The sequence below is a fragment of the Crocuta crocuta genome, unplaced genomic scaffold (genome assembly GCF_008692635.1).
Source record: "Crocuta crocuta isolate KB4526 unplaced genomic scaffold, BGI_CrCroc_1.0 scaffold140, whole genome shotgun sequence".
NCBI lineage: Eukaryota > Metazoa > Chordata > Mammalia > Carnivora > Hyaenidae > Crocuta > Crocuta crocuta.
The window spans coordinates 7,870,990-8,011,980 of record NW_027527775.1 but is presented as its reverse complement, the minus strand read 5'-3'; the positions used below and the strand labels follow the sequence as shown (position 1 = coordinate 8,011,980).

The window sequence follows — 140,991 nt, the reverse complement described above, 5'->3', positions numbered from 1 at the left end:
GTTATCCCGCCATCATTGCCTACAGAGTGGCTCAGTCACCACCATCTTTATGAGCAGGGGAGACTTTTGGAAGAAGGTGACCCCCAAAGGTCTAGTAGATGGTGACAGAAATGAGCCATCTGGTGCTGAAGGACCAGGAAACCTGAGCCCAAGTGGCCTATGATGTAGGGTTAGGAAATGGGCCAAAATGTGCATCAGCCATCCATGCTTTTACCAACTGAACATCTTTGTTTAAGGAATGACTACTGTCCTGTTGTCGTGTGTACTGACGTCATCATTTTCTGAACCTACTGTGCAAGTTGGTACTTCTGGACCTTTAAAAAGGCTGTTCTGCTGCTTGGAATATCAGTTCATCTCTCCTCTACCTGGCAAACTTCTATTCTTCCTCCAAGGCTCAGCTCAAGTGGCATCTCGTCTTTTGAAGCCCCCTCTGTCTCTGACTAGCTGTGAGCCCTTGGGGACAGAGACTGTGTCTTCCTCACCTTCTCTGAGCTCTCTGGCACTAGCCCAGGGCCTGGCACTGGTAGGTTTCAGCGCATATCGGCTGGATATACACATCAACATGAGTTGATATGTAAGTCACCATAAAACCATCAAAATGCCACATACGTGACACCCTGGGCTATTTGTCTAGCATTTTGGAAGCATGCTATTGCTTATTCTAATTGAAAGGCAAAAGTTAGAGAAGCGTGCAACCTATTTTCTTTCGAAAGAAAATTTGTCTTGCTGTTTTATGTGCGTGGGTAAAATACACTCATAAAACAATCTGTTCCGAGAATAGCAAATGTTTTGGGAAAATTTCAATGGAGCAAGTTCTTTGTGATTTCATTACCTAACCCTCCGTAAAAATGCCTTTGGAAAGACAAAAGACACAGATGAGGGAAATGGTTCCAAATATTATAGACAGGAGCAGAATAGCTGAACAGAAATTTGTTATTAAGAAAGATTTATGCAAATCTCAAGAGTGCCTTAAAAGTTAATCTTAAAAAAAATCCCTCTAGTTTGAGCAGATTATGCTTAAGAAAATCTTTTTGAGTAAATCTATGGAAAAATGTATTTTGTAATTTAAAGGAAAATAGTATACACTTATAACAGCAATTTAGGACTTGTTGTTTTAGGTAAAGTCACACCAAAAATGTTTGTCACTGATATATCCTGCCTCTGTGTTTTCTAGGTTTTTTTGTGGAAGTTCTAATTTCAGCTAAAATATGTTAGTTACAACGAATCCTCCAAATTCAGCTTTCAAGCAATAATAATATATTAGGAAAGAAAACTGGTCCCTTTGGAGATGAGCCAATGAAATGTTGGACTGTCAGAGTTCATAGAATAGGAAATGATGAGATCTAAATACATATTTGCTCAGGTAGGGATAGGACCGAAGCAGTTACAACAAATAAATCTCATTACTTGTTGATTCACACCCTTGCTCGAATCAACTAAAAAGAAAATGAGCCACCAACATGTAGTCATGTGAATTTCAAGCATTTATGTATCGGGTAGTTCCTGAAGAAGGTTTGAAAGAAGTGAACATTATTTTTCCAAGTCCACACCAGACACATGTGCTAAATATGGCCTCCTCAGAGCCCAGGTGGCTCTGTGCAATTGTCTCTTCTCTTTGTAAGGTATTTCCACTTACCCTCAGAGACTAGAATAGACTAGATGTAGAGATTTCAGAATTGGAAGGATTTTTAAAGATTATCACAAAAGCTACCATTTATTGAGTGCTTACTCTGTTCCAGTCACTGTGAAAAGCACTTCACATGCATTATCTCATTTAATTTTCAGACCAACCCTACAAAGTCAGTATTGTTAACTCTAGGCTTATGGCTAAGAAACGTATGGCTTAGAGAAGTAAATGCTCCAAGTCTTATAGCTTGTAAATGGTGGGTCTGTAATTGGAAGGCAGGTCAGACTCTGGGATCTGCCTTGGACATGAATACTGCAATATCTGGTGCTACTACACATCCTGCTAAGTGATCTAGCCCATGTTTAAGTGCTCTCATGATAATGTGAGCCCTATAAGGTCAGAGATTGTATGTATTTTTTTTCTTACAATTGTACACGATGTATAGAGCAATATAGCCTTGGCCACTATTCATATTTGTTGAAAGAACAAATCTCCTTACCTGCATGTGAAACTTCCATGTGCTTAGAAGTTGAGACAATCTACACAATTATATAATTCTTCTGCTCCGCTGAAAAACATAGCTTTCAACAGATGGGAAAACATAAGTCTAAAAGGATTGAGTGAGTTGACCAATATCCCACAGCAAGCAATCTGTGGCTTATCACAGGCCACCTCTCTGCCGGTTCTATGCGTGGTGCTGAAAGATGTCTGTCCTGATCTTTGACAGTCTGAACCTCTCTGTCTCTCCCTGGCTTTCCATCTTCCTCTCCGTGTCTCTCTCCTGTAAGCCAGAGAGCAGGGATTGTACCATTTCACATGGCTTTGACCATCTCTGTATCCCAGAATCTAGAAGGCTCTTAAAAATATCGATTGATTCAATAGATGAATCGTGGAAACATATAATTCTTATCCCAAACACCATCATTCTCTTTTTAGACTCGAGACTACTCCCTGCATTATGAATGTTTCTGTAAGTGACACTTCCGTGACACAATGGGAAAGCTACAGAAAAGAATACTCACCTGATGTAATCTAACAATCTCTTAAGTCTGTGGTTGTTTCTATGTTTTAATCACTGAGAAATTGCATCTGTTTTAGCTGATGTGCTTCCGTTCCTATTGAATAGCATAGGCGAGTGTACTGTTCAGGACTCTGCCCTTAACCTTAATCTTCCAGAGAACCTCTAAAACATTCAGAAGCAATGCACACGTGGAGGGAGAATGTGTTGAATTCCATCTTTCCTGAAAGCAGCTGACAGTCCTACCCATGGGACTCTTTGTGCTCTGTGGCAAAATGAAGGATTTCTCCCCCCCTCCCCACCCCGGCAAATCCCAAGGCCTCCATTATGTAAAACAAACTGCAGGCCATGTTCAATAGCAGGTGCAGAATTGCTGATGGAATTCCGGCTCTTAGGGCCACACTGCAGGGTTTCCATGCCTATAAATGTGCTGCTTTGCTCTTTAGGAAGATTTCAAGGATAAATTTGGGAAACACTAGAAGGCTGACACAGTGCGCCCAATGAAATGGGGCTAATTTGTGGGCTCTCTCAGCACAGTCCCCTCCCTGTTTTGGCAATGAAGTGGTTAAAGCTACCTCTAATGGTTCCTGCCACGTTTTCTCCATAAGTATGATTGCAGGCAGCGTCAGACACCTGCTGGGTGGCAGCGAGGCCAACGTTAGCTATAGGAGTGGAGAAAGCATCTCAACGCTAAACACATTCGAGAAAGCCTTAGAGCCACACTCCCCTGCAGGAAATCCCGAGGAAGAGACATCTCAGGGGTCCGTGCCCGTCAGCGTCTTCCCACCCTACCTTCCTAGACGCCTGTGTCACCAGGCTGCAAGCCGGGCACAAGTCAGCGCTGCTTGGGAGGTTTCATTCATTCACGTGAAGGGCTTCCAAAGAGGAGAAGCATGGCATCTGCTCTTCGTCTCCAATCATTTTATGTTGCACCCAAGGGGGGAAAAGAAAAAGAAAAAAGAANCCCCCTCCGGAAGTGTAGCAGAAAGAACAGAAGTTCAGGAGAAGCGAAAAGCTTGGGTCACCCAGAGCAACTGGAGACAGTGGTAAAGGTGAGGAAAGGGGAGGTGAGGCACCTAAGTTGTCACACTAAGCCAGTCTGGGCTCTGGTACCTTCATTTCTTAGTTCTCTCAGCCCTCGTGATGTTTGTGCCTCATCTGGCCGGGGAAGAGGTAGTGTCCCAGCTCTCCAGAGTTCTTCCAGGTTACTCCGACCCTGGAGATTTTCTAGGTCATGGGAATAATGGGCCATTTTTCTGCATAATCCAGGAAGCTGAACTATCTTTCTCTAGTCAACATGTGAGGAGGAGGTGGGGGTACAGTTGCCAAAGTGGGGGGAATGGGGACCCATCGTTGCTCCACACTTAATGGTTTCAAAGTGCTTTCCCACTCTATGATTTCACTCTCTAGGAGGCCCTGTGAGGGAGGCTTCATGTGAAGTCGGCCTGTTTCACAGAAGAGAGACAAAAGGGACTTTGCCGGGGTCACAGGGCTCATGAGGGGCGGAGGGGGCTTGAACGCAGGTTTCCCAACCCCGCCACACTGCTTAGCATGCTCTCCAAGAGCAGGGTTTCCTTTGCTTCATGCTAGGGTGGTATGACAGTGTGACGGTGGCTAGAACTTCAGTGAAAAGGTAAGACCATGCATCTGTAAGAGACTATGGTCTAGGGATGGCTCCTTTTATACATGTGCTCCCCACATCCAGCAGCCCGGGAGCTGCCCCTCTGTCTGGATGCCCCCAGGCTCACTCCCCTGGAGTGGGGAGCTGCTACAGCTCAGTGCTCAAGGGAATATTCTTCTCTTTTTCTCATGCTTATCACTTCCTGTAGCTCTCACCGTCACCAATATCTCCAAGTGACTGAGATATAAGGTTGAGTCCTTCTTTCTGTAAATAAAAATTTTTATTCAAATTTTATACTCATTAGTTTTTAAAACATATTTCTAAGAAGACCACCTTTGGGGAGTCCTACTCCCACCAACTTGTTTTCTTTTCTAGAAACAAGCCCCTCCCACTTTTTAAATGTTTATTTGTTTATTTTGAGAGAGAGAGAGAGAGAGAGAGAGAGAGAGAGAGAGAAATTGAGAGAGTCGGGGAGGAGCACAGAAAGAGGGAGACAGAGAATCCCAAGCAGGCTCCATAGCTGTCAACACAAAGACATGTGCCTTAAGACCAAGACCTGAGCCGAAACAAAGAGTTGGACCCTCAACTGACTGAGCCACCCGGGTGCCCCTAGAAACAAGCCGTTTTAACCCTTGTAGGTAAAGTCATCTGATGTTTATTTCCATATTTTCTATATAATATACATTTTCTGCTATTTCCTAGTGTATCAATTTTAGATAGTGTCTATGACTCCATTAAGGTAGGTAGTTAGCTCTCTTACATCTCCAGCTGCTTCCTCTCCCCCTTTCTCTAATGTAGTTTTATTATAATTTTTAAACATTATTATGAAATGTAATGTATAAATAAATTTTACTGCTGAGTCAAATACTGTGATTCATTTTGTATTAGTTATTGATTGCTGCAAAACAAATTACATAAAAGCCTAGCAATAAAACAACAGTTAACATTTATTATCTCACACGGTCTGTAGGTCTCAAATTTGAGAACGACTTAGTTGGGTGTCTGTGGCTTGGGATTTCTCCCAAGATTTCAGCCAAGTTGCCAACCCCAATGACTCACGTCTGTCCCACATGCAGCATTCACTAGCTCTTCTCGAAAGGTTCCCCAAAGTCTGATACCATCAGTTAGAAGTCCAGGATGTCTTTGTTGAAATCAGGTTCAGGGAAGATGAGAATAGTTCTCCAAATACAGCTCCCCTCAATCTGAAGACCTGTGAACTAAAGAGAAAAGTTATGTGCAGGCCACACACTCAACATACATTGGTGGGACAGGTATATAATAAGTGCTAGAAACTCTCCTGTCAAAAAGAGGGGGAAAAGGAGACAAGAATCAATCGTCCATAGCAACTTTTAAATTTAGCAGGATGCAGTTGACAGTTCCGTGATTAAGTCTCAGAGCCGGGCTAACAGACACATGAAAAAATGCTCAACATCGCCCATCATCAGGGAAATACAAATCAAAACCACAACGAGATACCACTTCACACCTGTCAGAATGGCTAACATTAACAACTCAGGCAACAACAGATGTTGGCAAGGATGCGGAGAAAGATCTTTTGCACCGCTGGTGGGAATGCAAACGTGAGCCACTCGAAAACAGTATCGAGGTTCCTCAAAAAGCGAAAAATAGAACTACCCTATGACCCAGCAATTGCACTACTGAATATTTATCCAACGGATACATGTATGCTATTTCAATAGGGCACATGCACCCCAATATTTATAGCATGGAAGGAGCCCAAATGTTCATTGATGAATGAATGGATGAAGAAGATGTGGTGTATATATATATATATGAATCACTGGAATCTACTCCTGAAATCATTATTGTATTATACGCTAACTGACATGGATGTAAATTAAAAAAAAAAGAAAGACTCAGAGCCAGGGAAGAATTCTCCATGGTTTTTGTCCCGACCATTTATTTCTAGCTTCTGAGTCAATCTTTCATTTTCACAAAAGGTAGATTTTGTTTGCAAGTGAGAAGTTGTTTCAGCCTGCTTTCCATCTGTAGAAGTTTGAAGGTCCAAAGCCTTTTTAAAAGTAATTTCTTCTATTTCTTTACCTTTCAATTCAAGCTGGCGGTATTTTTGCCCATACAGTTCTCATAAGAACTTTATAGGTCTCCTGTGAACCTTATTGGGGATTCATGCCATTAGACAAAAGCCACATTCAGAAACCCCTTTGGGATTAACTCTTTTTCTACCTTGGGATTGTGCCAAGATAACTGAGGAACAGAAGCCCTGGGTTGCTTGGAGGCCTTATTTTATTGAATAAGTTCTCTGAGGCATTGCCTTAGATATTTCTGAAGTTTTCCTCCTCCTTTGTTCTTTGGTTTGTTTGTTTTTACAACCACATAGTCAGTTTCGTGTTTATACCATGTTTTCCTGACTTTGCCTGGATTTGATCTTTGCCTGGGAGCCATTTCTTAGTTTTAAAATCATTAGCCACCTGGAGATGCTGGGAGATGCACTATCAAGTGCCATCTCTTTTTGGTTTAAAACAAAACAAAACAAAGCCAATCTCTCTACTCTCACATTTTACTCCTGAGCTAGACTGCACACTTCATTAGGTCCATTTTCCATGCTGCCACAGGCAACAGCATTGTTAAACTTTTGGCTCCTATGTAACAAGAGTTGCCTTTCTTCCAATTTCCCCCACTTTCTTCTAGGCTTTCCCCAGTATCTCCTCAAAGGCCATCATGCTTCTCTACTAATAATATCTTTAATATCCTTTAGGCTTTCACTAATACTCCCCTGAAGGCCCTTCCAGCTTCAGCCAAAGTCTAGATCTACACCCAGGCTTTGAGGATTTTGGTATAGCTGCACCCATTTTCCATTTCCAGGTCCCCAAGCCTTTCTATTCCAAATTCATCCTAAAACTTAGTGCCTTAACGCAGCGATGTGCATTTATTATCTTACACAGTTTCTGTGGGTCAGGAATCAAGAATAGCTTTGGCCAGAAGTTTGGGCTCAGGGTCTTTCATAAACTTGCAGTCAAGGTGTTGACTGGGGACTGAGTCATATGAAGGCTTGGCTGGAGCTGGAGGAACTATTTCAGTTGTTACACCGTTATTCCTATTAAATATGGGAGTTTATTATACAAGTTGCATGAAAACCAAGAAGTGGAGGTAACTGAGCACCGCTTGAAAGCTTACCTATCTATATTCCATGCCAAATTTTCCTGTAATTAATAATTGTCTAATTTTATTCATTTAGCTGTTTAAGCATTAATCTCCAGTTTTCCCCCAAATGTTTCAACATCTTTAGACACCTAGGATTTTTTCCCAAATGTCAAAATATATCAGATTATTGACCACTTATATATTTTTTCCCATAGGGACATGCCTCTTCCACATCCCTTCATCTTTTGACTCCATCTGAACTAGTTCCTTTCTAGGCTTCATGCACAATTGTCATCTGAGGACTTCCCTTCACCATTATTCTGTGTGATAAGTTTGTTTCCTGGATTCCAGGTCTTTCTCTTTGTTGGGTTTCTCTTCATTTTGCCAGAGCACAGGCTCCAGGAGTTTGGGAAATGGCATGTGAGAAATCAAGTTTTCAAGTTCTGTGTGCTGGACACTGTCTCTATTTTACCTTCACTTGCCTGTCCACATCTACTTAACATGAAGGAGTTAAAGTGATGATGATAAGCTTGGTGCATGTGGGTAGAGTTTGTCAAACTGTAGGTTCCTCTGACAGGTGTCAGGGAGCAAGGGGGTTTTATGGTTTTCCATTGCTAGACTCTCGAGTCTAGTAGCACCAAGCTTCCCCTGCCCTTACTTGTGTCTTGGGCACCCAATCTCCAGCTCAGTTTCTCCTGAAAACAACACAGAATCCCCTTTTTCTCACTGGAGAGTGTGCAGAGAGGTGGTTACTCTCTTCAGAGTAAGATGGGTCCTGTTTGTTCAACACCTCAATGCCGACCCTTTCAAAGAGCTGACCTGTTCAGGAGGCATCATCATCACCAACCCATTGGCAGCCTTCTACATCCACATTCCTCTTCCAGGCTAACTCAATCCCTCGTGTATCCATCTTCTCAGGCTGTCATGACAAAATCCTATAGTCTTGGTGGCTTACAGATTAATCATTTATTTCTCCTGGTTCTGGAGACTGGAAGTCCCATGAAGGTGCCAGTATGATCAGGTTCTAGTGAAAACTTTCTTCCTGGCTTCCAGGTGGCTGCCTTCACCCTGTGTGCTCATGTGTCCTTTTCTTTATGTGCACACACTGAGAAGAGACAGATCTCTGGTCTCTCTCTTCTTATGATAAGGACACTATCTGATCAGCATACATCCCTATGACTTCATTTAACCTCAATTACTCCCACTGCCAAATGCCTTATCACTGGGAATTATGCATCAGCATATGCATTTTGAGGGGACACAATTCAATCTATAGCACCCCATCTGCTCTCTGATTCCCCTCAATTTATAGAAATCCTTTAGCTTTTGTTTCATCCTTTCATTTCTATTCTCTTTGCCTATAGGTTAATGTCTACTTTCCATCTCTATACTACTATTTTTATAGGGGTTTCGGAAAGGAACCAAAGGTAAACATGTTTGGTCATTTCTCCATGCATATGTGTATGCCCATGTAGAGAATTTCAACTTGCAAACCAAAAAAAAAAAAAAAAAAAAAAAACCCACACAAAAACAAACCCCAAAAAAACAAAACAAAAAAAACCCCAAAAACAAAAAAAAACAAAAAAACCCCTGTGACACAAAAACTCAAAACAAAAGGAAGTCAGCCTAAAAACACTCAGATGGAGGGAAAGGGGGGAACTGACCGATGTTGCCCCAAATGAGCATGCTCTTATAGAGCACCAGTCTTGCGGAAGATGAATCTTTACACCTTCACTGAACAAGAAAACACCGTTACTTCTCTGGCACCCAGCTCACTTTCAAGCATCTGTAGCTTGTGCTGCCGGCATGGACCCAAGGAGAGCAGATGGCTTTCAAGCACTGATTAATCACTGCTCTTCCTTCACTTCGGTTTCCAGCTGTGCTTCACTTTCTCCTTCCTGGCGTGGACTCATTGCTGCTGGTTTCTTTGCTCTCTGGTCCAATGGAAGAAGCACTCCTGTCTTTTACTAAATCTCCTCTGGTCATCAGCTCCCTACAGCTAGTGGTTACCACTGCTTTTTGCCTTATTTCAAAGTCATCTTCAGGCTATAATCTTATCTTCTGTGGCATGAGGAAAATCTATTCTTGTCCAGTTCTTTGACCTCTGATTGTACATTGTGGCCAATGGGAAGCAGAAAGTCAAACTAAAGGAACCCTTCATGGGTGAGAGAAGTCTTTCTGTATGCCTTCTAGAGTTGGACGCATGAGAGAAGTTACCTCCAGGCTTCTAAGATCCCTTTTCAGCCTCATTTCAAAGTCACATCAAATGGCACATTCGATAAACCCAATACAGTCATCAATGATGAAGCATTAGAGGCTGGCAAATGGTTGGTCAAATTTGTCAGCGCTGACAAATAGTACAGCATGGCGTGTGGCTTTGGTGGTGGAGCTACCACATAACCATCTCTTTTCTCTTCACCGTGATTCTGAACCACAGATGTGCATCAGGGTCGCCTTGGGAATTTTGTCCTTAGATAATACGTCCACATCTCACCCTGAAAATTTATCACATTCAAGGTATTTGAGTTTTGGAATAACTTTCCAGGTGATTTTGGTTCAGAAACACTGCTCTAAAGAAACAGATTTAGGGGCAGCTGGAAAGTTCAGTTGGTTAGGCATCTGACTCTTGCTTTCAGCTCAGGTCATGATCTCACGGTTCATGGGTTCGAGCTGACAGCACATAGAGCCTGCTTGGAATTCTCTTTCTTCCTCTCTCTCTGCCCCTTCCACCACTCACACGTGTGCTTTTTTTCTCTTTCGAAATAAATGAATAAACTTAAAAAAGAAAAAACTTCAAAGTGAAAGAGGCAGCACAGTAGAATTTATTATTAAAAAATAAAAACCCTGGATACCTGAGTGCGGCTTCTGGCCCCAGCGAGGTTGCTTCTCTCGTTCGTAGGGAAACCATATAATTTATCATCCACATTAGGATACATGTGAGAGTAAAAGAGGGAGCTATTAATAACTATATCAGAACAAGAGGCATAAATTGAAACTGTCTGGACGAACAGGTCACCCTACTCATTAGCCCAATGAGAGATTGGAGTAGACAACTCTGAGGTCCCTTTCAGATTTATGATTCTATAATTCATGACCACTGGGACAAGTACAAAATAAGTTTCCATTCCAAATGTGTGTAGGATAGAGTTGTTAAGGTCATCTTTGCTCGGGGAAATGGAAATGGCAAACACTGGCATCTTAGAGACTGGAGACCTGACAGTGCTAAAGCTGGCCGGCCAGGCAGAGACAGCAAACAGGAGTGAGTGACCCCCCTGGAGTGAAAGGACNTCAGAGGCGGCTGCGATTGCCATCAGGACCCCGAGGATAGAAATGAATGTCATCTGAGGTCTCTTGACATTTGTACATGCTTCTGGATCATATTCCAACATGATGCGCTGAGACATTTAGACAAATTTCCATATTATCTTCCAATACGTTACACAAAGAATTTATACAACCATTTCCTTGGTGCTTCGCGTGTGATACAATTAAGAAAAAGGGTGTTTAGGTCGATCAAATGTCCCAGTTAATTATAAGTTACCCTATAATAAATTAGACCACACAGAAATCACCAATTTTCCAAAAACAAAACGTCATAAAATAACATTGCCCCCAGCCCCCAAACTCTGATCATTTTATCCTTCATATGTTTAGAAAGTGCTTCAAGGCTCTGTATTGTCATAATAAAGATCAAGTCCCATTGTAGCTGTGAAAGGTCAGCCTAATTGAATCTGGGATGCCGACAAGTTTTCAGGAACACAGGAGAGTTAAGCTCAGTGTGGTTTGGTTTTTATGACATTTCTCTGCTGTAGTTCTTATGCTGGTGCTTATCAAGTATGGATCAGGAGAATCTGGAAGGCGAGCCACTGGGACACAGTGAGCAAGAGTGAGTGGAGGACACTACCAGAATAGAGGGAGCACTCTGTAGTTTCAGAGAAGTGGGCTGGACTTGCTTGTTTGCGTGGAGTTAGCAGAGATGTGGGGACAGAGGGATGCACAGCTAAGAGGGAAGCTTAAGAGAGGGAAATGGGGGAAGAGGGAGAGAGAGCGAGGAAAGCAGTGAGAAAAAAGAGTGGGGAGAGAGGTGAGAGTGACAGAGAGAAAGGAGGGGGAAGGAAGGGAGGAGAGATTCAAACATATAAACAGAGAAACCAACAAAAAGATGGAGAGAGATACCAGAGAGGGGAGGGAAAGGCGGGGTACAGGAGCCATGTTAGAGGTATGTGTATACACGCACACACATTCGTGTGTCTCTGAGGGAATAAAAAGGTAACCCCTAGGTTTGAATTTTTTAGTCAAACCCTCAAAAGTCTCGTATCAGAACACAGGAAATGGCCCGCTCACGTAGTTGCTGAAGCTATTTTGATGAACGCAATCCAGTTCATTTCACGTCGATCTAGGCTCAGGCCGCCTGGAAGGAAATTGCACACCGCGGCTCTGCTTTAGGGGTGTAATCAGAGGCACTGGCATTGATGGAGAGCTTCTTGCTGCTGCTCTAGGAGGAAGCCAGCAGATTGCGAACAGCTCTGTTTCCACGACTGTAGCTGCGTGGTTCGTTTGTCAGAATGTGTGCCCTGCATGCATTTGGGGTGTGGGCATGCTTAGCCAAGGATTAGATGTCTTCTGGCTGCAGACTGGTTTTTGCTTCTTACTGATTCTTGCCTGTGGCAGAGAAGAGCAGCACAGCAAGGAGACATTGCAATTATCTGGCTAGGAGTCATTTTTGCAGAGCCTTGGAGGAGGGTCTGACCCTGAGAGATGGGAGGTCGGGGGGAGGAGAAGGAAGCCAAGAGGTCATAGTTGGTTCATCCCCTAACAGGAGGTTGATGTGACTGAAATGGCCGACATGAGGCTGTGTCTCCAGGAGGAGCTTTGAAAACAAATAACAAACACTTAACTTTCACCTGAGGAAACGCACACTTCTCGCCCATTGCTTCTAGAAAGGCAGAATGGAAGTGGATGAGGGCCAGGGATGGGCCAAGGAAATAAATGACCAGGGGATTGGAGGACTGGGCAGATGGAAAATATTGGAACCGTGTCAGTCCTGAGCAGCAGAGGCAAAGAAGGAGTGGGACAGACCTGTGAAATGAAGAAAAGGGTAGAGATGCAGAACACGAGCTTGATCCCAGGATTCTTGGATGTCAAAGCCTTGAAGGTTTCATGTTAGGACAAAAGAAATCAAAGCATGAATTTCTGTAGTGAATGGTAACTTTAGGACACTTGTAGATTGTTGCCAAACACCCCAATCACCATCCCATAGACGCTCGTTGGCTTTGGGCATGAACTCTCCTGATTCAGTCCAGGCAGGTGGTTATTAATTTGTCTCTCTGTCAGGGGCCGAGTCTATATCCTGGTATTTGCCTTGGGATACAGGGAATTTGCCCAACAAAATTTGGACACCTGGTGAAAGATGTAATGTTGCCAAGCGGCAGGTATGGAACGAGAGAAAGGATGGGCAGTGTCCTGGAAATGAACTCGAAAAATGGCAGGCAGGAATAGCCAACACAGACCAAGACAGAGAATCGCGGGATAATAGCAAAGGAAAAAGTCCTGAAGTAGTCCATGAGGCATCACAGAGGGCGAGCAGGATCCTCCTCTAGAGTCAGAACCTGGAGGGTTGGACATGTTTGATATACTTAATATCATTGGAATGTTCCTAAAAACAGAAGAACAAATCCTCTGGGCTGGTTTAGCTCTTCAGGAAACAGAATGAGAAAGCATTGCAGGGAGCCCAAGACAGAGATGATGGGAATCACCGATCTGGTGTAGACGTACCTCGTCTGTCTCCCCACTGCTCCCAGCCCTACTGCATCCTGACACTTGCCATGCTTCAGAGTCTGTTTATTCATCTGACTTTGCCACTAGACTGTGAGCTCTGTGATGGCAGAGAAGCTCGGTGTCATCCATCAACAAATTCACTTGGCGCGTCCTGGGTGTCTGTTGGATGGATAGACCCCCGTCAGCTTGGCTCCAGGCAGGACATCCAGTCGTCAGTGTGGCCTCCATATGCTTGGTTTGTCCTTCCCAGGGCGCTGAGTGCCCTCCCTGAATCTCCTCCATCCCTCTGTCCTCAGGTACAGAAGCATCCCTAGAGGGGACACAACAAGTGTTTAGAGAACACGGAAGACCCCATTTCACAGAAGAGAAAACTGAGGTTCAGACAGGGAAAGTCAAGTCAAGCCAAAGTCTGTCCCACGGTGACTCTGTGCTAGTTCGAAGATCAGAACTCAGACTACCCCTCCATCACCACTCTTGTTGCTCGGCAACGCTGCTTCGGTTCAGTGGTTTTCCAAATTCTAAAATAGATTGCATTAATTGATTTAGTCATTGTTAGCTTTGTGGGAGGGGGAAGGCGGAATTCAAATGCACTGGGTTAACCCTACCTCAGTGCTCTCAGAGATAAGCTTTCCCCACCGTGTTAGTGATGTTAGGGATGCTGGTGACATTTGTGGAGGGTGAGGTGGGTGGCAGGGAGAGACAGGGAGGGAATTTCGGAGGCAGCATGCAGGGAGGGCGGAGCTGAGTGGGCCTGCCCAGGGCTCTTCATTGTCCTTTGCTTACAAAGTTCAGTGTAAGCTTGGCTCCTTAGCCGGACATTTAATGTCCTTTCTGATCTGTGCCCAACCTGCTTTTTAGCCATATTTTTCCCTAAGAGCAAAGATGATAGCACATTTCATTTGTGTAGCAGTTCAGAATCTTCAAATGACTGTCACATCCTCTGTTTAATTTGATACTTCCAGGGACTCGAAGAGGGAGAAAGGTTGCTGAGAAAGGAAATCCCAGGGCCGCAGTAGCTTGTTGACTTTGCCCCAGGCCGGTGCACAGTCCCGCTGGCCTTGTGCAAGGTCAGGGCAGACGCCGCCTCTTCCGGCCCTTGGCTGGTGCTCTCGCTGATGTGGGCCTCCTCGCTGCCTTGTTCACTCACCTCGTGTCACTGGCTCCACTCAGAATTCCTACCCCTCTCTGCCCCACCCCCTCCCTCTCCCTCCACTCCTGGTTCAACTCCCGATTCCCTTCCTCCATGAAATCTTCCTTGAAGTCTCTGACCCTTTGCTCTCCTATTCCTGGCACCGCTAGCCTGCTCAGGTGGCCCTTAAAATGGGCTGTCTTGGGGGTGCCCGTGTGGCTCAGTCAGTTAAGCATCTGACTCTTGATTTTGGCTCAGGTCATGATTTCACAGTTCGAGCCCCACGGTGGGCTCTGGGCTGGCAGTGCAGCATCTGCTTGAGATTCTCTCTCCCTCTCTCTCTACCCCTCCCTGCTTTCTCACTCTCTTTCTCTCTCTCTCTCTCAAAATAAATAAACTTAAAAAAAATTTTTTTAATGGGCTGTCTTGGATTACCAGATACCTTCTCTGTGTTCATGTCTGTCTCTCTGGAGGATGTGCGTACAACACCTCCATTTATTCACAGAGCCTCACACGGGGCCCGGGTCATTGTCAGAACAGGTTGATGGCCAACACCTCCCCTAGGGATGTAACAAGAAGCATGGGCAGCTGGTGTGTCTCAAATGTCAAGACCCAGGCAGCCCCTGCTGTCCACCTTCTAGGGAAATCACACCTAGGGCTGGGACCTCCAATTTCATTAATATTTTCCACTAAGAGCACCGTTTCCCACTCGTATGTGGAAGGCAATTGATTTCTGGACATGCAGCCCGCAGGAGGCCTGGTGAGATTGTGGCAAGGGGGAAGCGATTTCATGAAAGTTCCCACTGAGCTGTCACAAATGTAACCTCTAGTTACCTGGACGCCAATAAGGAGATTAGACTAGAGCTCAGGTGGATGATATTCGATGAGTCGCCAGTCTTTAGAGGAAAAGGCAGGCTTGTGTTGGCCCAGGCTTGCTACAGATAAAACAGAATTTAAAAACCCAGATCATTCAAAAAGCCCCAAATCAAAAGTGGAGATACTTTCTAGACTTTGGACCATGCCAAAAGAACTGCCCTAGACTTCGTTTTTTAAAAAATGCTTTTATTTATTTTTGAAAGAGAGAGAGAGACAGAGATCACAAGCACAAGCAGGGGAGGGGCAGAGAGAGAGGGAGATACAGAATGTGAAGATGGTTCCGGGCTCTGAGCTGTCAGCACAGAGCCCTGTACAGTGCTTGAACCCATGAACCCGTGGTGAGATCATGACCTGAGCCGAAGTTGGATGCTTAACTGACTGAGCCACCCGGGTGACCCGAGTTTGTTATTTTGGAGAAAGGCATGCTTACAAATAGTATAGAGCACTTCATGAATTTTTCATATTCTATTACTGTCAATCCACAGATGCACTCATATTTACTCATTCACTCCACAGTGATTTTTTTTCCTGTACTTTCTCTGTGCCAGATGCTGCTCATAAACTTGAGGTAAAACTTTAGGGGACATTCTCCTTGTGCACAAGCAACTCTTGTGCTGATGGACTGTTCTCATGTGGTGAAGCGGAAGAGATGATTTCCGGTTTACAAAAGAGGACACAGAACTTCAGAGAAACTTGGAGAATTTCTCTTGTTCCATCTCTAATATATAATGATGCCTTCAAAAGGTCAATGTGAGGATCATCTCCCTTACTCTCAAACCTTGACAACAGTCCCCAAAGATCCGTAATTTATTATGTAAATGAGTAGTTCTGAATTTGAAACCTGTATTTCTTCCTCCCTGAATCACAGTAGATCTTGAAGCCCAGAATAAATTGAGGGCATGAATGCAAGGCTGTACAACTTGACAGAGTTCAGAGGGATGTGGCCAAACCCTAATACCTCCTGTGGTGCTGTGGGGGACAAACTTTTAGCCTGAGAACCAGCATATCTAAGACCTAGGCACACAAGTCATTTAAAAAAAAATATTTATTTTCTATTTTGGGGGGGGCGGTGTGCACTCACACATGTGCGGGGGAGAAGCAGAGAGAGGAACAGAGAGAATCTCAAGCAGGCTCCGTGCCACCAGCACAAAGCCCCAAGCGGGGCTCGAACCCATCAACTGTGAAACCATGACCTGAGCCGAAACCAAGAGTTGGATGCTCAATCAACTGAGCCACCCAGGCGTCCACAAGTCATTTTCTATAAAGAAAAGGAATACTTTGTTGACTACAATAGAGCTAATCTTAAAGTCAGGAATATTCCTGAGGAATCTACCCAACTCACCTCTGGTGTTTTGGGTAGTTCATTGCAAGGTTGCTTGAGACTAAATTTATTCCTTCCTCAAGTTTAATTGGCTCATTTGTTCCTATCCCAACTCCTTGATCTGAAAGGAACATCTGTTATGGACGTAGAAGAACAAAAGGGTACCTCCTCCAATTTGATGTTCTGTTCTGAGAATGACAACAAGAGAATTATCCCTTCAAAAGAGAAAAATCATCCCAGCCTTCTCTGAGGGGTGCCGCACCCACATACAGCAAGAGATGGAGCCCTCTCTTTAGAGGATGCATATGTTGAGTTAAAAGGGGGTGTTGTCCATTTTGTTGCCCTGCGCAGCACATCAGTTTGAAGGAGCACACGTGTAGCCACCTTGATTTGCCTGATTCCTACGGATCCTGTTTTCACACTTGCAGGTGGAAGATCAGAAAGTGGAGGGAAGTGAGACTCCGCGTTCATGGATGAAGACTTACTGCAGACTGTGTAATGTGATCATTTCAGATGCTGTGTGCCTGATTGATTTGTTCTTTTCTCATCTTCAAGAATTCATGTATAAATATAAATGTTTTCGAGGATTGCTAATGTCATGCCGATGAATCTCTTCAAATGCTCTTCTTCGGAGGAATAAATAGCAATCGTCTCTTCTTGCCACGATATTGCTCTTTCCTGATGTCACTTTGTGGAATAAATGGGCAACATTTCTCTTTGACTTCCCTTCTGCACACACACACACACACACACACACACACACACACACTGGTTTAGAATTTTTGCCTTCTAGTCTTCTTTTAAAGGAGTCTCTTTTTAAAGGGTGGACTTTTTTTTTTTTATGTTTGTTTTTGAGACAGAGAGAGACAAAATGTGAACAGGGGAAGGGCAGAGAGAGAAGGAGGGAGACACAGAATCCGAAGCAGGCTCCAGGCTCTGAGCTGTCAGCACAGAGCCCGACATGGGGCTCGAACCCACAAACTGCGAGATCACGACCTGAGCCGAAGTTGAACACTTAACTGACTGAGTCACCCAGGCACTCCTTAAAGGGTGGATTTTTAATTTTTTACAACCTGGTCTGTCAATTAGCTCTACTCAAATACATTCTTTTTGGAGAATGACAAGTCTGGAAGTTTCAAAGTTTTTTTTTTTATCTTAGTACAGTGTTGGGCTTAAAGCAGGCAATCAAACTGTTGACTCATTGAGGCATCTACTCTGGGGAAAATGTTCTATAAGCCATGGGTCTTTTTCCTGGAAGAGAGGAGACAGCACAGTAATTTGGGGGAAGACTGTTAAGGAGGAGGGATCACTCAGCGGACAGTCTGTTCAGACCATGAGCTTTGGAATGAATAGAAGGCAGTTCTAATCCTATCTCTGCTGTTTACCGTCACTGTAACCTTGAGCGAGCTGCTTAAATTTTCTAAGCTCCCATGTCTTCATCTGTAAAATGGGGACAATATCATCCTTTACTTCATAAAGCTTTTGTGAGGAGGTCATGATCTCAGTGTGTAAAGTGTTTAACATGGTGCCTTGACATCTAGAAAACACTCAGTTGAGCTCTTGTTGTTATCCTCATAATTATTAGAGCAACATGGAGACCTTCTGGCCGGGTAAAAGGATTGTTCACTTAGGAGCCAGAAACCTGGGAACCTGCATTCCCATGCTCATTTAGAAAGTGGCCGTGCCTGTCACTGTTTTCACACAGGGTTCCTCATTCTCTGGTACCTTTCAAGTGACAGTAGAGTTGCACGAAAATCCAAGAAGCCAAAAGTCAAAGTTTGATGAAGAGTGTTCCCATTTGATTTATGGAGTAGGTTACCTTTATGGGCTTTTCTTAAAAGGCTTGAGGCTGAGTAGGAGAAAAACCATTAGGGATATTTTCTGAGGAGAGATGTTCAGCAAGCTTCACTAGAAGAGACTGGACCATCTTTCTCTTTTTGAAAAGCTTTCTGGAAGGAGCTACAGATGAGCCACAAAACAACTAGATCCATCACTTTGGCAGGCTGGTTTTCCGAGGGCCCTCGAGCACCAACTGTAACCCTAAATGGCAATCTCTACTTATCTGGGACAATTTCAGAGAAAAAGAGGAGAAGTAAAACCACTTTTCACAGAGTTTCACTTCTTATTAGGTCTGTATTAAACTGTCAAACAACTTTAGAGAAAAGGATAATATAACATTTCAACGGTTTCAATGATGATTTCCTTCCGTCGGTTACCAATATACCCCTTATTTTTACCTAGCACACGTACACTAAGGATAACTATTTCCAGCTTCCTTCTGCTTAATATTATGCTGTATGTATGTTTTCACGAATCGACACAGCTTACAGACTCATCATTTGCAATATTGCTCAACTGTGGGCTTCTAGCTTTATGTCGTAAAACTAGAATCATAGAACAATAGAGCTGCAGAGATCTTGGAGCGATATTATTCATAAGAGCTAATTCGTATCAAACACTTACTGTGAGCCCAGCACTATGTGCTAAGTGCTTTATACATTTATTTGAACATTCTAATAATCCTACGAGGTAGGTTCTGTTTATTCATTTCACAGATGGAGACATTGGAGATAAAGATGTAGACGTCTTGCTCAGAGTCATGTAGCTAGTAGGCTGGAAACTCAAACACAGGCTTGACCGAGTCTACACTGTTACTCAACCACTATGCTATGAGCCAGATACCATGCGGTCCTTAGTTTTCAGATGAGGGTCCTGGACACCCAGAACAGGAACACGAATTCTCTCTGAGTCCTCCATTTATTGGCTGTCAGGGTTGGAAACCAGTTCTCTGGACTCCTGGCCCCCCATCTCTCCCTTATATATGTCACCCTACTTCATGGATAGGAGGATACAGGTATAGGATGCTCCTGTGTCCTTCTGGAACTCTCCTGCTTTCCCTGTGTTTGCAAAAGGACAGTGGGTCCTTTTATTTAATTAAAAATTAAACTTTTATGTAAGCTGCTTTAAAAATGACATAGTTTCTGTTTTCCCAGACCTTCTCTTCTGGTCTCATTCTCTTGGGGCAATCTAAATTTTCAGAATTGCTCAGAAGCTTCTCTTTGAATGAACCATCACCCCCTAAATGTATTCCCCAAGAACTCTTTTGGATTCTTCGGATAACAGCTCTGCGAAGGGACTAGAGAAGGCACCATTCCACTTGCTCCGTTGTTAAGCCTTTGTCTCTTCAGAAAGCAGAATAAAACACATGTCCTGTCCATAATAGAACCTAAAAGAAGAAATAGTCAGATAAAAAAAATATGCCCAGATTCAAACTTAATTTTATTTGGCTTATTTTCAGCCAGCTCCTTGTGGTCTAGATATAGCCCCGGTAGATCCTTAAATAAATGGCCCCGATGTTTATTCCACACACCTGTCAAATATCTCATTAGGACTTACCAGATCAGGGTATCTCTGCTGGGGTCCCAAGAGCAAAGTGATGGATGAAATCTGCTCCTTATGTGTGTGTGTCTATGTCACTGTTTATTTACTTTCTGGACGAATTCATATTACAAGAAGATTCTGGAAGGGTTGTTAATTATCCCTGTAATCTAATTTATGGCCTCAGGCTCCTGATATGTTCTATATCTTAGATAATGTTAATTTTATTCTTTTGTGAGCTGAGTCTGGTGTTCGTGAAAAGCTATAAGATGTAATTTATTTCTCCCCACTTGCCTTCTAAATATTAACTCTATTGAAAAATGATTAAATAGATTATGTAAATCATGGTCATTGCATCCACTTTAAAGGTTAATCCTGCCATCATGTAGCCAGATAATTAACTTGAATTTGTTCCCAAGCACTAATTCTCAGGGAAGCCAAGGTGTAATGGGCTGCAGTGCCCTACTATGGATGTCACTGTCTGCTTGCCTGTGATAAAATTTGGAAGAAACAAATCCCAAAGCTTTGAGAACAAAAGTTCTTTGGGGCCATCGGAAGGCCCGGTGCATCATGGGATTAGAGCTACACTTTCTTCAGAATTTCAGGAGAGAGTTTTTACCGACCATCCTTCCCTTCTCCGAGTTTTCTCAAGTGTCACTTCCCTTCTTGGGAGGCCGGACCTGGATTGATTTTGAAAATTTTAGGACAGCCCTGCTGCTGCAGATAAAAAAACCTTAGCCATTTTCAGAACGTTCCAAGCCCGGAGAGGTCCTATCAGAGGATTTCGTAGCTTCACCTTTCCGACACCATGCTCTCCGCGTGAGCATGCCCACTGACCAGCCACCTTCACCTCCCTGCTAGGAGTCAGCCACCAGCCACGTGACTCTCTCCTCCCTCGCTGATAAAACTGGCCCCATGAATCCTCTCCATTGTTTCATGGGAAACCTACTGCTAACACCTCTTCTGACCCACTTCCTCAGTCAGAAGCTTGAAGCTTATTCAATTTTTCACGGGCTTTCTTCAAGAAAAGGAATAGAAAAGTACCAATTAAAACAAAATACAAACACGAATATGTATTTAGAATGGGAACAGAAAGCGCAATCGTTAAGTTTTAAAGAGCCACCAGATACCATAAGTATCATGAAAGTCATAAAAATAACAATACGGTCATTATTTAATCATCTGAAACACTTTATAATACATTCCCACCAATTTTTTGGCTGCCTACTCTTTGATCACTTCATATGGCAACAATTTTGCAATTTTTCTCTAGAAAGAAAAGCAAGATAATTTAGTCTTCCCTCTACCACAGATCATCAGAATTTGTTTCTTACATTTGCTAGTCAGATTGACGAAAAGATACCAACTGCATACACAGAAGTGCTTGCTGTTTATAGTAGCGCTTCAGGTTTGGGTTCTTCAAACGTAAGGTTTCTGATAAATTCTGGGGCGTCCAGGTGGTTCAGTTGGCTAAGTGGCAGACTCTTGATTTTGGCTCAGGTCATGATCTCACGGTTTGTGAATTTGAGCCCCATATTAGGCTCCATGCTCAGCATGGAGCCCTCTCTCTGTCTCTCTGCCCCTCCCCTGCTCATGTTCTCTGTGTCTCTCTCTCTCAAAATATATAAGTAAACATTAAAAATTTTCTGATAAATTTTATTTTGTGCGATTCTCATCAAAAAAGAAAAAACTGTAAGATGGGTTTATGGTTGTATGTGTCGCCTTACTGAGTCTATTCCTGACAGAGAACTTCTACTTTGATTTGGCATTGATCTGGCTCTGCTCATCTGATGATTAGAATTTTCCTAGACTAGCTCTGGCTCCACACATGTTAAAGCTGATTTCCTCTCCCGTGATTCAGATCCTTCCCTGCCCGTCACCAGAGAACTTGCTCCTGTCTTGGTGTGATCCCTGCGCTGCACCTTCTTGCTAAGTCAACACCCACATGGTAGGTATGTTCTAGAAGCCATTCCTATCTGGAATGACAGGCAATTCATGGAAATGACTGAAAGCCGTGTTAATATGTCCCATTAAACACAGACTAAATGTACCCCCAAGTCAAACTCCCTTTCGCCAGATCCCTAAAAGGACCTTGGACATTTCAGGACCGCTTGACATATGGGCACTTGGCCTACTTAGGGCAAAGGGGAAGTTGGAATAAAGAGAATCATCAACCTTAAGTAATTATAGTTAAAGCACATTTCCCCCCAATCTTACCAATCATATGATCATATGAATACCTTGTCAGTGCACTGTGTAGCCCCTTGGAAAAGGGCTTTGGGGAGTCAGGGGCCCTCAGCCTTCACCATCCCCATGTATCAGCCCCTATCTGCCCATAACATCTGCTGGTGCAGGGACTTCTCTTTCCTCTCCTGCCAAAGTCTTATCCTGGACTGGAGCCCAGAGCACTGGACTGTAGCTCTGTCTCCTTGGGGTCATTTCTTTTTGTCTCTTCTCTTGGGTTATTTCTCCCACCCTCCCCGGGCCCTTTTCCTCCTCTCTAAGGATCCAGAGAACACAGAAGTGTCCCTCAAATCTTTTACCTTCTCCTGAGCCAGATGGCCATGGCTTCACGCCCACACCATCCAAAATTGGCCAATGTCTCAGACAGAGTGACACCGCACCGACCCTGCATGGCAGTCACTGGAATGTTCTTGCAGGGTTCTGCTTCTCACAGGCCTAGAACCACCCTCCCCCCCTCTGCCAATTCAGTCTCAGGAAACTGCCCAGCGCCATTTGGGCTCCACCCATCTCTCCCCTCTCCACTAGTTTTAACTCATCTAAGAGGCTGGCTATTCAGCAAAACCCGCTAATTTTCCCTCATAGTCTTTCCCAACCCCCTTCACACAGGCAATGAGGGCCAAAAGATCTTTAAGCAAAATATTTTAAACTTTACTCCTATTCCTGCTTTTGTGCCCTAAGAGATCATGTCTTTTCTCCTGGATTTTTCTGTCTGCAGACTTGCTCTGGTCTTAACCAGTGTCTTCAAAATTGCACCCATTCTTGGAGAAAGTAGAACAGAGTGCAAAACGCATAACGTTGGAGGCAATAGTCGCAAGGAATCCAACCTGTCATTGCTTGGCTGTGTGTCCTCGGGTAAGTTACATAGCATCTCTGAGCATCAGCTTCATGGAAATAATAGCAGCTGTGAGAATCCCACACAATATGTGCAAAACTCATAAAACACCACCTGGTGGTTAGTAGTTGATCATGAAATGCTGTTGAGGGTGGTGACAATGCTCAAATCTCAGTGTTGCTTGGGGGGGCGGGTAGTGCTGTCCTCACATTGCTCTTTCTCCTAGGTAACTTAAAAAAATTTTTTTGATGTTTATTTATTTTTGAGAGAGTAAGAGAGACAGAGCATGAGCGGCAGAGGGGCAGAGAGAGAGGGAGACACAGTATCCGAAGCAGGATCCAGGCTCTGAGCTAGCTGTCTGTACAGAGCCCAACACTGGGGCTTGAACCCACAAACTGGGAGATCATGACCTGAGCCAAAGTCAGACGCTTAACTGACTGAGACACCCAGGTGCTCCATCTCCTAGGTAACTTTTAGAGGCAGAATCCCACAGCCCAGTATGCCCACCCCTCTCCCTCCTTTCAGTTCTGTGAAAAGTATAAAATACTTTTCTGGTCCTGTGTGTGCAAAGACAGCAACAATATCTACAGATTGAAATCGGAAAACGTTCTGGAGCCAGGATGGCAGGCAGAGTCTTGTCAGTTCAGCCAAAGAGAACTGTACTCTGACTACATGGAATAAATATTCTCTTCCCTCAGGTTTAAAAATTATTTTTGGGAACGGGCCCACCGGTGACAGCAAAAATATCAGCGCTGTCTGCTGGGCAAGGTGGAATGTTCTTCACATCTTGTTTCACAGGAAATGTCCTTGAGATTCAAACGGAGCCAGCCTGTTCTTATTTGCTTTTGCTCTTGGTAAACCCAGTTTTTCCCTCCCAAATTCACACGATGTGCAGATAGGACACTAAATTTATTCCGTCAAAGTAATTTCTTTCCTTTTTGACTCTGTCGTGTTATCTACCTTTGCAGGAACCAGACATTCTTTCACCGTAGTGCTTCCTGTCTGCCCCTCCCCCCCCCCCCCCCCCCCATTGCCTAAGTTGCCCTCACTTGTGCACCTGTGTGTCCACTCTGGCTTCATTCTGTGCCCACCTCACGCGGGGTGCTTCTCCCTCTGCTGTGGCTTTTGCAGCTGTTCTCTCATTAAAAAAAAAAAAAGTTTATTCGTTTGTTTATTTATTTATAGTAATCTCTACCCACAAAGTGGGGGTCGAACTCACGACCCCAAGGTTGAGTCACGTGCTCTTCCGACGGAGCCAGCTGGGCACCCCAACTGTTCTCTTTGTGTCCCCCTGCCATCCTGACCTCTTGCCCCCGGCCCCGCAGAACACACACGGGATGTAGTAGATGGTAGGCACGCGTGGAGGCACATGTGGAGGACCAGGAAAGCTGAATGTGCTAGAATGCCACGGCAGACCCTGAGGTCTGCAGATTTTACAGAAGTCTAGCGTACAGACGGAAAAGTGCACAGACTGTAAGTCCACAGCTCAGTGATTTTCACGACAGGAGCACAGCTGTGTAACCAGTATCCAGACCAAGAAATGGAACATTAGAACACTGCTAGGACTCCAGACCCCTCTCCCTCGTGACCTTCTCCAGTCCTTACCCCCCTTCTCCCAGGAGTAACCTATCCTGACTTTTAGACCATAGTTTTGCCTCCTATTGAGCTTGACATTAATAGAATCATAGAATGTATACTTTTCTGAGTCTTGCTTTCTTCCCCTAGGTTTGTGATATTTACCCATGTTGCCCATTTCTTTAAAGATTTTAATTTTTTTTTAAAGTAATCTCTACACCCAACATGGGACTCGAACCCACAACCGCAAGATCTAGGGTCTCATGCTCTACAGACTGAGCCAACCAGGTATCCATCGTTGCTCATTCTCACTGCAGTACACCCTTCTGTTGTTTGTAGATGCTGGCATTTGTTCATCCATTCTGCAGTAAATGGATATTTCCACTGTTTTCAGCTTGGAGCTATGAGCTTTCTTTCACATACCAGTTGGTGAATAGATGGGCCCTTTTCTGTTGGATACATGCTTGTAGGTGGTGCCGTCGCCTCAGGGGGTAAACGTCTTGGCTTTTAATGAGGCTATTTGGATAACCGGGAATATTTGGAGGCAGTCTGAAAAGCCTTGGTAACCTGGTGACTTGTGGAACAATAGTTTTATCTCATTTTGTGCTGTGAACGGAATTGTCCTCCCAAATTTATACACTGAAGCCCTAACCGCAATGTGGTTGTGTTTGAAGATGAGACTTTTAGAAGGTAATTAAGTGAGGTCATCTGGGTTGGATCCTAATCTGGTGTGACTGGTGAGAACCCTCTCTCTCTCCTTCTCTCTCTCTCTCTCTCTCTCTCTTTCTCTCTCTCCACACACCCTGAGAAAAGGCCATGTGAGCACACAGTGAGAGGGCAGCCACCTACAATCCAGGAAGAGAGCTCTTACCAGAGACAGACCCAGCTGGACCTTGATCTGGGACATCTAGCCCTCAAAACTGTAGGAGGATAAATTTCTACTGTTTAAGCCACTTAGCCTGTGATATTCTGTTGTAACAGCCCAAGCAGATGAAGGCATTGTGTTCTATTTTATTTTTTGAAATTGGAAAAATATCACCTTAGCATTGCTAGTAATTTTCTGTTATTTTCAGAGCATTCTTTCTTTGAGGAAATAACTAGAAGGGGCCCCTTGGTCACAGGCATCTAAAGCAATCACCTGCCTCTTGTTTGGGGAGACCCTGATGTCACCATCACTGCCTTCGAAGCCCTTCACATGAGATACGGGTTCTGTGTATACTCAGGGGGCCTGGGATGTTGTTTGTATTTCCTCTAAATTTATTTTCATTTTTAGTAGGATATAATTAAGTTACAGCACTGTATAGCTTTAAGGCGTGCAATGATGTGACTTATATATATTGTGAAATAATTATGATTAAGTTTAGTTAACGTCCATCATCTCAAATAGATACGAAGAAAAAAGGAAAAACAACGTTTTTTCTTGAGGCACCTGGGTGGCTCAGTCGGTTAAGCGTCTGACTTTGGCTCAGGTCATGATCTCACTATTGGTGGGTTTGAGCCCCGTGTCAGGCTCTGTGCTGACAGCTCAGAGCTTGGAGCCTGCTTTGGATTCTGTGCCTCCCTCTCTCTGCCCCTCCCCTGCTCGTGCTCTATCTCTGTCTCTCAAAAATAAATGAATATTTTTAAAAAAATTAAAAAAATTTTTTTTCCTTGTGATGAGGACTCTTGGGATCTACTCTTAACGACTTCCAAATAGTCTTCCCTCTAAATTTGAATTGAGGGTGGCTGGACCCTCAAAATTGCCTGATCTTGGGAGATGGGTGAAGCTCTTTGTTCAAGAGGAGCTCAGAAGGGACTAGCTCCTAGGTGGCCTTCTCTGTGTCACCTACTGTTGTAAGCACTTCAGATGGAGGATCTCACTGAGTTAGCACAGAAATCTTTCAAGGCAGGTATTATTATTATCTTCATTTTATAGACGAGGAAACCAATGCACCGTTGGCTTTAATAACTTGTTCCAAATCATGTAGCTAGAAAGTTGCAGAGCCCAGATTCAAGCTCAGTGTGATTTTCGAGTCTGACACCACCATCCTACACTCACACATACACACTCGGACACAGGAAGGAATGCAGACCCGGTCTCTCTGCTGATGTTGGAAGGAAAGATCGTAAAAATGCCGAGGTTTGGACATGACAGGTGGATAAGTCAGCTGGTGGCCCGCATGATGTGCTGGTTATTCTCCTTCTGCTCTGCTTCTTTCTCAACCCATTCTCTCCGTTCTCACTCTGGGCCACTGGTCCCTGTAGACTGCATCCCGGGAGCTCCTTGCTGACTGGCTTCCAGATGGGTTTGGTGCAGGCAGACAGCGGAGGGGCACCAGAGAGGAGAACAAGGGAAAATGGAAAATTGCCTCATCCTTTCAGCTCCTTACAGATTACTGACCCGTGACCACCTTCAGCTCTCATGGGCTCTGGTTAACTCTATTTCCTCCTTATGTCTCTAGCCTTAGTGGTGGCAAATGGCTTCCGGAGTCAGTTGTTTCTGTATATCTTCATTCTGTTTTCTCACCCTCAATCCTGGCCACATATCCGTAGAGAGTTTTTAAAAAAATCTCTTTGAACCACCTGAGTGAATTCTGTGTCTTCTCAGATCCCTGAATAATACACGTGATTTTAGTTACCACCAAACAAGTCAAACTTTGGCAAATGTGTGGTCAACAATTGTGATGGTCTTCTCTTGGTCCTGGGAGCAAGATCACTATCAATCTTCTTTGGGCTTCAGATTCTTCTCTGGGGCCAGGGAAAGTTTTCAGTATAGACTCTAAGAAAGACAGCCGGGGGCCCCTTTGGTGAGCAGTTATCTGGTCCCTGTAGCATGGTGACAAAGTAGAGAGAAATACTAAGAATAGGGAAGGCCAATAGCAAATTCCCAGTAAAGGGTCATGGCCAGTGGGCTCAAATCAAATTGAGTTCAGATTGGTTAATAGTGACCCAAAGATTGGGAAAAGTTACACTGTTTCCTATTCTAACTAATTTTATCAGTAGCTTATTATTTTGCCTCACCCTTTTCCCCCACCAAAAATAAACCAGAACACAAAAATAATGGAAAAGGTGCTCCAAGCTTAAGGTTCAGCCAAACAAACAAACAAACAAACAAACAAACAAAAAACCCAAAACGTTAGGGACATCAGTGTGATCTGTTACAGTTTGAGTTCATAGTTGTCATCACGGACTGCAGGACAAGAGGAATTCTGCCCAGGTCTGTCCTCTGCATAAGCCATGGTGTTTTCCTGCCTGCCCTCTCTTTTTTCCTATTGGAACTGTTTTATGTTCTCTAAAAGATCTGTGCCTCTTCCAATTGAGAGTTCTCACTGCCTCTGCCATGGGGACAGGTGCACAGCCCAGTCCGGATGATTAGATTATTTGGGGGCCAGCGAGTGTCTCAGGGCGGACTCAAGGTTAATCAGGATCTTTTATTGATGTAGATATTGGGAGAGAAGCTAGGAGGGCCGTGTAAGCTCAGAGCTCTCTCCAGCCATCTTGCTGTGACGAGGAGAAAGTCTTTCAGACAAAAAAACCAAACAGAGAGATGGAAAGAGAGAGTGCCCGTCTTATTCTTCCAGTCTCTGAACTCAGCATGCCTGTAGGCCACTCTGCACTCTCATTTACATGGGCCAATGATTTCATCTTTTAAAAAAAGAGCTAGTGGTTGTGTTTCTGTCCCCGTACAGTGAAAAGGTCTTGACTAATTCTCTTGACCTCAAGAATGACTAGTGTCAGTCAATACAAGAAAGTATTTGTTTTTTCCTTAAAGAAGAGGGCTCTTGCTCTCTTACCTGTTGCAATAGGGAACACCTCCTTCTATTGATCCCTCTAAATCTCTCCTGTAGCAATTTAACTAGGCTTCCTTTGTTCTTTTCTCAGGGAGTGTGCAGAATAGCAGGTTACCATGTTCCTCAAAATAACCTTAGTATACACTGAGACAATTGATGGGTTACTTTGAAGCCAGGCTCCTCCAGGCTAAGAAATTCTAGTAGCTTAAGTGTATCTCAAAGATCTTTTCTAAAGCACATTTCTCTTTGCATCGCAGAAGTTTGCAACTTTTCATTTGATCTGGAAAGGTGGGGGGAGGGAGTTCTAGAAACTAGAGATTTTTATTGGGAAACAAAAATTGCTCCAACCATAAACAAATCCTATTGCTATAATTTCAACATGAAATAAATGTTGAAGTACATAAGGTACAAAAAATTTCAGGGAGAAAAAACATAAATATGTGTACCTATAAATCACTTTTGGGTTCAGTTTAAAAGCAGAGAGCAGTTTTCTCGGGAGGCAGTGAGTGGTTTGGCCATCCCTTCCATGTGTTGCTGTCTGTGAGAAGAAGGGGGTAAGGGAACCTTTGATGTTTGTAAGGTGGAGGCTTTAAGTAGCTCATCATTGCCCTGCCCGAGTCTTTATCCTCAAAACCAGAATCGGTGGTTCCTGGTCCCTGTGAAAACAAGCTTTTAGAGAATTAGGCTAAAGGGACCAGAATTTCTGGGACTGTGTCTCATACCAGGAAGCCTTAATTAAAGAGTGGGAGGTATAGATTTCCTTAAAGAAAGACCTTTGTTAAAGCTCTATTTTTAACCTTAATGAATGTGCTATTAATTAAAAAGCCTTTGGATAAGCCCCAAGGACTTGCCATGACTATATTGCCTTCTCCATTTAACCTAGGAGCATGACACAAAATGCTTTAAATAGAAAACTTGTTACATTTAAAGATAACTTTCTCTTGGTAAAATAATGTTCCGAATAATTAACTTTCAATTTGCTTTAATTACTTTTAAACATATATACATTTTCAAGAGTCCAGATAGCACACTGTGCTCTAGGGAATCATGGGGCCGGGGAGGGGGAGGTGGGGACGTGGTCCCGGAGATGAGCTGTTCTGTCTCCAGCAACAGTCTCGTGCATGTGTTCACAAATGAACCATTGAACAAAAACTCAACCCACCTCTTTTCTGTCACTCCTTCTCTTTCTCTGGCTCCTAAACATGTTCGATCATAGGTTTTGGTCTTTTAATGAATTTAATTACTACCACTTGCAGAAAGAACAGGATCTATTCTTCATTAGCTGAACTATTTTGAAGCAAATAAAACATTGAGAAAAGTGGTTTGCATCCCTGTCTGCACATGAACATTACCTGCAGCACTTTAAAAAATTACCTGTATCCTGGTTCTACCCCCAGAGGTTCTGATTTAATGGGAGTAGGAGGGAGGGCAGGAGCTATTAGTAGTTCTTACAGCCCCTCGCCGTTGTAACGGGCAGTCAAGGCTGGATTCACTGATTCAGAGACTGAAGGAAAGCGCACCACCACCAGTTCAAAAGCAACTCCCTACAAATCAGTATGGCTTCCTGGAAAGAACATGGGATTCAGAGTTGAGGATTCTAACCCTACCTCTACTCTGTCCACCGTTTGGACTTGCTTATGTACTTGGCATCTTTATGCATCATCTCTTCATTGGTGAAACTGGGATAATTATGCCCATTTTACAGAGTTGTTTTGAGGAAAAGAAATACCTAGCACACGGGGGATCTTCCGTAGCAGGAACAGTTATTAATGTAACATGTAATTCTGCCTGAAAAATATTTTTCTCCCTGCTCCCCTTGTTTACTTCCGCTGTGCTGATGGGAATCCAAGTCCATCCCATTCCTGGAAAACCTGAATTCCCTGAATGTCCATGGGCGGCCCCAAAAGCTATACAGAAGTCGCAGTCTTGGGATTTAGAAATCCTGACACCTATTACTTCCAAGCTGAAACGAGTCTGAAGATCTGAGTCTGGGTTTTTCACAAACAACTATGTTACTGCGCCTGTTACTGGAAATGTTATCACCCAGCTCTAGGCCCCTGCATTTTTGATTGGTAAAATGGGCTTGGATTAGAAGATCTATTCCATTCTCTTCCAATAACATAAATCTATAAGCTTTAAAGAGCCTTCAAGACTCAACTCGGATAAGCTTGCAAATATTTTTACCTGCCTAAAGGAGAAAATAATGCCTGAGCACTGTCTGCAATAAAGGGGTCCCATGAAGACATGGACTCTGGAAAACTCATTCTTTTGCAATGAGGAGTAGAAAGGGACCTCATCCTGACTTTGGGCTTGTGGGGGGTGGGGGTGGGGGGGCAGCGTGCCCAATCAGTCTCCATGAGAATAAGTTCTCGGGATTGACCTTAGGGTTTTATTTCTTATTGAGTCCCTAGGAGATATGGAATAAATTTGCCCATGCAAAACTGAAAGTGAAATTGTCAGGCTGGGTGGACCTTAGACACTCTCTAGGTCAAAGGTTTGCACACTGTGTATGCCAATGTCAGGAATGCTACAGGTCATCTGATCACGGGGCCACACTCTCAAGACCCCTTCTCTAGGTCTTAGGAAAAAAACTCCTGTGATGCTAAGAATCACATAGAACACTTGTGAAAAATAGGGGCACCTGGGCGGCTCAGTTGGTTAAGCATCCGACTTTGGCTCAGGTCATGATCTCACAGTTCGTGGGTTCGGGCCCTGTGTCGGGCTCTGTGCTGACAGCTCAGAGCCTGGAGCCTGCTTCAGAGCATGTGTCTCCCTCTCTCTCTGCCCCTCCCTGGCTTGTGCTCTGTTTTTCTCTGTCTCTCAAAAATAAAAAAATGATAAAAAAAATTCAAAGCAATCTGTAGATTTAATGTAATCCCTATCAAAATAACAACAGCATTTTTCACAGAACTATAATAAGCAATCCTAAAATTTGTATGAAACCACACAAAAACTCAACCCCCAAAAGCCATAGCAATCATTAAAAAGAACAAAACTGGAGTTATAACAATCCCAGGTTTCAAGATATACTATAAAGCTATAGTGATCAAAATAATATAGTACTGTCATAAAAATAGACACATACATCAATGGAACAGAATAGAGAACCCAGAAATAGACCTATGATTGTGAGGTCAATCTTTGGCAAAGAGGGCAAGAACATGCAATGGGAAAAAGAGTCTCTTCAACAAATGGTGCTGGAAAAACTGGACAGCTACATGCAAAAGAATGAAACTGGACCACTTTATTATACCATTCACAAAAATAAATTCAAAACGGGTTAAGGGCCTAAATATGAGTCCCCAAACCATAAAAATCCTAGAAGATAGCACAGGCAACAATTTCTTGGACATTGGTAGTAGCAACATTTCTCTAAATGTGTCTCCTGAGACAAGGGAAACAAAAGCAAATATAAATTATTGAGACTACAGCAAAATAAAAATCTTCTGCACAGCAAGGGAGATCATTAACAAAACTAAAAGGCAACCTACTGATGAGAGAAGATATTTCCAAATGACATATCCAGTAAAGGGTTAGTATCCAAGATACATATAAGAACTTACACAACTCAACACCACAACTAAATAATCCAATTAAAAATTGGGCAGAAGACTTGAATAGACATTCTCCAAAGAAGACATATAGATGGTCAACAATCACATGAAAAGATTCTCAACATCACTCTTTATCAGGGAAATACAAGTCAAAACCACAATGAACTATCACTTCACACTTGTTGGAATGGCTAGAATTAACAACTCAGGCAACAGCAGCTGTTGACCTGGATGTGGAGAAAGAGGAACCCTTTTGCACCGCTGGTGGGAATGCAAACTGGTGCAGCCACTCTGGAAAACAGTGTGAAAGTTCCTCAAAATAATTGAAACTAGAACTACCCTACGGCCCAGCAATTGCACTACTAGGTAATCTATCCAATGGATACAAAAATGCTGAAATGAAGGGGCACATGCACCCCAATGTTTATAGCAGCACTATCAGCAATAGCCAAAGTATGGAAGCAACTCAAGTGTCCACTGATAGATGAATGGATAGAGAAGATATGGCATATATACAATGGAATATTACTCAGCCATAAAACTGAATGAAATCTTTCATTTGCAACAACATGGATGGATCTGGAGAATATAATCCTAATTGAAATATGTCAGTCAGAGAGCGACAAATACCATATAATTTCACTCACATGTGGTATTTAAGAAACAAATAAACAAACAAAACAAGAGACAAACCATAAGATCGACTCTCAACTATAGAGACAAACTGATAGCTACCAGAGGGGAGGTAGATGGGGGGATGGGTGAAATAGGTGATGGGGATTAGAGTACACTTAGCATGATGCTCACTGAGTAATGTATAGAATTGTTGAATTACTGTATTTTATACCTGAAACTAATAAACACTGTATGTTAACTATACTGAAATAAAAATAAATTTTTTAAATCACACACACACACACACACACACACACACACAAGGCAGGGTCTTCAACAAGACTGCCCTTACTTCAGATGCCAATCACAGGTGTGGTTCTCAAGCTAGCTGCACTTCTGTCTGACTGGCTACAAATATGGAGCTTCCCATAATGTTTTCCAGATTATTACTTCACTAGAACAACTCACAGAACAGCAGGAAAGTGCTATGTTTCCAATCACTGTTTCTTATAAAGGATGCCAATGAACAGCCAGCTAGAGAGATACGCAGGATGAGCTCTACAAGTTCCCCGGAGCAGAAGGTTCTATCCCTGTGGAGTCAGGGCACATCACCCTCCTGGTACATCAATATGTTCACTGCCAGGAAGTCTCCCGAGCTTTGGTGTTCAGAGCTGATACTGGGGTTAAATGATATCAGCATAGTTGATTACATCATTAACCACGTGATTGACCTCAATCTCCGGTTCCTCTCTGCTTCCTGGTGACTGAGGTTAAGGCTGAATGTTCCAGCCCTCTAATTATTTGCCTGATCTTTCCGGTATGGTCAGCCCCTTCTTAAAGTCCCAACTGAGTCACCCTATTAGCATAAACTCAGGTATGTTCAAAAGGAGCTCATTATAAATAAAAAAATGCACTCCCATCGCTCAAAAAATTCAAGAGTTTTAAAGCTCTGTGCTAGGAACTTGAGAAAGACCAGATATATTTATATTTTTTATATATATATATTATATATACATATATTTTACTATATTGCATGTACCCACATGCTCCCAAACTTGGCCTCTCAAACACAGTTCCTTAAATTTTCATCTTCCCACCCCCTACCATCTACAGGGATAGAACAGTCTGGCAGATTCAAATGCAGACTGCACAACTGCTCAGCTCATTAAAAAAGATGTTCTCCTTACCTTCATAGAAACAGCCTCCGGGTTCCAATTCGGCCTAGCCCCCTGAGAAACTCTTTTTCTCTCTGGATGTGTGTAAGAAATGTGGCTTCCAGCCAGCCTGGTCCCAACTGTAACTTGCTCGTTTTAAGTAATGCAGTTCAGAGAGACATATGTCTCTGTTAATCATACCTAACTTTAGTTTACTGTATTGCAACTTTCAAAATACTTTTACATTTCTACCATAGGTCCCTCAAGGAGCAACCTTGTGAAGTGAGGGAGGAAAATAATTCTTACCGTAAGATCCATTAAAAAAACATTGAGTGTGTTCCACGGATGTGCCAAGCTCTATTGGAGCCACCGAGGGACAAAGAGAAATGAAATTTGGTTTCTGCTCTCATCAGATTGGGGAACCATTGTTCACATAAATGGAGTGACTTGCTCAAAATCTTGTGGGTCTTTTGACTCTTTTCTCATTGCTTTTTCTATTACAGTACGCAGGAATCTTTCATTAGAAGAGTCCCCGGGGTAGCCTGGCAACAGGCAGGGTGTGTCAAGAGGACCCATCAAGGATACAGGGAGTGCTTCTCTAGGATGCAGAGGTGGCAAGGTGTCCTTGCACCTTAGGTTAATGTTCGGTGGCTGCTGTGACAAACAACCACAAACGTGGATGTTTAAGACAACCGAAATTTGTCTCTTCACTGTTCTGGAGGCCAGAAGTCTGAAATCACTAGCTGGAGAAAATAAAATCAGTTCTTTGTCTCTTCCAGCTTCCAGCAGCATTCCCTGAGTGCGGCCTCATCCCTCCAATTTCCAGGGTCAACATCTATGAATTGCTTCCTACTCCATCTTTACACCACATTCTTGTGTGTGTGTGTGTGTGTGTGTGTGCATGTGTGTTGTGTGTGAAATTTCCCTGTACTTCCCTCTTGTAAAGACATTTAGAACAACATTTAGAGCCCATTTGGATAATCCATGGTAGTCTCCCTCACCCATCTCAAGATCCTCAATTACATGTGCAAAGAGACTTTTTCTATAGGATCCAGAAATAGTTGGGGACTATTCTTCAGTCCCCTGCACACCTGCAAACCAAAGTTTGCACTTTGAGAAGAGACCATGAATGTTTATGTTTAATCTCCAGAGGAATTCCACTCATCGGCAAGAATCCTGGACTTAGAGGGAGTGTGGAGAATCTTCCTGGTACAGTGGAGGCCAGGGAAGGAAAGGTCTTTTACAGTTTACTTGGCAGAACTAATAACTATGGAAGGATCTGGTCTCTTGCTTTTCAGTCTAGGGCTTTTTTTTTTTTCCCCCTGCAAAAACATTTCCCACTGAGCTCAGAAATGGGGACTCTGTACATACAGGCCTCCTCTCCTCTGCTATCCTTCCTCTCTTGGGCCTCTCTCCAAAGGCCTGTTCTGACTCTAGAGGGGAGGAGAAAATTTTCCTATACCCCTCTTGGTTCTTTGGCTGGTCTAATAATCAAATTTAACATGGAATAAATTGACAGGAGAAAAACAAATTTAATTACGTACGTACGGCGTCTCCTAAGAAAATGAGACCCATAGGTACCCAGGCAATTGATGCTTCTATGCTGTTCTGAGCTAAGGAGAAGTGGGTAGGGATTTGGGGCTTCCAAGAGGAGGAATACAATTCACAGGAAGTTGGAAAGAGCACATGTTTGGTAAACAAATATCTGCCATACCAGTTAGAGACAATGAGACACAGAGAGGAATTTGACCTCCAGACTCTGCCAAGCTTCCCCCAAGCTTTCCACACCTTGCCCATATTCTGTGCAGTTACCTCTGGTGATAGTTCTCTGCTTGGACCCGGATTCTATTTACATTCTTTTAGGCAGGTAAGGGAGAGGTAAAAAATTTTTCTTCAATCTGTTGGATCCTGATTGCTTTCAGCTCAGAACAGTCCACTTGCCAAAGTGGCATATTTTAGGAAGACTTTCTCTGAACCCTATCAATCACTTGCTTCCTCAACAACTGTTGGTGCAGGAGGGCTCTTAGGAGGTGGGGCAGGAGGTTCCTGCCTGGTCTGGGATTAGAGAGGGACAGGGTAGAAGCTGTTCATCTGGCAGTAGGAAAAAGCCTGAGTCTGGTCCCAGTAGACCACTGCCAACCGTTCTTTCCTCCACCGCTGAGCGGAACTCCAGCAGAACTTCCCAGGTGATCTATCTCAGTGCTGCCAAGGCTGATGAGCAGCCAGAGCAAAGGCATTGCCACATCTCATTGGAGCCAGGCTCCAAGGCTAGGCCTCTGTGAATGCGGAAAGAGAGGAGACTTTGAAGTGGAAATTCAGAACTGCTGACGGGTCTTGGTTGTTCAAAAGATTTCCGCCTAGTGATTGATTAGATGGAAATTCTGGAAGTTTCGTGACACACAGCATAAAAGCCAAGTACTAGGGGGCTTGCCTAGAAGGACACACATATTAGAAGGAAACCTCGCCTTTCCCGAACTAGCTACTCCTGCAGATGTCTGACCATCCTCGGTCACCCACGCTGCAAGTCTGGGAGTGCTCCTTCATTCTCTATCTCTCCTAATATCTAACTGATTGGCACATCTTAGAAACTTGATCTCTGCAATTCAGCTCACAGCCGAGCCTCCCTTTCATCTTTACTGCCCTACTTCTGGCCTTCTTGGCTTCTCCCTTCTTTCTTTTAATTACAAGAGTAATGTATACTTGTTTCAGAAGGGGCCAAGGGCCAAAGAATCCAACAAATACAGCTCTAGGAGCCAGAAAAGACAAGGAAACTAATTGTCCTCTAGAACCACCTTGATTTCAGTCCAATGAAACAGATTTTGGATTTCTGACCTGGAGACCTGCAAGAGACTAAGTATCTGTAGTTTTGAGCCATACAATTTATGGTAATTTGTTACAGCAACCATAGGAAACTGACGCAGGCTGTTTCTAGCTGTTTGGATTTGTAAGTGTTTTCTTACCTTTTACCTCTTGACAGGAACCCCTGACTCCAATCTTCCCTAGCTTCAGCCTGTCCCACGGCCTTTCCTCTGCTCCAGGACCTTTAAGGACTCCCCAGTTCTGGAATATGAAATCTAAACTCTTTAGGTAGAAGGCCCTCCATGCATTAGCCTTAACCCACTTTTTTTAGTCTTAAAATTGATTATGCTATGACCATCCCCACCCTCAGCACAGATACTTCCTATATTCATTACTCAGCTTAGAAGTTTCTCTATACATGAAACACCTTCCTTAACCCATCGATGCCAACGGTATTTTAAGCTCCATCTCAAATGGAAAATCTCCCAGAAAAGACCCTCTTTATCCTTAGCCCACCCTCATCTTTGCCTTCTTTGAAGATGCATAACACTTTGCGTCTCTCTTGTGGTGTCAATTCTACCTTGTGTTGGAGTTGTATATTTATATGTTAGGTCCTAGCATTTAAATAATTAGCTGACTTATTCGCTCATTAAATATCTGTTGAATTGAATTGACATGTGAGCCCTGCTACAGAATGAGGCTTCTTTCCTGTTTGTGTTATATAATTTGATACCCATGATGAGATGGAAACACCACTGATTTTCATAATGGAAGATGGGCATGAGAAAGGAGGACAGAGGAAATGAATCCAATAAATACAGCTCTAGGAGCTTATGATATGCTTCATTTTTCAAGTCTCATCCCTGTGTTGTGCCTTGAGAGATTCTAGAATAAATATGGTAGTAGTTCATGAGTAAAGGACTTGAGAATATTTGTTGACCCCAAACTCAGTGATGATTTTCCACTATGATTTGTCATGAAAAATGCTCATGCCACCTCAGGCTGCACTTACAGGGGTTAAGTTTAGAACAAAGAGGGGATTGTCCCGTAGTGCCTTTGGACACATCTTCTATGGTAGGTTTGGATCTGTTTCCCAGACCTGATTTAGGACCAGAATAACCTGCGAAGCTGTTTTAAAAATACAGATTCCTGGATTCTACCTTCAAGAAATTCTGAACGAATAGGTTAGGGAAGAGCTGAGGGATCTGCATTTTAGCCATCACAAACTCTTTGGGGCTCACTAATCTAAAAAAATCTTTACAGTTGCTTCTAATTCTGGAATTCTATTATTTAGAGTGTTCAGTTTCCAGTTCCAGGGTCTCAAGCTCCCGGTTACTGCCTCTGCTGGTTCTGGTTACTGTTAGACTCACGTTTGGGTCTTCTGATGCTCTATGGGAAAGAGGGCACCTCTAGATTGGCCAAGGGCTAAGATTTGGGGTTTTAGCTAACTGGTTATTTTAGTGTTAGTCACTGCATCAAGCCTCAGTTTCCCCATTAGGAACGAGGGCTATAACTCACAGCAACTCGGCTTGTCCTCCAGAGATGAATGAAATGGACCTAGGGTATTATCCAGAAGAGGACCCACCAAAGAAAAAACTATGCAAGGGTTGTATCAGATGGTGTTGAGTACCTGAAGGTGAACAGATCCCAGGTGGTAGTGATACAGATCAAACTGGTATCTTGTCAGAGCTGATCGTGTCTTCTAGAAGGAGATCTGAAAAGAAGTTGTGCTGCCCATAACCCTTTCGTCACCCTAGAGGCAGAAGCAGTGTTAGTTATTCCCACTTGGGTGGTGGAAAAGCTGATGTGGTAGAAGGAAGCCAAATGCTCTGGCTCTCTTGTTGTGTCCATTCTGATTTCAGAGGTTTATTGCCGCCTTCTAAATAAAGAAGGCCACTGGAGCTTTAAAAGCCCAATCCAGACAGATGACCAAGAGGAAGGAGTAATTTTTTAACCTTAACACTATTTGTTTATCGTGTGTCCATTGTCATTAACCCCTAAGAGTGAAAGCAGACTGGGTCATTTCATTTTCCATTATCTAGTTTATGATGTCGTTAAAATTAATTGAGTGTTCATCTCAGCATATAACGAGCAGGCCATGTGGAGGAGGCAGTGCTCCTGGAAGAACACTGGCAGCGGGTCTGAGCGTGTCCTCCCCTTCAGCACGGAACAGCCTGGGCCCCGCTCCCAGGCAGGTCATGCAAGCTGAGCTAGGACAGTTGTGTAGTTAACCACAGTCACTACCTGGTCTCAGCACGTTGTTTCTTGGTAGAAGACACCTCAGGACAGAAGCACTGCTTGGAGTCGGAGAGGAGAGAGTAAGACAATTTGCACATTTATTCCTTCTGAATTTAAGGGAAAGTGGAGAACTTCTGTTTGGGCTGATGACAATGTTTTGGAAATGGATAGTGGTGATGGTTGTACAATATGGCTGAATGTATTTAATGCCACTGAATTGTACATTTAAAAATGGCTAAAATTTCATGGGTAAGGTTTATATTATGTATATTTCATATATGTATATGTTACCATTTTTTTTTTAAAAAGAAGTGGGTTCGCTTATCCATAGACTAGTTCAATCATTGGGAGGGAGATAATTACCACTTGCCACCTTCCCTCTTGGTTTTGAATGGCAGACTGAATGAGTGACCTGCTGTCCCTTCCGTAGGATTAACTTATCTTGGGAGCAGTGACAAAAGCTGCCTTTTATTGTAGGAACCATACAGGTGCTTATGCCCAATCTAATTCTGGACCAAACGGAACTTCTCTAACTCATAATACCTTAAATACGTTTTAGAAATATGCTTGAACTCCTTTTATCCTCCAAACTATGGACCTAAGAGTTCATCTCTGGGGTAAACCATCCTACTTCCCCTGTGGAAATGATAAACAGTTCATCCCATTTAGTATAGGTCCACATTTTTTTTTTTTTTTTTTTGAAATGCCACCTCCCTCTACCCCTTCCCCCCCCCCCCCCCCCTTTTTTTTTTTTTTTTACTTCCAGGACTGAATACTTGAGCACAGAGCTAGAAAAGGTGAAGGCTTTGGATTTATGGCCCAGGCTCATGTCATCTTTGGGGCTATGAATGTCTTCACCAGCCAGAGTTCAGAAACAGATAGAATCGGAAGGTTGGGAAAGGACTGGACAGACAGATTCACCACCCATGTGATGTCTGTCAAATGGTCACAGTCTTTGGTCAGACACATCCAGAAGAGCTTTTCTCTTTGATAAAGGTCACACCTTGTGACCATTACTCAGCCTGTCTCTCTGGAGAATCCTTCAAAGCTTTGACATAAATATATTTTTAGAGTATCTTCCACCCACCCAAAGGCTTATAGTTCTGCTGGCTCTGTATTGATTCAGATTACATTATTTTACTGTTCCAGGAAGCCTTTTTTGAGTTCAGAAATTTCAGTTCAATTCATGTTTTCTACTTATAATTTCTTGCTGGAAATGATATACGGAAGCTGAGTTCACCTCCCTTGCTCCTGGAGCCTGCTGGCTGTTTCCAGGGCCTTCCTCATTATTCAAACTGCCACTCATTCCCATGAATACTAAAAGCAATACTTGATGGTTGTGAAAGATTTTCATCCTCACAGGTCATGAAATGGAACAGAATACTTTCTGTTTATCACCTACACTAAGGATTTACGATTGCCTAAGTGTTATATTTCTAGACACTGTATTCTGAAGGAAATCATCCTGCCCTGAGGTAAGGACAACTTCTTTATTCATATTGAAAATGACAGCAAGTAAAGGGCAAGAATCTTTTTTAAAAATCCCACTTTTGATATGTCCAGAATGAAAATCATATTAAAATAAGACCTTTAGAATGCCTCCTTTCACTGTTCACTTGGGAAGACACTTCACAGATGGTACAGATATTCTGAAATGTTGCCTGGTCTGAAATCTTTTATCTGGAGTTTTAGAAGAGCAAAGGGTATGACATATGGGAAGAAACCAGCCAAGGGAAGGCATGGCCAGGGACTGAGACAAAAATGTAAATTATATAACTGATGCTCGCCTCAGAAGATTTCTGGCCGGTTTCTAGCCATGGAGTACCACACTCGAGTACATGATGGCAATATAGACTTGCAAGCTTTATAAGTCTCAGCCCTTGACCAAAGCCACATTATTTTTACATAATCATGGTTGGCATGGATTGAACTGTATCCCCGCACCTGAAATTCTTATATTGAAATCCTAACCCCCAGTATCTTAGACTATGACGTTATTTGGACATAAGGCCATTACAAATGTAGTTAGTTAAGATGAGGTCATCCTGGAACAGGTCCCTGGTTCAATATGACTGGTGTCCTTTTAAAAAAGCAGAAATTTGGGCACAGAGACAGACATGTACAGAGGGAAGATGATATGAAGACACAGGTAGAATCCCACCCACTAGGAATAGCAAAGAATGCCAGTAAACCATCAGAAGCTAGGAGAGAAACATGACACAGATCCTTCCTTTTGCCAAAAACAAGACAACGGTGGGTGCCTGGGTGGCTTGGTTGGTTAAGCATCTGACTTTGGTTCAGGTCTCGATCTTGTAATCTGTGGGTTTGAGCCCCGTGTCAGGCTCTGTGCTGACAGCTCAGAGCCTGGAGCCTGCTTGGGATTCTGTGTCTCCTTTTCTCTCTGCCCTTCCCCTGCTCGCATTCTGTCTCTCTCTCTCTCTCTCAAAAATGAGTAAACATTTCAAAAATTAAAAAAAATAAAAACAAGACAATGGGCACCAAATGGAATTGCTTATTTTAAGCCCCACATCACCAAACCAAGACTTAATTTTATTACAGTTTTGGCTCTCCAGAATGGAATCTTAACTCAGTCGATCACAAATTGCTTAATGAGCATTAGTTAGGTTATCTGCCTGAAAAATCCCTGTCATCCCCTAAAGGAAAGTAACCTTGCAATAACCAACCTGCTTTTTTGTCTGGTGTAACTTCCTTGTTCCTGCTCTCTTCTGCCTATAAAAGTCTTTCTTTTTGTGTAGTTGCTCAGAGTCCCTTGCTATCTGTTAGCCTGGGTGCTCCTGATTCATGAATTGGTGAATAAAGCCAATAAGGTCTGTAAAATTTACTCAGCTAAGGGGCTCCTGGGTGGCTCAGTCAGTTGAGCATCTGACTTTGACTCAGGCCATTGTCTCGGGGGTTGTGAGTTCAAGCCCCACATCAGGCTCTCTGCTGACAGCTCAGAGCCGGGAGCCTGCTTTGGATTCTGTGCCTCCCTCTCTCTCTCTGCCCCTCTCCTGCTTGCTCTCTCTCTCAGAAATAAACAAACATTAAAAAAATAAAAAATAAATAAGTCAGTTGTCTTCAGACTTTTGACTGTTTATCCCATGCACAAAAATGGATAACCAGGGAGGGAGAGAGAGGGAAAGTTTTAAAATATTTAGATACTATTGATGTATATGTGGCATCCATTGTAAAATGTACACCAAATCTTTAAAAGTTTGAGACAAAGGTCACCTTATAATGTCTTTCTGTGTATATATAATTTTTTAATGTTTATTTCTGAGAGAGAGAGAGAACATGTGCGTACGAGCAGGGGAGGGGCAGAGAGAGAGGGAGACAGGATCTGAAGCAGGCTCCCAGCTGAGAGCAGAGATCCAAGCTGATGTGGGGCTTGAACTCATGAACTGTGAGACATGACCCAAGCTAAAGTCAGATGTTTAACCAGCTGAGCCACACAGGCACTCCTCTGTATATATATATTTAAAGTAATTTATTGACGAATTAACAAAACTTTGTCCTCACTCTATACCTTATTAATAATAGTTTTTAATGAGAATAGTATGGTTATATATATTTCATTATTTTAGAATTGACTTAGTACTTGTGATACACCTATTCTAATTCACATTATAGGTATAATCTCTCTCTCTCTCTCTCTCTTTCTTCAATACTTGGCTTTATTGCTTATAGCAGCTGAAAAAGACGCATAGAACCAGATGGAAGAAACACCCTCTAGATACTCATTTTCATTCCATTCTGCTGATTATGCAAAGGTTTTTGTTTAAATTCTGCTAAGTAAATTTTATCTTCTCTGATGCTAATCAGTGGCTCTTTCTAAATCATTGCAAGTTATTTCATTTTTGTACCTTTAATAAATAGGTTCAAAATCTACTAAAACTCTTGGAGAATTTTCAACAAATTTTTGATGGTTTCTCCAAGTGTACTGATATGGGAGTTTTTATGGGTGACAAACAGATTATTTTTTTCAGGTAAGAACAAAATCACATAGACACGGAAATGTTTCCAAATGGCCCCTTTCAAATTGTTCTTTTCACAACATACGTCTGAGACCTCAAAGAGCACTTTCTACCAGACTGACCAATGTCTTTTCAAATCCACTAGGTCACCTCTGATTTGTAAAATGCCCCACGATGTGGGCAGATGAATTAACTTGGGGGATGGGAAAAAGATCAGCTTTCCCATGGTCTTTATATTCTCATGCTTGCATTATTATTATCTTCAATTGGCCGCTGGGTTGTTGGGACATTTTCTAGGTGAGTTTTCTGGGGTGAATTCCTAGATGGGCAATTCCTTGATAGAGTCACTTTAAGCCACTTATTCGTTTTGTGAGGATTCGTTTAGTTAAGCCTAGACGGCATGATCCCCAAGTCCATGTAGCCAGGAGCATGTCTGCTGCAATATCTCTCAGTGACCTGCCAGGTTGGGGCTGTCATCAACCCTGATCAAAGAGTCTCCACTCTTTTTATGAGGATATGGGGGGTACCACGGGGTTCCATGACTGGGTTTGAGATGTACAGACTAAGGGAGGATACCAATTCCGAGATGGATATCAGTATTAGTTAGGTAAATTGTCTTCATTTTTTTAAAAAAATTTTTTTAATGTTTTATTTATTTCTAGGAGAGAGAGAGACAGACAGGGTGAACGGGGGAGGGTCAGAGAGAGAGGGAGACACAGACTCTGAAACAGGCGCCAGGCTCTGAGCTGGCAGTCAGCACAGAGCCCGACGCGGGGCTCGAACCCACGAACCGCGAGATCATGACCTAAGCGACAGTCGGACGCTTAACCGACTAAACCACCCAGGCGCCCCAATTGTCTTCATTTTTTAAATGTAACTAAATATAAATGAAAGTTCTAACCTTTTCTTCTGCACCCCAGTGGATCAGTGCTAGACACCTCATTTCGGAGATCACTAATCTAGATCGACACAACAAAATCATAGAACCCAGAGAAGCTCGGAAACCTCTTTATGGGGAAGGGTGGCTGGAAAGGCTATAACAACCTGATACGTTTTTTAGATTCTGCTGTATTGCTTACAGTCACTTTGGGAAACACGAGGGTGAAATGAATCAACATTGTCTAGTGAAGGAAACTCACAGTAAGGCACCCGGGGCACATCCAGGAGTATGCATTACTGGTACCGTCTCTGTTATACCGCCTTGAATCGCTAACTGAAACTTTGTTCCATTTTCACAAAGCTGTGCTGACCTTCCCTTACGGCTCCAGAAGGCCTTCTAAAGATAAGCCAGAATATCCGATGGCAAACAGTTAGCAAATGTATCAGACATTCATTTGGTAGGATTTATTTCTGGTCAATTAAAAAAAAAAAAACCTCTCCAAAGCTCTCGCAAAGGCTTTTGCAGAGCTCATAAAGGTAATGTTCTAACTGTTTCTAATGATTCCTTGACTATGATTAAGCAAAGCAAACAAAACAAAACAAAATCTCTATTTCCCAGAACCCTGAGAATATCACAAATGCTGATGATGTTCCATAAGGTTGGGAGTGATTATTATGCTTCATGTTTCTATACACACACACACACACACACACACACACACACACACACACACTGGTTTGTTTCTGAGTGATTTGCGAGGAAATTAAAAAAAAAGTCATTTGGTAAATACATGTGCTAGTGTGAGTGGTTAGAAGTTATTAGTTTTAAATACTTTATGTTTTATGAATTGAAAGTAACAAGGCTCTCAACTACAATGAATTTTTAAAAAGTGATACTGTAGAGGGGTGCCTGGGGGGCTCAGCTGGGTTTTGGCTCAGGTCATGATCTCAACCTTCATGAGTTTGAGCCCCGCATCCGGCTCTGCACTGACAGTTTATGATTCTCTCTCTCTCCCCCTCTCTCTGTCCCCTCCCCTGCTTGTGTGTGCTCTCGCTCCTTCTCTCTCTCTCAAAATAAATAAATACACTTAAAAAAAAAAGTGATACTGTAGGAACAAGTGCGGTCCGAGAAACTCCCATATCAGTGTCACCTGGTGAGGCCCCACCCCTCAAATTCTGATGTAACAGAGCAGTAACTCAGTCCCTTGGGGCAGTTCTCAAGGCCACTTGAAGTTTAAGAACCACTGCCTTAGGCTGTGCGTCAACTGAGATAATGATACCAACCTGGTGGGTGCGCACACATCACGGATCTGCTGCACCAGGAACAATCATTTCTTTCTTTCAGATCCATTCATGGCTTCTGTTCATGTCAGAATACCTTCCGAGACTCAGCAGTTATTACAACAATGAATCTGTTTCCTCCAGATTCTTGGCTGTCACTCTCCTGACCTGCCACTTGTGTCACATTCCATTAGGTTCTGAGAATGAGGCATGGCACTTGTCACAGACTGACACATATCGGGGCAGAAACCTGATAGGATAGGCTGAGCCAAAGCAAAAAAAAAAAAAGAAAAAAGAAAGGAAAGAAAGGAAGAAAGAAACAAAGAAACAAAGAAAAGAAATGAATCAAAACACAACTTTCCGGGGTGCCTGGGTGGCTCAGTGGGTTGGGCGTCCAGCTTCAGCTCAGGTCATGATCTCAAGGTCCATGGGTTCAAGCCCTGCGTCAGGCTCTGTGCTGACATCTCAGAGCCTGGAGCCTGCTTTGGATTCTGTGTCTCCCTCTCTCTCTGCCTCTCCCCCACTCATGCTCTGTCTCTCTTCATCTCTCAAAAATGAATGAACATTAAAAAAAAAATTTTTTTTTTAATACAGCTTTCCTAGAAAACCTTCTCAAACAAAACTCTGTGAGACAGGACTTTGGGGCAAGCTTGGTCACTGATGGAGGTGAAGTCTAACAGATCTGTCCTCTCTTTCTGTCAGAGCAATGGGGATAATGATGGCTGCTTCAGAACCCAGTTTCTTGGATATGCAGTCCTCAACGTCTGTTTTTGTAGAACATGAATCTTATCCAATGCCCCAGAAACAAAGGGTCTCATGGTTAAAGTCTTTTCTTGGACATTTTCAATCATTTTTTTAGACCTTTCTATTTTGAAATAATTACAGACTCAACAGGAAGTTTCAAATTAGTACAAGTAATCGCATGTATCCTTCACCCAATTTCCCTTATAAATACATTTAGATAGCTGCAGTTCAATGCCAACCAGGGAATTGACATAGGAACACTTTTATTAACCAGACCACAGGCCTTATTCACCTTCATTTTTTTACTTGCATTTATTTATTAGCGTGTGAGTGTGTGTATGTGTGTATAGTTCTACGTAATTTTATGGCCTGTATAGATTTGTGTAACGATGACCACAATAAAGATACAGAACTATTCCCACAACACAAAGGGACTTTCTTATGCTTTGTATTAATACTCCACCCCTCATCTTTCCTCTGGAAACCACTGATCTGCTCTTCACCTTGACGATTTCGTCGTTTCAAAAATGCTATATAAATGGAATCACATAGCATGTAACCTTTTGAGGTTGACTTCCTTTCACTCAGCATAATACTCTAAAGTTTGGTCTAGGCTGTTGTATGTATCAATAGTTTACTCCCTCACATTGCTGAGTAATTAACATGCCATGGGAGGGATGGTTAGTGTAACCATTCACCCAGTGAAGAATATTTGGGTTGTTCCCAGTTTGGGGCTGTGGGTAAAGATGCTATGAACATTTGCGCACAGGTTTTTGTACGAACATAAATTTCCATTTCTCCAAGATAAATGCCCCCAAATGTAATTGTTTGCTTGTACGGTAGTTATGTGTTTAATTATAAAGGAAATGGCTGTCGTACCGTTTTACATGCTCACAAGGGAATTATGAGACATTCGGGTTCTCTGTACTTTTCTCCAACATTAGTGTTTTTTATTTTAGCTCTTCTACTAGGTATGTAGTGACATCTCATTGTAATTTTCATTTGCAATTGCCTAATGGCTAATGATGTTGAACATCTTTTTCATCTGGTTATTATTCATCTGGATCTCCTGTTTGGTGAAATGTCTGTTCATGTCTGTTGCTCATTTTATCGTTGAATTTTTGTTTTGTTTTATTACTGTTGAGTTTTAGAGTTCTTTATGTATTGTAGGCCCAGGCCCTTGTCGGGCGTGTGCTTTGTAAATATTTTCTCTCAGGCTGTAGATTGCCTTTTCTTTCTCTTAACTGGATCTTTCACAGAACAAAAGCTTTTAGTTTGATAAGGTCCAGCTTCCTTTTTCCTTGATGGATTAGGCTTCTGCTGTCGTGTCCAATAACCTTTCACCTGGCCCTCTGTCCTGAAGATTTTATCCTATGTGTCCTGAAAGTTTTATAGTTTTGTTTTTATAGTTGAATCTGCTTAAATACAGTATATAGTTATAGCTCTACATTTATTCCCGTGATTCCTGTGGAGTTAATTGCTATATAAGGCATGAGATTGGGGTCAAGGTTCATTCTCAATGCGTTTTAACATTTTAAGGGCTGAAGTTCTGTAATCACAGACATTCATTTTTAGATTTAAGGTGAATTCCCCAAGCTTGGCCATCTACTCATGCAGCAACTTACTTGTTGGACACTTTCTGGGTACAGACACAGATATAGGCACAGTCTCTGTTCTTTATTAGCTGTTTGTATATGCAGTTTGCATAACACTGTCGGAACTATATTTTCTGGAAATCCTTTAGGAAATTCTCTTCCAGACTGCAGACTCAGAGACTGTGTCAGATATGAGTGTAAGCAAAGAGAGATGCAAAATCGAAAGAGTGCCCAGGCAAGAGGTAGCCCCCGTGGGAAAGCTGGCATCGAGAGTCAGAAGAGTAGAAAGAGAAGTGAGGACTTGGGAGGTGGGGCAGAGAATACCAGGGACAAGGCACCTGTGGCAGACTGTGTTATCTGCACCCATCCCCTGCATCATGTCTGAAGATCTCAGGTGCCTTTTCTTTTCTTATTTGCTGGGCTCCTCAATGTTAGTGTTCAGCTACAGCCGGCTATATCATAGACATGTGAGTAGGTGTATGCATGTATATACAGTGGAGCCTTGAACAACATGGGGGGCGGGGCTCTAACCCTCAGGCAGTTCAAAAGTCAGCAGATAACTTTTGACCCTCCCCCAAATTTTACTACCAAATGCCTGCTGTTGACAGAAAGCCTCATCAATAACATTAATGGTCTATTAACACACATTCCGTATGCTATATGAATTATGTACTGTATTCTTACAATAGCTAGAGAAAAGAAAATGTTATTAAGACAACCATAAGAAATAGGAAATACACTTGCAGTACTGGATGTATTTATCAAGAAAAATCTTCATATTAGTGGCCTCATGCAGTTTAAACCCGTGTTGTTCAAGGGTCAACGATATATATATGTATATGTATATGTATACATGTAAAGCTAATACGTATATGTGTATTTGTAAGCATGTGTATACATACATATATGTATATATGTGTGACACATGTAATACACATACATATATAGTAAAACTGTGGTCTGAGAGCATAATTCATTTCAGAAACATGCTTGTCATCCAAAGCGCTTGTATAGCGAAGCAAACTTCAAGAACTGTTGGCTCAAGACACATGAAAAGATGATCAACATCACTCATCATCAGGGAAATACAAATCAAAGCCACAGTGAGATACCACCTCACACTGGTCAGAGTGGCTAAAATGAACAAATGAGGAAATTACAGATGCTGGCGAGGATGTGGAGAAACAGGAACCCTCTTGCACTGTTAGTGGGAATGCAAATTGGTGCAGCCCCTCTGGAAAACAATGTGGAGGTTCCTCAAAAAATTAAAAATAGAACTACCTTATGATCCAGCAATAGCACTACTAGGAATGTACCCAAGGGATACAGGAGTGCTGATGCATAGGGGCACATGGACCCCAATGTTCATAGCAGCACTTTCAACAATAGCCAAATCATGGAAAGAGCCTAAATGTCCATCAACTGATGAATGGATCAAGAAGATGTGGTTTATCTATACGATGGAATACTACATGGCAATGAGAAAGAATGAAATTTGCAGCAATGTGGATGGAACTGGAGGGTATTATGCTAAGTGAAATAAGTCAGTCAGAGGAGGACAGATATCATATGTTTTCACTCATATGTGGATCTTGAGAAACTTAACAGAAGACCATCGGGAAAGGGAAGGGGAAAAAAAGTTACAGAGAGGGAGGGAGGCAAACCATAAGGACTCTTAAATACACAGAAAAGACTGAGGGTGGATGGGTGTCGGGGAGAGGGGAAAGTGGGTGATGGGCATAGAGGAGGGCACTTGTTGGGATGAACACTGTGTGTTGTATGGAAGCCAATTTGACAATAAACTATATTAAAAAAATAACTTGCCTCAGTTCTGATCATGTGACGTTCAGCATCACGTCCTACTCGTATTGAGAGCCATTGCTCATTTATCAAGTTAAAGTTTATTGGAAATGTTTCCTCATCTTTTAGAACATTCACAGAACAAGTCACTCACAAGCCAAGGTTTGACTGAATACCTTATACATACACACACTTAAAAATCATTTTTAATGTACAATTGTTTCCTAGTCCGTATCAGTTTGGAGTTAAAAACCTATGGTCCTCGAAACTCTCACAACGGATTTATCTGGCATTTCCGGATGCCTCACATCCTTTCCCATCATTAGAGAAGTCCTCATGCGTCGTCCTGTGCTCCCTGGTCCTTCCTGATGACTCTGAGCATGACGTCTGCACTCTTTCCTGTTCCTGCTCCCAGTGGTGACATCTCACATGGATGCATGGGCGCTGGTGTCAAGGGGGCTGCTGTGTCACCGGCTCCACTCTGTCCCCACCGGCAGCACTCATGTCCCTGGAGCAGCCCTGCCTCCAGTGTAGAAAACACTCCCAGTGCACGATACTTTCTCTCTTTCTCCCTTCTCTGCTCTAAGATGCATGCATCAGTCCATGGGCCTGGCCTGACGTACACGTCCACTATTCGGTCACCTTGCTCTCTGACCTTGCTGCATGATCTAAGAACCAAAGCTGTCCTTGCTTGTCTTCCTGAGGCATATCAGCCCCTCTTAAAAATGTTTCCGGTGGATCCTCCTGTCATTTAGAAACGCTCTTACTTATCTGAATCAAACTTCTAGTTCCAGTCTTTTACAAAACAACCGACTGTTCCCAGTTTACAAGAAGGTAAATTCTGAAAGTAAGTCAGTAAGCCTGTCGTTTAGAACGAGGGCCTCACATCCCACAGTTACCAAATTATACATCATGGCAGGGTTCCCAGGCCCATCCACAAAAAACCTACTTATCCAAAATGTAGCTGAACTGAGGTAATAAAGCTATAGGCAGCTTAACCATGCTTAGTAATGTGTTTCCATTGGAATGAGTGTCTTGTACAAACTGGGAAGCCAAGGAGGCAGAATGAAATAAATCTTAAACTTGAATCTATCTTGTTGTTGGGAATTTTGTAGCCTGTAAACCAGGATCCTGAGGGTGTTAAAACGTTGGATGTAGACGTTCATGGAATCATTTATCAAATCCTGGGAGCCTCCCAAAGAATGTGCAAAATGATAATTTAGTTCTAGGAAAAGAAAGCCTCCATGAATACCATCTACCAAAGCACTGCCAAGCCTATCACCTTGGAATGAGGTTGAAGTCCCAGAACCAAGAGCGGATGGAGGCATTGATGAAGAGAGTGGCACCATGTTCTGGAAGACGCTCAGAAATAGACGGCAGAAATGCAGGTGGGGCTCTGCAGAGGCAGTGTGCTCTGGGCCACCTGGTTTGGGAAGCGGTTTTAATCCATTTTAATTACAACTACATCATGCTCTCTGTTCCTAACAGATGGCTTCCTCTTATCAATTTGCCCACTCCCCATTTCTCTGTGCAAGAGCATCTTTATCACAAATGTACTGAGAGAACAGGCCATTCAACAATATGAAGAAAAATAGCATTAGAGAGAGATTTCTTTAAAACTAACCAGATGGCCAAGAGGCTTCTTGACCACGGGGGGCACATAATGGATTGAGCACCTACTATGTGCTGGGCATTGTGCTCTGTCTTTTCACACGAGTATCTTTATCAGCCGTATCTATTTGTTGGAAACTGAAGCCTGAAGGGTTATGTTAGACTGAAGACCTTGGACCAATTATAAGGATTCAAACACAACTTCTGGCTCCAGAGTGAGGCTCTTTCCCCCGCTCTGCACCTCCTACCATAGAGTGTTTCACTGTCCTAGAAACAAATACATGTTACTCACTGGTTCTCAACCCATTAAAAAAATAAAAAAGCAAAGATGACCCCATTTCTTCTTAACTATATTTAATACAGGGCAGGTGGCAAGTGTACAAAGTAGATTCGGCACTCAGTAGGCTTAGCTCTACCCTGCTGGTCAGGCGAAGGAGAAGGCAGTTTTCAGAGAGCCAGGGCAGACAGGAGGCCTTCTTGAAATGGACCTCAAGATAGCCAACACTAAGGAGAAATGAGTCCACCCACTTGTTTGACTATGTGTGGTGCCAGGCTCAGTGCCAGGAAGAAGAGAAGATTATATATATTATTTGATAATAGAAACAGGAGAAAAACAAAAAACAAAAACAAGCCAGTGTTACAGAGAAAGCATTTTGAGCTTTTCAGATTACAAAAAAAAAAGGGGGGGGGAGCTGTAACATTCACTCTGACAGCACTGAAATTAAATCCAGCCACAAAATCATATTGAAGCCAGTATATAGCAAAAAGTTGTATTTCCAGTTAGAAGACACACACACAAAAATCCAATTTTTTTCCAATTCAGCCTCTTCAGTACCGGCTCCTCCTAGTGCCTGAGTTGCGTTAGACTCTCCCCTAGTGGAAGGCGGGGGCATTGCAGCCCGAGGATCATCTGATTCAGAACAATAGAAAGGTCTCGGGATTTCCATTTCAAAATGTTTCTTTAGTCGGAGTTGAGCAAAAACTGATGCCTAAACCAGTGAATTTTTATGGCGTGCAGGTGACAGTAGAACTCTTTACCCTTCCCCCCAGCCTTATGCTCAGGAAATCTTAATGGAACACACACACCCCAGGAAGTACAGATAATTCTGCACAACCTCACTTATGCCTGTGCACACATCCCTTTCTCTCCATCCCTCACCTCCAGTGGGACCCAACAACAAAATATATGCCAGGTGTGGCAAACACAGCACACAGTGTAGACCTGCTAAACTCTGACTCGGTTGGGTAGAATTCCACCTTGCATCTGCATTTGCTTTCTTTTTCAGGGTTGACCTTGGCTTGCACTCAAAGGGCTGCTGACAAGATCTGTCAAGTGACAGTTTGGTATGGCCCCTTCTCATTTTACTAACAGGTGAGCAACCCAAGCCAAACATGAGGAAGCCACTCGCTCCAAATCGTGGTAGAGGGTTGAGCATATGATGGCTATGAGAAAGAATGGGACACATTCATGGTTGCCACCTTGGCCAAGGACAAACCCTCAAAGAGAAGCTGATGTGCTGGAAGGAGCATGGGGTAGAGGTCAGTCCGCTGGCCAAACCCAACTGTTTCCGGAGCTGTGCGACTCACTGGTGATGTGGACCCCTTCCAGGACACCAAACGTTCTCAAGAAGGAATGACAAAGTTAAATGCACTTTCCAGGCTGCAGACTCCTTTTTAATATTACAGATCTCAGGGCAGGTCACCCCTGTGAATTCAAAAGCAGTGGATCTTTTAATATTAGAAAAGAAGAAAATTACTGCAGAGAAAAGGCCACTTGAGTCAGAGTTGAAAATCTTCTAGGGGCTATTTATCCCCTTTAATTTGGTGGCCCCGGGGGGACATAAGGTACAAAGAAAGCCATCCCACAGTGGTCTGATAGAGTTCCCAGATCCCACAGACCGAAAAAGTCTTGGGACATAGGCACTTATGCCATATCAATACTGAAAGAAAGTTGATCATGCATTTCAGGCACTGAGTTTTGGGAATTTGCCAATAAAGAAGTGGAATGTTCTGACATTAGCACACTAGCTTGGGTATAGCAGGAGCCACAGCTCTGGGAGACTTGAAAAGACTTCCCTGGAGCTGGAGATAGAGTGGATGACAGTGGACGATCGGAGCAGAGGGGCCTTTACTCCCCAAGACGCCGGGGGCAAGGGCTAGCCGGGGGCTCCGCTGACTGTGGGGAGAGGAGGCAGGGAAGGGCTGAAACCTTGCTGGTGAGGGCTCCCCAGGGTCCTTGTGGCGGAGACGAACTTGTGCCCACACATGAGAGACTGCGGAATCTGGAAAGCAGAGTTGAGCAAGAAGTTAAGGCCAGTGAACCAGACAAGCGCATCTGAAGGGACCCGGGCATGAGCAGAGGATGAACCGGCAGCCAGTGCTTGTCAAGTTCACGGTTGAGGCATTAGAGCCAGGCAGGTATGCCAGCTGCAGCCATCCCCTGGGGGGTTGGGGGAGGGCGTTGGCATTATGTGAACCAATGAGACACGTCAAAAAGTTACACTCCTAAACTGTGGAGGTGTGGGCCAAATCTCCCTCAGGACTGTCAAGAGTAGTGTGCCTGAAGCAGTCTCCTGCTGGTTTGGGTCCTGGTCAGGTGTTCACAGTACCCTCAAGTTAAGTCCATTACAGAGATGGCCCAGACAGCCTGTCTCATTCTTTTCTTGCCTTGTGCTGTTCCCCTAAATCTACGCCGGAGGGACACCGTGCAAATACTGTAAGAGGAGGTACGTGAATTTGGGTTGGCCCTGTTGCTGCTGTGGAATCTGTTTGTTGAGCCATCAGGGATTCGTTCTACCTGGTTTGGTTGGGTGGCAAAGTTGTTAGCTGACCAGACCCTGAGAAGAGGAGAGAGCTTTGTAAAACCCACCTGGTACCGGCACTTGGCACTAAACACTAGGGAAGTTCTCATCTCTCTCCAGTGGGGTCCTAACAAGTAATCTTTCCGCTGCCTCTTCCTGGCCCCCCACTACTTCACTGTCTAGAGGATAACGATGCACAAGTGTAAGCTCCCTGAAGGCAGGGGCCATGTGATGTAATCGTTTATGGCCAGCACAGCACTGCCTCCTAGAGTAGCCACCAGCCACACGTAGCTTTTAAGTGCTTCCAAGTGGCTACTCAGAATTGGGATGTGCTGAATTCAAAGACTTAAGATGAAAATATCATGTAAAATATCTCATTAGTATGATTTTATGTCAATTACATGTTGAAGTGATAACATTTTGGTTACATAAAATATATTATCAAAATTGATTTCTTCCCCTATTTCCTTCTACTTCTTAGAGAATAGACTTTGTACTTCAGAGCAGTTTTTAGGTTCATGGCAAAACTGAGGAGAAAGTACTGAGTTCCTAACTACTTCCTGTGTCTACACATGGCTACTTCCTCCACTATGGCTGTCCCACACCAGAATGGCACATTTGTTACAGCTGATGAACTCACAGTAACTTCATTATCACCCAAAGTTCATATTCCTTCACCTTCTATTTTTTTTTTTAAAAAAAAGTTTATATTTATTTTGAGAGAGAGAGGCAGCACGAGTAGGGGTGAGAGGGAGAGTGAGAGAATCCCAAGCAGTGCCTGATGCGAGGCTCAAATCCATGAAACTGTGAGATCATGACATGAGCCGAAGTGGACGCTTAACCGACTGAGCCACCCAGGTGCCCCTGTGTCCCTTCTTTTCATAGCTAATTAGAAAGGAAATTACTCAGAGGAAAATCTCCACATACTCTGTCAACTGAAAGTCTGGTCTTGCACCTGGACTGACTTTCAACCCATTCTCTGACGTCTGACCAGCCAGCAGCAGCTTGCTGTGCTCACCGAGCTGAGACAGGAATCCTCTGGAAAGTAGAGGAGCCGTCTCAAGTATGTCTGCCGGCTTCTAGCTCCTGGCCCTATTCCCTCAAAAGGCCAGTTTCAATCTCAAACCCCACAGGCCATGCGCTAGAGAGGCTTCTCCTCCTCATCCCCATAGAGGCCTGGTCAGCCTGGGAGGGTCTGAGAGAAGGCAGCTCTTACTCTCCCTTGGCTCCTGTGAAGCCTCACTGAATGTTTATCTCGAAGGTTTGTTTTCCTACATTGCTTTCCGCTTGGCTGGAGTTCTATGGAAGACTCGTGCCATTAGCAAATTGGCTTCCCACACCTCACAAACCAACTCATGTACTTACTCCCAGCGCTCACAGAATACCTGTTCTCATTTCCAAAGTTGGCTGGCTCGTCAGGCCAGAATCGGTGTGAGCCTCTGCCCAAGGCCTGGTGAGAAGGGCCCGTTTGCCTAAGAGGATTAAACAGAGCGCAGTCAGCCAGGCATCCATGGAGACCATTTAATGGCTTCGGCTCTATTCTCACACTGGTACAGGCCTTGTCAGCAACCACTGGTCATGACTGGGTTTCTTTCTGACTGCTGCGTCTATACTTCACAAACGCCATTTTTTTTTTTTTTTTTTTTTTTCTGAAGAATCCCTCCCCTCTCCTCAGAGCTCACATTCTGCTTCTCTCATCTGTGGGCTTAGGCTTCTCAGTGGCCCCCTTCAGACAGGAAGTAGAACTGTATCACGGGCCCACATCATCATTTTGGAACAATTTACCTAAACAGAACATTCACTGTCACAAAAGAAACATCTACTTGCTTGGAGAAAACATAGTCAGTGTCTGGGTTTGGGAGCAATCTCTGTTCCCAGCTTTTCCATGACTTGGAAAAACCAGCACCCCACAGTCCACCTCTTGATTCTGAGTCAATATTCTTTCACCCAGGGCTTTGAACACCGACTCTGATCCAGAAGTCAGGCTCAAAAGTCAGTTTTTCCCACAGGGCCCCTCTGTATTGTTGAGATAGTCTAATGGTTTCTTTCTTTTGTAGTAGGGCTGCCTTTTCCCCTCTGGTCAGGGAGAGGTTAGACAGTGCATCAGTTGCAAGAAAGAAGATCCTAAGTAACCTATTAGTATTTAATTTAAGGTTTTTGTGTTAGATTTATTAGTAAAACTGGTCTGTTGCTTTGGCGAGTTCTGTGTGTGCCCATTACACCATCACTGCCAAGTTTTGGTATCAGGGCTGTGCTGGCTTTAGAGGATAGGACTTTGGAAGCATTTGCCTTCCTTTCCCAGAAAAGTTTTTAAAGTATTAGAGTGAAGTATGTCTTAAAGATTTAAAATAATTCTTACGTGAAACTATGTGGGCCTGGCAGCCAGACAGTGTCTCAGCTTCATTGACTCCTTAGGTTTTCACATTTGTTTGCTTAGGGTTGAACACAGAATTTTCTTTTAACTTTCTCCATCTTTGTGTTCCTTCCTGTTTCCCTTTCTAATTTTCTGTATTTGCATTTTGTCCTTTCATTTGCGGGAAGGGGGATATTAAGGGTTTATCTATTTTTTTAAAGTATTATATTTTGGATTCATTTCTTTTCTGCCAAACATCTAAGTTTTCAGAATTTACTCATTTCAACTCTCATCATTATTCCTTCCTTTCTTTTGCTTTCTGTAATTACCCTGCGCTCCTTTCCAAATTTCTTGAGTTGAATCATGAATGCATTGTTGATTATTTTTTTTATTTAGTAATGCTAAGTGCTTAAGCCTACAAATTTTCCTCTAAGCACTGCTTGCTTTAATGATATCCTTAGGTTATGAAACATAGCTTTCACAATTTATTTATAATTACCATTGTTTAGGTTTTCTGCACAAATGTGCTGGGTTTCCTGCTCTGAATACCTTCCTACTTTAAGTTTTTGGCTTTCCTCTCCTTTGTGGTGAGCAGGGCTGGGGCAGCAGGTCTTAGAAGGCACTGGAAGCTTTGGCCTAGGGTTCTATTCTAGGACCCCCACACTCTGAAGTGGCAAAGTTTACAACACCACTATAGAATCGGCCTCCTCTCTTCTGTGTTCTCTCCAGGAATTTAATCTTAATTCCCCCAGTCTAGCACTCTTTGTCGGGTTTTATGGAGTTCTTTCATTTACCTTGAGGGACGTTAGCATCCTGCTTTGGATCTGGAGAGTCAAAATTTATTGAGTGACAAGTGCTCGTCTGATTGTTAGTCTTCCTCACTCTTGTTACCTCACTCAGACGTTCCAGAGAGTCTCCAGAATGGTTTGGGAGTGGTAGATATAATTTCCAGAAAGGGAAAGAGACAGACGGCATTTCATCCCATCATCTGTTGTTGGATGTATCAGTATTTCTTTTGTCGAGGAGTACTTGCAAAGTTCTCTCGACTTGCAAGGATCATATTAAACCTAAGCTTGCTCTCCAAGTGACCACTTTTATGAATAGAAAAAGATTGCTCTCATCTAAACGTTTCCTCAGCACGAGCTGATCTTTCATCTCCTAAGTAATATTTCCCGTCTATGCCTTTCATTTTCCATTAAGCCAGTACAGTTTAATAGCCTGATTTGTTCTGTTGAATACATGGGGCACAGAGGGCTGGTAATAAAAGGGAGATGGCTGACTTCTGCCCTTGTCCAAGGGGAATACCCAGACTCCAGCCCTTTGTAGACTTGACTTTGAATTGGAAAATGTGCTTAGTTTCTCCTGTGATTGCCTGAGTCTAAAGGGGTCTGGCCACAACAGCTAAATGAGGAAGGTCATTAGGTATGTCAATGTGTCTATTGTCTGGACTCTTTAAAACCTGCACAAATTGCTTTGGTCAGCAATGAACCTAAGTAAGAGAGTCTATCAGTCTTCGGGTCACGGCTGTTCCTAGGACTTTTCTGGATAAGAAGAACTCCAAAGAAAAAAATAAAAAGCTAATCATAAATCACCCTGGAAGTTTTATATAAAACCACAGAGCAATCAGATGGAGTAGAGTGTGTCTCGGTCAGATTTTTGCTTGAGTTGCCCACTAACTCATCAGTGTTTACGCCTCCCTCGCCCCATGCTGATGCCATGGGCTTTCAGTGAGCAGCTGGGAGATTGAGGCCAACTCTGCATTCAGGGATGCCAAAGGCAGTGCCAGGTAAGCGGGTTGACACTTTCAGGCACCTGCCTCACGTTATGATGCTTCAAAATGTCTCCAGGCAAGAGACTCGCTTCCTATGCTGGGTCAGGCTTTGCAAACAAACAGGCCCCCTGACATAAGCGTTGGCAGGCTCTCCTTTAGGGATGTGGCAAGTGCAAGAATTTTGGCCCTGTCTCCATACAGCTTTGGGTGATGTTCTGCCTTTGAATTTTGCCATTATTTCTAGCACTTTCTGAAAGAGGACAGCATAACCAGGATATCTTCCAAGACAGATGGCTCTTCTATTTCCTTTTCCAAAGGAGGGTGTAGAAAACAGAAAAGGCTAATACAGAGATGGTGGTAGGAATGCATGATCCCTCCAAAGAGCCCTGTGATTGCGGGAAGTGAGAGAGTTCAGGCTCAGGACATTCAACGCAAGGACCAGGGCTTTACACACATTGTTTCCTGAAACACTATTGAGACACTATATGACTTTCATCTTGAGAGGCTTCTCCAGCTCCAGTGGCCCGACCGCATGAGAAAATGTCTGGGGACTTCAAAAAGCACAGAATCTAGTAGAAGATCTTCACACAGAAAATTGGGACCCCAGTGGGTTCTATCTTTAATGTAAGCATGAAGTCGATATATGCTAGCTCCTTCCCCACAACCACCACTACCCTAAACATCAAGGAATATCACCCTCCTTCGATCTTAGTACTTGGGGAAGGAGACAAAAATCTCTACCTTGATTGTCTATAAACACAAGGCCATTGTATGATTTTCCAACTTCAATTCCCACTACCTGAGTAGTCCCAAGAAACTCAAGTTGAAAATGAGTGGGGCTCTGCTGGCTTGGCAGCAGACTAGGCTCGTGATGCTAGGAAATGTGACGCCTCTCAGACTTAGCTCAAAGAGTTTCCATTGATAAAACTTGCAAAAAATATGAGCTCATCAGCACAGCTCACAAAACTCACAAAACTCACCAGGCTCCACAAGCAGAATACCATCAGAAAGAAAAAAAAAAAAAAAAAAGAATGGGGGATTTCGGCTTCTAAAAGCTTTCAGATATGAAATCATCAGCCAAGGAATATAAGGAATATAAAACAAATAGTTTAAACTGCGTCTAAAGAAAAAAAATCGAGGCTTTGTGTTAGTTTGCCATAACAAAGTACTATACACTTGGTGGCTTAAACAATAGATATTTATTTGCTCACAGCGCTGGAGGCTAGAACTCCAAGATCAAGGTGTCAGTGGGATTACTATCTTCCAAAGGGTCTCTCTTGGACTTGGAGATGACCATATTCTCTCTGTCTGCACTAGTCTTCCCTATGTGTATGTCTGTGTCCTAATCTCCTCTTCTGATAAAGGGACAAGTCTACTGGATTAGAATGCACCCCAACAATCTCATTTAACCTTAATTATCTCTTTAAAGGGGTCATCCCCAGGGGTGCTGGGTGGCTCAGTCAGTTGGGTGCCCAACTCTTGATTTCAGCTCAGGTCACATCTCACAGTTGTGAGTTCAAGCCCCACGTTGGGCCCTGTGCTGTCAGCGCAGAGCCTGCTTGGATTCTGTCTCTCTCTTCCCCTTCTCTGTTTGCATGCACTCTCTCTCTCAAAATAAATAAATAAACTTTAAAAAAAAAGAATAAAGTGAAATAAGTCAGGCAGAGAAGGACAAATATCATATGTTTGCACGTATAGGAGGATTAGGAGGAACTTGACGGAGGAACAAGGGGGAGAAGAAGGGCGGAAATGGTGGGGGAAAGGGAGAGAGGCAAACCATGAGAGACTCTTGAATGCTGACAAAAACTGAGGACTGATGGATGTGGGGGGAGGGGGGGGTGGGCATGGAGGAGGGCACTTGTGGGGATGAGCACTGAGTGTTATGTGGAAACTAATTTGACAATAAACTATTAAAAAAATAAAATAAAATAAAATAAAATCCTACATAAAGATTTATAAACACCGTAAAAAAAAAATAAAATAAAATAAAATTAGATTAACAGAAAAAAAAAAAAGAATAAAGGCCCACCTCCAAATACACTGGGCCCATCTGAGGCACTGGGTTTAGGATTTCAATAGATTAATGTTGAGGGGACACATTTCAGCCCATAACAAAGTGTATTAATATGTGAGGGACAAAAAATTATAAAAATTTTCAAGCAGATTTGAAAAAATATCCAACCAGAACTTCTAGAAATGAAAAACATAAATTTTTTGGTAAGCCCCAATGATGTCTTCAGAGAAGCTTAACACAGCTGAAGAAATAATTAGAAAACGGGAAGACAGGGGTGCCTGGATGGCTCAGTCAGTTAAGCATTCGACTTCAGCCTGGGTCATAATCTCATGGTCTGGGGGCTTGAGCCCTGAGACAGGTTCTGTGCTGACAGCTTGGAGCCTGGAGCCTGGAGCCTGCTTTGGATTCCGTGTGTCCCTCTCTCTCTGTCCCCCCTTCCCACTTGTGCTCTCTTTCTGTCTCTCAGAGGTAAATAAATAAACATTAAAATTTATAAAAAAAGAAAGAAAACTGGAAGAGAGACCAGCAGTTTGTCTATTTCACACTCCAGAGAAATAAAGACAAATGATCCGAACTGACAAAAGACTCCAGTCCTCAGAAGTAACCATCCCAAGGAACTCAAGCAGGATTTGCAAAAGAGGGAAAAAGAAAAGAAAGAGAGAAATGTATACCCAGATAGGGCTAAAATACTAAAGCTGGAGAACCTAAAAAGCAGTCAAAGATAGATTACTTACAAAGGAATAACAGATTTACAAATGACTTCTTAAGAGCAACCAAGGGGGCAGGAGGACAGTGGAAACATCTTTAATATGCTTGGAGAAAATGGCCACCAACCTCAAACCACATGTACAGGGAAAATACCGTTAGAGAACAAGAATGAAGTAAAGACATTTTGAGGCAAGAAAAAACAGGCTGTGATTAAAAGAAATTCTAAGGACTTGTTTGAAGCAGAGGGAAGTTATCTTGTGTAGAAAGATTGAGATGAAAAATGGCATAATGAGCCAAGAAAGTGGCAAATGTATGAGTGAATCCAAAAAATATTGAGTGTATAAAACAATGGCAATGGAAATGAAATACACGGGACCAATAGCAGAGAAAGTGGAGGGGGTAACTGGATTAAGTGTTCCAATGTCACTAGAAAGTGCAGAAGGAAGGAACTTATTAATTAAATTTAGAATGTAAGTGCAGTATGCTTGCTAACAGTCCTGGATAAGCCCTAGAAGAGAATTACATTAGTAACTTTCAAAGTAGTAGGAATAAATGAAAGGAAATCAGGCTCAAAGAAGGTAAAACATGAGAGAAGGTCTGGAGATAGTTATGGAACACAAAATAAGATAAAGAAATAAAATATTTCAGTGATTCTGTTTAAATGAAGACCCACTAAATGCCTCTGTTAAAAGTCAAAGGTAGGGATGCCTGGTGGCTCAGTCAGTGAAGTGTCTGACTTCAGCGCAGGTCATGATCTCATGGTTTGTGAGTTCGAGCCCCGTGTTGGGCTCTGTGCTGCCAGCTCAGAGCCTGGAGCCTGCTTCAGATTCTGTGTCTCCCTCTCTCTCTGACCCTCCCCCACTCGAGCTCTGTCTCTCTCTCAAAAATAAATAAAGATTAAAAAAAATTAAAAGTCAAAGATGGCAGACTGGATTTAAAATATTTTGTTAAAGGCTCTTTTGACAAGAAACACATCTAAAACATAAAGGTCAAAAGGTTCCAAGTACGGAATGTAAAAAAGATACAAGAGAAAAATCTAAAGCATTTCTGTGTTAATGACCTTAATTTCCTGTTTAGAACTTTGTTAATTCTGCTATTCCTCTTTTAACCTCTTAAATTAGATGTGTAGCACATTAATTTTTACCCTTTCTTCTTTCTTTTTTTAAACTATGAAGTTTTAGTGTACTTTATTTATTTATTATTTATTTATTTTAGCATTTATTTATTTTTGAGAGAGATGGTGGGGGGGAGGGGTAGAGAGAGAAGGAGAAGACAGAGCCTGGAGCCTCTGAGCTGTCAGCACAAAGCCAGATGTGGGGCTTGAACCCATGACCTGCAAGATCATTACCTGAGCTGAAGCCAGACACCTAACAGACTGAGTCATTCAGGCGCCCCTCATTTATTTATTTTTGAGAGAGAGAGAGAGAGGGAGAGAGAGAGAGAGAGAGAGATCATGAATGAGTGAGGGGCAGACAGAGAAGGAGAGAGAGAGAATTCCCAGGAGGGAAAGAGTGCAGAGCACTGAGCTAGGATCAAGTTTACCTAAAGTGTGGCTCAAGTTCATGAAATGTGAGATCATGACCTGAGCCGAAGATGGATGCTTAACCTACTGAGCCACCCAGGTGCCTCAGTCTTTCTTCTTTCTTAATATAGGAACTTAAAACTATAAACTTCTGTCTCAAATGGCATGTTAAGTTACAGCCCATACATTTGGGAGGAGGAAAAGAGGATTATTTTTTTTTACTACATATCACTTTGCATTGAAAAATATTTAATGGCATGGGGATATACTTTTAGTAATGTGTTGTTAAATATAAAAATCAAATAAAGCATGAATATGATTAATTATCCCAGAAAAGATACAGCCGTATATATTTGTGTCATACATGTATAGATAAAGGACAAGAAGGAAAGAGAGGAAATTATCAGCAGCAGTTAGCTCAGGGTGGCAGGGCTCCAGCATTTTTAGTTTTCCCTCTACTTTTCTGTAATTCTTTTGTACCTTTCTATATTTTCATAATGAAAGTGAATTATTTTTAAAATCAGAGAGGCTTACAAAAAAGAAAAAGCAACCAATACACGAAGCAGTACACTAGAGGGGGAAATAGCCCGCTCGTGTTGTCCTGAATAAGCACTATTGGATTTCCCATTAGGGTCCCAATGTCACGGACACGAGCAAACAACTGGGAGATAATCAATGTGCCCATAAACTGGGTGGCTAAGAGTTGCCCCGTGCCTGATTTTGTGATCTCACGTACCTTATGCTGTGCTACATTCAGCCTCATTCTCCTCTCCCTCAGAGACAAGATGTTAAGGTGGAATATTCAACACTCTTTGTACACATTCGAGATCGGGGTTTTAAAAGAGTAACAAAATGCTCCTGGAATCCGAATGTTTCATGTAGCACATACACAATTTCTTATGACATGTTCCTATCGCTCTGTTTTCCTTTTGATCTAGATTTGTTCTTTCCATAGCTGGGCTTTCTACTAGAGAGAAGAGAAAAAGGAAATGGCTTTCCTGATGAAATCCCAGGAGAAGGCTCTGATGACATTAGAAGAGATATCCCTCATTTATCCACTCATTGTGGACTTGGAGGATATGTCTCCTCGTCTTCAGAAGCAAGAATAATGCGGGGCGCCTGGGTGGCTTAGTCGGTTAAGCGACCGACTTTCGCTTAGGTCATGATCTCGCGGTTCGTGGGTTCGAGCCCCACGTCGGGCTCTGTGCTGACTGCCAGCTCAGAGCCTGGAGCCAATTTCAGAGTCTGTATCTCCCTCTCTCTCTGACCCTCCCCTGCTCACGCTCTCTCTCTCTCCTAGAAATAAATAAAAAATATTAAAAAAAAAAAGAATAATGCTCAATTCTTCTGAAGTCCTGAGATGAGAAACGATATATCGCCAGAAAGATTATTACTGAAACATGGGATTTTCTGTCAGTGCGGGTCTGAGTCAGTCCATCCATCTGTCCAATCATCCATCCATCCATTCGTTCATCCATCCATCCATTCGTCCAACTATCCACTCAGTCTAATGAATATATATATATATAAACAATTATGCATTATGCATAGCAATGCTGCAGGGAAGGAAATAAGATATTATCCTTGCCCTTGAGAGCCTCATGAGCAAACAAAGAGAACTACGTACAGAACTAATCATAATGCAAGTTAGACTAAGTGCTAGTGTTTATCATCTGTATGTGAAATGCTGAGAGGGAGATAATATAAAAGTATAAGTTATTTCCCCTGCTTTAAAGTGATGGACTGTCTCACTGGGGATAGAGAATAAAACTCCGAGAAACAGTTACATAACAAATCCTGATGATATTCCCTTGAGTGACCTTGGACTCAGAGTTCACGGAGAGCAAGCTAGGAGGAGTGTATTCCCTGGTCCAGAGAGGCGCTCTCCCCAGGTCCTCTGAGGCAACAACAATAGGTATCTGTGAAAATGTGCATCTCCTCCGTGTGTGGCCAAGTCTGCTGGCACAGGTTTTTACAAGCTGTTTTCAGTGGCTTCTTACCTCCTCAACTGAAATTCCCATGCCTCACAAGACCCACTGCTTAACCAAGATAGAGCTCAGTTGCACTGAGGACAGACTAGACTGGCATTCAAGGCAGTAACATGAGCAGGTGGAGGCCCTAACTGCCCCAGGAGCCTATTTTCTAGACCCGCTCTTCCCCACAGAACTTTCTGCAATGATGGAAGGGCATGGTGCAATACTGCGGCCACCATCTCACGTGATCAGTGAGTACTTGAACTGTGGCCACTGAGACTCCAGGATGAAATTCTTTATTTTATTTCATTTTAATTTTAATAAATTGAATTCAGATGAAAGTGCCTTAATTCTGATCAATTTCAATTGAAATCGTGGCTACTGGCTTGGATGGCAGAGGAGATCTAGATCACGAAGCTCAAGGACATGTGAGGGAAAGAGGTTCCCTTGAACTAATGGGCACCCTGGTGATCCACAGAATCACTTAGCTACCAAAGTGGGTAAGACTGGACTTTGGCTTTCAACAGTCAGATGGGCTCATGCCACAGGGTTCAGCTTCTCATCCCCTCTCCACCTCCACCAACAACTGCAATCTAGTGGTTTCAAGCATTTTTACTCTGATGAAACGAAGGACTTCAAGACCACTGGACCCAAATTCCATCAGCCTAAATGCTGCCCTCTACTCGTATCACTGCCAGACTCTGAATTACTAAAAAGAATGGATCTGGGTACTTCTCCTGTGCTTTTAGAAGCCATCTTGGTTCCCTCCAGAAGCAGTGATACGTTATAGAACTTATAATGGGAGCATTTACTCACACAACAAATATTGAGAACACAATATGAGGAAGGCATGAGTATAGGTTAGGGAAACAACAGTGAACAAGACGGGCAGGATTGCTGTCCTATGGTCCAGTGGGAGACAAAAAAACATGAACAAACAAAAAGATGATTTCAAGTAAAGAATGTTTGTGGACGTGCGGAAAACAAACTGTGTAAGGAGAAGAGAGAAGGACTGGGTTTAAGAGCTGCTTTAAACTTGTGTGGTCAGATGAGGTCTGTATCCAGAGGCGACACCAAAGCTGAGAATCAGTACTGCGTTCATTATGCGGCAGTCTGGGGGAAAAGCGTTCCAGGCAGAAGGAATAGCAAGTGGGAAGTCCCTGAGACAAGAACAAGCCAGGGTTGTCTGAGGGCAGAAATAAGGCCAATGTGACCAAGTGCAGTGAGCAAGCTGAGATGGGGGGTGAGGAACACAGGGGTCAGATCATGGCAGGTCTCATATACAGGACAAGTGGCTTTAATTTTGTTCTGTAATGTGATTAGAAACCACTAGCAAGATTTAAGCAAGATAGTGTTATGGTGGGTTTCTACTTTTAAGAGATCATTCTGCCTGTCAGAGAGAAAGCATTATAGTAGGGCAAGTGTGGAAAAGTCTGGAAGTGGGATAGGAGTTCTTGCGTGGCCTAGACAGGAGACCAGGACTTGGATCAGAGCTGTAGCAGTGGTGAGATGGAGTCGGATTCTGGGATATATATTGAAGTAGGAGCCAATGGGACTTGCTGGTTGAAGGTGGGGTACCACTGACAAAGAAGAGCTAAAGACAAATGATTTTTAAGATCTGGACGTGAGCAACTGGGTAGATGATAGAGCCATTGGCTTCACAAATGAGCCCTGGGGGAGAAATGGACTTTGGAAGGACACCAAGAGGTTACTTTTGGACATTTAACTTTGACATGTCTATTGGACATCCAGGTAGAGATGTCATATAGTCAGTTTCCTTAGGGGACAGATAAGGACTGGAAAGAGCCATGAATATATGAATGGTAAGAGACCACAAGAGGTCATTGGATAGAGCGTGGAGAAAAGAATGGGGGTAGGGGATGGTGATGAGAAAGGAGAGGAACCAAGGGAATGGAAGGCAAGAGAAGAGAAGAGAACCAGAGGTTGGATCCTGGGGGATCTAACTTTAAGAGGGCAAGCAGGAGGAGAGTGGGGAAAAGCAATAATGTGACAGGAGGAAAACTGAGGAAATACGGTATTATGGGACCCTAGAGAAGAAAAAGTTTTAAGAAGGAAGGAAGAGTCAACTGTGACAAAGCTGCTGGGATTTTCGTGAGAGGGATCAGAGAATGGACTTCTGGATTAAGTAAGAGGAGGTCAGCGGTCCCACTCTTATGGAGGTGGGAATGAAGAAGCTGGCTAGGACAGATGGGAAATGAGAAAATAGAGAAGGTGATAATACATGCTTTTTGAGGAATTTTGCTATAAAGGGAAACAGAGAGATGAGCCATGGTTGGATGGGAATATAAGGTCAAGGAAAAGGTTTTGTCTCATTTATGCTTTTCACGTGAGCCATTTCAAGTCAGATGTACCTATCAGCGGGGGTGACATTGGAGTAAGAAGGCTTTTGGTGATGCAAAATGACGAGCAATCCTCACGATCCTATGAGAAATCGGTCTGGGGTCCCCTAGAGAATCCTTACTTACAGCTCACCCATGAGTCAGACGGTGAGAACTGCTTCTGTGAACACTCTTGAGTTTCCACGTATGAAAACAGAGGCTTTTGGTTGGATAATGGGAGTGTGGCCTCTAACAGCTTGACATCATGGTCTTTTAACAACTCTTGGGTTGTGATATCATCAGTTGGCATGGATCTTACCACCCAGGGAGATACACTGTTCATGATACGGCCCCTGGAGGAGTGGGGAACACTGGGTGACTCACGGAGCCTGGCGCTCCCTTGAGTGAGAGCCAAACATAGTGCAGTCTCTTTGGACGTCCATCTGCTACTACAACCTACTGCCAATTCCGTGTCCCTCCCGAGATAACATAGACGGGTCAGAGGTTTAGCGTCATTGGCTTACTCAGCTGGGATCCTCCTCCTTTTACCTTTATCATCCGTTGTCTTGTTTGCCCTTACCAATCATTCCCTTTCAGGCGTAGACACTCAGGAGGCACCAGGAACTCGGTACGGGAGGGCTGGTTCCTTCCTCCATCTCTTTCTTCCTCCTGAGTTGCTCTGCCATAAATGGTCAAAAGGAGATATGTGGGTAGAGACGGAATCAGTGACACTCTCCACATCAATATAGTTATGTTGCTACAGAGTCTGGCCCATGAGATGGTTTCTCTAAAAGGGATAGACTCTTTCTGCTCTCCCCACAAACCCCAAAACTCAGGATTTTTCAACAAGTGCCTCCAAAGACCTGGTAATGAATTTGGCAGAGCAAATGGCTACACTCCAGACCCTAACAGTAGGAAAGGGACCCAGATCCACTTGTAGAGTCCAGTTTGCCAGGAATCAATGCATGTTACTGTCTGACTGGAGAGCCCAAGGCTGCTTTCTAGACGGCATGATGGGCTGCATCCCCAGGCCCCCCAGAACTACCTCAGCCTTACCAACAAATCTGCCAGCAATCCATGCTGGGGAGGGCTCACCCCCACACCAGGGTGCCCCAGCTGAGAAACGCACATCCGGGTACTGTTCTAGTATAACTTATAGTGCTACAACACTCAGAGCCAGGCGTGGTTAAAATGAAGTTTGCTTACTCAACACAGAGAGCTTTGGTGATCGCTGTTGCTGTAGGAAGCCATTTGGGCAAATACTAGAAAGCACAGCTGTGGGGTACCCTACAGCGAAACTGCCTTGTCTTTGCTTTCACGGAAGCTTGTGTTTGAATGAGAGAGCTCCAGTGGCCTCCAGAGGACAATAGAAAGAAAGATCAGATGTCACCATGTAAGCATTAAATAACCTGCGACTCCAGGAAATACCACTGAGGCAGGAAGTCAAAGGAACAGCCCTGTGCTGGCAGGTNCGGGTTTTTTTTTTTTTTTTTTTTTTTTTTTTAATTCTTGAGGGACTGGGGTAAAGCCATTACTGTGGAACTGCAGAGCAGTTGATGTAATAATTTATAAGCAATATCAATTGAAATCATAATTTGGCCATGGTTTGTGAGTCATAATAGAATAATAACATTGAACCCATCACACAAATAATTATGAATGAGAAAGAGCCTGACAAGGACAGAACATTTAAATCCGAATGAGCAAACGAATAGGAGCAGGAAGTTCTGGACGGGTGCATTTGGCCTCTCTGCATGTTCTCATCGAAATGGACTCTCTTCCTACCCCTTCAGCTAAATGCAAAGCCTCGTGATAATGGTTGACCAGGACACCTGGGAAAGGGTCTGCAAAGTGAAGTTGGGGACAGTCACATCCTGGTTCCAGTGCAAAGATCTGAGGGGGTGTGTAAGGTGTCCTCAGTGCAGGAAACAGTTAGTAGGTCCCTGGGGGCTTGCTTAGCGGATGCGTTCAGCTACCATGGAATTTCTCAACCACTTTGCTTTAAACAGCCCTTTAGCATCCCAGAGGGGACCCGTCTGTGGAAGAGATGGTGAAGTTGACCTTCAGCAGCTGCCCTCCCCTTTGCTTTCCTTCTCCCTCCTATAACTAGCACCCTCCTACGCACTCATGCCTTTGATGCAGCAGAGAAGCCCTTTGGAAAGCAGCACTAGTTCGGGCTAGCAGCCTGGGCTGGGGGCCCAGCACCACGGACTGGTTGTGTGACCTTGAGCAAGTTATTTCACATCTCCAGGCTCAAGTTTACTCATCTTTAAGATGGGGATATACATACCTACTTAGCAGGGTTGCCATGATAATTTAATGATCAAATACATGTAGAGTACTTAGTATAGTTCCTACCATGAGGGGCAGTCACTATGTGTTAGTGATTTCAAGTTTTGATAAATCTAGAGCCACTGGCACATTAGTGTGTTTCTGAGCAGATCTCCCACAGGTGCTTGTGCATTAGGAACAGGTGGGTAGTGGGGGGCGCCTGGGTGGCTCAGTCGGTTAAGCATCCAACTTTGGGTCAGGTTGTGATCTCACGCTTTGTGAGTCAAGCCCCATGTTGGGTTCTTTGTTGTTAGAGCCTGGTTTGGATCCTCTGTCCCTCTCTCCCTTCCCCTCCTCCACTCGCTCTTGCTCTCTCTCTCAAAAATAATTAAATAAACATTAAAACAAAAAGGGAACAGGTAGGTTGGAGAGCCAATGCTGAACCCAGTGAAATGAATATATGATCCTGATCGCCCAAAGCCTGTACCCGCTGGGAGGCCTCTTGGGTAGGTGCTTTCAAATGGTGACAAAGTCTCTTCTACTTGGACATGAGGTCATCTTTGGCTCCAGGTTCCTGGGTGCGCATTGTGTGACTGTTTGGGATACCGCATCTTGTCCAAATGTGCTTTGAGGAGCCCACGAGGAATCCAGAAACTGGATTTACTGAGGGCCCCAGAGAGTGGACCTAGATTGTCCCAGAGCCCCCTCTCACTATGAGTCTGGGGTCCCCTCCAGTAACAAGGGGCCTCCTTCAGATATTTGGACTTGGCAGGGCTGCGGCTCATACCCAGTCTAAGTAGTCTTGCTCTGTTCCTTTGTACACAAGAGGCACATGTAACCTCTAGGACTCGCATCAGGGAAAAGATAACTAATTAATAGAATTTGACTTTGCTTGGTCCTTGATGGCTGATTGATTGATTGATACCAGTGCTTTTTGAGTCACATTGGCAACAAACAAACAAAGATTAATGACGTGCAAAGGTCGTATTTTCACAAATGCTTATGAGCAAGTTTGAGGGGATATGAAGGGAAATCGTGCTTTATACCCGGATGCATCAGTTCCCTCGTGCTGCCAGAACACATCACAATAAACCGGGTGCCTAGAAACAGCAGAAATGTATCCTCTCGCAGTTCTGGAAGCCAAAAGTCTGAAATCAAGAGGGAGCAGGGCCATTCTTCCTCTGGGGGCCCTCCGGGAGACTCCTTCCTTGTCCTTTACCTCAGCTTCTGGTGGCCAGGTATTCCTTGGCTCCGGAAACATACCTCCAATCTGTGTCCCCCTCTTCACATGGCCGTCTCGCTCAGTGTCTCTCTGTGTGCCAGCCTCCTTCTCCTTTCTCTTACAAGGGCATCAGTCATGGGACTCAGGACCCTCCCTAAAGCCAGGATGATCTCAAGATCCATGACTAATTACGTCTGCAAAGACCCCATTTCAACAAGGTCAGCATCAGGCCTATAAATAGAACAGAAACTGATAGCTGGCAGAGGGCAGAGAATGGTGTGGTGATGGGCAAAATTGCCAAGGGGAGGGGAGACAGGGGCTCCAGTTATGGAATGAATGTGGCGAGAATAAAAGGTACAGCGCAGGGAATAGAGTAGCAGCGCGGCGTGGGGTCACACGGCACCTGCACTTGTGGCGGGCACAGCATAATGTAGAGATGTTGGGTCACCATGTTGTACGCCTGAACGTAATGTAACATTGTGTGTCAACTATACTCAAATTTTAAAAAATACAAAATAAGACTTGAATTCTACTCCTGAAACCAATACTACACTATATGTTAACTAACTTGAATTTAATTTTAAAAAATTGGGGGACACCTGGGTGGCTCAGTCACTTAAGCACTTGGCTTCGGCACAGGTCATGATCTCATGGCTCCTGAGGTCGAGCCCCATGGTGGGCTCTATGCTGACAGCTTGGAGCCTGGAACCTGCTTCGGATCCTGTCTCTCTCTCTCCCCCCCCCCTCTCTCTCTGCCTCTCCCCGACTCACACTCTGTCTCTGTCTCTCTCAAAACTAAATAAGCATTAAAAAATTATACAAAATGAAGGGCGCCTGGGTGGCTTAGTCAGTTAAGCGTCCGACTTTCACTTAGGTCATGATCTCCTGGTTCGTGGGTTCGAGCCCCGTGTCGGGCTCTGTGCTGACGGCCAGCTCGGAGCCTGGAGCCTATTTCAGAGTCTGTATCTCCTTCTCTCTCTGGCCCTCCCCTTTTCATGCCCTCTCTCTCTCTCTCCTAGAAATAAAAAAAAATTATGCAAAATGAAAAAATTAAAAAAATTAAAAAATTAAAAATAAAATTTTTTGTTTTAAAAAAATACAAAATTAGGTTACATTCTGAAGGTCCGAGTGGACATGAATTTTGGGAGAGCACTACTGAACATACAACATCAGAGAACATATAAGTTAGTAAGAGAGACAAGACAACAGGGAGTAGCTAGAATATAGGGCAAAACATAGGTTGTAAGAGAGCCTTGCAAGGAGTTATGGGCATAAAAAGGAAAGGATGCTTCCATTCTGCAGATCTGGAGGAAACTGGTAGATAAAGTAATTTAAGAAAGAGGCCTCATCGGATGAGAGACGTTTTATAAGGTAGGACATTTCTGGAAGGGGAAAAAACCTGAGTACAAAAACAGAGAAAATGGGGAAATGTGGGATTCTGCTTACGGTATTATTTTGAATAATCATTGGCCACTTTATATGTGACATGCACCTTGATCACAAGTGTCTACACAGTGCTCAGCACACACCAGAGTCAGTTAATATTTATTGATTGGTAACGCAGAAAAACTTAACTCCGCCTCTCCGGTTGAAATTCTTGAATTGCTAAGCTAGCCTTTGTGGTTGCACGCATTATTCTTCACCCATAGGCACTAAATAATATAATCAATGTAATGATGACAATAAAACTAATTCAGATAAACAGCTAATTAAAGTTGAGCCTAGAAGGGTAACACAACCCTCATTACTAAATTGACTAATTGTTTTCTCCGTTCCTGGAACAGAGTCCCACTTCGCTGTCCTATCATGCAACAAATTGAGGGTTTACAGTGTGCAAGGTACTGACTCGGGAAATCGGTGATGAACAGCCTAGAATGGTCCCTGTCCTGTCCTGGTCACAGGTGAGCATGTGACCCAAATGCCCAGAGGTCATCAGCCAGTGACAATGACAGGAGGTCCAGTGTCTTTTCAGACCCAAATTATGACGGCTCTGGGTTGCCACCTGTTAACTTCCCAAGGGCCTCATTCGACAGATATTCCCAAACAGTCATGAAGTTGCCTACCTCAGTTTGTGAGCCGGTCTTGCCTGCCCTTTGCTGACTGCCAACACGGAGGTCAGAAACCCAGGGACCTGAACTCTTTGCCTGACTGCTAACTGCCGCTTCCAGATGGCTCTGCGAGCGGGAGGAGGAGCCTGGGGCCCATGGCCCGCCTTGCCTAGTCATCCTGGCTTTCTGCAGAGACTGCCCGCCACTACCAGGGTCCCGCTGTCCCAGGCACAGTCCAGTCTCTGTTTGGCATCTGAGATGCCCACGGGCATAGGCTTCTGCCTGGTCACTTGGTGGTTTAAGCTCCATCTCCTGCGCTTGTGCTCGGCCTCCTCCTCTGGGAGCATCTGTCGCTTCTCCACTCTCATTGGCAGGTGCTATCCATCAAACGGCGCTAAGTGGACCAATATTTCAGAATCTCAGGGAACCACAGGATGCAAGGGATTTCATTAACCATTTGCTCCAACTGCTTCATTTTAGAGGTTAAAAGAGATTTTCCAAGGCCATACATATAACTGTATAATTTTATTGATACTTAACTTTATTATCAGTCTGTTGTATAAGCACCCTTGAGCTGATGTGAAAGAGCACCACAAACCGCGTGGCTTCAACAGCAGAAATGTGTCGTCTTACATTTCTGGGGACTAGAAGCCTGAGGTCAAGGTGTCAGCAGAATGGGCTCCTTCTGTGGCTGTGAGGGAGAGTCTGTTCCATGCCTCTCTTCTGGTGTCTGCCATTTCACTGGTCATCTGTGGTGTCCTTGGCTTGTAGATGATGCTTCGTCCTGATGTTTGCACTCATCTTCACGTGGCGTTCTCCCTACGTGTACATCTGTGTCCAAATTTGCCCTTTGTATGAGGATATCAGTCAGATGAGATCGGGGGTCCACCTATTTCAGGGTCACCTCGTCCAACTAGTTACATCTGCAGTGACCCTATCTCCCAACTAGGTCAGCTCTGAGATAGTAGGGGTCAGGACTTCAACATCTGAATTTTAGGGGATACTATTCAACCTCTAATATCTGTCCTCACTCAGATCAAAGGATGGCGTGGTTTGGACAGTCCTCTCCACCTGTATCATTTTGTCAAGACAAAAAGGTCATAAGTTCACAGAAGCCCACACAACTGTTTTGTGGCAGAGGTATTCTGTGTTTACCTTAAAACATGTGTCTGGGGCAACTGTGTGTCTCAGTCAGTTAAGCATCCGACTTCAGCTCAGGTCATGATCTCACGGTTCGTGGGTTCGAGCCCTGTGTGGAGCTCTGTGCTGACAGCTCAGAGCCTGGGGCTGTTTCAGAATCTGTGTCTCCATCTCTCTGCCCCTCTCCCACTTGCACTCTCTCTCTCAAAAACTAAATAAACATTTTAAAAAAATGTGTCAACCTCCCAAACAAACTCTTCTTTCTGTCTTTTAAACTAGTTTGCATCAAAAACATGTAAAGAGGGCTCATCTGCATCAACACCTCTCTGGAAATACAGGGTTGTCTAAGTGCAGAGGGTGCAGTCAGAGCCCAGAGCCCTTCCAGGGAGAATGGCCGACGTAGACACTCTCTGTGGCCGGCCACTTTCATTCCAGCCTCGCATTCAGAGCCGCCCCCAGAAGCCACTGACATTTATTTAGAAACTAATTGTGCTGCGGTTTGGGACCCGAAATGGAAAAAGATCAGTTCACATTGCAATCCATCTTGGAATGAAATGGCTGTTGTGGCACCAGAAGAAAATTGTTCCATTAAGTCAAAGGCAAACCTCAATTCGAAGGACAGAAAGGCCAGAGCCTTGAGTTAAGGGGCTCTGTGTCTCAGCCATGACTGCATTTTAATAGCACTGCAGTCACCATGACACTCAGCTCCTGTGCCTGTGACACCCCCTTTCTCTCCGCCCCTTTCTCACAACAGTTACTTCTAATTATCCATTAAGCACTTTTTTTTTTTTCTCCATAAGCACTTTAACCACAGCTACATTCTATTCTCGGACTGGTCTGACCCTCCTCTTCTAAGAAAGCGATGCCTCCCCCCCCTGTCATTTGGGGCTGTCTCCATCCTTGGAACCACGACCGCATTTGAAATCTGGACGCCCTCATCCAACACCCAGGAGAAAACCTTGCAGGACACCCATTTGGCTGTGCATACACATATCTCTGGATTTCTGCTGAGAGTGTATTAGGAATGCAGAATCTTGGGCTCTACCCAGACTTGCTGAATCAGAATCTGTATCTATAAGATACGCTGAGAGTGGAATACACACTAAATTCTAGAAGTATGCTTCTGCAGGAGTAGGGCTGGGAGCAGCCCCTCGATAGCTCATTGTCAAGCCGGTGAGTGACTCCTTATCTCTCTGGTACATATTTCGTCCTGGCTCGGCTGGCTACCGTTAGTGACTGTAGAACACAAACCATGATTAGCATTCATTATTTGTCTCCCCAGACCTACTGAGTTCTCTACAAAACAATCGACATTTTGATATGACTCAGAGACTGGTCAACCTGAATTTCTGCATCGAACATAAACACTGGATTTTCTGCTGTTTTATACTCTGTCATTGTTAGCACAGATCTAGTACGTTGGGCATATACAGAAAGTTAAATGAAACTTTCTATGTTTTTAAAATTGAGGATCAGAGGGGCGCCTGGGTGGCTTAGTTGGTTGAGCATCCGACTTTCGCTTAGGTCATGATCTTGCGGTTTGTGGGTTCGAGCCCTGCGTCGGGCTCTGTGCTGACTGCCAGCCCAGAGCCTGGAGCCTGTTTCACAGTCTGTGACTCCCTCTCTCTCTGACCCTCCCCTGCTCACACTGTTTCTCTCTCTCTCTGTCCTAGAAATAAATAAAACATTAAAAAATTAAAAAAAAATAAAATTGAGGATCAGAGAATGTTAACTATGAAAGGGAACATAGGGGTCATTGAGATCAACCTCCTCACTTGACAGATGAAGAAACCAAGTCACGGTAGAGTCTCAGCCTTAGACATGTTCACGTGTCCCAGAGGGTCAGGAACCTGCACCTTTGGGCTCCGGTGTGTGTGTTCTGTGCCACAGCGTACGGATTCATACTGCCCTGGGCCGATTAGCAGAATGCATGAGTTGTCTGGCCCAGTAACTTCCAACTTCCAGCCACAAGTAGAAATGACTGGAAGCTGAATGGGGCTTCTTTGCTGTATCCTACTCCCTAAGCTCTGTCCCGGGCTCCCTGGTACAAGTGGAGAGTGAATGAAATGCGAGCCTTCATTGTGTATTCTCGCTATCACAATACAACGCTGCTTAAGGTGTCTGCAGCCTATCCCAGGTATAAGGAAGGGACCTCAAGGGGGAGCATGCTGATTAGACGTCCAGAAACATGAGAGGACCTGCCACCTCCAGATCACTCCATTCTTTGTGAAATCACCAGACTTCAGATATGGCTTTGCTTCTCCATCTTCTGTGTGTTTACACAACACCAAAAAAGCCACGAGCACTAGGGACCCTTGGGCAACAAGCTCCCAGGCTCTGAGTAGTTAACTCATTCGACTAACTGAGGGGGAGGAGGTTGTCCCTCGAGAGCAAGGACTATGGGGTCTTCCTGAATGTCATTGACCTTGGGCACATGTAACTCTCTAAGTCTCTAGCTCCCCAAAAGCCATTATTGCCTCATCACTATCAGCCTCATATCCACCCCCACCATTCATTGAGTGCCTGTCCACACCAAGCCTGGGCTAGCTGTTCTATGTCTGTGACTAATACTGCCATTGGCTTGTTTCACTGATAAGCATCCTGAGAGCCAGAGGCTGAGTGACCTTTATCTCAATGAAATCAAGGGAAAATATACGTTGGCGAGGAGCAGAAGTCATAAAGTCTGAAGCCTGAGAAGTACATGAAAGGCAGAAAGGAGCATCTCCAGGTTGACCTAGATATGGTGCAGGAATAAATATGTAATATTTATATTATATCTTCCAATAAATATTTATTTCAACCCTTATGTAAGTATAAAATAAAAATACGGCCATCTGGGTGGCTCAGTCAGTTAAGCCTCTGACTTTGGCTCAGGTTATGATCTCACTGTTTGTGGGTTTGAGCCCTGCATCAGGCTCTGGCTCTGTGCTGACAACTTGGAGCCTGGAGCCTGCTTCAGATTCTGTGTCTCCTCCTCTCTCTGCCCTCCCTCTGCTCGTGCTCTGTGTGTGTCTCTTTCTCTCAAAAATAAATAAACATTAAAAAAAAATTTTTTTAAGTAGATAAAAATAGATGCATTGAATACAGATTAGCTGGAGCTCATACACGCACACAACATGAATCTCATGTATATACATATATCTCATATCTCATACATATTTCATATATAAAAATAAACCCGGGGCACCTGGGTGGCTTAGTCGGTTAAGCGTCTGACTTTCGCTTAGGTCATGATCTCGCAGTTCGTGGGTTCGAGCCCCGCGTCGGGCTCTGTGCTGACTGCCAGCTCAGAGCCTGGAGCCTGTTTCACAGTCTGTGACTCCCTCTCTCTCTGACCCTCCCCTGTTCACGCTGTCTCTCTCTCTCTCTCTCCTAGAAATAAATAAAACATTAAAAAATTAAAAAATAAATAAATAAACCCATGTACGTATATTTATATACACACATAATCCCTAGGACTATGGGTCTAATCCGCTCATACTCCCTAAGGATATTTTTCTTGGGCTCTGCTTCCTTTCTGGCATCGCTGCGGGCCTAGAAGTCTGAAGTGGATGTCAGGAAAGGTCATTTTCCCGGAGAAGAGTACTTACGAACAGAACAAATCAAACCAATGCCATCTGTAGTGAGTCGGTCTGTCCATGAGGTGGTGGTGTTTGTACAACTGACGCGGGAGGGAATAAGGTCAGGGCACAGAGACGTGTCAATCAAATTGGTCGTGGACTAATAAATCCATGCCACCTCCACCGACTCCCATCCCCTTGTCTGACAAAAGCCTGGCCTTGGCCTCGTGGGTGTTGGCGATTTTGTAAACAGAGCTTCTCAGCTCCTAGACCAGCCCAGCTGGAGGCTTGGAAGCAACCCAAGTAAAGGCAGCCACAAAAAGCCATGAGGAGGGGCAGTCACATCAAGTGGACTTGCGTGGAGTGCTCTCACAGTACCTGGACTCCCCGGCGCGGTCCCTGGTCGGTGGGGGTTGTCTCCTACAGGCACTGATCGCCGCTGGAAGCATTCCAGCTAACACACCAAGCCTTGCGCGGAGTCTCCGGGCGCCCTCAGCCTCCTTGGCAAGCTTCTTCTGCCCTTTCAGCCCACACCTGGAGGTTCCCACTGGGCAGAGCCTGCAGAGACAGGACCCAGGTCAACCAACAAGCTCTGCATATTGGAAACCTTCCCAAACCCTGCTCTTTGTGAGCGATGGCTGCTGAAGTCTGAACCACACTGAAATAGATATTCCCTCTCCGCATGATCTTGGAGGAGAGAAACGATCTTATGAAAATAATTCACTACTAAAACCTGCCCTGGGGCCACAGTCTTGTTTTCTAGTTTTATGAAGTTCCATTTCTATGTGAAAACGTACCCTGTGTCTTCACCAGAAGGAAGGGAAAAGCTGCCTTGGTTGACTGCTATGGGCCATGCACTTTACATTATCAAGTTCAGCTCATCAAAGACCCTGCCCTTTAAGATTTCAGAGGGGAGGGTCAGGCTCTGAAAGGCAAAGGCGCTTGCCTGAGGTCATGTGTGTGTCAGATGCAGGGGTGGTGCAAACCCAGATCTCTTTGGCTTCCTTGACCCTATTGCCTGCTAGGTAGATGCTAACAATGGGCTTTTGAATGAAAAGTGGTAACAATTATATAATACTATGCCTGCACATTTGGGTGGCCCTTTCCAGCACACAAATGCTTTTCGGTTGCCCAAGACCAGCTCAGACAAATCCTAGCATTGAGGTGCCCCCCCACCCCCACTCTGCTCTGAGTGTCTCCCTCTCCCCTCTCACCAGCCCCAAGCGATGGGTAACCCCACCTGAGCTGGTCCTTGCTCTGCAACCCACTGTAAGCCTGCTGGCTGATTGCTGGCGCGTGGCTGCCACCGATGTCCCTGCCCTCAGGGCTCCTGGGGTCATGGATCCTGGGTGGGCTCATCATGATGGAGCACTAGAAGGGGGCTGCTCCATGAAAGTAAATTTGGCCTGTCTCTCAGTTTTATCCAGGGCCGGGCTTGGTAGATGCTGAACAAAATGTCAGTGAGGAGGGCACGCCCCAGTTTCCTCCCTTACCTGCCAAAAAAGTGGTCTTTTGATTAAAGCCCTTAAATTTGGAAAATAAGTCTTCAGTGGAACTCCGAAGTTAAATTGGACCCAACAGTGAATTGGATCTTCATCGAAAAGGAACCAGAAATCTAATAAGCTCTGGAGTACTTTGAATTTGTTACGTAACAGTTAATTATAACAGCTGATGTTTATTGAGTTGTTACTGCAGACCAAGCTCTCTTCTAAGTGCTTCACTCTATCAACTTCTTGCTTCACAACCCTGTCCAATATGTACTACTTGTGCCCAGAAGGCACAAAGAGATGTAGCGACTTGGCCAAGATCCCACAGCTAGTAAAAGGAAGAGTCTGAATTAGAATCTGAAACCACCACTTGGTCATGCCAAAATGGCCCTTGACCTCCCATAGCCATGCCTCACATTTCCTCTGGGCTCTGAAGCTCCGCCGAGATCCTGTTATTCAGGAAGATCTCAACTGAGATCTGACCCTTGGGAGAAGGCCCAGGACAAATCAGTCTCTGTGGACCAAATGGGTGGAGAAAAGGACTCCTGGTGGTAGCTCATCATGAGTCTTGGAGCCCCTGTTTTCTCTCTTTCCTATTCTTGCTCCCAAATCCTTCCTGCCTTGTCTGTCATTCAGTCGCTCAATTCCAGTGAGGCCAACTGAGAGAAAGAGGTCTGAAGACCCTAAGTTATGACTCCACATTGTGCTGAAGTTTTGTTTATTTTAAGGTCAACAGAGGCAAGAATGGGGCAGTGTCCATCCTGAGAGACCATATCAAAGTATATGCTTTGCCTTAGTCCGTTTGGCTGCTTTTACAAAATACCACAGCCTGGGTGGCTTATTAAGGACAGAAATTTACTGCTCACAGCTCTGAAGGCTAGAATTCCAAGGTTAGGGTACCAGCAAGAACGCTAATCCCATTCATTCATGAGAGCTCCACCCTATGACCTAATCATCCCAAAGACCCCCACCTCCTAAAACCATCAGCTTTGGTGGTTAGGATTTCAACATATGAATGGGGGGGGGGGGACACAAACATTAAGACCTTAGCCCTCTTTAGTCTTCACTGTGGCCTCCTGACTCAGACCCCAGCTTGTACCTCACACAGGTGGACTGTACTGTGTTTATCCTTATCTTGGTGAAATGGCCATGTGGTTGTTTTGTATATTGGCCTGTTTGGCCCCAGTACACAGGAGATGGGTTTAATTGAAGCTATAAAGTGAATTTGTCAGGAACACAGAACACACTTCACTGCCTATGCTCACTTGAACAGAGACTGTCAATCTAATTAGAAAGCTTGAATTATTAAAGCCCTAACCACTTAGAGCTTTGGGTCACCAAGTCACCATGCACATGTCCCAGAGCGACACTGGATTAGGAAGCAGCTGGCTCACAACTGGTGGTTATTGTGGACCCCCAAACTTGTCTGATGATAACTCATCTCAGTCATGAAGTCCCGATGGTCTTTTCCAGGCCCAATCCTGAAGATAGAGCTCTGAATTGGCTCAGGTCTTGGATTCTGGTCCTGGTCCTACCTCCACAGTTGACTCTTGGGGTCTTTGGTCAGTTCTTTTTCTTCTCAGTGCCTCCATATTCCCACCTGTGCTGTGTAGCTACAAATATTTGCTTAGGATCATTTTAGCAGCTGTGAAGTGTCCTGGGATCTTTGAATGAAAGACGCTCTATTAAAGCTTAGGCACTAAGTGACGACTCTGGCCCCATCTACACTGCAGAGCTCTGCAAGAGACAGACTGAGCCCATTCATCCTTCATACAGTCCTAATTTTATTCTAAAGCCTCACTGTTGGCCAAGGCGGCAGGACTTGTCAGAGAACGGAGCAGTCTTAACACTTTCAAAGTACCTTCTATTTCATAGGGTTGCTTTTTTTCTTTTTTTCTTTTTTTTTTTCTTTTTACCATTGCATATTAGCAAAGGTAAAACTATCATGCAGGAAAAAGAACAAACATGAAAAGAAGAGGCCCCTCTCAAGGGAGGGCTATTTATCAGGCCATTACAAAGGTCAAGGGGGCCATTTTGCCTGGAGTTGGGATTTATACAATCAGTATATTGGGCACTTCTGGGGCCCACCCTGTGTGGAGATCAGGGCGCCATTTTTGCACGTAATTTTACAGAATTGAGCGCGTTTTTCCAGGGCATCCACTGTGCAGGAGAGCAGCTGAGAGTGAATGGTTTGGTATGGTCAAAGCCAGCTAGGGTTAAGTGTGAGAGTTTTTGCTTCTTTAATGTCTCCATTGTTGCAACTCATAACCTGCCATGACACTCTCTCAGAGCGCTCATCTCCAGCCTCCCTGAACCCTGGGACTCTCTATCTACCTTCCCAAACCCTTGCCTCTACTAGCACTTAAGAAAGAACAGTGGGTCTGTACTTTCTCTTCTTGAATCCACTTAGCCTCCTTTTCCTTTGAACTCCTCACTAGCCCTTGGCTTTCAGTGTCCCATCCAGGTACCATGGACATGCCTGTGGACATGCAAGAAACTCAGCAGTGACTCACTTCCTTGGGACCTGTCTCCACCCCCTGTGGAACTGAGCAGGAACCTGGGTACTCAGTCGCTATGACCTCTAGCATTGCCCTGTTTCTGGGTGAGCAGAGCATGGCTTCCCTTTGCTGCTTGGGGGAAATGCAACCATCTTATGCAAACTTACCGAGGGCTTACGTGATCTGGTCTGTGTCTTCCTGTTTGATCTGAAATCCTCTCACTCACTTTGTTCACCACGCCCAGCCACGCTGTTCTCCTTTCGTTTCTCAGACTCGCCCAAGTTCATCCCTACTTTAGGGCTTATTACTTTTGCTAATCCCTTGACCTACTATACTTGGCCCATTGAAATTGGTCTTTGGGCTTCTTATCATTCAGATATTTGCTTCAATGTCATTTCTCAGAGGTTAATTCCTTGAGTATCTTGTCTAGAATAGTCCTTCCCCCTTGTATTTTGAACATCTCAATTGTCTTCAGACTTTAAAGCCATTGACAATTTCAAATGCTGAATTCATCTCTGTCCTTTCAACACTAGAATAGAGATGCCATGAACAGGGACCTAGTCTGACACCCTCTGTGCTATACCGTCAATACTACGTAATATATCTGGTACTCAGTAGTCTCTCTATATAAATGTTTGTTAAATGAATCAATGAATGAACAAACTAGAAATATTTGTTGTGGACTCTAAGAGGTGGCCAGGGAGGTTTATCTCTCAAACCCCAGTCCTTAGTGTCAACACCGGGAGTCCTATTCCAACCCCCTCTCAACCAGTGGAAGGCCACAGTGCTGGGCCTGGGCTGGTTTGCGGGTGTCCCCATCACCTGGGCTATCTGGGGCTTGCCTGTAGCTAGTAGACCATGATTCCAAGGTGAGCCCAGAAGCAATGTCCAGAGAGTCCAGCTGGACCACTGCTCATTAGAGGATAGGCAGAACAGGAAGATCTTGGGATAAAGCAAAGAATATAGAGTGGGGAAATGAGGCGAGAGTGAGAGCAGTTTCTAGAGCCAAGGGAACAGACTCAAGGGAACGTGGCCATGGGCACTTTGTTGGAAGGCCCCTATAGTTTTGGGTGAGTAGGTGAAGCAGTAGTTAGAATCACTTGGTTCAGAGATACAGTGCCTTCACCCCTGCTCTTGAAGTCATGAGTTGCTATAACTGCATCTTGATCCTCTGCTGAGGACCCAGTGTCAGCATCTAGCCGTGAGTTCTAGGTAGGGTGGGGAGTGCTCATTGCTGACTACCCTTCGTGCTGCTGGGCAAGGGGTGGGTTTAGAAGAAGGGAAGTTCTCATTAGAAGATCATGAAATAAATTATTTAGCCATCCAGAAAAGAGAGCACAAGAGCAGGCAATGGCAGAAGGAAGAGAAAGAAATGCAGGCAAAAGGAATTACTGATTCACATCGAGAACATTTAGGTTAGATCAGATTAGATGGATGGAATGGGGAAGTGGGGAGGCACATAAGCACTGGGGGTCTGAGCTTGTTCAACTATGTAGAGGCTGTCACACGTCTTGACTAAGGACAGCAAGGGAGGGACCGAGTGGAGGAGGGTGATGTGATTTATCTCCGGACAGGCAGAATTTGACAAGCTCATAAGCCCTTGAGAAAGAGATTTTTTTCTTTTCTGTAAACAGATGGAAATATAAGCCTAGAGCACACGAGAATTGAAGAAATTGTATTATTTTGAGTAAAATGAGGCTCCTAAAAGTAACCAAGAATTTTAGTGGAAGGAGAGAGAGCACATTTTTCACATGAATAAAACTTAATACTGATTGAGGTGAAGCCTGAAGCTGGGAGACAGTCTCTCCTTCAAATGGAGGGCTTGAGATTTAATTTTCAAAACTGATCAGGTAGTTTCAGAAATAAGCTTCTTGCCTTCAAAGGAGAGAGAGACAGAGAGAGAGAAAGAGAGCTCAGGAGGATCCCTTGAGGGACAGGGAGGCCCAGAGACCAAAACTCAAAGGACCAGATCAGGAAAATATAGTTCTTTCCAGTAAAAACAGGGGAAGGTGTTCCTTTTCAATGCAGCTGTCCTCACCATAACCACCTGCAAAGAGCAGTCTGTGCATGTCATTCTAAGAAAAAAAAATCATATTTAAAAAGGAATCATGTTACAGATACCAAGCATGAAAGTAAAACCGAATTAAGATCTCTTCTCTTCTTGCCTCCATGTGAAGGAAAACCAAATGTCAGAAATAAAAACAAGTCAGATAACACACAAAGATGGAAAAGCAGATCAAACCTCAAAGAACACACACGAAATTAACACAAATACTTATTAACGGTGTGAAGTAGAGGAATCACGACGGAATCCCTCTGCTCCCCAGCCCCCCAATTTTTTAAACGTGAGGAAAGGAAATAATATGTCCCAGGCCAGTGTTCCAGCAATGAAAGGCTGTTCATGCTATAGCGTGGGCCTTTCTGGCTGAGTTCTTGTCCTAAGCTCAGGGCCAGGGCTGAAAATATCAAGGAATGGGAACAGTCAGGAGTTAAGGGTGAAGCTAGGGGGCAGAGCTGTGAAGGAGGTGTGTGGGAGGCGTGACTGGGGTAGAGGGGGGGCAAGACAGGTCTTTGTGAAAAACAGGAAAGGAAGCTTCTGGGGCCAGACCCAAAGGCTCCCTAGGAAGGAGCAGGGAGCAGAGCTAATGGCCTTGGATGGCTGGAGCCCCCGCTGTGGACTCAAAGGCTACCTCCAACACCCCCTGCCCCAAGACACTGGCATTTTCCTCTAGAAATATAGAGTGGACAGAGAGTGGTCTCTAATATTTCTTGAGGGTCTTTGAGGGCCCCCAGGCAGTGTCGACCAGGGAGTAGGAGGGGGTATGGTAGTCAAAGCAACTTGGGAGATGCTGGATATAAAACCTGTTTTGAATTCACGATGCTCATTTGCATATTCAAGGCTTTGGAGAAGTTCTGCTTTTAAAGAAGCCAGTTTAATTAACCCCAAGGAACATGTCTAAAAGCTAGAGAGCCACAAAATATACTTTATTTTTGTTGCCTTCAGGTTATTCTAAAAATAACAAGAACAATATTAATGGTCACCAAATTTGATTTAGCTAATCTGATTGACTAGGTCCATTCCTTCTCACTGTCCTCTGTTTCTACCTCAAAGTTGCCTGTTACATTGAAGGAACAACTTTCTCCGAGGAGACTATCTGAGTAGGTATACTGAAAACTGCAATACTAATTATCAGCGTGTTTGTAGAACATCCTGTGTTTTACAAAGTGCTTTCACAGAAATCCTATTACTTATCATCTCTTACCATAATATGGAGATACCATGTAGGAACCTGGGCTGATTCCGTTCAGGGAGTGCAGCAAACAAGTTTGGTGCTTGGACTGTTCAAATCGGTAAGCTGAAGATTGAGGATAATTAGATCCCTACTTTCTACAGCAGCTTTGCTGGTCAAGAGTACACCCACTGACTGCTTTGCAGNATGCTAGCTGTACAGGTAGTTTTATAGCAGAAGACCTAAAGTTCACATTATTTTCCAATTCCTTGCTGAGCTATCTAATTATTGGAACATTGCCAACAGGATCAAGACAAAATGCCTCAACTTCCCTTCACATCTGACAGTGACCCAACCTCCTGACATCATGGCTGATCACTTTCGAGCTCTTGCATATTGTATTTTCAGCTCCCCACTAGCACTTGCCGTTTCCCAACTAGGGAAACGCTTTCTCCAAACCCCGCCCCTCGACACACCCAGCCTGTGTTCTCTCTCTTCCTGGCTGTCCTGTCCTTCCCCTGCCTGCAAAATCTGCCCTGGCACCCCAAGGTAGAGCTAGTCACTTCCTTCTCTAGGCCCCATAGGACCCTGAACCTAGTTTGAAATTGTTCATGGATCTTTCTGGCGCTTCCTGAAGGCAGGGCCTTTGTTTCTCACACCGTAGCCCCTGGGCTTGCACAGTGCTTAATGGCGCATAGATGATGCTTAAGAAATGTTTGACTGCATGATGACTGGATTTGAAAGCTTACCAGTGATCAGTCACCAGCAATCAATAGAAAGGGTGAGAAGAAGGAAGCAGAACGGGCACTGACTGTACCAAGGAGGTGGTGGGTAGGACAGGCTTGGGCCCAGTGGGTGCCTATCACAACCTCTGGGGAGGGGAGGGGGTATATATGAGATTTTTTTTTAAATGCTTTTCGAAAGGAGGATGGATTAAAAGAGTATGAGAAATGTGGCCCAGAGGAAGAATGCATTCCAAGCAGGCCACCCTGGATGGCAGAGGGAGGAAGAGAGAGAACAAAGGGCTATACCCGGGCCCACCTGCTGGGTAAGGTGGGGGGGCCGGGTTCTGCCCACATCCTCAGGGGCCCTCCTTGGCTCAGGGACCCCATGGCTGGGGGCAGACTGAACACATTGTCCACAGGCCAAATGGAGCTCATAGCATCTTCCGGAGAGGACAGAAAGCTAACAAATTTCTTTGTTATCTGCTTTTTTACCTACTTTTATGATGTTTCCTCCTCATATTTAACCTTTGATTATTCTATTAAGATCTCTCGGAAGGTCTTGATTCATTCATCACCCTAGCTAACTCTCCTAAGAACTCCTGAACTTGAAGGGACCTCAACCAAGTGTCCAGACATTTACCTCAGCCATGCCAACGGCCCCCAGTAATTCCAGACCAGCAGCAAAGACCAGCGGCAAACAGGGCAAGCCGTAGAGTCAGACTTACTCTCTCCCTGAGATTATCCACATCAGAGAGTCAGAATGAGTCATTACATTATGTTTGTTTTCAAAAATTGCTTCCCCTCTTTTGAGCCTAAAAACCTAGCTGTGCACAAAAGGAGACCACAGGCCATTGAAATTAAAAAGGACTTCAGGGTTTATTTAGCTCTTCCTGTCTCATCTCACAAGGTGGATATCGGCAGTAGAAGTGGAAATCAAACATTTATAACAGATTTGATAGAATTTTGCCGCTATTTTCCCCTCGAGAACTCAGACTCAGTTTAAGGTACTTTCAGATAGACTCTGTTCTCTGATTTTTTCCTTTAGAAGCAGGACAGCTAATGTGAGGAAGGAAATAGAAGAGGCACCAGCTGAAGCAACGGACACAAGAGAAGAGTGGGTAGAAAAGCCTGCCTGAGCTTATTCAGATAATTCTACTTGAAATCAGTCTTTGTACAGAGGACACACCACTAAATATTGAAGAATTAGGGAAAAATACTGAGTTGCCCACTCCTTAAAATGTATTCATCAACAGATCCAGTGATAAGGTTACAGATCTTAATTGCTAATTTAGTAAACATCGTTAAACATCTACTCTGTACTACGTCCGTGGGGATTACATTAAATGTAAGGATATCAATAGAAGTAAGGAGAAGAGTGACATTTATGGAAGGCTGTGACATTCTGGGAGCTGGGCCAAGGATTAGTTCATCTAACCTCAATAGTAAGTATGATTGTTGCCTACTTTATAGGTAAGGAAACCGAGACTTAGGACAATGAAGTCCCTTGACTGAGGTCACACGGGTAGCTGTGGTGGCAGCGCTGAGTGGCTGGCTCGGGTCGGCCTGAGTTCCAAACCATTACACTCTATAGACTCCCAGCTCCCGGGAGACTAGACGCCCGGAAACTGTAGTCGAATGGGTGGGGCACACCTGAACCAAGAGTCCCTCTGATAAGAACTTCTAATGGGAAAGGGAATGGCTACGGAAAGTCACCAGGAGCTTAAGGAATGAGGAAGGAGATGCCCCTTGGGAGAGAGGTGAGGGAAAGTTTGCTTCAGGCACAGGGCCAGGATAAACAGGAGCATCCCACCTGATACCGCAGAAGAAGCAAATGGTCCTAGGGTTGGACCAACCATACCCCAAGGGCTCTGGTCTCACCCTACAACCAGTTATTAATGCCCAGGGCTCTGTTCATCACCCTGGGCTTGCTTAATCAAGTCATCAAGTTCACTGGTACAACGAAGACCAAAAATCATCGTCCCCAGTCCGCCGTGTGACCCCAGGCTCCCAGTCATACACATTCACTTCCCTTTAGAGGCATTTCCTTCCTCTCCCTTCCTTCCTCTCCCCTACATACAGATTTCTTCCCCCTCCCCCCATTTGCTGCTGTTCATGGTCTCCAATGCCCCCTCTTTCTTTCTTCTTCCGGTTTTTCCCATCAGCCTCTGGAGGACTAGCTTCATGACAGGCAGCTCCAGACCCAGGCTTTTGCTCTGGTGGTCATGGACCACCTAAATCTGAATTCTCTGAGGAAGCTGGGCTAATGGGGATCCCTGGCCACTCCGCCCCACCCGACCCCCTGAGGCTGGCTCGCTGAACCAGAAGCTGTCTTTTAAACAACTCTTGTAGGTCACTGTTTGTGCACTAAAGTTTGAGGACCACTACCCAGGAGTCAAAGACCCTGGAAACTTTCTGGTCTCTGACCGCTTCCTCCCTCTTTCCCCTCAGACCTTCTCTGGTAAAGGTAGATGCAGGGTAGAGGCACAGTAACAGTACGGGGTCTCTCCCTTCTCCTGCTTCCTTTTGTGTTTTCTTATCTGTCTCTTCTGCTAGACTGTGAGTCTCTGATTGGGTGTCACGTCCTACTCAGCTCTCGACCCCTGGTACCAGGGTGGTGCGCAGTCTCTGCGGACACGTCACAAATGTTTGTGGGATGAATAAATTATGTAGGGAACATCCACCTCCGCCCCCCCCTTCCCCTACTCTCTCCTCCTCTCCTTTCTCTTGGGGCTGTCTTGGCCTTGGGCACTAAACACAAATGTTTTAAAAGATGGTTAATGTTTAAAGGGAGATGGTCAGACATAGGCATGGCCACAGCGGGTTGCTCAACTGACAAACAAACCCACCTTCTTCTGTTCTTTCCTAAGCCAACAGGAAGCAGCCAAAAGTCGGTCACTCACCCAGCAGCGGCTCAGACAGGCTGTCCTGCACGGCAATTACTCAATGTTGCCGCAACTGCCTGAGGCTATAAATAGTCTTTATTAAGAAGTCCCATCTGGGATTGGACAGGCCTGATGGGTGGCCCTTTTTTGTTGCCCCTTGAAATAAGTGGAGAAATTTTTTTTTTTAAGTGTCACTTTATAGACTCTAAGCCTGGGGCAAAGTATTCTATCTTCACCTTCCAGTTCCACCTGCTCTCGCTTGGGATCTGGCTACACTTTGGGGTCTCTCTGGGGCTCTGACTCTTTCTGCTTACTATTAGCCAATAGGATGTAGCAATAATCATGGAAATGGTAGTAATTCTTTAGCAAGCCTTTCCTTCTTTTTTCTCATTTCTACAGCCCCTATACACGTCTAGCTTCTTATCTCTTCCACGTGGGCCACCGTCATGCTTTCCATATTGATTGGTGGCTCTACTTCCCTGCAGTCTACAAGATCAATTCTCCTATGTGCTTGTGTTTTCCACACTTACCCAATTTAGAAATTTTTAATGACTTCCAATACTTTCAATGCATACACTATTGTTTTTTTTCTTTTTTTTGCTTATTTGTTTATTTTGAGAGAGGGAGCAAGCAGGCAAGGGAAGAGAGAAAGAATACCAAGCAATCTCTGAGCTGTCAGCACAGAGCCTGATGCAGGGCTTGAACTCACGGACTGGGAGATCATGACCTGAGCTGAAACCAAAGCTTGGACACTTAACTGACTGAATCACCCAGGCACCCAATGCATAACTTATTCTTAATGTACATACTTATTTATAAATTAAATACGTGTGCTACTAATGGTCCACATGACATATCAGAAAAGCTTACTTTCATTGTTAATTTTTGAAAAACATAAATATAAATAGGAGTTTCTAATATTTCTTACCCCAATGGATCATGTTGAGCACCTGACAGTGGAGATCACTGAGGAGAGCTGAGATTGAATCAGTTTGCTGGGTCCTCAAAGCCTTACAAGACTTAGTTTCAGGTCATTCATTCAGTCACTCAACATTTCTTAGAGACTATGATGGCCAGGCATGGGGTAGGCTCAGAGGGTAATAATAAGTAGTCAAAGCCCCTATAGATAAAAACCTCACAGACTAATGAAGGACATAAACACATAAATAAATAGCTCTTAGAGGACCATATGGATCATCATAGAAGTTGCATAAGACCTTAATGGAGAAAAGAGAGGGTCTTTGCCTGTGAGGGTCAGTAAAGGCTTCACAAGGACTATTTGAACAGGGCCTTGAAGGATGAGTAGCAGTTCATCATTTGACAGAAAGAAAAAGGGTCTTCCAGGCACAAGGAAGAGCACTGGCAAAGGCAAAAAGGTAAAAAAAAAAAAAAAAAAAAAAAAAAAAAAAAAAAAAAGAACATGGTATATTTGAGAAGTAACCAGTAGTTCTCAGAGGCTGGGGGAACAGGTGGGGAGTGAAGAAGATGAGTGTTAGAAAGCAAGATTGAGGTCAAATCATGGAAGACCTTGTCTGTCAGACTGATAGGTTTGGATTTTACCCTGAAGTTAGGGGGAGCCATGAGATGTTTCAACAAATTGCCTTCCCCTCAGATGTGCTTTTACCTGTCTTCTTTATGGGAATAGTGGAATAGAAAGTAGGATGAAGAAAGTCAGCTGTTTCTCGGGGCAAGGGCAGCATACCTTCCCTTCTCTTCCCTGTATGTGCTTCTCATTGGCTAGCTTTTCATTTCCCAAGTATTTTCCTTCACACCTGAAAATGATGCAGAGCACAGCCATCTCTAGAGTGGACACCGGGGGCTATTCTGCCCCAGAGGATGCCAGACTCGTCCTAAGCCATCTCTACCTTCCCTCTTGTGACCAGGGCCAGGTATTTGTAAGATCCTTGTTCTATGTGATGGTCTATGTTCAAAGACTGGAACTTTCTTCTGCAGAGGAGAGCTTTACTCTGTGCACTGCTAAAAAAAAAAGTAGTGCTGAACTTTTGGCCTTATGTGCTAACAAAATGAAATATTCAGAGGGAGAACATTGTGTTGAATTAGAAATGATAGAGAGATCATCTCAAGTGGGAAAAGACCCCCTGAGGTCATAATGTTGAAATGACACACATGAGGTGTAGCTTTGTAGGGATGTGACCGTCAGGGCAGCTGACGCCCTGGGAAGCAGCAGGGTATGGTAGACAGTGGTCTGAAGAGAGTCAGGGACTACAGTGCTTTTCTCAGTTCTGAACATCAGTCATGTTCTTGAGAAGCTCACACCCTTTCTGGCTTTCCATACCTCTTTCTGTGAAAAGAAAGTATGAGGTGCTTGCTAGCTCAGAAACTGGTTTTAAAGTATTGCACTTAACTTTCTCATATTTCCACAGAGGATCCACCAAAGCAAGAAGTATTAGGTCAACACTGCCTCTTTCCTGTATGGGTATTTCTGAAATCTGGCTGCTTTCATTATTCTGGTCTAGATAACAACACTGATCCGCCATCTTGATTTGGAAATTCTTCAGAAGGGAAGAGAATGAAACAAACATTTCGCTGTCTGCTGTTCTCATACAGACTTCACTCTGCAGCCTTTCTAATATCTTCACCCAGGGAGTGAGGATAAGGAAAAAGGAAAGAAACATGCAAGGGGAAGCGAGGAACTGAAGCCTCAACCAGAGGCAGAAAAGAATGAGAAACCATTGCTTCACCCAGTCGTGACAACTGATTGTAGTGCCTTGGGTACTATGTTTAAATATTCTCCTCTTTGCAAATGAGAGTGATAAAGACAGCTTATGTCATTAGGGTATCATAGGAGAAATAATGACATAAGTTGACAATGCATTGTCATCAAAGTGAGCCAGTTGTCACAAGCAACATTAGCTTCTTCTTACATGGGCAGTAGTTGCCCCCCAAATGAGGTTCTTCACCCCATTTTTCCTGAAGGAGACATGCCCAGGCAGCACTGGCTAGGTAAGAAGGATGGTCTGCACAGGGTTTCCTTAGGACGAGGGTCCGATGAACATCTTAGGCCAAGGGAAGGCTGAAGCCTGGTCTCTAGTTTGACTGCTCAGCAAGTCATCATGGATGCTCTGGCCTGGACAAGAAAGAGCTCAGTAAATAAGATATTCTAGCAGCTCTTGAATAAGATGGCCTTAGGGCTGGGGTTCAAGTAATTTCACTACTGGAGGCCCTAAGTCAGAAAATACAGTGGCTCTGCGTATTTATTTACATTCCTAGACTACTGATATATCACTTATTTATTAATATTTCGATTTCGATTTCTTCCAACCAGTGGTGGGCTGACTGTACCTCCAGCCCTCACCTGTGCCTTGTCTCAAGCAGAGGTTGGCAAACTAGAGCCCGTGCTCCCAAACCTGCCCTGGGTGCGTTTTTGTGCAACCGATGAGCTGAAATGATTTTTACATTTTTAAAGGGCTGTAAAAAAAAATCCACAAAGAAGAACAAATAACAGAGACCTTAAGTGATACACAAAGCTTAAAAGTATTTACTAGCCGGCCCTTTGTGGGAGAGCTTGCCCACCCCTGGTCTCAAGGCCTTATTGGCCCTTTGTGTATAACCTGATTTATGGTTGTTTTCTCATTTCATCCTTAGAGGAGGAGGTTGGACAGTTGTTATGATGTCCATTTTAAAGGTGAGGACACAGGAGCCCGGAACAGTTACATAACTGCTCCAGGGTCACGGACATGGTCCTAAGGCTGAGAATAGACCTGCGGTCTAATCCCCCATTCAGGAATCTTATCAGGACATCACAGAATCACTGACCCAGCTCATCTTCACAGAGGGGAAGAAATAAAGGTTGAACTGCATCCAGACTGATTTGAGGGTACTGGGTCTGTCCACCCTTTCTTGGCAGGTAGCAGCTCACTGGGAGGAAACCATGAGGAGTATTTGGAAATGCTAGAAATGTTTAACTAGCCTCATTATAGACTCCGGCAGGTCAGGCAACAAAAGTTCACGTTCCCTGGCAGCCGGGGTCTCGGCGCTGCTCCGATGGGCTGAGCCAAACGCCGCCCTTGCCGTTGCCGGACCCTCTTAGACCAAAGCTGGGCTTTCGCCCTCGTGCTTTCTGCATTCGGGCTTCCTCCTCGCCCCCGCGTGCCGGGGAGCATGCGCAGCGCGGAGCAGCTGGAGGGGATGAATGCCCACATTATCCGCCCACCGGCTGTCAGCAGCTTCCCCGCAGCGCGGGCCGCAGCTGGTGTGGAGCGCCCGTGGCCCGGATGTAAACAGCCGGCCAGGCTGAGTAGCAGGCTTGTTCTCCCTGCCGCCTGGGCGAGGGCTCCCTGACCCTGGGACCTCCCCCTGCTGCCCCGGGGGCTGAAGAAGGGCTTTGTGCCCTCGATTCAGACCTTAATCCTCTTGAATGCTATCAGGGTAGAGACTTGAAATAAAGACACACATAAACTGGTGTCTGCGTCACCTGCAGGCACGAGACGGGGGGCTGCTAGGACACAGGGCTGCCTGCCTGTTACGGGTGATTTAGGAAGTTTCCACGCACGTGGTAGGAGGCTGGACTCGTTGCCTTTAGGGGCTTTTCTAAGAACATACAGTTCCAAGTCCTCAGATGTCTTCCTACCTGCCTGCTATGGAGTGACAGAGTGCCACTCCTGGAGATAGGCCTAGAAGAAGCATTAAGCATTGTCGTCTCATTATAATTTAGTCATTTTGGCCATTTAGTAATTTAGTCTTCCCTATGCAGAGACCTGGCTGCTAGGGAAGGAGAGGAGAGAGGGGGAAAGGAGGAAGACAGGCAGAAGCGGGCTCCTGCTGACTGAGTCAGAGCCTGGGAGCTCTGAGGATGTGGCTGAAGTTGCAAAAGAAGGTCAAGGTCAGGGAGAGGCTGTAGCATTGAGGGGCCTGGCACAGGTGACCTCTTGCTCTTCTTATATATGGTTTAATATATGGCTTTGAGATTTCCTCGTATTTCCTCTTGTCACTACCTTGCACTTCTAATGACCCTTCTTTCTTTCGACCTTGAATTACAATTTGCAGGGTCTGCTCTCCTTCCATCATTAGCTTGAAAGCCACTTGAGGGAGGGCCCTGCCTGACTCAGCAGCACCAAGCACGGTCTTTTGTCCGTAGCAGACATGCAATAAATATGGGGCTATTGCAGTATTTCCTCGTGGTTCTCCCAGCCAGATGCCAAGAAAACCTTTTAAAACCCTGGTAAGGATGAGCTAGGGGACTGAGAGCAGCTCTAAATCTAAGAGAAATTTCTTCTGGTCCAGAACATCTTTTTTTTTTTAAATAATGTTATGCAGGACATCAGTTGCATCAGACACTAAGAGACATTTCCAAACTTGTTAGCAATCCACCCATCCGATACTTCTGCCAGTGCAAACATTGCCAATGATGGGGAAGAAGAACGAGCCCTCTTTCCCTTTCAGAGTCGTTCACATATACAGATGAGCTAGAATTTACAGAAGACAATTCTTACAAAGGGGCTCACATGCTCTAGCTCTGAAGCCACATCTTTCTTTCTCTGTCGTGTACTTTGTAGGTCCCTTCTGATACCTGCCAACAGAGGCGACCTGCTGTGTCTGCTTCTTCGCTGAATCATTGCTGATTTAGACTCCGCAAATAGCAACAAAAAGCTGTTTTAATGAGATTTTAAAGTTCAGCTGTGAAAACTGAAAACCACCCAACACCACACCACCCAGCCACCTGAGACTGTTGTGCTGAAATGTTCTTGTCGCTCACAGGGATTCTGTTCTGGTCTGCAGTAGTGGGAAAGTGCCGCGAGGAGGAAGGGTGAGCTTCCGTTGGCTTGCCTTGGCTTGCCATGGAAGCCTCTGGGAGAAGCGCATAGCTAATGTTTTCAAAGGGCCCAGCCTGGTGCCTGGCAAGGACAAGATGCTCGATAAATGTTAGTCGTCCCGTCTGCACTCCCTTCTCTTACATCTCATGGGAGTCGGGTTCGTTGCAGTGCTTAGTAGTCTTCAGTGTGGAACTTGGAGAATGAATACACTCATCGCTGTGAATAATTAAATAAATGCACTCGCCCAGACCCGAAAAGAAACCATGCCTGGGCCACTGGTGGCCGTGTGGCACAAATCACGAGTTAGGGTTTATCCAGTTCTATTAGTGAGATCTACTAAAAATAAAAATATAAATTAATCTATCTTGTATTGTTTCAATCATTCTCTCAGGCTCCGATTTGTCCTGTTAAAAGGAAATCCAGTCTCTGCCTCTTGAGAGCCTCCATTTCTCATTCAAAAAGTATTCTTGTGGCTTAGGGCTGAGGCCAAAGGAGCCGATGCTCGGTCCTGGTTCTGAGGCCAGACACACGGGATCTAAAGATGTTTAGTAGTCAGTTACCACATGTCTGAATGTCCATGGCACCCAGCATTATGGACATAGCTTCATGTGCCACAGACCACAGATGCTCGCCCACGCAGTGACACTGCCCTGAGTTTCTGCTTCTGAACTCAGATATTTAGATTCTGGCATCAGTCACATGTTGTACAGAAACGAGTCTTCCCTCAGATTTGGAGACCCTCAGGCTAGGGGTTCAACGATGCATACCCATAGAGCAGGCATGTTGCAGAAATGAGCCAAGATGATTGGACTTGAGAAAAATTAGCACACAGGCTTTATTTTTAATTGAATTTTAGTGCATCCAGGTTATACATAAGTATGTGTAACATTGCTTATCTTTTATATTCATAAAAGTGCAAATTGAGAGCGAGAGATATTTAATAATAAAGCAAAACTTTCTTTTTATTTAAATCATTTTTTCTTTAATATAAATCTGGGTGTCTGATATCTTTTCTTCCATACCAAAATGTCCATGTCTCATCCTCTATTTTGTCCTCCAAACATGAATAGAATATTGGTTAGAATTCTGGTACTTCAATACTGCCGTGCCTAGCTTTTAGCGCTACGTAGCCCTACAATTCAATAATATCGGTCTATAGTGCTTCCTTTATCCTATTCAGATTAACTGACTCAACAGAGTTACTTCATTTTCATTAAGCTTGAAATACACTTTTTGGAGTCCGGTCTTCAAATCTCCAATTTTGAGAATGAAGTCCAGGCTATTGCTTTTCTTTCTGGAAAACATATTCCAGGGTAGTTAAGCGAGCCAGATAATTCTGCCACGCAATGAGTTCCCTGGAGGTAATTTCTTTATAAATGAGTGAATTGCAACTTACGTTTTTAAACCATAGTGCACAGAAACAGAATCCATGGACATTCTTAAAGAGAAACATTCCAAGCGTTTCAATGGTCTAATTTTTTTGTGGGTTGGTGTGGAGAGTTTTCCTTGGGTCATAGAAACAAGTCGGTTTCTTTCAACCATTCAAAAAACCCTCTCAACTCAAAACCACAGAAACGGATCTGCCCAGACTCCATGAAATACAGCAGAATATGGTATCCGTGCTTCCAGAGGACTCCTTGGGTCATCAGGCTATAAGCAGTTCAGGCCACAGAAGCATATCCGGGGCTAGTGCTAATTACTACCTCCCTGACAGTCTCCAGCCCTAACCTTTTACTCCTAAGCAATTGCTGGCAATTAATGTAACGAATAGACATAAGTTTTGTGTTCTTATAAATGTTGCCTTACTAAGTTTCATAAAATGTCAGACATCAAACACAAACCAGATCACAGAATCACAGCCTGTAACCATGCTAATATTGACCAGTCTATACTCAAACTGTCAAGACTGTCTTGGCACCCAACAATATGCCATTTTCTGATAATTATATTTGCCATTATGGTATCCTATCCAAATGGTCTTCCAGCCCATGAATCCTAATCAACTCCATGAAAAAATATATGTATACTAACATACTAACTCATCAGATGCAAGAAAAACTCTAGAAATTATTTAACTTTCTTACATAAATTTTGCCATACATTTTTAGCCACACTTTTTAAACACTAAGCAACAGGATTTCTGGTTGCTACTGTTTGGGATGTATTATGTCTATTTCATTTACTGATACTGTTTAATAAACTCACTATCACCATCTTTCATCTGTCATTTTTCTATCTTTTTTGGTGCCCAGGCAAAAATTCCCTTTAATGTATAGTGGCATTTAATTACCGCATCATTAAAGGTATTCACATTTTTTAAAAAATGCTCTAAAAATGTGTGTCCTCTTTCTAGTTTTGAGCTTTTCTTTTTTTAAATTGTTTTAACATTTATTTATTTTTGATAGAGGGAAACAGAGAGCATGAGTGGGGGAGGGGCAGGGAGATAGGGAGACACAGAATATGAAGCAGGTGCCAGGCTCTGGGCAGTCAAGCCTGACATGGGGCTTGAACTCACAGACTGCAAGATCATGACCTGAGCCGAAGTCAGATGCTTAACCGACAAGCGATTCAGGTGCCCCAGTTTTGAGTTTTTCAATCACACACCTTTTCCATGCTAATCATAGTTACAACTGCATTTTATTGCACAACTTACATTCTTTTGACACAGAAACACCTTTCTCAGAGTATTGTTCAACTCAGGAGAGCAGTGAGTGGAACTCAGTCTAGGTGGTGTGTGCTATTGAATTAGACAACTTCTCTGGGTCTCAAGTTACTTCTGCCTACATGATGGCTGGTGGCTGGATTACCTCTAAGGTCTTACCAATCTTAATAGTATTTAAAAATTTTATGACCAAAAAAATAAATAAAATAAAATAAAATAAAATAAAAATTTTATGACCCCAAGTCCTAATGGATCTTGTGACCCCAGATATCTCCTCGACTTCGGGGTGAAATGCTTGAAAAAGGGACTTTCCCCAAGGAAAGTGAACTGCCAGCTGTCACAGAAACTCATGGCAAAGCAGCAGGATTAGTATCTCTAACCTAGATGAGATCTCTGCAGAGCATTTCACTGGTTTTCACTTTGTGTCCACCCATATATAAGGCAGAGAAAGGGAAGCAGGTAGACAGGAGACACGGATGTGGGAGAGGACCTAACGTTATGCACCCGCGGCAGATCAGCAATGTGCTAGTCCTTTTACATGCATCCCCACTTTACAGACAAGGAAGAGAAGCTCAGAGAGGCCACGTATTCTGGCCAAGGTGATACAGTTAGCAGCAGATCCAGGACTTGGGTAGTCCAGTTCAGCAGCACAAAGCCTACATTGTATCTACCAAACACTGCATGATTCCTGGTGCCAGTGCACAGCCTTCCTTGCCAGTGAGTTTTCTTGGGTCACTCATCCCCTGGGTCATCTGTGCTAAACAAGAATATTATGTTCATTGATCTGGAGGTCATGGATCAACTTTAAGTTGGCTTGGAGGCCAGAAGAAAGAGAGACAAGAGCCTGGTGGAAAAGTAAACAAGATGAGAAGCTAAAGGCCCAAGCAGAGTCCTGGGTCCAAGACGGATGAATCAGAAGGAAGCAAGGTCAAGAAGAGGCTGACCATCAATGACCAACTAGAAGAGGCAGTGAGCCAGTCTGGGGCACAAGGCTGCATTGGACTTGGGGTCTGAGACACCTCGTGCCTCAACTTAAAAGCAGTGACCGTCAGAGAGTCCAGTCCTTTTTGGAAGGAGATGGAAAAATCAACCAAACCATCAGACTGATTTTATACCATCTGACACCTGTGCTGGTTTTTATTAATAGGACATTGTTGGTAAGATGTAGTGAGTGAGAGGTAATATCCTGATGGCATTTGGCATTTTCTCCTCTCTGTTTCCCTCTCTTTTTCCTCTTCCCTCCCTCACCCATCTTTCCTTCTCTTCTTTCTTTCCCCTCTCATTTCCCTCCTAATGATTATTATGAACATTAAAAAAAGGAAAAGAAGGAAGGAAGAGAAAGAGAGAAGGAAAGAAAGAAAGAAAGAAAGAAAGAAAGAAAGAAAGAAAGAAAGAAAGAAAGAAAGAAAGAAAGAAGGAAGGAAGGAAGGAAGGAAGGAAGAAAGGAAGGAAGGGTCTTACAATAAGAAGCTATGATTGGCCACCCGCCCTTCTCAGTGCTTACCCTAGTTTCCAGAATTGAATGCATTCTGCTCTTAATTCTGGTGTTTTTCAGCCTGACTCTAAATTTCCACACCACTTCTTGACGTATTAATTTAAGACACTGTCTAATCACTCAGAGGATTTAATGCACTTTATCCTCTCTTCTCCTCTCTCCAATTTTTTATGATTATTTTTATTCCACTATTCATTTCCCTTGTACCTCTGACTAATATTGTAAACATATATTTTTATATGCCATAAACTTTAGAAAGTACCTCTTTTTCCCCCCAGCTTTATTGAGCTATAATAGATGAATAACTGTAAATTTAAGGTATACAACATGGTGACCTGGTATACATACACAGTATGAAATGATCACCACAATAAGATTGGTTAATTTATTCATCTTCACTTTTCATATAGTTACTTTTTCTTTGTGTGGAGAACATTTAAGATCTACTCTCTTAGGGGCACCTGGGTGGCTCAGTCGGTTAAGCATACAGCTCTTGATTTTGGCTCAGGTCACGGTCTCACAGTTCTCAAGTTCGAGGCCTGAGTGGAGCTCTGTGCTGACCCTGAAGAGCCTGCTTGGGATTCTCTGTCTGTCTCCCCCTCTCTCTGCCCCTCCCCTACTTGCTCTCCATCTCATTTGCTTTCTCAGAATAAATAGATAAACATTAAAAAACAAGATCTACTCTTTTAGCAACTTTGAAGTATGTGATAGAGTACTGTCAATTATCCTCACCATGCTATACGTTAGATCCCAAGAATGTAGTCCTCTTATAATTAAAAGTTTGTATCCTTAGACCAACATCTAGCCATTTCCCTGACTCACCAACCTCTGACAACTGCCATTCACCATTCTACTCCCTATTTCTAAGAATGTGGCTTTTTTTTTTTAGATTCTACATGTAAATGAGACTATGTAGTATTTGTCTTTCTGACTTATTTAACAGAATGCTCTCAAGTTTCATCCGTGTTGTCCCTAGTGGCAAAATATCTTTCTTTTTGTAATGGCTGAGTAATATTCAATATTAATATTCAAAACTCAATAATATTCAATTAAATATATGACACATTTTCTTTACCCATTCATCTGTCAAAAGACACATGGGTTACTTCCATGTCTTGGCTATGGTAAATAATACTGCCATGAAAACAAAGTATGGATATCTTTTCAAGATACTAATTTTGCTTCCTTTGGATAAATACCCCAAAGAGGGCTTACTGGGTCATACAGTAGTTCTATTTAATTTTCTGAGGAACTTCCATACTATTTTCCATAATAGTTATACCACTTTGCATAAAAAGTGCCTCTTGATTTCCAGCTAAATTAGATGATGATATAAGTGCTCCACTCTTATTCTCTCCATGTCCTTCTCATTTTCTGACATCTGGAATTTCTTTTTTCACTGCCAAGGTTGATCCTGGTATATTGTTTTAGAGCCATATTTAAATCTTCTGTATCCTAGTAGGTTGATTCTAAGGTTAGTAACCAATAAACTTTATGTTAATATAAACTGAAATTACTAATACATTAATCAATTCTTTCCCTAAATATTGAGGCAGGCACTGGGCTGATAATATACTGTGGGTCCAATATCATGAAGCATGTGCTGTGTCTTCAAGTTAAATGGATTTCCTTCGTTAAATCCATCGGTGTCGGTGTCCCAATACCATGCCGCCATTTGGTGGGGCTGGTTGATGGGCAGGCTTCACTTTGGTGTGAGCAGAAAAAGGATTCTGGCTAGGAAGCTCTTAAATGTCAAAAGCAGGGGGTGGTTCCACAGGGATTTAGAAGCCCTGATTTTCAGAAAGAACCTTCAACCTCTGGAGAGAAGGGAGCTGATATTTGCCTGCAGTTTGGCCACCCAGGTTCCAAAGTAGGATGGGGGAGGAGAATATGAGGTCCCACCAAGTGGCCAGTTCATCGGCAGATGATTTCAGTGATCTTGTAACCCCCTCCCCACCCCCACCCCCACCCTTCTGGAATATGGCTTCTTTGATCTAATTATCCATCAATGTGCTTTTATTCTCTTCACCTCTACTGAAAATGTGTTGGGATCCCTCCTACAACTACCTTGATCGTTTTGAGTTTATTCCCTCATTTTAACTTTACCAAGGTCTCTGAAAAGAGGCATAAGACACAATCATGTATATTTTATTTTGTTCCTGATTATAATATAGTTCAGCTTTATTCTAAAGAGATGTGTCAAACAATCAAGAAAGATATAAAAAGGAAGGGAAAATCCATAAAGTCTTACAGCATGGAGATAACTTCTATTAATAGCCTCATGAAAATCCTTCCTAAATCCTCCAACTTTTCTGGCTCTGTGTGGAATTTCCAGAGGGAGTTTGCTTGTACTTTTATCTCTGAGTCTTCACTTCTTGGGTACCATTGAGCTAAAAGTAGGAACAAATACAGAGGAACCCTCCTCACTTTCTATACTGCAGTAACCATTCAGGTCTTTATTGGAAGAAGGGGTCTGGATATATGATTTCCCCCCCCATGATTGTCCTCTTTTTCTCTACTCTAATTACTCTGGTTTTTGAAGTATCTTATGACAGAGGCATTGTATCCCCTAAGTATTCTGTGTCTTTTTTCAGAGGAGGCTTTCTAGAACAGATTCTTTCCCTGGGTCAGAGTGTGGGCATATGAAATACCAAACTGACTGGTTTCTGAAACTTCATAGTTCAGGCTGCCGAGTATTCTTAGGAGTTAAAGAAATAAATGCCCATCGAGTCTCCTTTTACTGGTGAATGGGCCTCCTCTCTGAATAGGTGCTAGTGTGAAAGGGACGGTGGCTTTGGGACAGATTTAGTCAGGATTAGAGGATCTGAGAGTAAAATGCTCAGGGAATAACTATCCTTACCATCCTTCTTCTCTTTAGGAGCAAAGTCGTTTCCTTTCTTCCAATTTCTCTGGAGTTGTGTTTGTTTGCTCATTTGTTTTGGACATGAGTTGGGAAAGAGGCAAGTTTGGCTCTTCTCCAGTTGGTTGCTGCAGCAGCCAGAGTTAGCAGGGGTTACTTTGCCTGCTGCTGTGTGGGGTGACCCACAGGGTCACCGACAAGAGAACTCTCCATGGGTGTGGGCCTGCCAAACCCAGTTACAGTATTCTTTACATGAGAGGTCCACGCAGGAACCTGTATGAATACATCAGATGGTTCGTGCTTCTCTGGGCCATCAGTCAACTTGGCGGAGTCTGGGCTCCACTTCTGACTTGGCCCAGGCTCTTGGCAGAGAAGGGGCTGCAGAGTGGGGAGGGCCTCAGTCTCTCAGCCACAGACTGTTTTAAAGGAACAAAGCCATCATATCCTCTCTCTGGAACTTTCCATGAGTTCAGTCTTTTCTCCTCCATCCCATTGTGGGACACTTTAGACAATCTGTCCTCAGGACGCTGAGGCTCTGTGCCCAGGCAGAGACCGTGCAGAGAGGACAGGGTTCTGCCCGGGGACAGCTGCTTGGAAAATGGCCTCACTCTCTTACCAACACTTGATGACTGTCCCAGGGATCAGGAGACAGAAATTTCTCACCTTGGATCCACAGACCATTGGAGTATTCTTTGAGACTTTGATTGAATCTCACTTTTTTTGAGTCACAGTCCTTGCAGAGATGGACTATTCTATGGTTATTTTGGAAGTGAATTCCTCTATAAGAAATGTGTCTGTTCTAAATTTGTTCTCACGGCCAAAAATTCTGTAGCTATAGTCTGGCAATGAAGGCTTTCCAACATTGTTTTTTTGTTGTTTTGTTTTGTCTTTTGTTTTGAGGTTTTGTTTTTGTCTTTGTTTTGCAATACATCAGGTGATTGAAATGAGAGATCAAATATGGACATAGAAACACAAAAATAAAAGTGATCTTGCCAAGCTTCCCATACCCAGGAAAGAACAAGGGTGCCTCAAGAATGACTACTTATTTTTCCAGACCCAACCTCCTTCCCTTATTGAGGGTAGGTTTCTTGGACCCTGAGAGACAGAATTGAACTTGCTGTTCTTCGTGTTACAGAATATATTTCTTATTGGACCATTCTGTGATTATTTATGCCTTTCTTCCCTATTAGAGTTTGAGCCCCTTGAGGGTAAAGGATTCTTAACTATTTTTGCGTTTCTATCACTGAATATAGCACCTCACTCATGAGCTTTTTAAAAAGGATGTTAAATGAACAATTGAATGAAAATCAAGGAGGCCACGCACTTTCCTTTCCAGCTCAAAAGTCCAAAAGGGTATTGTAATGTCAAAAATGACAGCTACAATTTATTGAGCCCTACTGTGTGCCAGAGACCATTGTAAGCACTTTATGCATAGTATCTCATTTAATCTGGGTCCCTCCCCCAAATATACATATATTGCTATATGATCTCAGAGTACGCTGTACTTCTCTACTGTGCTACCCACCACACTTACAAACAATTGTTTACTTTCTGTCTTTCCTTCTGTCAACAGCCCCTGAGGGCAGAAACGTTATCTTTACTTATATGACACCAAATCATCCAGCATGTGGCCCAGGTGATGTGTGCCATGTAACAAACACTAAACTAATATTTTTACTTTAATTAATCCTTACAAAACACTGTGTAGTGTTATTGCAAGTACTTTTTAGTATAATTCTTGAGATCCCGAGTGTCTCTGTTCTTTCATTCCTCAGACAGAACATAAAGGAAACTGGCCAAGTTTCCTTGTGGTAGTTGAAAATATTGATGACCTCTATTATCACCTTTGGGCTACTCTATACCTTGAAAATTGAAAGAGACTCCTCCCTCCTCTCTGACTGTTTACCCTTTGAGTCGCAATCGACACATCTGTGATGTCTCCACCAACAAGACATTGCTTCCAGGCATGGCCATTGTTGCTTGGGGATCCCAAATACTAACAAAAGTAGAAGGAAGTAGGCTCCTGCAGGAAGAAGACAAGGCAGGGCAGGATTCAATGCAAGAAGTGCAAGAGTCTGGTGTTGAGATCACCAGTCCCAGGTCTGTAAAAGTGCCTCCACTTCCCTTGAAGGAGTAAGGTGGGTCCTCAGTCAGAGGGGATTTCCCTTCGCCTTCAACTGGCTCCCATCGCCAGCCCATTTTCCCTTCTGTCACATTCCACATTTCCATCCTAATAGGATTGTCTGCCTTTGTCTGTGGTTTGCTCTGTGTACTGGGGCTCCTTGCCATCATCATAGATCATCATCAACTCTGCTGTTCTATTTCCAGAGGCAGCCATCTCCTTGTGGTCTGTTCCCCATGCCAAGACAGAGTCGAGCAATTTCCACAAAGTGGGCTAAGAACATTCCCAGTATACCAGGGCGCCGAACCAAGATTCTGAAAATGGTACATTTGTTGGGTGCCGCTCTTCCTTTCACCTTCATGAATTCCAGAAATGCGGATTACCCCCACAGATCGTGGACACACTGCCAACCTCTGGAGTTCTTGCCATTCTGGTTGGGGGCATCAGGAATCTAACCATCTCAGAACTAACTTGGCTGAGAGTGGCGGGAGCGTGATTGCAACTGGCACTGGACGTGCTTGGCACCCCTGGCTTGTTGTTGGGGTCACGTAGGGGAACAGTGGCGACTCACAGTTTCCATTTAATAATAAACTGCAGATGCCTATTTAAAGCACCCAGACATTTATTTCAAAGCTAGGGAGGCAGGCTTGAACAGTGGAAACAAACAAGGACTAGCAACTTGGAGTCTTTGGTCACTCACTAAGTGACCTTGAGAGTCATTCAATCCCCTTAGACTCAGTTTCTTCATCTATAACATGTGGCGTTTGATGGGATGGAGGTGTTAGCTGATGCCATGGTGGTTGGTTATCATTTTGCAATATATAAAGGTGTCAAACCAACATGCTGTACACTTTAACCTACACAATGTTGTATGTTAACATCTCAATAAGGCCAGGGAAGAAATGAGGGGGCTGACTAGTTTATCTCTGAGGCTCTTCTTAGAGCAAAAACTAGAGTTCTTTGAGGATCTTTTATTTCTCCAGTGAGGATCACTTCAGTCTTAAGGGAAGACACCTGCCCATCACCAGCACCCTCTCCTATCCTGAGGTATTTATTGGGAAGCTACTTCTTCAGGCTCGTGAACCCAGACTGGAACCAGACCCCAGGTCTTCCACCTTCTTTAAAAGACAGGTCTCCTTTTGTAAGCCACAACTCTGGAAATGGCCTTCACAGCCAATTTCCAGTGTTGCTGAAACTACCTTGTCCATTCCGAGTCAACATATACAGCTTTACGTCGTGTAGATGAATGACTTTAAATGGGAGATGAAACAGGTGTCTCATGAGAGATAATCTTTGCTATTTACACAGTCATCCTATGCTTCCTTAGAAAGATTGTTTCTTAACTACAAAAGGAACTCCTTCTCATATAAAATTTGGAAAACTATGATCAGTTTAGGGAAGAGGGCAAAATTGTTCTTAATGTCACCGTTCTACCCTTCCCACAGAGAAGCATTAGAGTAGCATTTTGGTGTATTTCCCACTTTCTAGTAGTTGTAGTTTTTCACATGTCGAGATCATGCTACTTGTAATATTTCAACCTCTCTTCCCACTTATGACTGCATAATAAGCATTTCCTCATGTCACTGAAGCCATATCTAAATAATATTTTAATGGCTTCATACTATTCTATGGTTTGGGCATTGCCCTGAAATTGACCAGCTAAGTCATTTGTAGCTTTATTACTTTTGTTTTTTAAAACTTTTCTAAGTAATGCTAAAATGAACATTCATGTTCATATATCTCTGAAGCTTTCAGATTATTTCCTTAAAATGCATTCCTAAAAATGAGTTGCTAAATTAAAAAGTATAAACAGTTTTAAGAGTCTTGATGCTGTCTTGATCTTCATTTTCCTGGCGCATTTGAAGACTTAATAGCACCATTTTTTCTCTTAAAGATTATCATACCCATTTTCATCACGAGAAAGTTTCTTCCTAATATTTTTCTTGAAGCGACACAGGCCTACGCCTCCTTCCAGAAAACATCAGAACCCAGAGCTTTGTCAGCAAGCTGTCAGTCAGCTGCGAGAATTCCTGGCTGACCCCAGGTGTCTCCAAGGTTATTTTTAGTGCCACTGTGAAATGGAGGATTATAAAGAAGATGAGAGCAGGGCTCTCGAGTGTGAGAAATATCAAATGAGCGCAAAAAGTGCTAAACTGTATTTATCAGAGTCCCTATTCAAAACCCTGCGCTTGAGTCACCTTAAAAAATCATGGGGCCACCTCTTCCCAGGACAAGCTGTGTGACTTTGGGAGTGTCCCCTGGCCTGGCTACGGTCCAGCCTCCTTCTGTGGAATGAAAGAAGGGTGAGCCAAATGATTTATAAGGTGTTTGTAGGTCAGCCTCAGACGATTCCACATTTCTTTGGACTGTGCAGATCGTGAGGTAATGCCCTAAAGATACCTTGAAACAATTTTGAGTTTGAGGGTTTCTTTGAAAAGATGATTATTAAAAAATGGCCATCTTGGGGGTGTGGGGTGCTGCAGAATTGAGTATATAGGTGAGGAGTTTGATGAATTCAAGCTTTGCTAATTATTAGCCACGTGTGTCTTTAGGTCAACAACTTAAATACCTTGAGCATTAGTTTTTTCAACTGCAAAGGGGCTGATAACAGAGCCCATTCCCTGAGAGGACTGGAGGGTTAGGTAGATAGTGTGAGTGACCCCACACCTAGGAAGCCCTCAGGAGACACTGTGAGCACCTGCCAAGTTTGCTGTGTCAGAATGAGCACCGCCAGGAGTGCAGCATTGGGAAGTTGCCCATTGATAAGAACCACACAGCAGGTTAGTAACAATGCCCCAAATCACCTGTGGTCTGCTTGTCCTAGTTTGCTCCTCTGTCACCACATCATTCCGGAAATAGCCGGGTGAAGACAAAGATGTCTAATAGAAGCTTAGGCAAAGATATCATTGTCTTCCTAACCATAGTCCAAAGCCAAGTGCCAGCATTATGTGCGTGCAATCATATTTTATCCAAGCAAGTTGGAAAAGTCCTGAGTAGACACCACTGTCTGAGAAGAATGAGTTCTGAACTCTTCTGCCTGATGTTCAGAATCTCTCTTAGCTTGGCCTTGGCTTACCTTTCCATTCTCACCCCTTGCCACGGCTCCCCAGGGCCCCAGGTTGCACTAAAACCTGAGTCTGGCATCCTCCCAACACAAGGGTTTTACCAGGGCTCTCTTCAGGAGCTACTGTCTCCTTCCAGAATACCTTAGCCCTGTGCCACCTGCAGCTTCGTCCTCATCCCTCGGGGCCTAGCCCAAATGACAGCCCTTCCTGGATGAAGGCTTCTTCCCCTGTCCAGACACAGTCATTGCTCCCAGCCCTGGCTGGGCTACCAAGACGCTCATGTGTGTCGCCATGTCACATCATGTGACCGCTGTGATTTAGCTCCAGGACGTGTGGGTACAAGAGACCCTCCTGCTCTGGCTACTCTGGCATAACCCCGACTGGGTCAGATCTTCCCCAAAGTGGGCAAGGTTTGCTTCTGCAAGCCCTCAGAAACCCGGAGAGTCTGAAGCTGAACACAAACACATGGCTGTTCTTCTAAGAAGAGAGCTCGAAGGAAAATGTTTTTTCTTGGATTTTTGTTTGTTTGTTTCATTCAACAACAAAAGCAAATAAGAAACAAATACCTTAAACACATTGCCATGCCACAATCATGATTTATATTTTTCTTCCGCTGTTACGATGGGAATCTATTTTTGTTTTCATCTTTTAGAGCCCCGATGCCTAGAGCAGGGCCTATTAGCACAGCCATGCGAGCCGCTCTGTGGTTCACTAAGGGCTCTAACAATGAGTCCATCACTTACTGAATGGCCATTACCATGACCAGTAATTTGCTGGGTGTGCTGGGGACTCTCAGAGACACACCTGCCTTTTCAACTGAAGTCAGATGTAGACACAGTAATTAGCCTTTTCAACCCCAGAGATGGTCACTCTATTAAGTATTAGTATTAAGGAGTGAAGGTGGGTTAAGGCCCCATAAGGGTCTCTGTGCTTCTTTGCACCTGCATTCCAGACCCTTCTGATCTGTGTTTATTTCAGCATAAGCTTTACCGCCCCTGATTCGTGCTGAGGCACCACCATGCTCAGACAGGTCCCTTGCCTTGTGATGCCTTCCTGTCTGTCACATGTAGGCTTTCTAATACATAGTCTCTTCTGTTCTACACAAGTGGCTTTATGGTTCCATGTCTTATCTCCTCTGTAAGATTCTAGGTTCTAGCCCAAGGGGGTTCTCATCTTCTTTTCAGCCCTTTGGAGTCCTTAGCAGATTGCTGGGGCATAAAACAGGCACTTAATAAATAATTCATTCATTAGTAGAGACATCCTTCACGTTCCAACAGATGGAATTGGGATCCTCTAATCTCATTACTCAAGTGTGATCTGGACCAGCAGCACTAGCATCTTCTGGAAACTTGGTAGAAATGCAAATGCAGGCCTATCCCAGACCTGCTCACACAGAACCTGCATTTTAACAAGACCCGCAGAAGAGTTGTAGTCATGAGAAGCAGAGCACTAAATGACACTAATTGCCAAGGTCTCCATTGTTCCTCACTTGGTCCACTGTTTTGGCTTCCCCCATAGCTGGCTCTTCCTACATCCCCTCACCCCTGTGCTCCACCTCTCACCCCCCACCCCATGGCATCACTTCAACCATTTTTTCTCTGCTATCCTAATTTTCTCACTTCTCCAAGATCTCCGTTCCCATCCACAACATGCCAACAGTTCACTTTCTCCATTTTCTGCTATTATTCCTGGAGACTCTGGTACCTACTGTGCCACTGAGATGCAGAAGGGCCTCCTGTTTTGTCAAATCAAGGCACACTTTCCTCATCAAACTTGCATGTGAGAGGTCTTCAGCGGGAAAGCTGAACTTAATCTTTTCGTGACTAGGTTATAGCTCTTTTTGCCGCCTTTTCTATTTATCAACTCACTCCTAACCAGACATAAGTTAGGAATTCATTGGTCAGCAAAAAACACAAGTGCAGTGGTGGTGAAATCTGTGCTTTTCATTTATAGATGCAACTGCTAGAAAGAATTTGAGAACTGAGCTGTCTTCATTAGTCAAGCCTAAACCTTTAACTAAAAGAAAAATATGCTTCACTTTAAGGCAATCAAACACAGAAAATCCTACTTAGAAGAAAGCAGGATTTGCTTTAAGCGATAATTCTTCCACTTAAAATAAAATTTGAAAGATTTTTAAACTAGTAGTCTTTAAAGTGACTTTGAAAATTACATTTGTGGGGTGCCTGGGTGGCTCAGTTGGTGAAGCTTCTTACTCTTGATCTTGGCTCAGGTTATGATCTTGGCTCAGGTTATGATCTCAAGGTTTGTAGGATTGAGCTCTGTGCTGAGAGCATGGAGCCTGCTTGGGATTCTCTCTCTCCCTCTCCCTCTGCCCCCCTTGCTTACATATATTCACGTGCACTCTCTTTCTCTCAAAATAAATAAATAAACAGTAAACATTTTTCAAAATATAGAATTACATTTGTTCACATCTTGATATGAGCAAGGATGTCTTAAAATCCAGGAGAGACTTATTTTTAGTTTGAGATGCTGTATTTTATGTGGAGTCCAGGAAAAAGCAGGTTTGGAGCCGGAATGACTGAATATTACTTCAACTCCCCACCCCCATATTTTGTAGCAGGAACTAAGCAGTTAAGTACTGGTGGGAAGATCATATTACTTTTTGACTCATTTCCTACCTGAGGCTTGATTTACAATGATAATTTTCTTTAGACATTTTAAAAAGTGACTGTTCAGAACAAAAAGAGATATATTGAATAGTCTTCCTTAAGGCCAAGGGCTGACAATAATTCAGTCGTTTGATTTCTATTCATTTTTCTTAAAACTCTGCTTGCACAATAACTTCTTCTCCAATCAATTAGTCTAACAATTCATATCAATATTTTATTTTTAATGGTTGACTACTCACTTCATTAAAAATGTAAGTGCATTAGCTCTGTGTAGAATGATTCCATTGGGATAGGCTTATTTAAATATTCATAACATAAAAATTAATAAATCTGAGCACAGTGTTTGCATTTTAAGAATTCAGGCTACTGTCAGGTGTATTTGGTCCTAGATGAGATCCACTAAATTAAAAACCTCGAGCGTTATCTTTTTATTGATTCTTCTTTATAATAAAACAATGCAACAGAAATGCTATGAGAAAAAAATTACTACCCAATAATTCACTGGTTTTCTCAACTTCATCCATTGATAACGAGTTGCCCTTCCCTTGTCTCTCATGCTTCTCTCCACTCTTACCACCTAGATTCCCACCACTGAAGCAGCCTGTCTGAGAGCAAAGAATTTAAAGGCTGGTTATGAATAGTATTTACTTTCATTTTATTCACTCTCCCTCTTCTCCCCCTACTTCCTATCCCCATCACCAAAGTATAATCAATGAATCATAATGGTGCACAGCAAGAGCTCTAGGGACGATTATTTCCATTGGGCTTGCTCCCAATCAGAGGCAGCAGCATACATCTCACAGGGGGTAAAGGCTGTTATATGTTGGTTCAAGAGCACATATACATTAGAATCAGCGGATTTGACAAATCTATACATTGAGTTAGGACGTGGAAAAATCCAGCCAGAACAGGGTGTCTCTGATAAGCCACCAAAGGCTTGGAATGCCATTTACCTCATGCATAAAAGTAAACTTGAAATGGATTAAAGACTTAAATGGGAATGCAAATTGGTGCAGCCACTATGGAAAACAGTATGGAGGTTCCTCAAAAAATTAAGAAAAAAACTTCCATATGATCCAGCAATCTCACTTCCAGGCATTTACCCAAACAAAACGAAATCACTGTATTCTGAAGATGTTCTCTACAGTCTCATTTTTGTTGCACATTATTCACATTAGCCAAGATACAGAAGCAACCCAAGTATCTAGCTATGGATGAATGGATCAAGAAAATGCAGTGTGTGTGTGTACATAATTGTGTGTGTATATATACATATATATATATACATGTGTGTATATATACATATATATGTGTATATATATATACATGTGTGTATATATACATATATATGTGTGTATATATATATATATATATAATTCAACCTTAAAANTAAGCCAGACAGAAAGAAATTTTTGATTGCATGGTATCACTTACATGTGGAATCTAAAAAATAATAAATGATTATTTAATTATATAATTAATTCTATTATATATTTATTATACAGATAACTTTATTATATATATTTACTATATACATAATTATTATTATATATCAAATAATTGTTTGACTTTGATAATAAAGTCAAACTCCTAGAACCAGAGAGCAGAATAATGGTTGCCAGGGGCTCATGAACAGGGTGAAATGGGGAGATGCTGGTCAAAGGCTAAAAACTTCCAGATGCAAAATGACTAGCTCCTGAGGACCCAATGTACAGCACAGTGACTATAGTTAATAATACTGTGTTGTATACATAGTATATATATTGAACCTTACTAAGACAGAAAATCTTAAGTGATCGCAACATACACACACACACTGACTATGTGAAGTGATGGCTATGTTAACTTGGTGATCATTTCACAATGTGGAGGTATATCAAAATCATCACATTCGAATATATATAACTCCAATATATACCATTCTATTTGCCAAATATACCTCGGTAAAGTTGTGGGGAAAATAAAAGGAAGTGGGGGAATCCAAAAAGTGCAGGGCATTACTGATAAGCTACCAAAAGCTCCAAAATGCCATTCAGAAATAAGGACACGGGGGTAGTCAAGGCATGCCCTCCCCCAAAACACCTGGCCTGGGGTGACTCTTTTCTCATACTCAGCCTCAAATCACTTCTGTTAGCAAAGCTTGGCTGGATTCAATAGAAAAGGCCTCTGCCAGCACATGAGCAGCCCCTGTAAGAATGGGACCAAGGGCGTCCCAACATTCCCATCTGCACTAACAGGGGTAAAGTTTGTGAGCAGGGTTGCTGAGAAGAACACAGAATTTGGACTGAGGAGACTGAACTTCTAACCTTTATTTAAGAAATCTTTAAATTCTTTTCCAGTTCTCAAATTATGTATAAAAAGACGAGGAAACTCAGGATTGGACTGGCAAGGAGGTGACACAAAAGTGAGCCCATCCTACCCCCTAGGGACCCAGATCGCAGTCTCTCATTTGGACCACACGGAGAGCCCTGAAATCCTCCCCTACCCATTCCTTTGGTCAGACTTTACAAAGTGCTCATAACCAATTCAAGAGCTCAAGCTCCTTTGCCATTGCCGAGGGTGAATAGTTAACAGAGGAGAAAATGTCATGTCTACTTGGGCAAGGCGGGGCAGGGCACTGTAGTAACAACTTCTAGATTCCCGAAGCCTCCACTGGGCAGCAGACTCTGGGGGTCAAAACTCGGGTTTGACGCTAAAAGGAAAGATGAGTCATCAACACGGCAATGACAAGTTCCCCAAGTCTTTTAGAAGTAGTCGCTGGAGTCAAGCACAGAGACACTTCTGTGTTGAGTTCTCAGAGATGTGGGGCTGTGATTGTGATTCCTGTTGTCCTTTATAAGTTAAATTCTTCCAGGCCAAGCGAAGAAAGAAAATACTCAAATCTATACACTGTATTTATTTGGTTTTACTGGAAACTTATAAAATTCACTTGTTCTATTATAAATGAAACACCCCGGGATCCTTATATACAGCAGAGAGACAGACGGCGTATAGTCTCTCTCTGCTTATGTATACAGAGATGAATGTGTAAGATATACAAAGGATTGAATGTTTAGAGATTGTGTGTATATTACATACAGCTGAAAAATCATGGAGTCATCTCCTCCAGAGTTTCTTGAAATGTGGTTTACAGACCATCTGCCCTGGGACCTCCGGTGTCTGGATGGGGGGCCCCACTGAAGAGCTTCCCGAATCAGTCTCTCCCAGACTCCACCACGACTGATTCTGGGCAATGATGTCTTACTGGTTGATGGCTGTCTCTTAAAGCACCAAATGTCCCCCTGTGACTCTGGCGACCTAATTATGTGCTTCTGGGCATACCTGTGTTTCACAGGCAATGTGAATGCATTTTAGACTTAACAGTGGATTTTACACTTCTTTATCCCTCTTTTCCACTATCAGCAAACTGGCTTTAATCAAGTGTGCATAGCTTTTTTTCATTAGTCCTTCCTGCTGGGTTTGTAGCACATTATGTTGAACTATGGTGAAGCTTCTAGAAGCATCCTTTGTTACATCCGGTCTTGCTTCTTCTTCCTAATTCATGATAGCCTCTTCAGTTTCCTGGCTGCGCCCTTGACACAATTAAATGGTCCTGATTTCTGAAATCGGATAATGAAATGATCTGAAATAAATGAAATCCTTAGCAAGGATGAGCTAAGATAAAATGAACGTGAGCAATACTGCATATTTATACCCTTCTCCTTTCATCTGGAGGCAGCCCACAAATTGAAGCTCATATGATTAAGCCAGAACATGGCGGATCTCTTCATCATTACAGAAAAGCAGGCCCCGTGGAGGAGTAAATTACGGCACCTGTTCAGTTGCATTAAAATCACTACCCAAAAGGTATAGATAATAATTAAGTAATATACCACAAGTGACAGAAACCGAAGGGAGAATTTCAGAAGTTAAATGTATTAAAGGTCTCAAGTTGGCCAGGGCTCCGAGCACAGAGCCTTAATTTGTGGAATCCAGTGGTGGCTGCACTTGATAAAGCACAGACAGATAGAAGGGCCTTCTAGCATCAATTCAGGACCAGAGAGCGGAAGGTTGCTGTCCTCTGATGAATTGCCTGGACCGTTTGGCACAAATAGGGTGGGCCACCAGCCTGAGTGTAAAAACAGCAACCTCAGGATCCCACATGCTAAGCCAAGCTCCTGAAACTGGGGAATGTCCAATGCGTTTTGGGGTGTGGAGTGATTTTCTCCCAGAGAGCTACTTTCCCTTATCATAGGCAGGCTCTGTGCTGTCCTTTGGGGAAAGAGCTGTTGTCAAAATTTCTGCTGACAGAAGAATCTTGCAGATTTTATTATGCTACAAATTATTACATGCAACCTTGGAGTAAAAATGTATGGTGGTTCCTCTGTTGGGTTAAGAAGTGGAGATAACTTGTGTGGCAGGGCTGAGAGAAAGCCACACAGATAGAGATGTTAAAGTCTCTGCTTTCCTGGGGCTGCCTTGGAGGTAGTAGAAAGATTTGACAAGGCTGTAAGCCCTGCGTTAAGCTGTGTAGATGGCAGATGTGGAGAAAGGGGTCAGAGGACCTGGGAGAGAAACCATGCCCCCCTCCCCCCGCATGGCGGATGATAATGCTTATTGGGCACTTTCCATGTATCCATATTACTACAGCTGATATATAAGCATCCCACCTCATCTAGCATAATCCCCACAAGAAGCCCACGGGCTGCATGATCATCTCTATTAGATGGATAAGAACACTAGTTTAGGGAATTAAGGCTGTAGTCAAGGTCCTGTGGTCTGATTCTAAAGGGCTCTGTTCTTAATTCCTATTCTAATGCCTTCTATTTTCAGTGGATGATGGTTCCTAGGATTCACAGTAGTTCTCTATGGTGTGTGGCATGATTCACCAGCAGTGCACTTCATAGATGAAGAAATAGAGACCTAGAAGCCTTGGGTGAGACATTGCCTGCGGGGATAGCTCAGAAGTGACAGCCCCAGGATTCCCGTCCAGGTCTCCCCAAGGCTAAATCCTGCCCCTTGGTGGATAATGGTGGCAAGACTATGGAGAGCAATCTTCCGGCGGAGGGAAGGGGGACCTTTAGCATCACAAGCATTGGTCGAGACTTGTGTGGGTCAGACCCTGATACGATGCCTTGACTGGTGCCGCCTCATCCTGGAGCTAATATCCCCCGAACCCCACTGCAGTTGTGCAGACAGGACTCTCATCAGGCAGAGGACACATCAGGCAGAACTGAGTAATAAAAACATGTGGCTCAGACAATATTGGGTGGTCAGGAACAGCAGAAGAAATCGGCGTGAGCCACGGTGGCTGGGAAAGATCTCCTGGAGAAAGGGGATTTGAGATGCATAGAAAATAAGGTGATATCTGGAGATGCAGAGAACTATTTAATATGCATCTTTTTACCCAATACTCCTGCAGGTTCTCCAGATGCTAGACATGGGGGTGGGGGGGGAGGCTGAAGAAATATGAAATATATTTTCTAGTCTTAAGTGGCTTAGAGCCTGGTTGGTGAAATAGAACATATGGGAAATGAAAGAGATCAATACTAACCAATATCCAATTAAGGGCTAAATTATGTTCCATTATCTCAAAGTACTATAGAGTTTCGGAAGACAAGAGATCAGTAAGGGTTGGGGGCATAGTGGGGCAGAAAAAACTTCCGCAGGAGGTGGCCCTTGAGCTATGGTTTTAAGAATGCAGGAGTTGGACGGAGGATATAACATTCATAAATACAGGCGCTGGGAAGAGAACACAGTGTGTTCTTGAGCCAGTGAGCAGGGGAGGAGGCAGAAGTTCTGGAACACTCCAGTAGCATCTCCACATTCTGGAGTTGGAAGAAACTGGGTCCCTCAAATTTACCCAGAATAATTTGAAATTAAGGTTGCGACTCTATAAATTAAGCCATGAAAGTCACACACAGTGGATCAAAGCAAGAAGTACAAAATCACCGAAGAGAGACAGCCTCCAGCCCTGTGGCACTCAGCAGTAATGGGGGCCTAGACATGTTTTTCTTCGTCTCTAAAGATAAGGCCATCAGAAAGAAGGGCCGACTGCAGGGCTAGGAACATCATCAAGTGGGTGTCCACTCTGAGTAGGTGATGTAGTTGTTTTTTTTAAATCACAGTAGCCTCTGTGAGCATAGCTAAGGTGGGTCCTTCCCCAAGAGGACCTTGATTCTTCTCACAAATGAGATGGTCAAACCTCTGAAATTAAGGATAAGCCCAAACTATGGCCACCGGGATCCCCCAAATGACCCCAGGGCCATTGCACATGCCTCACTGCTTGGCCACCGTACAACTCCAGGGTGTCATCACCCTCTCCCATGCACAAGGGCATGGGACAGGTGACCCTGTGTGATCCCTTAAATGAGTTTCTATTTAAACTTCAATGAATAGATGATGAAGACCCTCAGTAATTCTCAGTGCTGGAGAGCAAGGAGAGGTAAGTTAGAGTCCCTTTCTGGGCCCCTTTGGGCTCTGCAGCTGAGTGAATGCAATCACTGGCATCAGGAGCCACATATGAATGGGGAATGGATTCTCCTTCACCACCACCACAAGGGGAAACACTCCACATTCACGTCCTATCTTTAACAGAGACCCACGTCGTGACTACTGTCAGAACCTCATCAGTGTTCCCAGGCTGGCGCATGAAAGAGACCAGATTGTGGGACCGGCTACTGCAGATACTTGAACATTCCAGGTGGTGTTTATCTGACCTGACATTGACCTGATTTCAGAGACAGTCCTGTTTTCCTTATGGTTCATTTTGTGCCGGGAAAGGCTGCTGTTTTATAAATGACCAGCCAGCACTGCCAGGCAGTGCAGGGCTGCTGGTGTTGAGGTTGAGGCAAACGGCCCCAGGAAACTTCGACAGAAATGAGGACAGGCCTGACAAAGAGGAGGTGGCTCTTGAGAGCCTTGGGGTCTTTCACAGAGCAGGGGCTCAGTGCATCTTAGCACGTGGTGGAAGAGGCGTGATCCACGCCACCTCATCAATGATAACTTTCCCCTCAATGGAAGGAAGCCAAGAGCCCTTTTGTGCCAGCTAATCTAGCTCGATGTGTTAGGTGCCTGGAACCTTGAGAGGAAGAGAACAGACACTGGGAACTTTAAAGCAGGTGGGAGAGAAATCGTGTGTGTTGGGGGATGGTTAGGATAAAAAAAAAGGGTAAGGGGTTTTGTTGAAGCTGTTTGGCAACGGGCATGAGGGCTCATACATAACACTCAGTGTCTCCAACTGAACTCAAAACCCACAGGGAGAAAGACACGGTCAACAGCTGGAGAGCCACAGGTGGGCTTTATTACAAGTAAGGTAGCAGCCCAGTGTGGTTGTATATCTGTAGCCTGGGGGTGGGGGTACTAACTCGGTCCCTGAAATGCCCAAGCAGATGAGAGTTTAGCAGTCCTCCCCCGTGGGGATGGGCCCCTCTGCAGGCAATGGAGCACCGGGATGGATCTACCCCGTCTCCAGGCAGATCTGGGAAAAGAGAAACCAGGAAGAGCTGAGCCACAAAGATCGAGATTCTTCTAATACACCGACCAGACAGCTGACTTCCTGCTAAGACTGAGGGGTTGGGTATACTTAAGGTAAAGGGTTACTTTAAAAGTAGCTCCTCCCCCTGGAAGCACAAACCCAGGAGGAAAGGTCCTCCCACCCCTTAACATGTTCTATGCAAACACAAAGCAAGGACTAGAATCCCCCGTAACTGCATGCATGGCAAGTCTTCCCTCGTCTGTGCCCCGTCTACACTGACTAGGAATGGGTGCCTCTCTGAGTGTCTTGGAGACTTCCAGGATGCACGCTGGTGATACTGCTGTCACCAGGCTTGGTTTTCCAGGCCCAGAGAGGCCTCTACGTTGCTACAGGGCAGACTGAGTTATGGGATCAGAAGAAGAAAAGTGTCTGTGTAGGTAAAGAGGGCACCCCCAAACTTCCCTGCACTCCTGTGCTTACTGAGGTTGGTCGTACCTCCAGACCAGAATGTTTGCTCCTTGAGAGCAGGGCACATGCACGGTCTTTCTCAAAATTGTCGCTGTTTCTCCTCAGTTTGCACACATGATGGTTTGGGGATCTGGTCCCCATCTGTCCCGTGTGACTAAAAAGCAGCAGACAGAGAGACCCTAGGACCATTCCCACCCATCCTTATCACCATCATCAGATCCCACAGTTGGAAGGTCACCTTGTCTCCCCCCCCCAAAATTCCCTCAGAGAAGCAGGAGTGGGGGAGGATTAGGGGAAGGGGGTCTAAAGGTACAAATGCCCAATTAAAAGATAAATAGGTCCCAGGGATGTGATATACAGCATGGTGACTATAGTCAACAATAATCTATTTTATATTTGAAAAGTTGCTGAGAGTAGATCGTAAAACCTTTCATCACAAGAAAGTAATTATAAATATGGGAGATGATGAATGTTAACATATTGTGGTAATCATTTTGTCATATATACATGTATCAGATCAGTGTGTTCCACACCTAAAACAAAGACAGCATCATATGTCAGTTCTATTGCAATAAAACTAAACAAAAATCGGGGGCGCCTGGATGGCTCAGTCGGTTGAGCGTTCAACTTCGGCTCAGGTCATGATCTCACAGTCTGTGAGTTTGAGCCCCACATTTGACCCCCGCAATCGAGCCCTGTGTCACTCATGTCAGATTCTCTGCCTCCCTCTTTCTCTTCCCCTCCCCTTCACACGCACTCTCACAAAAATAAATAAAACATTAAAAAGAAAAACTGAACAAAAGTTTGTCAAAATTCTCTCAACAATCCCTTTCAGAGTTGTCTGCATAGCTTCTGTTTCCCACACCTCCTTGAGTAATGGTGCTGAATCCCATATTCATTTTGGAACTATAATCTCAATTAGCTGGACTCGTTGTGGTTGGATTGTGTTTAAGTTCATCTCAAGCTTACCTTAAGTGGTGCCTCTTCCCTTCTTTTAAAATGCCTGTGATGTTACAGATCCTTCTAAAATATGTTGAAGGAGTTGAGGCTCCCCTTGCTGAGCCAACTTGGTGGGGTTAATCCAAGACAGGAAGACGCTAACCGGCTGGGATTGGATAGTTAGGTGTTGGTGGGGGTTACAGAGGGAAGCCAGCTGGAGAACATGGAGGAGCGTCTCCAGGTTGCTAAGCCAGGACACAAAAAGAAGAGGTCAGAGTCTGGGAGGGTTTCCCATGAGCACCCAGAGTCACAAACAGAAGGTCCTCAGGGGCAGATAGGGAGCGGAGGCATCTCAAGCACCAATGAAATCTTCACAAAATGAGGCTGTAGCACGACTGTTAGTCTCCAGCTTTCTGCTTCCTTTTAAAATCCTGGCACCTTGCCCTACAAGCACCGGAACCTGGACACAACTACAGGCATTGCAATACCCAACAGAATAATTCTGAACCTCATTGTCCTATGTGAAAAGACTTTACATATATTTAAGACAGTAACTACTTCCACGAAGCACTTCCATATACCTAAAAATGATAGTAAAATATTGAATGAGGTCTAGCGCACGGAGGATACAGATGGAATGGAAACTAAAGTTGCTGGCATCCACGTTCTGGAAAGTTCAGTGTAATCATATTTAGTCTTGTTTTCCAGCCAGCTTCTTGGATACGGTGGCGATGTTCACCAAGACTGGGAAGCTCTTCTTGCACATTTCTGGATCTGAGAAAATGCTGCTCTCCCCTGATGGAAATAAATGAGGTTAATCTTGCTTCTTTGTGTGGCTCTGGAGGGTACCCAGGATCTAGAAGACAATGTGACTTTAGGAAATGATGCTGCCTATGAATCCAGTTTATTTTTGGACTCCTGAGGCTGGAGCATTCACCAGAGCAAAATAAACTCATACGAGGTAAATAATTCTGTGAACTGCATTCTGACTACTGTTTCTTTCTCTTTGCCCTTTAATATTGTTGAAATGTCCCAGTTTGAGCTAGGAAATGAATCTGTGCTTGTTGATGAAATCCAATTGTATGGAGAGGATGGTGTTCATAAATCCCCTGAATTCAGCCCTCTGGAATTTCCCCAGATTGAAATCAGGTACTCACACTGCCTGGTTTTCAAATTCCAAGTCAGCAGTATCTGCCATCATACACGGCCTGAGTGTGACTTTCTAGTGGGAGGTTATCACAGTGTAAGGGCTGTGCGAGTACCCGGGGCTTATCTAATTGGGTTTTCTTGACACTTGTTTTATTGCATTCAAATCTCACCGCCTGATCAAGTGACTGCACGTTTAGTGAGTTGCTGGGAAAGAGAGCTTCCTGACCAATCTCTGCCCTTGTTTTAAACCCATTCTCCCACCAGGTAGAGGAGTTTCTCTTCCTGGTTTGGGCTACATCATTCATTCCTGCCTTATCACTGACCTGGAAACCTGAGCCCTAAACCAACTCTCCAGGTTTAGGAAACGTTGCTGAATGGGGTAGGTGTTTGGTCAAGAAGATTCTTAAGGTCCCTTGCAAGTGTTCTTGTTGAGGATTCTCAAATGCAGTTGCCACGACATTCCTGCCCCCTGCCACCAAAATAAGCATTCCATAAATATTTGTGGACTAAATGAATAGTGAAAAAAGGAATGGATGAATGAATCAATGAATAGAATTGTCAAGTGATGATGGTCCCAAGTCTTTCTCCCAAGTCCTCCCAGGAAAACCATTCTGCTTTGGATAAAAACTCATGCCTATAGGACCCCAGGTTCCAGGCATGCTCCCTGATTTGCCAGAGCGCCAGGGTGGGCCCACAAATGTTACTCTGGGGGTTCTCACACCATGGAGATGTAATGATACCCTTCAAAACAGATCGGGTTAGCACTTCCACCCATTGGGATGGCTATTATTTAGAAAAAGGAAAGTAAGTGTTGGTGGGGATGTGGAGAACCCGGAGCCCTTGTACATCATGGATCGAAATGAGAAATGGGGCAGCCACAGTGGAAAACATTCTGGTGGTTCCTTAAAGAGTTAAACGTAGAACTACCATGTGATCCAGCAATTCCACTTCTAGATCTATATCCAAAAGAACTGAAAGCAGGAGCTTGGACAGATACTTGTGCATCAACACTCACGGCAATGTTACGTACAAGTGCCCGAAGGTGGAAATGATAACCAACAGGTGTATATGTAAACAGGATATGGTTAATGCCTATGTGAAATATTATTCAGCTTTTAAAAAAGGTATTCTGATACATGTGACAATGTGGATGCACCTTAAAAACCTTGTGCCAAATGAAATAAGCCAAACATAAAAGGACACATTTCATATGATTCCAATTTTTATGAAATATCTAGAGTAGGCATATTCATAGAGGCAGAAAGTAGGATAGAGGTTACCAGGGTATGAAGGGAGCAGAGAATGAGGAGTTATTATTTAAGAGGTACAAAGTCACAGATTGGAATGATGAAAAAGTTCTGGAAATGGGTAGTGGTGATGGCTTTATAATATTGCAAATGTATTTAACGCCCCTGAATTGTACACTAAAAAATGGCTGCAATGGCAAATTAATGGATATTATAGTGCAATCAGAATTAGTGAAGATAACTAAACAAAACAAAATGGGTATATAAAGGACCAGAGGTTGAAGAAGGACATCAGGTATATTTTGCCTTAAAATCCTACTAACCACAGGAGCTGGCATTTCATGGCGTGCTCTCTTTCCTATATCACTACCTCAAGTCTTACAACATCCCTGTGAGGGATTATTATCCCATTTCCCCAATGAATAAACTGAGGCTTAGAGACATTGACTCACCCTACATCACATCATTAACCAGTAGCAGAGCCATGACTCGAACACCTTTCTTCATGATGGAAATGCCGAGCTCTTCCAGCCTCCCCACAACTGCCTCCCTCAAGTGGTCGCCACACTCTTTGCAGAAAGGCTGCCCACACTTAGGACCAGCCAGAGAGGCTGCCGAGGCAGTGAGGTGTGAGCACCCCGAGAACAGGAGCTTGGCCCACAACCCCCGGCTGGCCTCACTCTCACCTTGCCCTAGGAGACAGGGAAGGTCACAAAGCTAACGGCTGCACTGAAGGCATTGAAATGCATTCACTTTGAAGATATATCCTGACTGTTAAATAAACAGAACCCCTCAAAACCCCCTTTGTCCTTAAGGCTTATATATTCAGGGATCTCTTCAAGGCATTTGACATCAAATTCTAATCTTCTGCACATCAGAATCCCACACTTCTCCCACGGCCCCAAAGGCGGTCTTTCAAGAAAACTTCCCCGTGGGTTGACGTTTGAATTCAGCATCCCTGGCATAAAATCACTATCCGTGAGTATCGCGAGGAGTTTCTCCCACCTGATAAAATCCATGCATATCAATTGTTTTATAGGTGAGGTCAATCTTTTCAGGGCCCCATTTAGCACAGAGATAGCCATACATCTCCCGATTTTATGGTCGCAGAAGTCACTACATCAAACCATCCACCAGCTTTCTCTGAGCAAAATGATGCATCTGTGTAATTAATCTTGACCACTCTCTCCTGCCAAAACTGGGCTGCCTGTTGCTCTTTATCGCAGCTTGAAAGGTGGCCCCTCAATCCTGATTTTCAGCCCCAAGCCATTCACCCATGGACTTCTGTTGTTCTTGGCATTAACAGCAAGTGTGCTGTTAATTAAACTCACCAGATTGGTATTTTTAGACAGTGGCTGCCTCAGGATGCCAAGGGCAGACCATGCACACTCCGACTGCTGTCCATCTGTCCTTGATTTCAGTTACTCTGTCTCTGGTACAGTGAGCCTTGAGTTCCCAGGCCGGGCAGCGTGTTCTCCCAAACGTCTGCCTGCTGCAGCCAGGGGGCGGTAGTGATGCCTAGTGGGTAGGACTAGGGGCTCAGAGACACTGCTGGGGTTTTAACTCCGGCTCCACCATGAACAAGTCCTGCGATTCCGTTTCCTCATCTATAAAATGGTGATAGTTATAGCACACCCACCCTTTAAGTGGTTGGGGTTCAATAGATTCTACCATGCAAAGCATTTAAAATAGTATTGGAAGCAAAGTAAGAACTCAATATAGGCTAATCCCTACTGCTCTTAATATTATTATCAACATGTACCAGGATGTACAGAGCAGTTCACCAAAATGCTAATCTTCGAGAATTTCCTGGCAGCACCTTGTCAACATCCACAATTTAAGTTCTCAAGGGCAGTCATATTGAGTGACAATCCTTGGGCTTCCCCAGATCCTCTATAAATCTTCAGGGGCTGCGGCAACTTGGAAGTCAAAGATTATGAATGTTCAGTGCCAGAGTTTTTGAGTCACTTACTCCTACACTGATTGTTTGAAGAGCACTTCATAATTTACAGGAAACTCTGCCCTAGTAGCTGTCGTCTCCTGCCATATTGATTGAGCTCTTTGATGTCATATGAGTTCTGGCGCTCCTTTTGCATATGCCTTTCTCTTTGTGTGGCATGGCTCCTTGGGGACATTTTGACTTTCCCCTATTCTCCATGTCTCCTCATGTGGCTCATCCTTCTAGACCTTCATGCATTGCCTTCGGTTTCTCCTCTCTTGGGGGCCTTCCCAATAGGTCCCAGCCCAGTCTGCATGACAGCATCTTGCATTCATCACATACCCCTGTGGCGGCATGTTAGTTTCCTTGCTAGACCCTAAGTTCCTTGAAGACAGAGATTGTGTTATTTCCTGTGTTCCTTCTGGTCCTTACCACAGTATTTGGTATCTCAAGAGTGTTCAGAAAATACATGAACTACCCCTTGAGGGATACAGAACTCGACAGGAAGGGTCCTTGGAGAGGAGAAGCAGTCAACATGACTGGGAAATTGGGGAAAGGCTTCACAGCACAAGTGACATGTGGAACTGAGCTTTTAAAGTTTTTTCGAATCTTTATTTATTTTTGAAAGACAGACAGACAGAGCGTGAATGGGGGAGGGGCAGAGAGAGAGACAGAGAGAGAGAGAGGAAGACATAGAACCTGAAGCAGGCTTCAGGCTCTGCGCCTTCAGTACAGAGCCCAACACGGGGCTCGAACCCACAGACCATGTAATCAGGACCTAAGCTGAAGTCAGCGCTTAACTAACTGAGCCACCCAGGCATCCTGGAACTGAGCCTTTAGAGGTAAGAATGACTGTGGCAAGCAGAAGAGGGAAAGAAGGGTCTCAAGACTCAGGAACCAATAGGAGTGAATGAGACTCAGGTTGGAGATCTGCTGAGGCCAAAACCTGGAAGGCTGGGGAACTGGAGGAAGGGAGCCCCGGGCTGGAAAGAGGTGGCCAGTTTCTGCTGAGAATGGGGATCTGTTAAAGTATTTGAAGCAGGACAGTATTTTAATTTTTTTAAGTTTATTTATTTATTTTTGAGAGAGACAGAGGCAGCCTGTGAGCAGGGGAGCAGCAGAGAGGGAGAGGGAGAGAGAGGGAATCCGGAGCAGGGCTCTCCACTGTCAGTGCAGAGCCTGACATGGGGCTCGAACTCCAGAACTGTAAAATCATGACCTGAGCTGAAATCAAGAGTTGGACACTAAACCAACTGAGACTTAACCAATCACTGTCTGAGATAGCGTTTTAGAAAGACGGAGCCTGAAGCAGGCAGGTGTAGCGGTGCATGGAGAGCTCACATCTGCGGAGAACACGGACAGATAGATCCTTGGGTTGATATATGCACGCACTCTCTCTGGAAATACATACTCTAGAAACTGGTATCAGTGGTTGGCCCTTCGGAAAGGAACGTCGTGAGGAGACAGGCATGGTAGGAAGACTGTTTTTGTGACTTTCTGTTTGCATGGTTTCCGTTTGTCCATGTGTTTGTATTATATTTTCTAAAAGAGTACAGGTTTTAAGTAGCTAGTAACACTGAGCATGAGAAATGAAAGAAAGGAAGGCAAAAGGAAAGAAAGAAACGAATCATGTATGGCAATGTGAGAAACCAAATCAGCGGGGAGACAGCAGGGACAGGGAGAGGGGAGGGGTGGCTATCGCCCACCAAGGGCTTTCCTGCCCAGACAGCCACGCCCATGGCAGCCTTGAACTTGCACACTCCCAGACACAAGTTCCCAACTATAAATCTTATTTCAGCCTGTGATCCCAACCTCAAATGTTCAACAAGGCAAATTCGTCCTCGGTTATCATCAGAGAGATGGGTCTTGTTCCTCTGTTGACCTTCCCTCTGCCTCACCCCCATTGGGGTCCTCTGCTGACAGACCTCTGTGGGCAGTGTCTGCTCCACTCACCGGGTCACACTGTTGGGGCTTTGTGCTGAGGCCAGCCTCTCTTGGGGAGGCCAGTGGACCCAAGCAGGAGGAAGGAGAAGAGGTGTTTCCTTCCTTGGAAAAGCACTTCAGAGTGTTGACCAAAGGCTTGCTCTCCCAGCCTCCAAGACCCGCTGCTCTGTTTTCAAGATATCTGGAAGCTGAAGACAAGGGGCAAATGCCAAGTCATGTGAGAAGTCCAAATTCAGGAAGATCAAGTCAACAGGGATACCTGTCTCGGCTCTTACAGTGGCCTTGGGATTGTGAAGAGCTAATAGTTTGCAACCGCCGGTGAGAGAAATTTCTAGAAAAAAACATTCACCATATTTTTCACTCAGGAACTTATAATTTAAGGTACTGGATGGCAACACAAATATAGGTGTGCCTCAGTTTAAGTAAACCCAATTTTAAAAAATCTGGAGTTTGGAACTGGATGTTAAAAGGGAATATCAAACAAAAATGTAGCTTTTCCAGGCCTGGTCTCGGGAAGAGCTCTCTGGCACTGTCTCCTCAATCTTGAGCAACTCATTTTCACCCATTCGGGCTTCAGGTTTTACTTTAGATCTACAGGATACACTTCTGCTCTCTCCTTAATTCTAGCAGCAAATATTTGCATTTGGAAAACTTGCTTGATTTATTCATCGATGCCGTGACCTGTTGACTGAGATTACATCCAGTACCATTTCTTAAGATGCTGACAGCTTGTCTGAGGGCAGATCGGTGGGGGGTGGGAGGGAGTACCTGGGGTACGTCAATCACCCAGACCCTTAGTCTTTCAAATATTGGGGGTGGGGGCAGTTTCATTTTGCTGCTCATCATCTCACAACCCAAGCTGGGAGGTGCCCATGAGGGGGGCTCTTTCGATGGCAGCAAGAGCTCTCTTTTGCACATGAATTTGTTAGATGGAAATCACGCTTCTGACATGCCTCACAGATCAGCGCTTGTATCTGTCAGGTTTTCAAGTCTCTGTTGATGGGAGCTCAACTCCTGCTTGCTAACAGGGATCCGAAAATGGTTTGAAAGAACTTGAACAAATTTTTCAAGATGTGCTGTCTTTTAGGAACATGCAGCAAAATAGTAAATATCATTAAAATTAATTGCGCCAAACATACTCTCACAATTTAAATGGAATTGTCAGCTCTGCGTAATAAAAGGTCAAAATTATGCGTTGCACAAGGAATAAATGTAACCCGATTATTTGACTCAAAATTAAATTAAAGACTGAATGCACTTACATGTTAATATGTTTTACGTTGTTATATGACTTCCTTTAGAGTCATTTATATCTCAGCCATATTTCTTTAAAGCAGGTAATATAAATTTGTTACCTCTAGTGTCTTTTACATTCCCAAAGCACACGATATTTCTTCTATATAACTTTGTTTTCTGGTGACAATAGTTCATGCATCTTAGTATTTCTGTTTTTTTAGTGTTTATTTATTTTTGAGTGGGGGAGAGGCACAGAGAGATAGAGAGACAGGATCCAAAGCAGAGTTCAGGCTCCCAGCTGTCAGCACGTACAGAGCCCGACACGGGGCTTGAATTCATGAACTGTGTGATCATAACCTGAGCCAAAGGCAGATGCTTATCCAACAGAGCCACCCAAGTGCCCCCGCATCTTAGTTATTTCTAACATTCACTCTCTCTTTCTCTCTCAGATTCACATGGAGAAGAATCTATTTCCATATTGTCTTTAATCTGGGATGACCTCACTGGCCATATTAGCGAATGCTGAAGATACTGATCCTTACTCCCCCCTGTCCAGCTGATCCCATGGAGTGGAAAGACCAGACAAAAAAAGGACCAACTGACCTGGGTTTTTATTTGAGTCACGCAACCCTGTACGAGAGCCCTGCTACCATTCTCAGACCTCCACCTCTGCCTTGTTCTCCCCTTCTTCTCTGCATCTTCTTCATACACCCGCTGCCCATGGGCTTGCTCACCGCTGGCTCCTGTGGCCCCCTCTCACACTCACCCATCTTGAAGCCCTGAACCTGTGGACAGGATGCTCCCCATTGAAGGCACCCATCTCTAGCCCTGGGTGCCTAAGCTTCCCTCTCGCTCTCTGGGTTCAGACTTTTGCCAAATATTTCTTACATTTGTCATGTCCATGTGCTCAGCTCCTTGCTGAGGAGGGCAGGAGGAATTCGCCCTGGTCCCGGAGCACCTTTCATTCATGGTGGTAGGTGACGTGAGCACGTGGGTGAAACTAACAGGAGACAGAAAGAGTGTCACTCTGGGGTGGGCTCCAAATGTATAGGAACTTCTAAATGTGAGCATCTGTCTGCCAAGACCACAACCAAACATCCTGTGTGTCTGCAGACTGTCTGACCCTAGAGGATGTGGGTCTGCTTTCGTACTACATAGTCACCATTTCACTAAATGTGCTGCACTCAGAAGAGCACAGGCAGAAGGCAGTTACATTATTTTCTCTGTGCTGAATTGAGTGCTTCTTCTTTGCTCCTGGATGAAACCCCAGGCGGGTCCTATAGGATGAACAAACCTCATGTTTCAGATAATAAAATGTCTGTGTCCATCCAGATATCAATTTGGCATACAATTTAAAACCCCTCTCTTCCCACCGGATTGGGCCTGATACAAGGTTTGGAGCCAGAGGTGAGGCCATTTCTGTGATTGGCTTCCTCACTATTTTCACTCCTCCTGTCGGATTCAGGCCGCCCTGCAACTGGCAGAGAGTGAAAGAAAGGGAAGCGGGTAAGAAAGGGCTTGCATGGTTGTCACCATTATCATCTGCTGGGAGGCTGATTCTTCGTCCTGTGCAGCATTTTTGCGGGTTCTCTGGTGGGGAAGGGGTCTTCCCCTGGCACCTTGCTTACAATCATGGGGATCTCCAACTTGAGCTCTTTCAAAGAAGTCACAGTTGTATCCAGCTGGCCACACACCCTCCCCCATGCCCATCACCCCACATCAGGATACCTCTGCCTCTTCACCCTGTCTCTTTACTCGGCTTCCTGGCAAGGGAGCTCCAACCCCCCACCTTCTCTTTGGGCTTTCCAGATGGAAGGCAGACACCAGTCTACACCCACCCAATTCTGGGCCACACAGATGGAACTCTCTGTGCAGTTTCTGAAGTCTCTCTCGCTTTGCTTAGGTTGAGGGGAAGACATCTTTTTCTTCCTCCGAAGTCAGGGTGGGCCGGGATGAGAACAGGGTATTGGGGACACCCAGCTACTGCCAACTCTCTTCAGGCTAGTTCTTGCCACTGTCTACTCCCACTTGCTAGTAAATTCCTAGCCTCCTCTTTTAAACTCTTCAAGTGGGTGGCAGCAGAACAAGTTTTGGGCCACCCCTTTGCCAGCCCCACCCAGATGACCTAGCACCCTCTTTGGGGGTCGTTCTCAGCTTTGAGGCCTCACCCAAACTTCAATACAGGAAGAGTGTCACATTAATACCCCATCACAGTTAGCACTTAGAACAGGATATAAGAATATTGAAAAGTCATTTCTTTCTTTTTTTTTTTTTTTAATGTTTTATTTATTTCTAGGAGAGAGAGAGAGAGAGAGAGAGAGAGAAAGACAGCATGAGCAGGGGAGGGTCAGAGAGACAGGGAGTCACAGACTGAAACAGGCTCCAGGCTCTGCGCTGGCAGTCAGCACAGAGCCCGACGCGGGGCTCGAATCCACGAACCGCGAGATCAGGACCTAAGCGAAAGTCGGACGCTTAACCGACTAAGCCACCCAGGCGCCCCTTGAAGAGTCATTTCTAAGGGCACCTGGGTGGCTCAATCGGTTAAGCGTCCGACTTCGGTTCAAGTCATGATCTCACAGTTCGTGGGTTTGAGCCCCGCGTCGGGCTCTGTGCTGACAGCTGGGAGCCTGGAGCCTGCTTCAGATTCTGTGTCTCCCTCTCTCTCTGCCCCTCCCCCAGTCATGCTCTGTTTCTCTATGTCTCAATAATAAATAAACATAAAAAAATACAAAAAGAAAAAGAAAAATTATTTCTAGTCAGAGAGATTGTAGAAATCTAACTGTGCTACATTTTGCCTTGTTTTTATCCTGCATTGATTTCTCGGGTGGGTGAGGAATCACACAAAGACCACTGAACTTACGAGGGGTGTTTGGAAGGGAACACTGGACACAATTACACGAACTCCTGATTTTGGAAAGGAGATTTCAAAGGGGAAAATATGCATCTCAAATGTTCCCATGCAGAGGCACTAGAAAGGGCATAGGGCATACAGTACTCTGAAAGTTAGAGTTATAACAAATGCTCTGATGCAAAAGACAAGGGGCAAGTCTCTACGGAAAGCCATGTGGCCATAGAGTGTGTCCTGTTAAGTTGGGCACCAGAAGGACGTGGGTATAGGCTAGAAGGAGACCACAAACGGAAACACATGGAAAGGAGTGGCCCGAGCCTGGAGGGGAAGTGGAGGGAGAGTCAGAGGCCAGGATGAGCTGAAGCTTGCGAACCAGTCAGGACAGCACATGTTCTGTGTTTAATGCAAAGCAAGCAAACAAACAAACAAGCAAATAAATAAATCCACTAGGCTCTACCAGGCTCTGTTCTACGCACTTATATTTGAATCTGTCTGCACATTACAAGCTAACAACCAGGTACTACTATTATCTGTATTTTACAGGTTGGGGAATGGAGGTGTGGGGCGTTAAAGCAGCTGGCCCACAGTCAGACAGCTAGAATGGGGCGAAGTCGCGATTGAAACCCAGACACCCAGGCTTCAGAGACTGCGCCGTAAACTCCCACCCAGTGCTCTCTGTGAGTTTGTCCATTCTGAGCTCTACCAGGAGCTGTGACCCTCTGAAGGGGGTGGATTATGTTTTGCCCACATTTGTAATCCTGGCCTTTATGTCTGGCATGCAGCACACACCCCAAGTTGTCCCACTGAATCGAACAAGTGTAACAGGTCCTGTTTTTGCCAAAGCCTCCAAAGGCTTTTAGAAAAGCATTATCTACCTCCTAACAAGAGGGGCCAGCCACATCCACCTTGAACTTGCAGAAGCCCGAGCAGGCCCAGCAACCACCTCTGCACGTGGCTCCTGGCTCTTAGGAGAGAAGAAGATTTCTTTGGAGAGGACTAGAGAGCATTGTGGTGCTCCCCTTCCTCACCACAGCCTCCCAGGAGAAGTGAAGAGGGACCCTAGGGAACCCTTGGTGGATATTAGAGTTTTCTTTTAAGGAAGGGGGTGCTGACACCTCACCTGCTGGCCAGGTCCTGCCTGATCTACCGGAACTCTGGGGCCGTCCTCATGCTGTGGCTGGATGGACACGGGAGGACTCCTCGGAGAACTTGAAATACAGCTTTTGGGTTTGCTGGTCACGAGGCTGGGGCCTGACTCTTCCCTTGAAGGAGCCTGAAGGCAGGAGTTGGCTGAAGCCCCTACAGGTGACTGGGAGAGAAGGGGGGGCAATTTCCTGGCTTGAAAAAGACCACAGCCAAGAGGGCTACCAGCTTGAGCAAAGGGAGCCCAGTAGCAAACTGCAGAGAGGAAGAACCAAAGGGCATCCTAAGAGGTCTAAACATGCATTGGCCCCGCTGGACAATAGTGTCCTCCTGAAGAATCCATGTGCATCTGAAATAGAAATAGGGGGGAAACGATCGTGGTGGGGAGGTGTACCTAATACACCTATAAAAGGATCCCCAAGGAATTTTCCAGTGTGTGCACATCAGCTAAGAGGGAGCAGTACACAGCTCAGAGAAAAGTTCAGAACCACAGGCCCATTTCCCTGGCCTTGGCCCTGGCTCTACAGTAACCAGAAGCAGGCAGAGTGAGTACCGGAGAGGCAGGTCGGACTTGAGCTTAGGTCGTGGGTTGGAGAGAACAGAGAAGCTTCTGTTGAATGGAGGGAGTGACGTTTTGATTGGATTGTGCTGGACTTTCTAATGCTTGACAGTGACCAGGGCGCAGGAAGATCTGCCAGAGATGCCACCAAGGCTGGGGACGGGAGAGCTAACTGGCTGGAAGGAGACTGTGGAGGAAGAGCCCAAAGCTACTTCCTGATTTCGTCCCAACAGATCTGGCCTGTTCAATAACCCATCACACAAGGAAGTTTCAGGAATGTTAACAGGTGACACTGAGTTTTCCAATTCTAAGACACTTTTTTTTAAAAAACATTTTACTATTTCTGAAATCTGATGCCTTATAAATCCAAGTGCACACTTACTATTTTTCCTCCTGAAAATGCTTTTTGAATTTATGCTGTCTTAAAATATATTGCATTTTAGGATGAGACTATTTTGTCATGGGAGAGTCATTTAGAGGTTTTACAGGTTTTCAAGTGCTCTCACTTGCATGATTGCCTGTTGAATGTCACTCTCTGACCTCCCCACTCTAGGAAGCGTGTTGTCCAGCTTGGGTTGGGGTATCAGAAAAAGGTCAGGATAGGAGTGAACAGTGAATGGTCAGAGACTGTACAGAGATCTCCCACCCACATTTTTGGCAAAAGACATCCAGGGAAGCACATCATAACCCAAGGTTTTGAGACCAAAGGGTGAGGTGGGAGCGAGAATCCAATCTGGAGTAAAAGGTTGGTGGCACAGGATGGTGAGAGTGAGTCCAGAGAGATTCTTAAAGGATGAAACCTTACAAATTAAAACAAAGCAAAGCAAAACGAAACAAAACAATAGCAACAGCATCAAAACAAGTACCCATTCATCTATTGATGGATACTTCGGTGTTTCCTTGTCTTGGCTATTGTAAATAATGCTGCAATGAACAGGGGGGTATAGATATCTCTTTGAGATAGTGATTTTGTTTCCTTTGGATATATACCTGGAAGTGCAATTGCTGGATCATACAGAAGCTCTGTTTTTAATTTTTTGAGGACTCTCCATACTATTTTCCACAGTGGCTGCACCAATTTACATTCCTACCAAAGTGCATGAGGCTCCCCTCTTCTCCATGTCCTCGCTGACATTTGTTATCTTTGTGAGGTGATGGATGTTAATTAAACTTACAGTGGTAATCATTTTGCAATGTATAGATATATCAATTCATTATGTTGTACATCTTGGAATAATGTAATGTTATATGTCAATTATACCATAATAAAACTGGAAAAATAAGCTATGGCAAAAAAAATTTTTTTAAAGAGTAGTAAGTGCATTTGGTCGGTTCTATTGACAAAAAGAACAGCTAAGGGGACCAAGATGGTATAGTCACAACTGTGTAAATTTAGCCTATGAAAAAATTAAGTTGAACATTTTAAAATAAGGTTAAGCAATTTGTTACAAGTCCCACAATTATTAGCCAACATCATGAATCGGCTGCAATTTTTCTTCCATTTTATCCTTTAATGCAAAACGTCTTCAAAATGAAAATGAAATGAGACAAAAGTGCATAAGGAAAATAAAGCTTAGGATGGTAAAGAAATAGTAGGAAACATCTAGCTCCGGGTCAGAAATAAAGCCTTCTGACACAGCCACTCGTCTCTTTGGGGACAATGACCTTCCCATTACATGACAACAGGACTTCTTGCTGAGCCTGGATAAGGTTGAAAAATCCTGCCAGGCTGGTGCCTTGGGCAATAACCACCAACTGCCCCTGTCTGCCCCCACCAGGCTGCCTCCTACTGCATGAGTTTTGCCCTCCCTGCCTGGATGCGATCTCACAGCATCTGGGAAGAATCTAGAGGCAGATCCCAGAACCTTTGTTATAATCTCTGAGACATCATGGGGAAGAGGATCTCCCAAATTTCAAAAAGGACACAGGAAGATTGCTAGATTGCTACGAAGATTGCTAAAAATTCTAGAATTGAATATTAAACAAAGAAACTGAGGCTTCTTGGAAAATAAAGATCTGAGAGTACACAAAAGCAAGTCATGCAATACTAACCTCATTCTCTTTTCATAATGCTTATATCCTAGCACGTAAGGGGAATTCACAGACAGAGTCAGGCTGTCTGTGAATTTTTAGTTTTAGTTTTAAAATTAGTTTTAAAATTTCAGTTTTAAAGTTCCTTAAAAACAGGTAGAGATATATTCATTGAATGAACTACGGTTTGGTGCACTTATACGTGAGCCTCTACCCAAAGAGAAAAAGCTGCCGTGAGTAGGTATTAATAAATCATTGTCAAAAGAGAAGGAACATTAATTTATTTATTTTATTACTTTTATTGCACTCAACATTGTTATTAATGATTTGAGGCAATAGAAAACTATCTTTTGGCAAACTTACCTGACATTTCTGACAAGATCATGATTACTTGGGGAAAATAACAGATGTATGATCTTCATTTGTGAGTAAGGATGATATATGCCTCTTGTTTATGGAGAACAATGGTTTGTAGAATATCCTAATTTATACCCCAAATCTTGGTTTGGGCGATAGGAGCAGGAATTTCCATGCTTGGATGCTACTTTTGACTATCCCAGGTCCTTGGATGGTACCTTATGGATATTGTTTCATAGTCATAAAATTTGTATGAAGTTCAAAGTATCATCTGATCAATCTTTGTGTAGCTTTTGGTTGTTTCTTCTGGCTAAACATCCTAAATTCTTTTAAGGTATCATATGTCATGACATTTATAGTTTTAGCCTCCTACACTCTGTGCTCTGAACATGATCTAGCTTATCAATGTCCTCTTTAATACGTGACACCTGATTATCGATTACTCCAGGTAGGGTTTAATCACCTAAGAGTATAGGGTAGTGATGTCCAGCCTTAATCTAGAAACTAACTATTCAATTAGAACAGCCTAGTATCACATCAGTTCTTTGGTATGTGCTTCATACATTTGGTTTCTACCGACTTGCGAACTAAAGTTCTGAAATCTTTTTCATTTAAATTGTTGAGACAAGTAGTCTCCCTTTTGTCCCCATTGATTTTTTGGAAACTGAATGCATGACTATACATTTACTCCTGTTACATTTGAACTTACTAACTTCAGCTTAATACATCAGTTACAAGTTTTTAAAAATTTAAATGTATCACCAGTGTATTAGGTTAGCACAAGTCACTTGCACTATTCAACAAAAATTTGAGTGCTTAGGATATTCTGGGCATGGCAAAAGCAACAGATATTTAGGTTATGAGTTCCAAATATTTGTTATCCACCAAAGAACCAACAACTATTTTTAAAAGATTTTTATTTTTTATTTTTTTAAGTTTATTTATTTTTGAGAGAGTGCGTGTGTACACACACAAGCAGGGGAGAGGCAGAAAGAGAGAGGGAGAGAGAGAATCCCAAGCAGGCTCTGCACTCTCAGTACATAGCCGGATGAAGGGCTCAAAGTGGGGCCCAAACTCACAAACCATGAGATCATGACCCGAGCTGAACTCAAGAGTCGGATGCTTAAATGACTGAGCCACCCAGGTGCCCTAAAAGATTTTTATTTTTAAATAACCTCTGTACCCAAAGTGGGGCTCGAAGTTGCAACCTTGAGATCACCAAGCCAGCCAGGCGTCCTGAACCAATATCTTTTAGAAGAAATGATTAACGAATTCTGGGGAGCAGGAACATATCCCTACTTCCAGGGGATTTCTCTCCGAGCATCATTTTGTCAAGCAAGGTTGTCCTGAAACAGACCACCAAGGGTCCTTTTGCACTCTGCTTACTGGCTCCCAATCCTGCCTGTTGCAGACAAAGATTAGATTCACATTTTCCTAATAGTCTAAACACGCTCTTCAGAAACGAGGTCTTCAAATGACTCTGGTTCTATCAAATTTTCTGGATGCACATGTCAGCTCTCATACCTTTGATGCTGGTGGCTTGAACTTTTTGCCCTTCCATTAATTTGTCACTGGAACTAATAAATAAGGAATAGTCAGGCATTCCTTGGGGGGCATGGTAGCAAGAGCAAATTTCTCAGAACAAGGAGAAGTGATTTTTCCTAAAGCCTAGATGTGTGATGGAGAGCAAGTCATGCCACGTTTCCAAGTTTTGGTTTCTCTGTCAGTGGAGGGGCTGGCCTGGCACAAATGCGTCTCGACCACAGGATTAGCAAAATAACCACAACTCTCCATATTGGGAGCACAGAGAAAACTGATCAGAGTTGAACAAGTAGTTGTAAAGAGGATACTCACGTAACCATCGGGAGATTCTTTTGGAATTGCTTAAAATGCTCAGGTTAAAAGTTCAACGACAAAGTGAACTCACCGATCCCGGATTGTCAGCTCACAAGAGCCGAGGGGCCAGGGCCTCCATCTGGCTGATGTCTCTCCCAAGGCTGGAAAGTGTAAAAGGCCACCTGCACCCTAGGTGAGATGGAACAAGAAGGAGAACGCCCCCAAAGGAACAGGAAAACAAGGGGCTTGCTGAGGTCGCCATAGATTTCAGCCAGGGGTCCAGCCCTGCGCTCTGTCCCACTGGAAAGGTCCGCCCTAGGAAAACTTGAGGAACAGGGACACACATCTTTGGAGTTCTTCCAATCCCTCTCAGGTGTCCCTATCAGCTACCTAACTGCCTTCTTTTTGATAAGGACAGGAATGCAGATTGCCATCACCGCCATCATCACACATCAAACCCCAGTAAGCCACAGCTGAGCAAGTGAGCTGATAAGGGCTTTCCGAGTAGGTGCTGAAGAACACCCTTCCGGCTCTGCAGTTGAGCAAGAGGAAGAAAACCAGGATACACTCCTCCGCGGGCCCCCTCGCTTGCCCCAGGAAAGGCCACAAGGTCACTTTAGCACAGTCCCCTTTTAGCAGGGCTCACCAGCAGTCATCTGCCCTCCCCTCTCCCTCCTCCAGGCCGGTCTACCTCAGAGGTCCGTGACTTTGGTTCACGGGCATGGGGACACAGCTAACAAGAAAGTGCATCTAACAAAAACAAAACCAAACCTATAGTGTGAGTTTGAGTCTGCTGCTGCTCATCACGCAGGTGCTACAGCAAGCTCAGGGATGAGTCTAGGCCAACACGGAACTCATAGCAAGACACTTCTATGGACACCCCAACCCTTGACAATACCTAATCATTATCAGTGATGATATAATGCCACCTCACTGGTGAGGGGTAAATACAGCAATATCCACCACCTGTCTGCCCTTTCAACTGTTTTCTTTTTCTCCGTTAAGAATTAATACCATCTGATAAACTGTATTTTTTCTCATTTACTTGTACATTGCCTGGCAGCCTCCTATGGAGTGTCATGTCCATGAAGGCAGAGGCCCTGTTTGGTTCATTGCTATAGAGCATAGATCAGTGCCTGGCACACAGGAGGTTCTCAGTAAATACTTGTGGCAAATGAATGAATGGTATTTATAACAATATTTGACACATAAGAAGTGAAGCATTGGATAAATGAATGAATGAAGAGCATTTAGACTGGCACATAGGAAGCACTCCATGTTGAACGAATGGATTAAAGCATCTAGGATAGTAACAACACACAGTAAACTCTAATAAGTTGTTTATTATTCAAATATCAAAATTCTATCATCACGGGCTACTCCTTTCCTCCATACTCTCAAAGGACAGAAGAAGCTCCTAATTTGGCATTGAGGGAAGGTCGTGTCTGCCGATTCCTGAGATTTCCTATCTCAGGGGGTCCCAGGATAGGAACTGGAAACACAATGGCCCTATAGGGGATTGAAGGCCTTTCTTGTACATCCATACAGAGGCTTCTGTGATTCTCATCTAATCTGACTGCAGATCTCCAAATATTTTAGGGTTAACAATACCATCTGCTATTCCCAGATACAACATTTCCTTACTATCAGATTAAAGAGCACAAGGAAGGGAAGGTGGGGGGAAGTCTCAAGACATAAAAATGTTTTGCTGTTGGTGTTAATGAATGAAATGCCGCCATTCAAGAGATTAGCTGTTAAATCCCGAAACTGTGTAAGCAAGATGCTTGAATTCTCAAAAAGTGTTAGGACCGCTCCAAGGATTCATTAGGTCTTTAGTTGTGTGATTTCGTTCACTCAGCATTTCTCCCCCAAACTCCTTATTGATGCCAGTCTGAAGTCAAGAATGGGGGTTTTGCTAGGGATCGAAGAAAGACTGAGGGAGGGGAATTTTATAGCCAAGCCAGCAGGGGAAAGAACAGTGGAGGCGTTGTTTCAAATATTTGGGTCTTCGAATGACAGAATCAAGCGGATAGGAGGAAAGAAGTTTGGGGGTCAGGGTGGAATCGAATGTAAATTTCTCCCAAATGAAAACCAGGCATCACCCGCGTTGACTGCACTCATTGTGTGAGGCCAGAGAAACCAACTTTCATGACCCCGTTCCAGGGTAATGGTTTGATGCTAATTCATTTGGGCAGCCAGGACCCAAGGGAAACCTCTATGTAAATGTTCCTCTAAACTTATTTTTTCTTTTCACTCCTTTGATGGGTGTCAGTTTACAAGACTATGTCAATACTCAAGCAGTCCAACCGAAGCATCTAAGTATACCGTGCTCTGTGGCCAGGGATTGGCCTTGGTTCAGTAAACACACAGGCCTGGCAGCCGTTCATCTGCCTCTTCCCTACTTGCACAGACATTTTGTGACTTCTGTAGGTGGAGCGTGTCCCCTCTGCAAAGGCTGGCTCTTATCAGAAAGCAGCACCACTGTCCCCTTGCCTTGACTTTGCAGCCACAGAGATGTTTGGGAAGCATCTGCTATCTTCTCCAAGGATCAGGGGAGCTGCATGAATACAGTTATACACAGGAGCCACATTTCAAGAACACTCACCAAGGGAAACCTGAAAGTCTATCAATGAGGGGGCTGGTTTGCAAAGTTTATTTATAGATTCTGTCACTTGCTGGGTAGTCTACAAGAAACCCGAAGCAAAAATGATGAATCTCTAGGGCTGCTTAGAGACCTATGATGCCCATTTGGACCCTCTGAAAACTTAAAGTCATCAACACAAACCATTGCCAGGCCCTTCCATGTCCTCTGCTGTGTTCTAACCAAGTGGTCCTCAGCCCTACTCTAACGTCATTCCTGCCCTCACCCCACTAAAGCAATCGGTCCATCCTTTGTTAACTTTGCCTGCCAGAAAAATTCTTTATGACTGGCAGTAACAGGCAACTTAAGTTAATGATACATTTAGATTTACAGAATTAATTATGATTTTTTTAATGACCATAAGGATAGCCCTAAGTACTCCCATTTTGGTTCTTAGAAACCCATGGTAGTCACTGCTGATAAAATCCAATTCTCAATGTCTATATGAGTGGCCCCTCCACCCTGCATTGGATGCTGTGAGCCTTTATAACAGGCAGGGCAATTGGACTCTGTTAGCAATGCGATAATTAACAGTTACCATTGACGCAGTATTTACCACAAGATGGGCCTTACGCCAGGTGTTGGCACATAAGTGGATCATTCCATTCCCATCAGAGCCCTCTCAATGTGAATGCCATTATCTCCATGTTTCAGATAAAAAAAAAAAAAAAAAAGACTGAAGTTAGGTGACAATGTGGGTCAGTAGCACAACTGAGTTGAACTCCAGTGGGCTTGATTTCCAAGGTCAGGCTCCACACATAATGTTCCTGCTAAGGGTGGTCCTCTCTCTAGCCAGTCCACACAGACCTTCAGGGCTGGGCTGGATGACGGCATCAAGGGGGAGTTCTCAGCTGACCACAAAATGACCTGATTGCAGCCAGTACAAGGTCATTTCCCTTCTCATTTCTCCACGGCCTAGTGGAAAGGTGACCCCCCCCGCCCCCGCCCCGCAACTGTCAATGCCTAAAAGAGATTGCAAGAAAGCACTAACATGCAATGACATTTCTGGATTTCTCTTAAAACTTGTGATGCATACCTTTATCTTTTATGTAACATTAAGTTATATAACAACAGAATAACAGACTTTCCAAGTTAGTTGGGACTTCGCAGATCATCTAGTCCAGGTTTCTTCCTGATGTGTCTGTCGGGAATAACTTTACAAGAAGGAACTAAAGGTTGATGAAAACAAACCAAACATTAACGTGGATATGAATGAGGCTGGCCAAGCTATAATATTGTTTTTGCTATTCAGTGCCTTTGGGGAAGACAAGAGAATCTGAGGTCCAGTCCTTGCCTTGGAAGGATTTGGAGTACGGGAAAATGAACAGAGCTGAGTTACAGAGTCTGACTGAGCTCTGGCAGTCTGTCTCAAAGTCCCCATGAACCAGCTCCTCCCCTGAGGCTCTATATGCTGAGGCAAAGGATAGAGAAATATCCCTGGGTATATAGAAGGTTCCCTGCTAGCTCCATGGAACTAAGAAGAAAACTATTACTCACACTTTTCCTAGAAACCATTAAAGATGAGAAAGGTGGAGTCAATGAAAGTCCCTACCCTGTGACAATGATCACGACCCTTTCAAGAACCCAAGCTGTCTGGATATACTTCCATTTACTGAGCTGTTGTCTGCTTCCTCATAAGTTAGTTCACATCTGCAAGCCCCGGCTTTCTTATCTGTAAAAAGAGAATAACAAATGTACTTCCCTCCTAGGATTCCTGTGAAGGTTAAATAAGATAATCTTAGTAAAACTTGAGAAAGACCCTGGCACATAAAAAATACTCAACACTGCCCATCATCATTACTATCACTCTACCTCCTGGGAAAAGTAAGACCCATATTAGGGAAACACTTTTCAAAAAAGGGGGGGGAAGCTTTATATTGTGTTTCACTTTCTTTTTTTCACCCTTGCGTTGTTTTTTTTAAATATAATTTATTGTCAAGTTGGCTAACATAGAGTGTGTACAGTGTGCTCTTGGCTTTGGGGGTAGATTCCCATAGTTCATCACTCACATACAACTCCCTGTGTTTGCTTTCTCTTTTAAATTTTTTTGAACCATCTAGTGTATCAGTTTTCTTATAATTCAGGCTACGGGGCATTTAGAGCTGGTGCTGAGATTGACCTTGATTGAGTTTGTAGATGTGTCCACAGCCCAATAGGGGATTGAGGGGGCAGCAAGGAGGGGAGAGGCTGAGAATATAAATGAAGGGATTTTAGGGATTCTTGCCTCGTTTTCTAAATACCTAAACTCAGAGGGACTGTTTCTGCAATGTTTTTTCCTAGGAGGAAATTTTAGAGTCCTTAGTTAATTTTATTAATGATCTCTCATTGATTGAGGATTTAATGTGGTTAATCCCTGCATACATGATCTCTCTTGATCTTCACAACCACTAGTTGAGATGGGCTAATTTGTCCCACGCCACAGCTTGCAGGGCTGGGATTTGAACACATTTTTCACTTACCCCAAAGCTTAGGCTCTCAACCACCCCCACTATACTAAAAGCTCACCAGAAAGACAGTGCATCTAGGTCCTATGTTAGGGTTCAGACCAATGAAGCTGAGAAAGAAAGGAATCTGTCACTGTGCTATTGCCCAGAACACCTGCTCTGGCAAACCTAGGAATCTTTGAATAAATCTCTTTAATAAAGAATGGTTCTTTGAAAAACAATGTTGCAGGAATTGGGCTCTAAGGAGCCCAGCCAGGTAGGTTGTGGGAGCAGCTTCTAAGGGGAAGTTCCACTGGGAGAGACTTTAAACAGGCCAGGCCTGAGGTGATTCACTCCTAGAAACAAGAAGGCACAGCTAAACAGCCTCCAGGATCACCTATTGTGAAGAGTGTCTGGGCTCCTGTCATCATCCCCGGACGCAAGGGCGGAGGGTGGGGGAGCATGGAGAGACGGCCCATGGCCCCAGGCTCCATCAGTCTTCCAATCCACCCCAAATAAAAAGGATTAAAATAACATTTGATAGGGACAACTAATATTTTCTTAACCTTGTTTAGAGTAAATAAAGTCATCTTGAAAAAAAAATTTAATAAGTTTTTAAAACCTTTTTCTTTATTTTGAGAGAGAGAAAGTGTGAATAATGGAGGGACAGAAAGAGAGAGGGAGAGAGAGAATCCCACGCAGGCTCAACACTGTCAGCACAGAGCCGGAAGCGGGGCTCAATCTCACGAACCATGAGATCATGACCTGAGCTTAAGCTGGACGCTTAAACAACTGAGCCACCCAGACGCCCCTTGAACACTGTTATGTAAAGTAATATGAAATCTTTTTTTCAAATACAGCTTTAAATATACCTCATTCACGTTTCTACCCCACATCCCTCTTATATCGTAATTCCAGAGCAAGATGAAGCCTCACTGAGAACAAAAATGTTGCTTCCTATCTTCAGGAGATAGGGGCAGGCTGGGGAGACAAGTCTCAGGGAAGAGAACTCTCTGGTCACAGAGGATACAGAAGGAAGAAGGGTGACAACAGATGCACAGGGACAAAACAGCAGTCATCACAAAGGCCCTGCTTTATGCACTTCTCTGAGAAGTGGCTGTGAGACAGAGTTGGTACTTCGGCAGTGACCACTATGCAGTTCTTTCTACAAAATGTAACATCATGACTCAAGAGCTTAGAAAACTGAGTCTGTTTTTAAATGTCTTCATTCTACCCTCATACATTTGGGTATAGTTTTTCTCTTCCTACATTTGAACAGTGATCTACCAGGGTGTGGAATTCTACTTTGGAAATCATCTCCTTAAGGCTCTTGAAACCTTGCTCCAATGTCCTCCCAGATCCACTGTTGTTCCTGAGAAGTTTAAAGACATTCTACTTTTTTTTTTTATTTTATTCATTTCGAGAGAAAGGTGGGGGGGGGAGGAAGTGCACATGTGAATGGGGGGAAGGGCAGAGAGAGAGAGAATTCCAAGCAGGCTCCACGTGCTGTCAATGCAAAGCTTCATGTGCGGCTGGAACCCACGAACCATGAGATCATGACGGAGCTGAAATCAAGAGTTGGATGGGCACCTGAGTGAGCCACCCATGTACCCCAAGATGTTCTATTTCTTACTACTTAGTATGTGTCTAGTTCTTTCTGGAAACTTGCAGGATCTTCTCTTTATCCCCACATTCTGAAATCTGACTATGATGTGTCTTGATATGAACCTATTTTCACCTACTGGCTGGGCATCAGGTGGGCCCTTTCCATCTGGGAATCTATATTCTTCAATGCTGGGAAACATTTGTCAGTTATTTCATTGAGTATTTCCTCTCTCTGCGTCCTTTGTCTGGATTCTTTTTATTATTTGGATGTTCATCCTCCTCGACCAGATATTCTCAACCACTCTCCTACACCAATCCTTAGATTTTTCTTTCCTCTTCCTATTTTCTTTGTCTTTTGGCTTCACTTTTTAGTTTTTTTGTGGAATCCTTCATTTCTACTATCATATCGTTAAATTTTCAAAAGCCCATATTTGTTGTTTTCTAAAGGAGTTTAAAGGACTTCTTTTTTTAAAAAAAACAGCCACTTCTTACTGTTGATGAAATATTTTTTCTTACCTCCCCGAGGGTATATGCATTAGCTCTTTCCCAGGTTGGATTTTTCCTGCATGGTCTCTTCCTCAAAGATTGTTATTTCTTCCAATTTATTTTGTTTTCCAGCTTTCTTCTGATATATGCCCATCTTTGACTGCTCATATTTATCAGGAAGGGAAACTCTGCATCCATGGTGAGATTGGCTAAAGAGCAGTGGTTCTCAACTTCAGTGTGTACTTTGGGGTCTTAAGATTTCAGGGCTCCACCCCTAGTGGTTTTGATTCTGTTGCGTCTGGAGCAAGGGGCAAGAATATGCATTTTCAATTTTTTTTAAGTTTATTTATTTATTTTTGAGAGAGAGAGAGAGAAAGAGAGAGAGAGAAAGAGAGAGAGAGAGAGCACTCTTTGGGAAGGAGCAGAGAGAGAGGGAGAAAGAGAGAATCTCAGGCAAGCTCCACAATGGCAGTGTGGAGCTGATGTGGGGCTCAAACTCACCAACTGTGAGATCCTGACTTGAGCCAAAGTCTGACGCTTAACTGACTGTGCCATCCAGGTGCCCCAAGGTTTTGCACGTTTATCAAGTGCCCAGGAGGTGCTTATTTGGCAGGTTTGTGGGACCACTGCTCTGGCTGGTTGTTTTCTTGAGGCCTCTCCAAGATTATCGTGAAGTATTTCCCTTTGGGCTGGCCAGATCCCTCAAACAAGGGCCTCCCAATATCATGGTCAGGGTCCAGGCCTGGCTCCCATATTTCCTTAGCCAAAGAGTGCTGGGAGGGAGGATCTCATCATCAGATATGTAAATGACCATTAGATCTGCCTGTCTTACTGTGGTGTTCTTGCCATCCACTATCTCTGGAGTCTTCCAGTCCAGAGGCTCTCTGTTTCATACTCTCCAGAGGTGAAAACCTCTTGATCTGTGCCAGTGGGGTGAGGGATAGTCCCTCCGCTGGGCAACGTGGAAGAAGAGACCTGGGGATCTAAGTGCTCCCT

The 140,991-nt window shown here is 43.9% G+C and overlaps 1 long non-coding RNA gene across 2 annotated transcripts; it reads right to left on the bottom strand.

Moving 5' to 3' along the window:
• Positions 1-19,576: 19,576 nt before the first annotated feature.
• LOC144238892 (uncharacterized) lies at positions 19,577-128,164 on the bottom strand. Of its 2 annotated transcripts, XR_013337252.1 has the most exons (6): positions 128,035-128,164; positions 124,955-125,066; positions 116,582-116,796; positions 76,637-76,816; positions 66,598-66,696; positions 19,577-19,719 (listed from the first exon to the last, which is right to left on the bottom strand). It is a non-coding gene; the product is annotated as an uncharacterized LOC144238892 (long non-coding RNA). The 2 variants fall into 2 exon arrangements; XR_013337253.1 differs by lacking the exons at positions 19,577-19,719; positions 66,598-66,696; positions 76,637-76,816; positions 124,955-125,066; positions 128,035-128,164 and adding an exon at positions 110,605-111,287 and having other exon boundaries at positions 116,582-116,932.
• Positions 128,165-140,991: the final 12,827 nt, after the last annotated feature.